Genomic DNA, 144179 nt, shown 5'->3' on the forward strand with positions numbered 1-144179 from the left:
GCATGTATGCATAATATGAACGTATTTGCATGTATGTATGTATGTATGTATGTACGTATGTATGTATGTATACACAGGTGGTGAGGGGCTTAATGTAACGTCCCCAAGAGACTTAATTAAGAAGTATACCGCATTATCAGGTGAGCCCCGATCATACAGTTCATTGTGACACAGATAAGTAACTTTAGAGTCGACTGAAGTATTTAAGTAGTTACACTACATTAATTGTTATCATGAGCCTATCGGTAATGTAAATGACGTCATCATATAAGAGCTGTATTTTGATTGGTCGTTCAAAGTGAAAAGTAAGGGCCATTCTGGTTTCTCATTGGCTGTGATGTAAATATGAATCACCTGAAAATTAACCCCCCTCATAACTACTGCATTCTAACGATAATCTAACCTTAATTCCCCAGGTAGCGTTCGGGTATTTAATCATCAGGTGAGATAAGCTGGGGTGTCTATATTAATAATAACGTGACCCATATTCCTGACACCGTGACACTATATTCCTAACAACGTGACCTATATTCCTAACGTGACCTATATTCCTAACGTGACCTATATTCCTAACATCGTGACACTATATTCCTAACAACGTGACACTATATTCCTAACACCGTGACCTATATTCCTAACGTGACCTATATTCCTAACACCGTGACCTATATTCCTAACGTGACACTATATTCTTAACACCGTGACACTATATTCCTAACACCGTGACCTATATTCCTAACGTGACCTATATTCCTAACACCGTGGCACTATATTCCTAACACTGACATATATTCCTAGCATCATGACCTCTTTTTCTCGTGGATTTGGCAGGATTTCCATATCTCAGGTAATAATGGATCTAACACAATTTTACATCACTGTTGCTATGACTTATTGCCTGAAAGTGTTTACGTCAGTTTCAGGGTTATTACACCAACAGCTGTAACGCAGATAGCTCTCTCTCAGCACGCCGTGACGTCACTTGTACATGTTAGTTGATATGAAATTAATTTTACGTAAAGTTGTGGACATTTATCCTTTGCCTTTTAAATATTTGTTGCATTATTATTTATTTATTCGTGTCTGTTTATGTTCTTGTTGTGTATACTTAGCCAGTTTTTTTGTTTATGTTTTTTTTTAAGTGTATCTTATGTTGAGTTTCCTAACCTTTGTGTTCTCTTCATATTTGTTTGGCTTAAAATCATCAACTGTTGCTTAAACTACCAGTGTGTGCTCGGGTGTGTGTGGCTCCGACGATGCCACATTAATCGGGTGAGCCAGAAATTTCCGGCAAAGGATTTATGGCTGAAACTACATGTATATATATACAGTAGATGTTGTTATTTTATATTCCAATACAAGATTATTAATTATTTGCCGTTTGTAGAGGGAGGGAGAGAGAGAGAGAGAGAGAGAGAGAGAGAGAGAGAGAGAGAGAGAGAGAGAGAGAGAGAGTGTGTTTATTTTTTGTGTGTGTAGCGTAGCATGCATGTGTAAAGTGATGTAACGAGTATGTGTGGCGGTATTGAAACAGGAAGTGACACAGGAACAAGATACAGTTTCTGGTTGTGTAACTGATTCGGTATCTCTACTCGCGACATACCTGGCATAGCTACGACCTGACACCTTGACAAGTTAACATTTTATCGCTCTATTACAACAGCCACTTCCACACATAAACATCCTCACCCAATACTACTCTTACTTTGCTGTCACTCGGTATTGAGTATAACGACCATCCAGCTATGATACAATGATGTGAGTTATGAAGGCAGATAAGCGTTGGCGCTTATCTGCCTCGTTATGCAGTCGAGCTAACTCGTAAGTATTGACACCTCTCGTGTGGTGATCCTCCAAGCTTTACGGTGTGGAGTAATCCCCTCCCAGGTGGGGGGGCCGATTTGGCACTTTTTCATGTTTGTCTTAAGACAATCCATATACCTTTTCAGTTGCCCGCTGGCGTTACGTTTCCCATTTGCTAAGTGACAGTAAAGTAGCTGTCTACTGTCGTCCATGCGGGTAACATGGCCAGTCCAACGTAGTTGTTCATGGATAATGGTAGCCTCGATGCTCCTACAGTTGGTGTCAGCAATAATACTGATATTTGTTATCTTGTCTTCCCAGCGAACTCGGAGGTTGGAACGTAGACTATGTTGGTGAAAGTTTTCAAGTGCCTTGAGGTGCCTCCTGTATGTGACCCATGTGTCACTGCCATATAGCAGGGTGGGGAGGACCAGTGCTCGGTATACGTGTAACTTTGTTGAAAATTTCAGCTTCCTACAGCTAAAGACACAGGTATGGAGTCTGCCAAAGGCTTGAGATGCACATATGATGCGATGTTTAATCTCTTCATCGATGTACGCGGTGGTGGACAGGCGGGAGCCGAGATACTGAAAGTGGGTAACATTAGAGAGGGTAGTACCATTGAGATGGATGGATGGATGGTGGAGGTGTGTCTGAACCTGGGGTAGGATGAAAGAGAATCTGGGTCTTACGTACATTCACCTCAAGAACGAAGTGTGGATATGCATCTGCCTTGGTGCTCAGGATCTCCTGTGGGTCGCGTTCAGTGTGAGCGACAAGGGTGAGATCGTCTGCATACTGCAGCTCAATAATGGAAGCTTCGGACACCTTTGTTCCTGCCTGGAGTCGTCTCATGTTGAAAAGACCCTTCATCCGGTACTGGATGTCCACCCCGCTGGATAAATTGGCACTGGCACGAGTAAGGAAGGCAACCAAGAAAATGGAAAAGAGAGTTGGTTCTATGGTGGTGTGTGAGGTTTTAACCTAACCAGTCAAAAGATCGTTCTCAACGTCCATAAAACATTAAATATTTTTTAACAAACATATTAACAATGTAAAGAGCGAGGTGGCCAAAATAAACAAATAGCCATTATTATCTCCTTACGGTCTTCCTTTGTGCAAGAGATAACGTGTGAGACAGAGATAGTGAGAGAGATAACTGTCTCTTTATCCCACTGCTGTGGGAGTCAACAATAAGTCAGTTCTCAGGATATCAACCAGTGTTATTTGTATTGCCTAATCAGTCTATTCAACGGCTAAAGTAAACAGTTTCATTGTTTGTGTGTAACGCCAGGCGAACGACAGTGATTTATAGACCACATGATGAAATATATTGACTCGCTGTAGAAGGAATAGAGGAAGGTGGAGAAGATGGTGAAGACGATGAAGAGGAAGAAGGTGGAGAAGATGGTGAAGACGACGAAGAAGAGAAAGATGGAGAAGAAGATGGTGAAGACGATGAAGAAGAGGAAGATGGAGAAGAAGATGGTGAAGACGATGAAGAAGAGAAAGATGGAGAAGAAGATGGTGAAGACGATGAAGAAGAGGAAGGTGGAGAAGAAGATGGTGAAGACGATGAAGAAGAGAAAGATGGAGAAGAAGATGGTGAAGACGATGAAGAAGAGGAAGGAGAAGAAGATGGTGAAGACGATGAAGAAGAGAAAGATGGAGAAGAAGATGGTGAAGACGATGAAGAAGAGGAAGGTGGAGAAGAAGATGGTGAAGACGATGAAGAAGAGGAAGATGGAGAAGAAGATGGTGAAGACGATGAAGAAGAGGAAGGTGGAGAAGAAGATGGTGAAGACGATGAAGAAGAGAAGATGGAGAAGAAGATGGTGAAGACGATGAAGAAGAGGAAGGTGGAGAAGAAGATGGTGAAGACGATGAAGAAGAGGAAGGTGGAGAAGAAGATGGTGAAGACGATGAAGAAGAGAAAGATGAAGAAGAGGAAGGTGGAGAAGATGGTGAAGACGATGAAGAAGAGGAAGGTGGAGAAGAAGATGGTGAAGACGATGAAGAAGAGAAAGATGGAGAAGAAGATGGTGAAGACGATGAAGAAGAGGAAGGTGGAGAAGAAGATGGTGAAGACGATGAAGAAGAGAAAGATGGAGAAGAAGATGGTGAAGACGATGAAGAAGAGGAAGGTGGAGAAGAAGATGGTGAAGACGATGAAGAAGAGAAAGATGGAGAAGAAGATGGTGAAGACGATGAAGAGGAAGAAGGTGGAGAAGAAGATGGTGAAGACGATGAAGAGGAGGAAGGTGGAGAGGATGAAGACGATGAAGAAGAGGAAGATGAAGAAGATGGTGAAGAAGATGAAGAAGAAGAGGAAGATGGAGAAGAGGATGGGGAAAAAGAAAAAGAAGAAGACTTTTTGTACTTTCTTGCAGCGGGTCACTTTAACTTTTCAGATTGTTAGATTAGATTAGGTTAGATTAGATTAGGTTAGGTTAGATTAGGTTAGGTTAGGTTAGGTCAGATTAGGTTAGGTTATGTTAGGTTAGCATTAGGGTGTTTAAATCCTCAATTCACTGTATGCCTTTACCACTCATATTTAACCACCCTCTCCCTCACTCCTGCTTTATGTAATTCCATCGAGAGAGAGAGAGAGAGAGAGAGAGAGAGAGAGAGAGAGAGAGAGAGAGGTCAGTTGAGAGTGATCAGATAATTGTAGACAGGAGTAGTAGTAGTAATATTGGTCTCTCTCTCTCTCTCTCTCTCTCTCAGTGTGTACCAGACGACTATACTGCCTATCGCTCCATCATGATTAAGGCACTCCTGTATTGGGATAACCCTGACCTAGCGAGGCCCAGTTGAACACACACACACACCTGTACCCCCTCAATACTGTCACCTGTGCTACTGTAGTGTTATGTAAGCAAGTCTTATGAGACGCCACAGCCCAGCGTTACGTCACCATAAACAACACTAACGCTTTGATAACTTTCTCTCTCCTCTTCCTGTCTTTCTCTCACTTTCTCTCCTTGTGTTTCTCTCACTCTCACTTTCTCTCGTGTTTCTCTCCCTTCTCTCCATTCTTCTCATTTATTCACTTCTCCTTCCATCATTCTCCCCCCATTTCATTCCTCACTTTAGTTTTCTCTCCTTCCATCACTCCCTCCCTCTCTCCTTCCATCACTCCCTCCCTCTCTCTCCTTCCATCACTCCCTCCCTCTCTCCTTCCATCACTCCCTCCCTCTCTCTCTCCTTCCACCACTCCAACCCTCTCACGTAACACCACTCACACCATAAATCACCTCTCCTATTGTTACATAAGTGATGCCAAAAGGTGTTTATGTTATCAGTATTTATGAGGGTGTTATGAGGGTGTTATGAGGGTGTTATGAGGGTGTTATGAGTGTGTTGTCAAAGGCAGTGTCAAGTGCCCTACCACATACCCAGACCCCATTACTCTCGCTGTCAGAATCTCTTAAAAAGATAGCGAGATTCTGTGTCAGATCCCCCACGATAACGAAAACTGTGTCAAATCATTGGTGGATATAAAAAGCCGCTATGAGTAAAAGCCAGACACAAAAAGCCGTATTAATAAGGTTTTTAGTTGTAGAAAGCCGTATTAATAAGGTTTTTAGTTATAGAAAGCCGTATTAATAAGGTTTTTAGTTATAGAAAGCCATATTAATAAGGTTTTTAGTTATAGAAAGCCGTATTAATAAGGTTTTTAGTTGTAGAAAGTCGTATTAATAAGGTTTTTAGTTATAGAAAGCCGTATTAATAAGGTATTTAGTTGTAGAAAGTCGTATTATTAACTGGACACAAAAACCCGTATTAATTACATTAACAAATTCTACTACATAGGAATTTCAACTGTTTACCGAAACAAGGAATTGTAATTACTACCGTTTTAGGCTACGGGAGTTACTTTAATAAATGTCTAAGTCACATTACTCTTTAAAATGTTCACACGACAGTGTACTAAATCCACCATTACCTGTATAAACTCACAAGAGGATCAGACACTACTTCACCGTCACCGCGAGGCTTCAACAGGGGGATCCAATTCCTTATACAAAGTCGATATAGGTTTGGAATAAAACTACTTAATAATAATGTAAGATTCTCTATTTGTCATAAGTAAAGCACAGAACGCGTACAAAGTTGCATAATGACGACATTCTCTTTTGATAATAATAATAACAATAATAATTACAATAATAATAATAATAATAATAATAATAATAATAATAATAATAATAATAACAATAATAATAATAATAATAATAATAATAATAATAATAATAATAAATACATGGTGTTTACGAGAGGCGTACACAAGACTATTCACGACATCCACAAATATTCTCCCAAAATATTTTAAAACTTCCTCAAAAAACAAAAAAATAAAATAAAAATAAAAAATGAAAAACTTGCATCCCTAAAATTTTCCTTAAATAAACCTAACTCACCGTAAAACTGTATTAAAATAAACCAATAACTGGATTCGAACACAGAGACCCGAGGTACCCGAACACACTGGTAATAAGCTCGCGGGGACTACATACTCTCTCATCTGTTGTCCCATATATTTATTAACAAGTAAGAATGTCGTTATGTTAGGTCCTTAATTAATCAATATATTTTTTTTTATTAATAATGGATAAATTTTTCAATACTAAACCTTTTGCAGAAATATAATGTCTTTAAAACAGAATGAATAAACGAAAGCTTAAACCAATTATTTGCTAGAAGTACTGTTGGTTACTGACTGTCATTATATATGTATTTATTCAGTTATTATTATTATTTATGCTACGTTTAATCATCCAAAAATTTTCGCCTTTCCTGATCTTACTGGTAATGTTTCTTGCGTGTGAGGGATTTTTTCTTTTAATTCTCAATCCGACAGATCACAAGTTTTTAATAAGTAAATTCACGTGATAAAAAAAATCTATGCTGTAATTTCGATTTGCTGAAATACTGGCAGCTTATTGGTTAAGAGTGTACCAATTAGATACTGGATACGAGATACCAACAAAGGCGCTGATTGGCTAGGAGGAGTCAACCAATAAACGAACTGGTTAGAGCTGACCTTCGCATGTGACTCCATCTGACCTTATTAAGATCTATCATGAGACTAAATAACCTCTTGATAGCTATGACCTCGTATGACCTTGTTAATTATTTATCTGACCCATTATGGCTCTCATCAAGTATTTGGGGCTGACCTTCAAAGGTGACCCTAGCTGACCTTTTTATAATCTGTTTATTATAATTCTGAATGACCTCTTTATAACTATGACCTCGTATGACCTTGTTAATTACTTATTGACCCTTTATGGCTCCTTTATCGAGTATTTAATCTTTTCTGTACATGACTCTGGTACTGTCTGTTTAATTACTTATGTGACCTTTCAATGACCTCTTTTACTTTATATAAATGACCTCATAACCTCTTAGTAGTTTATTATGACCTCTTTATATCACAAGACCTGGTGACCTCAGCAGTTTATGACCTCTAGATGTGACCTCTATTATATCACATGACCTGGTGACCTCAGCAGTTTATTATGACCTCTAGAAGTGACCTCTTTGTAATATACTGTTTTACAATTTTACCTGCCGACCTCACCTGTACGTAAGAGACTTACAGTATTTACAATAACTCAAATGACCGCTTTCTGTGACCTCTCGACCTGACCTCTCTTGGTATGTTTGACCTGACCTCTCGACCTGACCTCTAACCTGACTTGACCTGACCACTCAAAATTGCATTAGTATTTTAGTTAACTTTTTTCTGAATCACAACTTGTATCAGAAATGTAATATTTTATTTTATTTTTAATTAGCTTATAAACAACTAATAATACAATATATCCAGTCACTCTCAACTAGCCAATATCAGCCATTACCAGTAAACAGTTACCAGCACTATAACTAGCAAATGAAATGCTATTAACTCAATGGTTATATTAATAAATGACTCCAGTTTTACGCCACGAATAAAAATCTTTAAATGGATACCTAAGCGACTGGTGAATTAATACTTTATCCTCGCGTAAAGTGAGAGAGAGAGAGAGAACGCATTTTTTTATCTAGAAACAAATATCCTAACGTAATTTCTGTATTAATACCTTGTCCTCACGTAATAAAAAAAAATATTAACGTAAATGAAACTAAAAAAGTGGATCCGCTTCGCCTGTTTGCTACAACACTGGCAGCACAAACATTAATTCAGACCGTATACAAATTATAGTGTCCGCTAGCAATCTATTTTGTTAATCTCTGTTTAGTCATGTTGTAATTTGTTATTTTTTGAGAATCTGGGAAAGTTGGTAGTCTATTCAAATACTAAGACATCAACATTCACATTTTTTTTTAAGTATTTGGTAGTCTTATGTTGTTTGATGATGAAATTAAGGAGTGAATTTCAATTAACTATCGAATGTTATACAGTTAGAACATGACTAGAGAAAACAAAACAGAAGGCCGTAAACTGTAACATGCGGCGGCTATGTTTGTTGTTGTTAACTTGTTGAGGTCTGACGGTACAGAATGGCACTGAACAAATCCTTCTGTATGGCTGCTCTCGACTCTCGATCACAAGGTTCGAAAATCTTTATAAAAGGCTTTGTTTGTACCAAGACAATCTAAATCTAATGAAACTACACTCTAAGAACATGTTCGAAAACTGCAATAAATTCTGATTAGATTCTGACACTCGCTTGACTACTGACGTGGAATAATGCCTATTGACTGGTCCTTCTCTTTGACGTCAGAAATCAATAACAAAAAAGTATAATCATAAAAAAATTACCTTCCGGACAGAATACTGTATATTTCCAGGAAAACACGTGTCAACGAAAACAATGTGTGATATATGGTGAAACTCTATATATTAAACAATCTCACTCACAAACAATAACATATCTACAAGCACCCTGAAATATGCCAATGGCTGTGTTTAGCATATTTCTCATAAATACACAGGAGCGTCAGGCGGGAAAATATGTGACAAATTCCCCGCACCCTCAGATACGAACGTGATATCTTACACTACGCTGAATAATATGCATTCTTCACAAAATCTTTACAATTCCACTTACAAATGAAACAAGTAATCCTCGTTAAACCTTAAGACTACATGTAAGAAACAAAAACTTCTCAACAGCGTCGAAAAAAAAATGTCTTTAAAACCCCGAGCAGCTGTCATAAACACTGGTCGCGGTCTATAGTATACCACACTGTACAAAAAACTGCGATTATACCCTACCTCTTAACAATGTATGTATGTACTAATTAGTTGTCTCTACAAATCTTTAGTTCAATATTTACTACCTAGAAACACGTTGAACTTAAATCATGTAACACTCAAGTAGTCATGACAAAAGCCACAAACAGGCATAAAAAAGTCCAGGTTAGGTAGACTCGGTTCTTGAAGGAATATAAAATGTAATAAATAAAACATAAAAAGCAAACTGAGTCATACATATACGAAGGTGAGGTGAGGTGAGGTGGCTGGCGTAGTGAGCCGCGCGCGACGCCTCACGCCCAGGAAGTCTAACATGAACCAGGCACTTGCAGAGCCCAACACCACGCTTGTCTTACGTCATGAAACATATAGTTGTCTGTGGCTGACGACTCCCTACTAACTGAGGTTCAACGGAATTCATGTGTTAACTTTATATATAAATTTACTGTTAATAAAGCTCTGCCTTACAGTACAGTACTACAGTAGACAAAAATATGACTGTCGTACCAAATCCAAATAAAGTGTTGGTTTATATGAACAGATTTTGCTCACCCAGATCCTGTCAGGACAATCACAGTCCTGGTGTCAATAGGATTAGACTAGATTTGAAGGCTGACCTGCCCTGCTCTTCTTATAAACCTGCTTGGTGGTTACCACACAGGGGTGTTCAGAACATCTTCAGCTTTTGGTGAACAGAGTTGACACGGACTCTCAACTGATATCCTCTTGTGCACTGATTTGTTTATATAAATGCTCCTATTATCGAACTATAATTTCACGTTAATTACAGTACACAATTACAGGGACCTTGTGCAACCAGCCAGCAGTGCAGCTTACAGCAACTACTGTCGTGTCCTCTGCTCCACAGTATCTTACGGAGCACTTGCTGAAACTTGTATTATTTTCCAATGTTGAAAACCAACGTTTATACACACTTACATCTTCTAACAGAACAATTAATTCTACAAATATATTCACAACACTAAAACGCTTTATATGACTATACAAGAGTATAAATGTTGACAAACTCGCTACCAGAGCTGAGTTGTACACAGGCGGGCGAGAACCTGCCAAACCGTGAAGCACTGTTCTCACTCATATAAATATAATGACTATACTTATCCCAAAAACTTATCTAGTAGTCCAGTATAGATCACAAACACTTAATTATTACCATACATGTGTCATTAACAAGGTTATAAATTTTAGCAATATTTCTATTTGTAAGGATGACTTGTGACACGAACACGAAAAAAAAAATATTAATTGGTCAGTGGAAGAACTCTGGTAAGCCTAAATCTTCAATAAAACAAGAGATTTAAAAAAAATCACAGAACTGCTCAAAATTTCCATAACTACGCGTGAACAAGCCCTGTTTTATGTACATAAGGACACAGAGTTGAATATGTTAATAGGTTATTACAACAGCATCATTAATATACACGTTTTACCGGTAATAACTCCGCAGTTAAAGTTTGAGAATCATTGAAAATTGCGTGTTTATAGAGCACATGTTGCACCGTTGTGTACACGGTGCAACTTCTACGTCTGACAGAGACAATCATGCAGTACGGTATATTGTCACGAAAAAAAAAACGTTTTAGTTGAATAACAAACAACGAAAGTCTCAGTATTCGTTATAGGAATGTTTGTGTCATGAATCATCTGGGTATTAACGGCACCAAAAATAACTTATGCGACATATATAAACAAATGCTCTTGTTGATGGAGTAATGTTATCACTACGCTTAAAACTTTCTAAGGTCTTTAAGCGCCTAACTACTTCAGTAACTACACTAGTCCATCGACATTAAGAATTATTAGATATACTATTCTATCAAAACCTCTAAAATTGGTATTTGCTGTAATCTAAATAGTTCATACAAATTCACAGTTACATAGACCTGGGATTATATAATGTACTGTACTATACTATACAGGTCTTCGCTTTCCATACAGCAGTGACCGCGGATACATGGTATTATTGCACAATTTTAATATTTCCCTTCCTAACTTGTTGTCAATATGTCTACCACTGAGTAACAAAACTAGTGACATGTGATGATAAACCGTTGTTGTATCCATTATCTTACGTGCATTTTAACTTCTTTAAATTTCTCCTACATAATTATTGTAGACTCATACGAAAATAGCTTCACAAATATTTACCAAATGAGATCTCCATGTGAGTCAAGATGATGGACCTCTGTAAACAAAAAGATCGCAGTATTTGCCCTGTAAACAAAGACCTGATGCATGACATGTGACTGCTCTGCTAAGACAAGTCATTCAAATGAGTGTTTCACGTCACGTCACAAAGTTCGGTGTGATTTCTCAGGTGGTTACATTCTTTTGTTTACTAAGATAATGCCATTCGGAAAGGCAGTTTTATAATCTGTAAAATACAATACAATATAACTGGACAGACTTGACTATTGACCACTGTATACGGACACTGACAGACTAATACTAATACCTGTTGCCTTACCACTACACAAACGTCGACTGACCCTGGTGCTGACCAACAGGGAGCTAAAAACAATTACGAACAACTAAACAAAAACCGTTCTTCTACCCCCAGTACAGTACCTTCACATAACACTTGAGGCATTTTCCTTCTCTCTAATCTTAACTCCTACAAGATACTGTCACACTGCCCATGAACTATATAGTCACGTTCAAGTAAAGTGAAGACTTTGATTATTTATCTAATGAGGCATTATTTTGACTAGTTATAAACCATGAAAACTAATCCATGTTGACAGATACAGGTACACCTACCTTCAGGGACATCCAGCGTCCACACATCCTCTTATTTACACTGCCTACCGCTACACAAGTCGGTGTACACAAACAACTATAGCCACGAACATTATAAACTTAACAGTACTGTGATGACCCAGCCACAGACAGAATGATGAAGCGCTACAAAAACTGCTCAGCTGTTGTGATGAGGCAAGCTCCAGTTATATTAGTAAACGCAAGTACAGTACAGTAGTGTGTTGCGTGGATCAGGCTTATTTGCTTGCACGATCTGTTGTTTGGACACCATATACTGCAGTTATCATCCCCTGTGGGCTGGTCAGCTCAAGAACCACTATTTTTCCTCAGAATCCGGGGTCGAGGAAGTGATGTGAATTATCAACATAATCAATGCCAATTACTTGATGTTGGACGCCACGAATAAGCTCCGCCATTTAATATAAAAACTCCGACGAAACACACACGTAAAGGTATTAAATTAAATCATAACACCAGAAACTGAGCGGTGACGCCACAAACTAGACTAAGACATATCAGAGAGATTATGATGGCGACCAAGTCATGTAGTGAGACGCACAGAATAACACACCTACAGTAATATAGTACACAATAAATCTACATACAGCACTATTACCAGTCATACAAGGTTAGGCTTTACCATTCTATGTTAGACTCATACAATCGGTTAGATCTTGTTACTACATCAATTGATACATTTGTGTTAGATTTTGACACTGTTAGATTCATACATTGTTAGATTGTACTACAATATTCAGAAACAGTTAGTATTGGTCATGTTGTTTATATTTTACTCATATACAGTACCAATGTCTATAATTTATCAAATCTTCTAATGAAGCATAAAATTGTACCACCAGACATTACAGCAAAAACCAAACAAGTAAACTATGCAAAAGTTACCCTAATCAAGAGCTAAGTTACTCCCCACTGAACAACTAGTGATGGTGTTAATATTCCTAAATATTCTCATATTTCACCAACATTTAAAACTAACAGTTACGTAGTATAACCTGGCTGCTGTTGACGTGTAGTTTCAGGGTTAAGGTCTGGTAACCTCTGGTGGCACAACAACATGCTCCTGCTGAGAACGGTAAACATCCGACCTTGGTCATTAGGTTCCCGTCAACATCAAATGGTAGAAGACTTGCCCAGGTCCCCTTGTGTTGTCCCTTGAAAAAATGTACCATCGGCTTGGAATTTTATGGCATGAGAGGAAGTTTGTCCCTTTATAAATATGGTCAGTTGATATGTATAGATGACGGGTGAGCGGTCCAGGGAAGCGTGCAGCTGCTGTTTCTCCAGTGTTGGAGTTCATTGTCGCCTCATGACTGCTGGCTGACTTACAGAACCTATAACTATTTTATCAGGTGATTTTCTAGTTGTAACTGCATTGCGTCTACCTTATCAGATACTTCCGTTAAAACTCTTCAGTCTCGTGGTTCACTTGTTCTAGTGTCGGGAGCTTGGAGGGCAGTTTTGTTGTTAATATTTCATTTTGTTGTTGTAGTGTTGTAGGGAGGCGTGGTGGCTACACTTGGTCTGGCGCGGGAGTGTCAGAGTTAAGGATGATCTGGTTGGTCTCGGCTCTCACCCCGTTACCTACAGACACCTGCTGATCCCTCCACGGCGTTGTCAGGATCTTCAGCCGCTGCAACAATACCATACATAAGTAAACTGCTAAGTAAAAACACAAATAAATTACCAGATGCATAAGCAAACAATTATAAGCAAAATACCAACATAAACTACAAGTGCAGACTGTTTTATACTCCAACACCTCATCTTAAACTTGCTTTATATGTATCTAAGAATATACTGTACTGCTACTTTGCCAAAACTCTGGGTGTACACTGTACAGTATACGTCCTTATGAACAAGTTATTAAACTTCGCATGGCTGCACAATAAGATTTACAATAATAATGAACTATTCTCCTCTGGTCTGTTTTTGTCATGAAATTCTAACACGTACAGTACAGTATGCGTTATTATTCTTACTAAGGTAACAAATACTCGTCTTAGTAGCTACTGTATGTATGATCACACTGTAAAATACCTGATAATATGACCTGACATGTTAAAAAGTCTGTAATCAAAGGACGATATCGTTCACTTGTTACTCAAGTGTGCGGGTGATAGTGACTCACGTGAACTATCAGTACCTGATTACGTATATGTGGCCAAAGATGGAGATGTGTTTTAACTGGGCGAGTTCTTATATTAGTACTGTACTGTAATCAATAAGGACGAAAGAGTTCTCACGTGACTCACCACACCAGATGAAAACACTCACAAGTAACTCACCTGGCGTAATGTCGCAGGACCAGGAACCTTGATTATCTTGTAAATGGCGACGAAGGGGATCATGATCATGGAGGAGCCAGCCATGATCCAGCCTATGAGGTCTGTCCACCAGGGGAAAGCCTCCGGATCAGAGGCGGACAGCGGCTTGTATGTGATGAGGCCGTACACGATGATGATCTGGGGACATGTGGTTATGTTAGGTGGTGGGGGAGCCGGGGAGTCTATGTGGTGCCACATGTTTTGCGGTGTGTCATGTGTTACATAACTTTGTGGGAGTTAATTATTGCTGTCCCTGTCTATCTGTCGTAGGTGTTAAGATATGGTATCAGTGTGTCAGTTAATGCAGGCGACACAGTTGTGTAGTGAACCTGCGTATGGTTGAAGGTGAGGAGTCAAGCAGTTATAATGGGGATGATACAGGAACGTTCACTACAGCGTGAGGCTCGTTCTAGGGGCGCACTTTCTGTCTGACGGAGACTGCTTGTGTTGTTGTGGTGCAGTGTGTTGATGACTACAGGTGTCATGGAGTTCAAATATATTTGTTAGCATTTGTCTGCCATTAAGGGAAACAACCACACATACTCACGCCGATGAAGGCAGGAGCGAAGAATTTGAGACAAGTGCGCCAGTAGAGACCCGGGGCGAAACCGATCATCTCCCTGATGTCGTCTTGCAGCCGGTCTATACCTGTAAGATGACTTGTTTGTATACACTCGCCGCTATGATCCACAAAAAGGTCCCAAGACCCGCCCCCCATCATTAACCCTTTCGATACAATTCCCTCACTATTTTGTTTTATTCTAACTACCGCCAGACGATTTTATTCAGTTTAGGGAAACCTCCGACAGCCAAAGGGTTAAAGAAGTTTCAAGATCCAACAGTAACAATAGGTCATCTTGTATTGTTAGCACTATATATACCCAAGATAGATCTGAGGTCTTTTGGTAACCCTATTAAATATTCCCCACCCCATAAAAATGTTCCCCCACCCCCTCCTCCCTCCCCCACACTCATAAAAAGTACCAACACCCCCACCCTCCTTTCCTCCTCTCCCCACCCATAAAAGGTTCCACCCCCCCCACCCCACCGTCTGATATATATACGGCAGCAGCTCCTGTAATAAAACAGTTAATGACAATATCGTGGCCGGGTTGGTATATCCTGTCTGGCGTTATTTGCCTCAATATTATGGTGGGAGTGACCTGGGGGAGGGGGAGTCGGCCATATATCAACTCTCTAAACCTCTTTCACCACTTCCTTTCTTCCTCCCTCTCTTTTCTTTCTTCCTTCCTTGTTTGTAACCACCAATTTTCTTTGTTTTAAATTTATTTTCATTTATCCCTTTCTCTTTGATAAGTTCCCTCCTACAATGGCTATTATTTCGCCTCTATCTCTCTCTTCTAAGCTCCCATATTGGCTACTATTCTCCCTCTCCAATTTCTGACCTTTATCTCTCTCTACTAAGCCCCTACTCTCTCTCTCTCTCTCTCCTCCAATTTAGTATTTTTCTCTCTATCTCTCTAAGCCTCGACATTTGCTACCACCTCCCCCCATCTCTGTTTCTCACTCCCACTCACTTTTCATCCTATATATATAATACTATATTATATAACGCCTCAGATACTATTATGTATTATTTCAAGCTCGTATATTTTTCTTTATCACGTTTCTACCTGTTATTGTTTTACCTCAGTCCTACTCGCGACATCTCCGTTTTCTTTTACTAGTTTATGTTTTCCGTTTTCTCTCATACAAATCGCTTCACTTTCTTCAGCTTTCGTATTTATTTGAGGTTCTTCTTCGTCGTTGTCGTTTTCAACGGGACTGTGTTCTGTTAACAGGTGCATAGGTCCATGTATATATATGGATCCTCATGTTTCGAAGCCAGATTTGGTAAAACGTTACTCTGATTACCTAAGCGGCATGGATAGTCCCCATTAGAGGTTCACGGCGCCATATGCTCGTTGAACAGGCTTTGTGTGAAATATAACAGAGTCTAGGACTGCTTTTAGTGTCCTGGTAGCCCAGAGGTAACGTTCCCCGGTCACAGTCATAAGATTGTGAGTTCGAATCCTGGCGGGGTGAGATGTTGATTATATGTAGAAGGGTGTGGGCTAATGAAATATATATATATATATATATATATATGTTAAGATAATTATCTTATATGTACTTAGTTCCCTTATTCTCCGATGCACCAATTTTTTCTACATTAGTTTGTTTTCGTTCTCACAAATATTCTTGTTTTTATTACTTCTATGTATCACCCTTTATTCTTTATGTACTTTTTAATCTTCAATAGACCATTTTTGTTAATTATTCTTTCTTATCATTACAATCCCTATGCAAAAATTTACCTCAGTATCTCAGCTCCATGTAGTGTACTAGATCTCCCCCCCATCTACATAGTGCTGTTGAGGTGCCTGGAACATATCGACCCCCTGCCCCCTACAGTGCCATTGTACTAGTGTCAAGTCTCTCATCCACACACTCTCCCTCCTTCACTTCCCCCTCCTCCTTGTTCCTTCATTGTCACTTTTCTCTTCTATCTCTTCCTGTAAGTTCCCATTTCCTCTTCTATTTCTGCCTTGATTTTTTTTTCATCTCTCTCTCTCTCTCTCTCTCTCTCTCTCTCTTAATGTTCTTGTGTGTGTGTGTGTGTGTGTGTGTTTTGCTTGTTTCGGTAAAAAATTATACTGTATAGAATAAAAAAAAACCTAATAGAAAGTTAATATTTGATGACGTAAACACATCCATTGTCAACACACCTCACAGTTAACCTGATCTACTGAGTGCCTGACCCCCATGACCCCTGACCTTCATAGATGAGGTCACTGAACCCATAAACCTGACACTGAAAACTGTTTGCTAATAGCGTTTGAGACTTAACCTAATCTAACTTAACCCAACCTAGCTTATCTTAACCTAACTTTCCGTAACCTAACCTAATCAAATATACAGCATCTAACCCAACTTAACCTTTCTAACCTAATTTGCCCTAACCTAACCTAACCTCCCCCCCACAAAAAATCAATGACCACGAGATACAAGTCATCAAACACCGTCAACGAACGAAACGCCAAAAGACTTACCATATATCCAGGAGACAGCGATGGCCTCACAGAAGACAGCGAACAGTATGGAGTATCCAGCAGCGTAGCGATCCAACACGGAAAACACGTAGAATCCGCCCTAAGGAAGAGTCAATTATACCTGAGTTATACTACCTTAATGAGTACCTTACCTGACTCACTCACTCACTTAATTACCTGAGTCACACTGCCTTGATGAGTACCTCACCTTACTCACTCACTCACTTAATTACCTAACTCACACTACCTTGATGAGTACCTTACCTTACTCACTCACTCACTTAATTACCTAACTCACACTACCTTGATGAGTACCTTACCTTACTCACTCACTCACTTAATTACCTAACTCACACTACCTTGATGAGTGCCTTACCTTACTCACTCACTCACTCACTATATGACAGGTCTGTGTTGATGTAACTTTCATTATTAAGTCTTGTTGTTAAAGGTAATATTTAATGGATAAGGGGATAATTCCGGGTGAAATTATTTGCCCTGTTTTATGGTTTAATAGTGAACCTTACAGTATATAAACCCAGTTGGGGGGGGGGGGTGTCTCACCTGTGTACAGCAGGCGAGGCCGACTAAGAAGTCCACGGAGAAGAGGATGGCGACGAAGATCTTACGGTTACGACCAATGATGGGGAACTCGTCACTGAGGGCCGTGATCACCGCCTCTGACCCCCCGAACTGTGGGTGAGGACGAGTGTTAATACAGTAACTACGGTGCAGTTACAATAAGTCATGCAGTTACAGTTACCAGCGAAACGTTTAACGTGACACTTGTTTGACAGTTAAAATATCTTTATTTTTAAGGCTAAAATAATACAGGATTACTGGCAGAGGTTGTTGATGTCTTGATGTGTTAGTTTTAAATCTATATTGATGGAAATGCAGCTACTGTACTGTGCAGACTTACTCCACCATCTAGTAGACTATAGTATCAGTAATCATATAATGGTTGTCCCTGGTGTTCGAGGCTAGCCGGCCCGAGGGTCATCTAAATGTGAGTGTTTAAGCTGCATGACCCAGTGTCCAGGATATAACCAAGAAGACCGGGACAACTCGCCAACTGCCATGGCTAACCATACCCTGGACCACAACCATCCGTAAATCGATTAACATATTCCTAATTACTGCCATGGGTAAATGACGTAACGAAACTTGCCTATAGGTTCACCCTGCCCGGAGATCGAATCCACGACCACTCGCTTACAATCTGTCTCACTTCAAAAAGCTGCTTTTCTGGCATCTTCGTGGTGTAGATTAATATAGTATTTTGTCTTCTATTTGTAATTTCTTTTTACTCTTATTTTTTCGCCCCCCAGGCCCCGTTGTGAGTCGATGACCTGTGCACGGGTGGGCTGTTTCCCGTAAAAAAAAGAAAAAAAAAAAAGACGCTCACTTGTGGGTCCCATCACCTACACAGGGTCAGTGGCTGCTCTCATACAATAACAATCTCCCCTTACTTTATCTCATGTTCTTAACTTAATTTGTATAACACCTCTCTAACACCATACTTATACTCTAACACCATACTTATACTCTAACATCATACTTATACTCTCTAACACCATACTTATACTCTCTAACACCATACTTATACTCTCTAACACCATACTTATACTCTCTAACACCATACTTATACTCTCTAACACCATACTTATACTCTCTAACACCATACTTATACTCTAACACTATACTTATACTCTCTAACACCATACTTATACTCTAACACCATACTTATACTCTCTAACACCCGTCTACTAACAGAAGAGTCGAGGCCGAGGGTAAGAAGCATCATGAAGAATATAATGGCCCAGAAGGTTGAGCCCGGCATGGTAGCGATGGCCTCAGGGTACACCACGAACACCAGGCCGGGTCCTTCCTCCACCACCTCGTTGATGGGTTTGCCGCTCTTGTGACTCATGTAACCCAGCACAGAGAAGATGACGAACCCGGAGATGAAGCTGGTGCAACAGTTGATGAGGCTGGTGGCCATTGCATCCCTAGTGGGGGGAGAGGTGATTAGTGAGGGACGTGTAGGGGTGATAAGTGAGGGAGGTGTAGGGGTGATAAGTGGGGGAGGTGTAGGGGTGATAAGTGAGGGATGTGTAGGGGTGATAAGTGAGGGACGTGTAGGGGTGATAAGTGGGGGAGATGAGATGTAAGAGGGAGGTGAAAGGATGTTTTTATTTTATTTTAATATGTACTACACCTTTTAAGGCTATTAAGAAAATAACAGTTCGAGAGAGAGAGAGAGAGACTTTACAACTTCAATAAAATTATCAATACACTTTAACTTAAAGTAATGGTCAGGTCAAAACTGTTTAGATCATAATGCAATAGACCAGGTCATACTAAGAAGAGGTCAGACCAGTCCAGCAACAGAGGTCAAAGGTCAGCAACAGGGTCATAATATAACTAGCCAGAGGTCAGACTACTACAGGCCAGGAACATTGGAGGCACTAACTTGTAGACGTTGTTGTGGAACTTGTTGTAGGAGGCGAAGGCAAGAAGGACCCCGAAGCCCGGCCCCAGGCTGAAGAAGATCTGCGTGGCCGCGTCTACCCATACCTACCGGTACACATGACACCTGTGTTAGTGTGGGGCAGATACATGACTCACCTGCAGTACGTGTCATATAGAAGGGGGGGTTACGAGAAGACAAGCGGGAACATTTTCTCTTAAAAATTAAGTGACGGAACTAGACTTAACATATTCTACAGCTAAAATCTGACGGATAAGACTTTAAAATAACTCATATATGTATAATTTGAATAGATATACAATAGTTTACCATTATACTGTAATCCTTCTTTACGAGTCTAATTTTCATCCGTCAAGTAGTGTGCAAGTTTAGTCACTAGCGTTATCACACCTTTGTAATTTTCAGATGTTTGAGCAGCGTATATTCCACCAATGTCGGATAATGGTTGTAGGCACACACACACACACACACACACGTAGTGCAGGGTGTGGTGCTCACAGGTTGGCACCCCTGATCATAGCCCCTCCCGCATTTTCCGCGAGTTTTGACGCCAAAAGGTGTGGAAACAGCAGGTGGCCGCCGAAGCCCCCTATGAGCATCACATTCACGCATCTTTACCCGAGGAATTTCTAAAGCAAATTTTACCTTCCATATGCGACGCCATAACCTTGGAAACCGATTGAAATTGTGTTTGGAATATGTAATACGTAGCGTATATATTAAAAAGACAAAGAAGACGGCTTTAAGATGCTTGGTGGTAGAAGTAAGAAAGTACCGCTGTCCCCGCTGGGCTAGTCACCGGGGAACTCGCGCTGGGGAATAGCCCTAATTGGTGACTCCATTTCCCCCGCCGCCTATTGAGGTCCAGCCGTCTGTTACCGATGCCTCGCTGGGGGAACATTTTGAATCTTATCATCGTCTTTCAAAATACAAGGAAAAAGCACGTAAAGGAACACGGTAAGCCTATAAGAATCCTTGATGTTTATTCTGGACAAGGACGTAAGGCCGGTGTGTCCAGATATCCTGTGAAATTCAGCTCGTAAGTAACTGTGAATATTACGTTTTTTATGTAATGGAATCCATGTATTAGTTTTCAAAGCTAACTTAATTCTCATCCATTATCGGTAAACCCATAAAAAGTGTAGTAAAAACGCCATGTCCTTATCTTGACAGTAGTGTAGTCAATATCCAATCAAGGTATTGTAATTTTCTTTGACAAAAATCGTAAGTCCATCACTAAAGTTATAAACAAACAATTAAATAAATAAAAATAATAAATTACAATTCCCGGTCAGGTAAAAGCTACCTATCGACATAATGGTGTAATTTTTTCTTCCTATACAAAATCTCTCAAATATCAATCTAGGTTTAACCTCAAGCACAGTAGAGTATCAGTGCAGCAACTATGGCAGCTGAGGGAGGGAGAGTTAAGTGCTGGGTAACATCGACTTGGTGACCCCGAGTTCTCCTCCCCGGTTCAAACCCACTCATGCATGCAGCCCCACACCCCACACTCCTTCCGCCCTTACTTCTGGTCTGTTGATGCAGTCGACACACGGACAGAATTCCATCAGACAAAATCCTCCGGAGAAAATCCCTCCTGGCAACTTAACTCTTGCAGACAAATCCCGCTCACAAAATATTAAATCTGGGCAAATGTCACTCGCTCATGTTTCGTTTGGTATTATATCCAGGTTTTGTTAGGTGATGTGTAGTTTAATTTAGGTGCTTCGTGCTGTTAGGTTAAATAACTACAGTATGTTAGGTTAAATTAGAATAGGTCGTGTTAGTTTAGATTAGTTATAATGGGTTACGTTACGTTAGCGTAAATTGTAAAATGGAAAATATATAAATAAATTGTCCTCACGAGAATTACATAAAAAATACTGTATATAAACGTATGACCTATTACCTACCCGCTTCTATTTGAACGAAATCATTGCTATTTCATCACTAAAGTTCCTTCGTTAAAAATCGAACAAAACCTCTGTTAATTGGACGGCCTTATCATTTTTTTTCGCATCGACGATTTTTATCCCAAAGTTCCCGGCCTCATCAAATTAATTATCATAGCAGATTAGCTCAGAAGAAATGACAAAATACTCACCATATAATATTAAAAATGCGAAGGGGGGGGGACTGTATAGTTTTATTGCAGTTAATATATTAAAAATTGGGCATATTTCCAAAATGTTTAATATGTTAAATTTATTGTATAGTTTTATAACATTAAATATATTCCATTATTGTAGTCATAAAATGGTTAATATATTCAAATAGTCTAATTCCATAAAATAATTTCCTAAAACTAAGTCCTCTTAAAAAAGTTTCCTCACAGATGCACGCATAAAAATGTAAAGCTGTTCCCAGATAAATTTCAGATGGCCAAGAGCCCTATACATATTATTTCCTATACGTGAGCCTGAAATCCATGCATGTAATTCTACCTCGGTTGAGAGGAATATTATAATTAGGTGGAAAATATCATTCCCTCCCTTGATTCGGATTTGTTTTCGTTGTCCCTGGAGCTCCTATAATCAGCTGCAGCTCACCGACCGACCGACCAATCAGGACTTGGGGTAATTATGCGACCTGGTTTTCCATTGACTTTCATTGTTTTGTCGTGTACTTTCGTCAGGGAGTTTTGTCTTGTACGAAATTGATTCTGTTGTATGTATTTCTTGGCTGCGTACGAAACCTTTCTTAAAATATATCATCCTTCCCCTTTTATTAAATCTCCCTTGTTACTTTCCTATCTTTTCCACTTCTTTCTCCCGTTTTATTATCATTATTCTCCCTATCTTCTATTTCAACTCACTTTCCTGTTATATTTTCTTCCAACTCTTTATTTATCATGTTATCCCAATTCTTCTCTGTTATATTCTCCTTCTCATCCCCGTTATTTTTCTTTCTCTTCCTTCATCTCATCTTTAGGTTTTTGTTTTTAATTCAACCATTCCTTCTTCCCTTACTTCAAGTCTTCCTCTGTTATCGTTCTATTCTAGTCTCTATCATTCATCGTCATCCCTGCTGTCTTTCCCTTTTCACCCAATCTCTCCAATTCCTTCTTTCCTTACCTCTATTATCCTCCTTCTTCCAATCTTCCATCTCTCCCAGTTCCCTCTTACGCCACCACCATTTCTTCCGCTGTTATCATTTCCTCCTAATCTCCCTTATTCATCGTGTTATCCTAATCCCTCCCCGGTATAATCCCCAGTCGGCGTCCTCAACCAATTAGTCAAGTTCCCCAAACCCCGATTAGGTCCAATCCGAGGCTCCTAATCCGTATTCCCAGTCGACCAACCTCCGCGTCTCAATTCCAGTTCCATTCTCTTCGTCTCTCTTTTTTTTTTTTTAGCTTTCTCAGAACCTGTTGTTGTCTGTCTGTGTTTTTGTCTCTCTGTCTTTGTTTGTCTTTGTTCTTCTTCTGTCTCTTTATTTAATTCTTATAGTATGTTTGTTTCCGTTTGCCTGCTTCTTACCCCCGGCTGTCTGTCTGTCTGTCACTCTGGTCTTTCTTCTCTCTCTTTATTCTCTCCTATCTCCGTCTTTCTCTATTTCTGTTTGTGCTCCTCCCCCTCTCTTGTCTGTCTATTTCCGTGTTCACTCCTGTCTGTCTCTTGTTATTTCTGTAATTATCTCTCGGAAATATGCCTGAACGAATAGGGTATAAAATTCTGCAAAGTAAATATTCGTGAAGTAGTTGTACACGAACGACCGGTTAAGAGAGAGTATAGTTTAGGGAGAGTATTGAAAAACTTAATAGAACCAGATTATCCATTAATGAATACTATTATACTCGTTTGTTACTACTACTACTACTACTACTACTATTACTACCGGTACACACGACCACTACCCCTGCTATTATTATTATTATTATTATTATTATTATTATTATTATTATTATTATTATTATTATTATTACTTTTTAAAGACTTCAAAATTGCATATTACTATAAACTGCTACACACTAATTATTACTTCTACAACGGCAATTGGGTGAAAACATGGCATGTATATCACTGCAGTTCCCTGATATCCTAATTGTCTACTCATGACCACTGTTAAAATACTTGCATTTCAAGTTAAAATAGAGTTATTCTTTAATACATTACACATTACGGTATATTGCAGGGTCGCCACCTTATCAGTGGTATTTCTTCCGGAATATAAAATGTTTGTCAATCCGGCAGCCATACAATGGAAAAATAAAATTACTTTCTACTAAATTGAAAACAGGAAGTTGGTCCTACCTCTGTGCCGCCAACGAAACGACAAAAACAATTGCCGAACTGTTATATTTTAGCAGGAGAGGACCACTGGACGACTGTGGACCTCTTCTGGTAATAACACATTGTAATGATCTTTTCATCAAGAACGAGGCGCACAACCTACTTATTTCTTGAGTAAATTCAAAGTAGCCTTTTCTAGCTTCGCCAACGGGATATGTTTACTGTGAAAATCCCGAAAAGACCAAACCAAAAGTGGTGACCCTGGCATACACCATTACCCAGGAATAAATTATATACAATTTGTCTCTACCCAAAGCCTTTACTCAATAACCTCAGTGCATGTAACTTCCTCAACTTTAAGTTCGAGGCCTATGACGGCCGCCTTTTAGGATATTTACCATCTTTTCACTCTATCATTCCTACAAAATAATATAATAGTGGTCCTTACAACCATCAGGCTTACACCATAGTCGGTACAGCTGACAATAATGAAGGTATTCAGTGGTATTATGGCTCCGGAAACCATGACACCTCACCCACTGCCAATGTCAAGTTGTCAATATAGACTGCCTGACCAGCGGCCGCGTTTAGTTGCTTCAAGATTTAAGAGAAAGAACTTCCGTTTTCCCTCAATTTCCATACACAATGTTTGTAAGGAATATATCATTATCAGTTAATTTATGGCTTTGGTGAAATAAACTGGTAAATAACTAAAGTCGGAACAACGAAACAATAATGCACAGTATATTACCGTCCCATAATATGAGCGTCAGGTGGTGGGCCTCGTTCACCACATTTATATTAACACACGAAGGTCGAAATTTGCGTCAATATTTCCAGCTATGATCTATTGTATGATTTTATGTATTGATATAGTTAACATCCAATAGTAAAAAAAAATCATTAAAGTACATAAGAACATAAGAATGGAGGAAACTGCAGCGGGCTTATTGTCCCATACTGCAGGCACACTGGGCAGTCCCGTTTACACCCAACCCCTGTCGCTTATACATCCATTCAACCTATGTTTGAAGCTATCTAGCGTATTCGAGTTAACGATGATGTTTGGTAACTTGTTCCACTCATCCACTACTGTATTGTCTAATTTACAACCATTGTTACGAATTCGCTCCTGGTTAGATAGTTTGAGTACCTTTGTTATATCACCTTTGTTTAGCCCTGACTTCCATTTATACACCTCTATCATATCGCCCCTCACTCTATGTCTCTCGAGGGAGTGCAAATTAAGATGCTTTAACCTGTCTCTGTACTCAAGGTTCCTAATACCCGGGTTTAATCTTGTCAACGTGCGAATATTTAAGAATCCAATCCTGACCTAAACTAACCTAACCTAACCACATATTCCCCCAAATTACCTTTTTATCATACCCAAACGTAACTTAAAGCCGCCTTGCCACTAATACTTAAATGAATGCAGCAACTTTCATAATATTTTAGGCACTGTCCAGGTCACTCGGTCATTCACCTCTCAACTTAGGGTACTCACCTCGGCGACCCAGATCTTAGAAAAGTCAGGGTTGAGGTAGTACTTGATGCCTTCTGCGGCGCCCGGTAGTGTCACGCCCCTGATGAGCAGGATGAAGAGCACCACGTAGGGGAACACCGCCGTGAACCACACCACCTGCAGGAGGGAGAGTGTTGGTTATTGTGGCGTTGATGATGATGGTTGTGATGATCAATATGGTGTTATGGTGTTGGTTAGTACAATGAAACCTCGATATAACGGATTTTACTCTCCATATAGTCCGCTAAATAGAAGTTTTACTGTATGATGATGATGATGAAGCACACTTGACATAGTTCGATCATACTACAGGCAATAATTCAATACTTAAATTACTTATATTTCTTGCTAAAAACTCAAAAACATTAAAAAGATCATATTTAGTTTTTCATTATTCTTGCAGTGTCTTGGTATTAATTAGTATATTAACCAAAGTTCAAACGCCATATTCCCTCCTGTAGAATCTCAGTCTGGCAAACTTCACTCATACCGCTGATTCCCTGTGGCAATAATTCTTGTACAATGTTTTAGTAGACAACAACAGTTCAAGACTACCTCCTTTATCTTCAGTTAGTCACACAGTGTAACAAATAAAATAGCTCTACCATTTATGATCAAAATTTGAAACAAAATGATAAGAGCAATGATAATTCAGGTGATACATAACAGCTTTGTGGTAGTTACTGTCATAAGGATGGTGGTAGTTGTGGGTGTAACGTCCATGATGGTGGTAGTTGTGGGTGTAATGTCCATGATGGTAGTAGTTGTGGGTGTAACGTCCATGATGGTAGTAGTTGTGGGTGTAACGTCCATGATGGTAGTAGTTGTGGGTGTAACGTCCATGATGGTAGTAGTTGTGGGTGTAACGTCCATGATGGTGGTAGTTGTGGGTGTAACGTCCATGATGGTAGTAGTTGTGGTTCCTTTATTGAGGTGGTGATGGTGGTTGTTGTCTCATGATAATAGTGGTTGTCACCCTTCTAGAGGAGCAGGTAGTTGCTATGATCATAGTGGAAGTTACTACTCTAGAGGTGGTAGTAGTTGTGGTAGTTTTGGTTCAGACGATGGTGGTACTTGCATCATGATAATAGTGGTAACACCAGTGGTAGTTACGTTCCCAGGGGTGGTAGTGGGGGTGGTAGTTGTGGTTGCAGTGTGCCCATGACGGCCACAAATGTCCCTCGATAAAGGCCTTTTGGACGGTGAGAGAGGGCAGTAAAATTAAACGGCTCCGTGATTCATCAGAGCCGACCCTCACTCCGTGCCGGCGGGGCTCTCCCTTCGCGGGCGTTTGTATGCCGTCCCCAAACCCAATTTCGTGCTGTTAACGACGTTACTGGGGGTTAAAAGCACCCGAGTTCACCCACGGCGGCTATACCTCATGGGAAGCTCGCCGTCACGCTACTGGTATGTTGGTGTTACGCTATTTACCTTCCCAAACTTTACGCTTGGTTGTTGTGTTGTTTTACTGTTGACTCTTTTTGGATTCTTCTTTCAAAACCTTTTATATTTTTGTCTAATCTTTACAATATATTTAAATTTTTTGATTTGTCTATCAAAGTCTTTTATTTTTTCTGTCAAAATCTTTTATATTTTTCTATCAAAACCTTTTGCACTTGTGTATTAAAACCTCGCTCTTGTGTATTCTATTTTGCAATAAAAAGTGAGATATTTCGTAAACGGAACCTGATTTAGAACTCGTTAAAATGAGTTTTATTTTGTTATAAAAATCTTACGTAAATAGCTGTCATAATCTGACTCAAGACTCAGTTGTTTTACGAGAAAAGCTTTATGTACCCATCATTAAAACCTCCCACAAATAAACCAATACGGTATTATACTTCACAACCAAAACCCAACGTATTTTATTTTCAAAACCTAACCTAAAACTCATTAAAATGTATATTAAAAAACCTCATGTATTTCCCCATAAACCCCATCTACTCTTGGAAACAGCAATGGTCTTTATCTTATCAAAAACTCATATAGAAATCAGTTGAGATAGTTAGTAGTAGTGTAGCGTAGTGTAGCGTAGTGTGATGTTGTCAGCCTCATCAATCATAATAACTGAACATATTTTGATAAGTCACTCTTGTATTATTAATTATCGTTTTCTTTCAATCATCATTACCAGTCGTCAGGGGATACATTTGTAAACTAGTCACATAAGACGGCAATTTTGACAGGGTAGGTAAATCCATTTTTTTCGTGGTTAATAATTAGTTTGACCCATACGCGTTGTAAATAGATGTAAATATATACTTTTTTCAGATGATTCTATTTAATATATAAAAGTTCAATATGAAGTGTTTATTTATTTATTTCTACAGTCTAGGGACGGAAGAGTAAACAGGAGATAAATATATTAGTTTGTTTCTGTCTTCATCACACGTCTGTTACCTGGCGAAAACTGGCCATGTTACACCCTCATCTGCTTACCTGTTGGGGGGTAATCTCTCAGTACTCAGGTGAACACGGAACAGCCACTAGAACCGTATGCATTATTACACACTATAGGATTATCACCCCTAATCTCATCTACAGCTGTCGGAAAGAATTTTATTACCCCGATATCTATAACTTTGAGGTGTACAAAGGTCACCAAGTCAGGTCACGAGGTCAGGTCACGAAGTCAGGTCACTAAACGAGGAGTCAATTAACTCAGGCTTGTGGTGACCGTAGAGTTATTTATTATGTTAGTTGATTGAGTGTTTAATATTCGTCTAATGTGAATGAATATGTATTTAATGGGTGAAAATGGTGATGGGGTTGGATGAGGGGTGTAAATATTGATGTAATGGGTAGAATAAATAGGTAGAAATATTGAAGTAATTGGTAGAAGTATTAATGTAATGGGTAGAAATATTGATTTAATGGGTAGAAATATTGATGTAATGGGTAGAAATATTAATGTAATGGGTAGAAATATTGATTTAATGGGTAAAAAAATATATATTTATTATTTTACATAGAAAAGACAAGAATTAAATCGCGTATTGCTTTTCAATATTTTTTCCCACGGATACAGTGAAAGAAAGAAAGAAAGAAAGAAAGAAAGAAGAAAGAAAGAAAGAAAGAAAGAAAGAAATAAAGAGAAAGGTTAGATAATGAGAGAGATAAAGGAAGAGGTGAATACTGACTGGAAAAAAAGGAAAATAGGAAGCACAGCGAGAGAGAGAGAGAGAGAGAGAGAGAGAGAGAGAGAGAGAGAGAGAGAGAGAGAGAGAGAGAGAGGTGAAGAAGAGAGAAAGGAAGTAAGATAGAGGGAGAGAGAAGAGAGAATGAGCGAGAGGTGCTGAAGAGAAAGTGAGAGAGAAAGCAAGAGAGAAAGTGAGAGAGAGAGAGAGAGAGAGCACTAGCCTCCCTCTCAACCATCATCACGGTCATTACACGGGGGGAAAGTGGCCCTTTTGTGACGCTATTGCGACTGAGTGAGTGAGGGAGGGAGATGGGGAGGGTAGGAGGGACGGAGGGAGAGAGGGAGGGAAGGAGGGAGGGAGATGGAAGGAGGGAGGGAAGAGCAGGGAAGAGAGGGAGGGAGGGCAAAGGCAGAGAGAGAGAGGTAGAGGTGATGTTAGGGGGAGGGAGGGAGGGGTGAGTGAACAGCATAAATCGCAAGAATGGAGGTGGGAGAGGGGGAGGGATGGGGGGAGAGGATGGGAGGTGGGGAGAGGGAGGGAGGATGGGGGAGAGGATGGGAGGTGGGGAGAGGGAGAAAGCCAGTCAAATATATTGCAAAAGGTGTAAAATTTCTTACTGCACGGTGAGGAAGGAGGAGGAGGGAGGAGGAGGAGGAGGAGGAGGAAGAGGTGAGGAGGAGGAATAGGAGGGAGGAAGGAGAAAGAAGAAAGAGGAAGAGGAGGAGGAGGAGGAGGAGGAGGAGGAGGAGGAGGAGGAGGAGGAGGAGGAGGAGAAAAGGAGAAACAGTAGGGAAGAGGAAGTGGAGAAAAAGGGGAGGAGATAAAAGAAAAGCTTAAGCAGACCCTCACCATCACCACTCACTTACCTCCCTCGCCCCATCACCCTCCCTCACCCTATCACCCTTCCTCACCCCATCACCCTTCCCTCACCCCATCACCTACTCCCCCTCCCTCACCCCATCACCCTCCCTCACCCCATCACCCCTCTCCCTCATCCCATCACCCTCCCTCACCCCATCACCCCTCCTCACCCCATCACCCCTCCCTCACCCCATCACCCCTCCTTCACCCCATCACCCTTCCCCTCACCCCATCACCCCTCCTCACCCCACATCACCCCTCCCTCACCCCATCACCCCTCCCTCCCATCACCTCCCCTCACCCCATCACCCCTCCCTCACCCCATCACCCCTCCTTCCCACCCCATCACCCTCCCTCCCCCATCACCCTTCCCTCACCCCATCACCCCTCCTCACCCACACCCCCACCTCACATGTTAATAAGTAGCTGGGTCTTCAAATATATCTCGGTTCTCTCTCTTTAATACCTATGTGAGGGGAGGGGAGGCAGCTGAGGTGAGGACCTTGTTACTATTGCTTAATAATGTAACGAATGGAGTAGAAGTCACTTTACTACTACTACGACTACTACTACTACTACTACTACTACTACGAATAATAATAATAATGATAATAATAATAATAATAATAATAATAATAATATTAATAATAATAGAGAAGATGAAGAAGAAGGACACACACGCATACACACAGGTCAACGAGTAATAATAATCGCAACACTTCACTTATGATTCTCTTCCACTCAACTCTATCTTAATCCTCTATCCTCCATCTTTCTCTCTCTCTCTTTACTTCTGTCTCAATTGCCCATCTTTCCCTCTTTCATTTTCTCAATCTTCCATCCTTCCTTCCTCTCTCTCGACCTCTCTCTCAATCCTTCATCCTTCCCTCCCTCCCTCTCAATCCTTTATCCTTCTTCCCTCCTCTCTTTTTTTTTCTCAATCCTTCATCCTTCCTCCCTCCCTCTCAATCCTTCATCCTTCCTCCCTCCCTCTCAATCCTTTATCCTTCTTCCTCCGTCTCTCTTTCTCAATCCTTCATCCTTACCTCCTTCATTCCCCCAATCCCCACCCCTCGTTCCTTCCTTCTTCTCTCTCTCTCTCTCTCTCTCTCTCTCTCTCTCTCTCTCTCTCTCTCTCTCTCTCTCTCTCTCTCTTCATCTTCCCAACAGAAAATTCTCTATTTTTTTATATTCTCTTTACATCCTTCCTTTATCCTTTCCTTCTTCATTTTCTTCTTCATCTCCTTTTAATTGTCTTTACCTTTTTAACCTTTCCTGTTTCCTTCCTCCCTACATCACCCCTTTCTCAAATTCTTCTCTACTCCCTATTATCGCCACTGTCCTCTTCCCTTTTACACTCCTCTCATCTTCTTCCTATCTCCTTCTCGCTTTTTCTTCCTCCCTATGTCTTCCTTCCATTCCTTTCCACCTCCCCATCTCTCACTCCTTTCCTAGCCCTTCCATCCTTCTTACCGTCTTCCTTAAGTTTTCTTCCTCCTCCTCCCCTTCCTTTTCCCCTTCTTCTTCTTCGTTTTCTTCTTCCTACTCCCCTTCTTCTTCTTCCCATCCTTCATCATGACTCCTTCTTTCTCTTTTTATTTATTTTTTACTGTTTCTCTTCTATCTCTTCCACCTCCCATTCTCTTCTCCCTTCATCCATTCTCTCACTTCTACCTTTTATCCCTTATATCTTCATCTCCATATTCGTTTTTCCCTATTTTTCACTTCCCCTCCATTCACTCACCTTCCCTCCCTTATCCTCTCTACCTTTTTCTATTTTTCTCCCTTCTCTCCCCCACTGTGTCTCGTTCCTCCACTCCCCACACTTCCCCTCCACCCTTCCACACATCCCATTTCCCCATCCTCCACCCCCACACTCCCCCTTCTCCACTTCTTCCCCTTCCCTAATCCTCTCCTCTACTCCACTTCCTCACTTTCCTCCATCCTCCTTCACCCACTCCACACCCTCCACCCACTCCACACCCTCCACCCACTCCACACTCTCCTCCACTACTCTCATAACCAGGATTAATTTACAGAGTCCTCGTGTGTGTGTGTGAAATTTTTTTTGGGGGTATCTGTCTGTACTCTTTCAGTCAGTAGTCGTCTCGTCTCTTTTAAGTCAATGGAAAAAATAATGTCTTCACTGAGTCTGGCTTCTCGTGTGATGTGACTGACCTGTTCTCTTAGCTTCTTTTATCCTCTCTCTCTCTCTCTCTTTCTTTTTTACTCCCTTTTATCATCTCTCTCTCTCTCTCTCTCTCTCTCTCTCTCTCTCTCTCTCTCTATTTATTTCTGTTTGTCTGTGTGTGTGTGTGTGTGTGTGTGTGTGTGTGTGTGTGTGTATATGTATATGTACAGTCCCCTTCACTAGTATGTTTACAGGAGCTCGTCAGGTTTTGTGCAGTGTGGCAGCCCTGTGTTTGTTTACATTCTACAAAAGGAAATAAACAACAGTAAACATACTATAGAATCAAATTAAAACAATATTAAAACAAACACCTCAATGTAATGATATGTGGAATGTTTATATGATGAGCCCCTGTAAACGCACAAGTGAAGGGGACTGTATGTATGTCTGTCTTCATAAATAATCAAGTGAAGCAGTAATACGACATAACAAGCTTGAGGAAACAACATCATTACCTTAACTACCTCATTAACGACAATTACCTCAACCTTTAAGACAGGAGATTGCTTATTGACGGTATACTGATCAGACGGTTAGCTCCTCCCTAGCTCTCGATTCTGTCTTATGCGGTACACAAACACCCGAGTCTGTCTATATAAGCTTGTCTGTCTGTCTGTCTGTCTGTCTATATCGTGGGATGCTGTCTTATATTGTACACAAACACCTTAATAGCCACTAGCACTAGGGGAGGTAGCCGGCACCACACCTGGAGGAGGAGGAGGAGGCAGCCTGGGGCGGGATGTGGAGGTCTTGGTGCCAATACCAGACACCACGGCTCCAGGGGTGGCACCTCCCTCTTCTCCTTTTTATATCTTATTTCTCTTGTCCTTCTCCTCCCTTCTTCCTCTTGTCCCTTGTCCTTCCTTCTCCCTCTCCTCCCTCGTCCTTTTCTCTTCTTTTTCTATTCCATTATTTCTTTTCTTCTTTTTCTCTCTCCTACCTTGTACGTCTCTTAAGTCAGTGCCAGGGACCTCGCAGTTGTAGTTAATATTTAATCAATCAATTCCTCTCAACTGTCTTCCGTCCCTCTCTCCCTCCCTTCCCTCTCTCCCTACTTCCCTCCCTCCCTCTTTGCCTTCCTTCCTCCAGGTCTTTTTCCTACTTTCTTCTCTACGTCTTGTCTCTGTCTTTCCCTCTCTCCCTTTATCACCATACCCACGTCCCCACATAGCTTGCAGGACATAAAGACACCCTTTGTCCCCTTCTTTCCCCTTCCCCTTTATCCCCTCCTCCTCTCCTCCTACCCCCTACTCTCTTCCACAATCCCTCTTCCTACCATCTAACTCTACCCCTTCCCCCAAACCCCTCCTCCAATCCCATACCCCCTCCCCTCCTCTTCCCACTACCCCTCCCCCCTACCCTTTGCCCCTTTACCCACGTGCCCACATACCTTGCCAGAGGTGGAGATGCCCTTCCACAGAGAGAAGTAGCAGATGAGGTAGACTGCCAGGAGACACAACGCCAGGTCCCATTTGATGATTCCTAAGTCATATATACCGGGGCTCTCTTGTATCTGAAGAACCACACGCCTGAAACATAGAACCACACGTCTTGAGGACAATGGTTTAACCCATTGAGGATAATGGTTAACCCCTTGAGATATATTTTTATTCATTTTTTTTTTTTTTTTAACAGAGATTAACCCACCCGGGCACAGGTCACTGACCCGCATTGGGACCAAGGGGGCGAAAATGTAATAATAAGAATAATAATAAAATAAAAATAATAAAAATAATAATAACAACAACAAAAACAATCATAATAATAATAATAATAATAATAATAATAATAATAATAATAATAATAATAATAATAATAATAATAATAATAAAAGACCATAAAGAAATACAAAAATGAAAAAAAATCAGTAGTGAGACACAATACTATATGTACTGTATGTTGTGTTGTCAATAGTAAGAGAAACAATTGAGACCCTGCAATTGTGTGGAAATGAGGCAGGAAATAAGATCAGCAATTTTCGTGATGCCATATGGCAGCAGGGTCTACCATTGGACAATACATTATGCTTCCAATATCTTCCCAGGCGGTAGTACCCTTTGAGGATGGTGGTTTAACCCCTTGAGGACGATGGTTTAATTATACCTCTCTTTTCTTCCCTCCTCTTTTATATATGTTCTTCCCTCCTATACTCCTTCTCACTTCTCTTTCTCCTTCTCCTCCTCCTCTTCTTCTCTCTCACTCCTACCTCTCGTCTTCTTCCCTCACCTCTACCTCTCCCTGCTCCTTTCTCACCCTTACCTATACCCCCCCATTCCCCCCTCCCTTTCTTCCTCCCTAACACTCCCACCTCTCACCTACACACCCATCTACCTCCCTCCCTCACCTTTACCTCTACCTCCTTCACCTTCCCACCTCTCTCCTCCCTACCTTCCTCCCTCATACCTCACCCTCCCACTTCTCTTCTCCCTCACTCTTGCCTCAGTGACAGCCAGCTTTCATCTCCTAACATCACTGATCTCAATTACCTATAACTCAATATTCACCCGCCTGACACACTCTTGGTTCTACCTGTCACACCACCAGGCAGATAGGTGCGAGAGTGTACTAGCCAGCCGACTGTCACACCTTTCTCTCCCTTCTCCTCGAGCCTCAGGAGTTTAAGCCAGACCTAACCTAACCTAATATTATTTTTATCTAGTCTAACCTAACCTAATTTGGCTTGACCTGACTTGACCTGTGTGTGTGTGTGTGTGTGTGTGTGTGTGTGTGTGTGTGTGTGTGTGTGTGTGTGTGTGTGTGTGTGTGTGTGTGTGTTTTTTTATTGACCGACACTAAGATGATGAACGTGTCTCGTTTTACGCCTCTGTCCGTGTGTGAAAATGTTTGTACCTGTGGGACTGTCCGTGTAGAGAGAGAGAGAGAGAGAGAGAGAGAGAGAGAGAATATTGTTGTTTCTTCTCCTGTATGGCTGCCTCTACATCGCCAGCTAACTCACTCCACAACAATGCCATTGTACCACCACCACCAACTCACACTACTCACCACTACCACCACCACCACCACCACCACACCACCACTACCACCACCACCACCACCACCACCACCACTCACTACCAATCACTACTACCACCACCACCACCACCACCACCACTAATTACCACCACCACCACCACCACCACCACCATTAAACAACAATAACACCAATTTTTTCACCACACCGATGTTATCATGTCACCAGAGGAACATCACCTCCACTTTAAGAAGACACCACAAGCCCAAATCCACTGTACCTCATCAATATCACTACTCATTACCACAGACACAACACCATTACTTATCACCACAGCTGTCATCACAACACCACCACCACATTACACCACTACAACACCAAAACACATTACAAACAACACTACAACACCACAACACCACCCGCCCCCCCAAAAAAACAGCATTATGCAGTAAGTGGGTTAGCATGTCGGAGTGGAGCAACACCAAGGCGATGAATGCAAGACGGTGGAAGAATGGTGAAGTCCTTATGGAGAGCGGTAATGGATCACGGGTGGGCGGTGGGTGGTGGGTGTGGGTTGGGTGGTGGGGGGGACACGTCTTATTAATAGTCTGCCTGGGGTGCTGTTAGGGGGGGTGGGGAAGGTGGAGGATGGAGTGGGACTGGGTGGGTAATGAGTAAAATTGGAGTAGGGGAGGGGTTAGGGGGACTGGAAGGGGTGGGGAGGAGCTGGAGGGGGTAGAGAGGGGCTGGAAGGGGTGGGAAGGGGCTGGAGGGGGTTGGGAGGGGCTGGAGGGGATAGAGAGGGGCTGGAGGGGGTGGATTTAGTGGTGGTAATGAGGATATGAGAGGTAGGGGGTTAGGGGGATTTATCTAAGGGGGTCATATCTATAATGGTAGTACTGCGGGGGGGGTAAAGGGGGGTAAGAGGAGGGTATGGGGTAAGGGGGGGTAAGGTGGGGTAAAGGGGCGAGGGTAAAGAGGGGGAGGGACGGCACTTACAGGTAACACTTAAAGTTGACCTAGAGGTTAATAACACAGGTGAGAAAGACGACTCATCTACCTGTCCTAATGAACATAATACACTCATGCGTAGATAATGGGTAGGTAATGGGTAGATAATGGGTAGGTAATGGGTAGATAATGGCTAGGTAATGGGTAGATAATCGGTAGGTAATGGGTAGATAATGGACAGGTAATAGACAGGTAATGGGCAGATTTAATGGTTTGGGTTTATGTGGTTTAATGATGTTAATATGTCAGTCCAGTTTGTTTATTAAGAATATTTATGTTGATTTAATAAGTGACAATATCTCAGTAGTGATAAGTGGGTCAGTGATCCTGTCCTAACCCGCCAGACACTGCCATAAACCCCGCCATACCCAGCCCCAAACCCGCCATACCCAGCCCCCAAACCCCCATACCCAGCCCCCAAACCGCCATACCAGCCCCTAAACCCCGCCATACCCAGCCCCAACCCGCCATACCCAGCCCCAAAACCCACATACCCAGCCCCAAACCCGCCATACCCAGCCCCCAAACCCGCCATACCCAGCCCCCAAACCTGCCATACCCAGCCCCCAAACCCGCCATACCCAGCCCCCCAAACCCGCCATACCCAGCCCCCAAACCCACATACCCCAGCCCCCAAACCCACATACCCAGCGCCCCCAAACCCGCCATACCCAGCCCCAAACCCGCTATACCCAGCCCCCAAACCCGCCACATACCCAGCCCCCAAAACCCGCCATACCCAGCCCCCAAACCCACCCAGCGCCACCCCAAAACCCACCCAGCGCCACCCCAATACCCACCCAGAGCCACCCCAATACCCACCCAGCGCCACCCCAATACCCACCCAGCACCACCCAAACCCACCCAGCGCCACCCCAATACCCACCCAGCGCCACCCCAAAACACCACCCGGCGCCACCCCAATACACCCTTAATCAACAAGTGGATCAGTACCCCACCTAGCCCACCGACCCCGTCCACCCCTGCCCGCCCCCATCCCGTTCCGCCCACTGCACACGTTCATATTCAACAAGTGGTTCAGTCTTTCACCCGCCCCTCCCTGCCCCGCCCACCCTGCCCTGTCTTGCCCCTGCCCACCTCACCCCCCGCCCTGCAGTGCACGCTCACCCCACCCCTGTCCCGGCCCTCCCTCCCTGCCCCGCCCCACTGCCCCGCCCTTTCTGCCCCTGCTCACCTCACTCCGCCTCACCCCGCTCCGCCCCGCCCCAGCTAGTAGACAGGACACAATCCCTACACAACCTCAATGTCCCACCCCCCTGCCTACTCCCAACACGACCCTTATCAATAATTGGTTCAGTTTCCCTCCTCACTCCTCCCGTCACCTCTTTTCCCACCCCTCCCAGCACCTCCCCAACCCTTCTCCGTCCCTACCCGCCTCCCTCACCCCTTCTCACTCACCCAACCCTAGCCCCCCCCCCCGCCGCCCGCCGCCACCTCCAGCACCTGGAACCCCAGTGCTCCTCACTAAGCTTGGTAAATAATCCTCCACCCGCCAGGCGGAATTGAGGATCTTCAGTATAATCCTGGAGGTGTGTGTCTCCTCCTGGTCTCCTCCTGGTCTCCTCCTGGTCTCCCGTACCGTCCTCCTAGCCCCTATATCATGCTAGACTGTACTTTTCTACTGGTCTCCTATACCAGGTTATACTGTCCCTCTTGTCTCCTGCTGGCCTCCTAGACTAAGCAATATTGTCCTCCTAGCCTTCACCTGTCTCATATACCATACTACACTGTCCTCCTACTCTCCCCTTGTCTCCTAATGTCTCCTACACCCTCAGAAACAAAAGAATAATGGTCTCCTACACCTACACTTATACCTGAGAAAGATATGTGATTATGATAGGTACATTGTTCTCCTCCTTCTGGCCTCCTACAACCCCCCCTCTCCCCCTTCCCCCTGGCCCCCATATCACTTCCTTCAACTCTCTCCTTCCCCTGGTTCCCCCACTTCAACCCCTCTCCCTTCCCCTGGCCCCATACTTCAACTCTCCCCTCCTGGTTTCATATCACTTCAACACCCCCCTCCCCTTCCCTGGTTTCCCATATCACTTCAACCCCCCTCTCCCTTCCCTGGTTTTCCCCATATCACTTCAACCCCCTCTTCCCCTGGTTTCCATATCACTTCAACCCCTCTCCCCTTCCCCCTGGTTTTCCCATATCACTTCAACCTCCCTTCCCTGGTTTCCCCATCACTTCAACCCCTCCTCCCATCCCCTCTTCCCCATCTCTTCAACCCCTCTCTTCCCTGGTTTTCCCCATATCACATCAACCCCCCTCCCCCCTTCCCTGGTTTTCCATATCACTAACCCCCTCTCCCCTTCCCCTGGTTTTCCATATCACTTCAACCCCTCTCCTTCCCTGGTTTCCCATATCACTTCAACTCTCCCCTTCCCCTTTCCTCCATATCACTTCAACCCCTCCCCCCTTCCCCCTGGTTTTCCCCATATCACTAACCCCCTCTCCCCTTCCCCTGGTTTTTCCATATCACTTCAACCCCTCTCCCTTCCCCTATCACTTCAACCCCCTCCCTTTCCCCTGGCTTCTTCAACCCCTCTCCCCTTCCCCTGGTCCCCATATCACTTCAACCCCCCTCTCCCCCTTCCCCTGGTTCCCCTGACACCATTCAACCCCTCTCCCCTTCCCCTGGTTTTCCCCCATATCACTTCCAACCCCTCCCTTCCCCTGGTTTTCCCCATATCACTTCAACCCCCTCCCCTTCCCCTGGTCCCCCATATCACTCAACCCCCCTCCCTTCCCCTGGTTTTCCATACTTCAACCCCCTCTCCCCCCCTGGTTTCCATACTTCAACCCCCCTCCCTTCCCCTGGTTTTCCCCATATCACTTCAACCCCTCTCCCCTTCCCCTGGTCCCATCACCAACCCCTCCCCCCCATATCACTTCAACCCCCCTCCCCCTTCCTGGCTTCACTTCAACTCCCTCTCTGGTTTCCATATCACTTCAACCCTCTTCCCTGGTCCCCCCTATATCACTTCATATAGTTAGTCTCTCTATAAAACTCACTTGTCTCTGTCACCCATGTTGTAAAAGTTGTAAAATATAGGAAGACGCGATGAGGTTGTAGTTAGTGTGTTGTAGTTATTGTGTCCAGCCCAGCAGCAGCCAGCAGCCAGCAGCCAGCCCCAGCCAGCAGCCAGCCAGCGTCAGCCAGCAGTCCAGTCCCAGTCCCAGTCCCAGCAGCCCATGCCTGCAGCAGTCTGCAGCGCCTGCAGCCCCAGCTCAGCGCCCAGCCAGTCTGCAGCCAGCAAACCCAGCGTGCCTGCAGCCAGCAGCTCAGTGTCTGCAGTCAGTGTCAGCAGCTGCCTGCAGCCAGTGCCTGCTAGCCCATGCGTCGTGGTGCTGCCTGCAGTCAGTGTCAGCCATGTTGCAGCGTTTGTCAAAGTGCTGCAGTCAGTGTCACGTGCCAGCGTGTTGCAGCCCAAAGTGTCAGGTAGCCAGCGTGCCCCAGCAGCCAGCAGCCCAGCCCTGCAGCCAGCGCCCAGCCAGTTCTGTCAGCGCCTGCAGCCAGCGTCCTGCAGCCAGTGCCTGCAGCCCCAGCGCCCCACAGCCAGCCAGCAGCAGCCACTGCACAGCCAGCAGCCCAGCGCCCTGCCCCATCACCCCCAGCCCAGCCCACAGCCACAGCCCAGCCCAGTGCGCACCAGCAGCCCAGCGCAAGCTGTCAGCGCCTGCATCTCAGCACTGCAGCCAAGTCATGCTGCCTGCAGCCAGTGTCAGCCAGTCACCAGTGCTCACCCAGTGGCTGTAGTTAGTTAGTGTGTTGGTAGTTAGTAGATGTAGTTAGTGTGTTGTAGTTAGTGTGTTGTAGTTAGTGTGTAGCAGTGTGTAGTAGTTAGTGTGTTGTAGTAGAGTGTTGTAGTTAGTGTGTTGTAGTTAGTGTGTTGTAGTTAGTGTGTTGTAGTTAGTGGTTGTAGTTAGTGTGTTGTAGTTAGTGTGTTGTAAGTTGTGTGTTGTAGTTAGTGTGTTGTAGTTAGTGTGTTGTAGTTAGTGTTGTGTTAGTGTGTTGTAGTTAGTGTTGTAGTCAGTGTGTTGTAGTTAGTGTTTGTAGTTTGTAGTTAGTGTGTTGTAGTTAGTGTGTTGAGTTAGTGTGTAGTTGAGTGTGTTGTAGTTGTGTAGTTAGTGTGTTGTGAGTTGGTGTGTTTAGTTATGTGTTGTAGCTATTATGTTGTAGTTAGTTTGTAGTTAGTGTGTTGTAGTTAGTGTGTTGTAGTTAGTGTGTTGTAGTTAGTGTGTTGTAGTTAGTGTGTTGTAGTTAGTGTGTTGTAGTTAGTGTGTTGTAGTTAGTGTGTTGTAGTTAGTGTGTTGTAGTTAGTGTGTTGTAGTTAGTGTGTTGTAGTTAGTGTGTTGTAGTTAGTGTGTTGTAGTTAGTGTGTTGTAGTTAGTGGTAGCTAGTGTTGTTAAATGCAGGGTTGTAATATCTTGCATCCGAGTCCAAACAGGGGAGGAGGAGGAAGGGTGAGGGAGGGAAGGGTGAGGGGAGGAAGGGAGGAGAGGGAGGAGAGAGGAGAGAAGGAGGGTGAGGGAGGAAGGTAAAGGAGGGAAGGAGGAGAGGAGGAAGGGTAAGGGAGGAGGGAGGAGGAGAAGGAGAAGGAAGAAGGGAGGAGGGTGAGGGAGGGAAGAGTGAGAGGGAGGAAGGGTAAGGGTGGGAAGGAGAGGGGAGGAAGGGGTAAGGGTGGAAGGAGGTGAGGGAGAAGGTAAGGGAGGGAAGGAGGGTGAGGAGGAAGGGTAGGAGGGAGGAGGGAAGTGATATAACGATTTTTTTATTAGTGATAATTATTTTTTAACTTCCTCCACCTGTCACTGACCTCTCATGTGTGTGTGTGTGTGTGTGTGTGTGTGTGCTTCTTTGTCTTTGTCTGTTTCTGTCTGTCTGTCTGTCTTGCTATCTGTCTGTCTGTCTGTCTGTATAACTATCTGTTTGTCTGTCTGTCTTGCTATCTATCTGTCTGTCTGTCTGTCTAACTATTTGTCTCGTATCTTCCTGTCTTTGTCCGTCTTTCTGTCTGTCTGTCTCGCTATCTGTCTGTCTGTTTGTTTGTTTGTCTCGCTATATCTCCGTCTGTCTGTCTCTCTGTCTGCCTGTCTGTCTTCTGCATCTCTCCGTCTGTCTGTCTGTCTGTCTGTCTGTCTTATATCGTTAGGCTCATTTCCCGTCACTTCACTCTGTCAATACGTAATTATTCAGCACCTCCTCACCTCCCCCTCCTCCCTCCCTTCCTTCCTTCCTCCTCCTCCTCATCTTCCATCGGTCTCTCTTCCTTCCTCTTTCCTTTCGCCCCCTCCTTCCCTCCTAACCCACCACCCCTTCCTCCCAACCCACCACCTCTCCCTCCCAAACCCACCACCCCTTCCTCCCAACCACCACCTTCCCTTCCTCCCAACCCACCACTCCTTCCCTCCCAACCCACCACCCTTCTCTCCAACCCACCACCCCTTTCCTCCCAACCCACCCCTTTCCTCCCAACCCACCACCCCTTCCTCCTCCCAACCCACCACCCCTCCCTCCCAACCCACCACCTCTTCTCCAACCACCCCACCCCCTTCCCTCCCAACCCACCACCCCTTCCCTCCAACCACCACCCCTCTTCCTCCCAACCCACCCCCTTCTTCCAACCCACCACCTTCCATTCCAACCCACCACCTCTACCTCCCCCTCCTTTCCCTTCTCTCCCTCCCCCTTCCCAACTCTTTCCCCCCTTCCTTTCCCTCCCCCACCCCTGCCACACGGGTCCTCACCACCGGAAAGGTTACATAGAAATCTTACGCCTCACTTCCGCCCTTATGAACCCCACTGCCCAGGGGGGAGGGAGGTAGTGAGGGGGAGAGTGAGGAGAGGGGAGGGAGAGGGAGAGATTGGAGAGAGAAGGAGGGTGAGGAATGGGAGGGAAGGTGATGGATGGGAGAGAGAAAGATGGGGGTGGTTTGAAGAGGAGGAGGAAAGAAGGGTGAGGAGAGGGAGGGAGGGAAGGAGGGAGGGAGGGAGGGAGGTTAGTAGGCTGGATAGGAGACTGGGAGAAATGATGGAATGGGAGGGGAAGGAAAGGAGAGGGTAGTGGGGAAGGAAGGAAGGATAATGATGATTGGTACTGATGGGGTGCTGAGAAGGAAGAATAGAAGGGAAAAGATACGGAGAAGGAAGGAGGAGGAATAGGAGGAAAAAATATAGAAGGAAGGAAAGGGGGAGATGGAGGGATAAAATGAAATACTAAGAGGAAAAGAAATGAGCAGGGGGAGTGAACGTGTTGCTGTAGGCCAGACTGTTGACACGTGTTCCTGTGGTCTGAACTGTGTTGGACACGTGTTCCTGTGGTCTGAACTGTGTTGACACGTGTTGCTGTGGTCTGAACTGTGTTGACACGTGTTCCTGTGGTCTGAACTGTGTTGACACGTGTTCCTGTGGTCTGAACTGTGTTGACACGTGTTCCTGTGGTCCTGAACTGTTGCACGTATTCCTGGTTTGAGGCTGTTGGACACGTGTTCCTGTGGTCTGAACTGTGTTGACACGTGTTGCTGTGGTCTGAACTGTGTTGACACGTGTTGCTGTGGTCTGAACTGTGTTGACACGTGTTCCTGTGGTCTGAACTGTGTTGACGTGTTCCTGTGGTCTGAACTGTGTTGACACGTGTTCCTGTGGTCTGAACTGTGTTGACACGTGTTGCTGTGGTCTGAACTGTGTTGACACGTGTTCCTGTGGTCTGAACTGTGTTGACACGTGTTCCTGTGGTCTGAACTGTGTTGACGTGTTCCTGTGGTCTGAACTGTGTTGACATGTTTCCTGTGGTCTGAACTGTGTTGACACGTGTTCCTGTGGTCTGAACTGTGTTGACACGTGTTCCTGTGGTCTGAACTGTGTTGACGTGTTCCTGTGGTCTGAACTGTGTTGACACGTGTTCCTGTGGTCTGAACTGTGTTGACGTGTTGCTGTGGTCTGAACTGTGTTGACACGTGTTCCTGTGGTCTGAACTGTGTTGACACGTGTTGCTGTGGTCTGAACTGTGTTGACACGTGTTGCTGGTCTGAACTGTGTTGACACGTGTTCCTGTGGTCTGAACTGTGTTGACACGTGTTCCTGTGGTCTGAACTGTGTTGACACGTGTTCCTGTGGTCTAACTGTGTATGTGTTCCTGTGGTCTGAACTGTGTTGACACGTGTTCCTGTGTTCTGAACTGTGTTGACATGTTGCTGTGGTCTGAACTGTGTTGACACGTGTTCCTGTGGTCTGAACTGTGTTGACATGTGTTGCTGAACTGTGTTGCGTGTTCCTGTGGTCTGAACTGTGTTGACACGTGTTGCTGTGGTCTGAACTGTGTTGACATGTGTTGCTGTGGTCTGAACTGTGTTGACACGTGTTCCTGTGGTCTGAACTGTGTTGACACGTGTTCCTGTGGTCTGAACTGTGTTGACACGTGTTCCTGTGGTCTGAACTGTGTTGACATGTGTTGCTGTGGTCTGAACTGTGTCTGAAATTCCCCCCTCCCCTCTTAGCCCTGCAGGTCAACACACAATAAGGTACTGTTGGCCACGTCTTGCCCCTACATTAAATCTTCCTTAAGGCGAAGTACAAACGCAGAGAGAGAGAGAGAGTTCCTGAGTGTTGGTGTTTACGTCAGCTGTTTGTTTATTTACTTTGTTTGTATATTTACTTATTTGTTGATTTATTGTTTTTGTTTAAGTATTTGTTTTGTTTACTTGTTACTTGTTTTGTTTATTTACTTTTTGTTGAATGGAGACCTTGAGTTATGTTGTTTACGTCAGCTGTGTTTATTTGTTTATTTACGTAGTGTTTACATTCATTTCAGGAGATAACTTTACCCTAATCAACTAAATTTGTTTATATATTTACTTGTTTATCGTTGTTTATTAATATTGTTTAAGGACAAATACCCCCCCCACCCCCAATCATCTGTTTTTGTCCATTTGTTTATTTTAAGATTTTATTTGTTTGTTTGTCGTTGTATGTATAGCTGTATGGGAGGTGAAAATTATCCATGAATTAATTTATCTATGTATCATTATATTCATGGAGGTTTCTGTTGTATGTATGTTATGTATATTGGTACAGGGAGGGGGGGAATGAGGGGGGAGGGGAGGAATGAGGGGAGGGTGGGGGAATGAGGGGAATGAGGGGAGGAGGGAGGTGAGGATTGGTGAGGTGGTGGAAGGAATGATATAGAGGTGGAGGGAATGAATGAGTAGGTAGAAGGAATGAGGAAGGTGGTGGAGGGAATGAGGGAGAAAGTAGAAGGAATGAGGGTGGAGGAGGTAGAGAGAATGAAGAAGAAGGCTAAACGATGGAGGTAAAAGAGGTAGAAAGAATGGGTGAGGAGGTAGAAGGAATGAGGAAGGAGGTGGTTGAAGGAATGAATGCGGAGGTGGAGAGAGTGAAGGAGGAGGTAGAAGGAATGAGGAAGGAGGTGGTTGAAGGAATGAAGGAGGGTTATAGAAGTGATAATTATAGAGTATATATTCTGGTATAATTCAGATGACAGACAAACACAGACATTATAGATCAGGGGAGAGAAGGATGGTTGAGAGGGAGGACATGGTATATATTGTATAGGACTCAATGGTAGGACTCAACACTCACGTCCAATACTCTACGAAGGATATCACGGTATAGGACTCAATGGTAGGACTCAACACTCACATCTAGTACTCTACGAAGGATATCACGGTATAGGACTCAATGGTAGGACTGTCAACACTCGTCAATACTCTGAAGGATATCACGGTATAGGACTCAATGGTAGGACTCAACACCCACATCTAATACTCTACGAAGGATATCACGGTATAAGACTCAATGGTAGGACTCAACACTCATCTAATACTCTACGAAGGATATCAAGGTATAGGACTCAATGGTAGGACTCAACCTCGTCCAGTACTCTACGAAGGATATCACGGTATAAGACTCAATGGTAGGACTCAACACTCATCTAATACTCTACGAAGGATATCACGGTATAGGACTCAATGGTAGGACTCAGCACCCACATCTAGTACTCTACGAAGGATATCACGGTATAAGACTCAATGGTAGGACTCAACACTCACATCTAATACTCTACGAAGGATATCACGGTATAGGACTCAATGGTAGGACTCAGCACTCACGTCCAGTACTCACGAAGGATATCACGGTATAGGACTCAATGGTAGGACTCAACACTCATCTAATACTCCACGAAGGATATCACGGTACAGAACTTAGTAGGACTCAATGGTAGGACTCAGCACCCACATCTAGTACTCCACGAAGGATATCACGGTATATATGACTCAATGGTAGGACTCAACACTCGTCAGTACTCCACGAAGGATATCACGGTATAGGACTCAATGGTAGGACTCAACACTCACATCTAATACTCTACGAAGGATATCACGGTATAGGACTCAATGGTAGGACTGTCAACACTCACGTCCAGTACTCCTCCGCCGGTGAAGTAAACTTGATCTTCTCCCTGACGACTTGTGAATCTATCGAGGTGAAGTTATCGAGGGAGGGCAGGATGCTGGTGGTCTCCTCATAACTGGTGCTGTTGGTGTAGATTATCTCCTCTGGCCCATTCCTGCTGCCGATCTGTGGAGTAAAGTAGAAAGTTGCCCTATTAGATGATGCCCTAGTAGATGCCCTATGAGATGCCCTATGAGATAATGCCCTAATAGATGCCCTGATAGATGATGTCCTATGAGATAATAACCTTTAGATGCCCTGAGAGATAATGCCTTATGAGATGCCCTATGAGATGCCCTATAAGATACCCTGTGAGATGCCCTAAGATATGCCCTGAGGTGACCTATGATATACCCAATGAGGTACCCTATGAGATGCCTGAGATGACCCTAACACTATTTTGGGGATGAGATTAGGTTAGTTGGGTTAGGTTAGGTTGGGTTTGGTTGGGTTAGGTTGGGTTTGGATTGGGTTAGGTAGGTTAGGTTAGGTTAGGTTAGGTTAGGTTAGGTTAGGTTAGGTTAGGTTAGGTTAGGTTAGGTTAGGTTAGAAAGAAGGAGAGTAAAGAAGAATGAAGGTTGAAGAAGGAGGAGATAAAAAGATAGAAAAGAATGAGAGAAATGAAGTAGGAAGAGAAGGAGGGAAGTGAGGAAGGATGAATGTTGAAAGAAGGAAGAAAGTAAGAAGATGGAAAGAAAGAAAGAAAGAAGAGTAAAATGGTAACTATAGAAGACAGAAAATGAATAAAAAGTAAAAGAAAAAAAAAAATGTTCAGCTTTAAAAATCCCAGAGTCTATGTAGATGTAGATGGGGAGGAGGTGGGGAGGGATGGTGGAAGGAAGGAGGAGAGGGCAATGTGGGTAGGTGGAGAAGGGGTGGAGGGAGGAGGGATTAGGGATAGAAGAGGCTGGAGGAAAGAATGGTAGTGTAAAGGATGGTGGGGAGGAGGAAGAGTGAGGGAAGAGGGGGAGGTGGGGGGAGTGAGAGGTTAGAATCTCTTTAAAATACTACCCTATGTATTGTTAGAGTCACCACTATTGTTAACGCCGCCACACACCAAGGCATATAATGTATGTATGTATGTATGTATGTATGTATGTATGTATGTATGTATGGTCACTACAGCGGTTTACCTCATCTATGTATACTGTGGGGTGAATGTGGTGTAGGTTAGGTTTATATTGTATGTAAACTCGATTTGGTTTACAGTTTTATCTCTCTCTCTCTCTTTCTCTCTCTCTCTCTCTCTCTCTCTCTCTCTCTTTCTCTCTTTCTCTCTGTAATGAAATATAGAAAGGTGACGTAGAGAAAGTAACTAGCCTCACTCACGTCACACAAGAGGAAGTGAAAGCCGTGAAGAAAGTAACTAGATCTCTGAGGTCACGGAATAACTTTCTCTCGGGAAAAGAAATTTAAAGTTTTAGTTGGTAAACTTTTATCTGAGAGAGAGAGAGAGAGAGAGAGAGAGAGAGAGAGAGAGAGAGAGAGAGAGAGAGAGAGAGAGAGAGAGAGAGAGAGAGAGAGAGAGAGAGAGAATATATATTGGAATAATTGAATGCCGATCCCTGAGTTCTTTAGTTGGTCGTGGTAACCTTGTGTGTGTGTCTGTCTGTCTGTCTGTCTGCCTGTCTGTCTGTCTGTCCTGTCTGTCTATGTATATGTCTTCATGTGTGTCTGTACGTCTCTTTCTCTGTATGTATGTATGTATGCATGTATGTTGTATGTATGTATGTACAGTAGAGTCCCTCACCTCCCTACAGTTGGGGGTATTCCACTCGTTATTACAGTTGGTCCAGGGCAGAGCGGTGGTGAAGGAGGCGAAGAAGAAGCGGAGACTCCAGGCCAGGATGACGTTGTAGAAGAAGTCCACGTAGAAGGCAATACACACCACCTGGAACCCCACACCTGAAGGAGGGAGGAAGTTAATTAGTGCCTGAAGGAGGGAGAGAGTTAATTAGTGCCTGAAGGAGGGAGTGAGTTTATTAGTGCCTGGAAGAACACACCTGAAGAAGGGAGGGCGTTAATTAGTACCTGAAGGAGGGAGGAGCTAATTAGTGCCTGGAACCCCACACCTGGAGGAGGGAGGAGTTAATTAGTGCCTGGAACCCCTACACCTGAGTGTGAGTGAGCAGCACTAGCAAGTGCCTGGAACAACACACCTGGAAAGGCAGGAAGATCATTAGTACCTTTTACATAGGGGAGACAGGACAGAGAGAAAACGTAGGGATTGGGGAGGAAGTAGGGGGAGGTAGAGGAGTTAGTAGGAAGGGAGGAAGGGACAAGGAGGATGCAGGGAGGGAAGGAAGCAAAGGGAAGCAGAGGAGAAAGGGAATTGGGGAGAAGAAGGGAGTAAGGGAATCAGGAGAGGGGAGGATCAGGAGAGGGAAGGAGTAAGGGTGAAGCAGGAAGGGAGGGGAGGTGCAGAGGGAGGCAGAGGAGAAGGGTGGGGGGAGGGGGGGTGAGGAGAGAGAGAGAGAAAGAAAAGGGGTGAGGCAGAGTCGTGAGACGTGAGCAAAGACTAGTAGGCACGTGGTCCAGCCCAGGACATTGTCTAGTAATGAGGGACCACTATACCTCCCTCCAGACAGACAGACAAACAGAGACAGAGAGACAGAAAAGCATACACACACACACACACACACACACACACACACACACACACACACACACACACACACACACACACACACACACACACACACACACACAAAGAGACAGAGAGGTAGACAGAAATAGCGTGGGAGGCAAATGCAAATTCTCTACAACGTCAGTGTCATAAGTGGCACATCGGAGAAACTGCAGGAAGTACACACACACACACACACACACACACACACACACACACACACACACACACACACACACATCTTGTTGACCCGTGTGTAGCCTCAGAGAAGAGCAGTGTGTGTGGGGCAGAAACCTGGAGAATGTATACTAAATTTATAGAGGAGCCTGCTTATTGTATTACAGAATGACACAGAAATCTACCTATTGTATCGCAGATTTACAGAGAAGACCAAAAAATTAATTAAATTTACACAGAAATCTGGGTGACGTATTCTACAGTTATCCATAAATCTGACTAACAAATTCTACAGTTTGAGAGAAATCTGGGTGACGTATTCTACAGTTATACATAAATCTGACGAACAAATTCTAGTTATAGAGAAACTTGGATGGCGTATTCTACAGCTTCACATAAATCTGACTAACAAATTCTACAGTTGTAGAGAAATCTGGATGACGAATTCTACGTACAGTTGGTGGCACCAAAGTCTCCTAACTGATCCGCCAGAGTTTTATTTCATTTGAGGTAAAAGTTTTGGGTCACCTGAACGAAATTGATTTATCTGAGGCCAATGGCAGGTGAGCAGTAGCCAACCTTTGTTTACTTTTAGTTTCGTTTTATTTCGTTAATTTAGGTATACATTACATACATACATACATACACACATACATACATACATACATACATACATACATACATACATACATACATACATACATACATAAAGTTTTGTTAAAGTTCAAAGGTTCTAAGTTGATATAACATTGATATTGTTTAAGGACCACACACACACACACACACACACACACACACACACACACACACACACACACACACACACATTTAAAAAATCGTCCCTTTATGTAAAATCCACTGAATCTTCCCTAATAAAATCACAAAACACAATACACAAAAAGTATTCGAAACATAATGAAAAAGTATGTAAATAAAAGCAAAAAGTATATACAAAATACACAGGTATAGAAATAATTAATACTAATTCTGCACCAGTAATTTAATGAGATTATTACTTTGTTGGTGTTAAAGTATACAGTATACAATTTGAAAGTATATATATATATATATATACAGTCACTTAAAATTAATAAAATATCTATACTTTGGAGTGGGGGCAGGGAGGTGGGGAGGTGGAGTGGAGGGGGGGAGGGGTGGGTAGGGGGTCGATGATTACTACTACAATAAACACTATGACTTGTTGTCTCTGGTAGGGTCGTCAACTCCTTCTATCCTTTAGTATATGGCCTTTCAACACAAATTTATATACTGTAGATAATTCATTCATTGAGTGACTGTACATTAAAAAAAGTCAAAAATATATAACCAGCAAAGTATTATAATTCTCCGCAGAAACTATTTTAAAAGATACTATTTTTGCTGCTGATCAAAGAAACACTTTTTTTTTTAAGCTGTTCAATTGGGGAGATTCTTAGTTGAATATTTATGGCAAGAACCAAATAAAACTGTTTTGCTTATTCTACATACAGGGAGAGAGAGAGAGAGAGAAACAAGGAAAGTACGAAGACAAAGGAGAGGAGAGAGAGAGAGAGAGAGAGAGAGAGAGAGAGAGAGAGAGACAAAGGAAAAATACGGAAGACAAAAGAAAGCGAGGAGAGAGAAACAAAGGAAAAAGTACGGAAGACAAAAGAAAGTGAGGAGAGAGAGAGAGAGAGAGAGAGAGAGAGAGAGAGAGAGAGAGAGAGAGAGAGAGAGAGAGAGAGAAAAAAACAAGGAAAAATACGGAAGACAAAAAAGAAAGCGAGGAGAGAGAGAGGTAGATTTACGTACCCCGACCTACTTAGGCCCACGGGGCTAAGCCTGGGTGCTAAGTGAATTATGAACGGGTGAGTGCTCAAAGGTTCCTAGCTGGATAATGACCATTTCTTTACAACCTCCGAGTCCAATTTTGATCCCAATGTGGTAAAGATTATTTCCTTCTTATCCCCCTCCCCTGATAAATACCTCCCTTTTTTAGTCTCTCTCTACTCTCTCTCCCTCCCTCCCCTTCCCTCTCTCTCTCTCTCCCTCTCTCCCTCCCTCTCTCTCTCCCTCTCCCTCCTTCCTCTCTCTAATGTATTCCTCTGGCACCTCAGTATGCATATCCCTACTCTCTCCCTTTCTTCCTCCAGGGTGTGAACTCTCCTTCCTCCCTCCTTCTCTCTCACATTCTGCCATATCTCATCTCCTTGCCTCCCTATCTCCCTCCTTCACTCCTTCTGACCCTGAGTCCCTCCCTCCCTCCTTCACTCCTTCTTACCCTGAGTCCCTCCCTCCCTCATTCACTTCTTCTGACCCTGAGTCCCTCCCTCCCTCCTTCACTCCTTCTTACCCTGTGTCTCTCCTTCTCACCCTTCCTCCTTCTCCCCACACCACGCCCTATCCCATCTCCTTACCTCCATAATCTCCCTCCTTCCCTCTTTTTAACCTCCCTCCGTGTCCCTCCTTACCCTCCCTCCCTCCCTCCAGTAAAGGAGTTTCTATCATGTTATTCTTCCATTTCCCCTGAAAGCTGTGACCCCCAGCCCATCCCTGCCCTGCCCTGCCCCCACCCCGCCCCGGCCACCACAAGTGAACACCGCCTCATTTGAATACTCGGCCTGGCTATCTCTCTCACCCACTCTCTCTCTCTCTCTCTCACCTAATCTCTCTCTCACCTAATCTCTCTCTCTGTCTCTTGCCTCCTGCCTGTAGCTCAATTGTCTCTGTAGTGACGGGAAGATGTGTTCTGTAGTAACGGGAGTGATGTGCTCTGTAGTAACGGGAGGATGTGCTCTGTAGTGACGGAGGATGTGCTCTGTAGTAACGGGAGGATTGTGTTCTGTAGTAACGGGAGGATGTGCCTAGTAACGGGAGTGATGCTCTGTAGTGACGGGAGGATGTGCTCTGTAGTGACGGGAAGATGTGTTCTGTAGTAACGGAGGATGTGCTCTGTAGTAACGGGAGGATGTGCTCTGTAGTGACTAGTAACATTGTGTCTGTAGTAACGGGAGGATGTGCTCTGTAGTGACGGGAGGATGTGCCTGTAGTACGGGAGGATGTGCTCTGTAGTGACGGAGGATGTGTTCTGTAGTAACGGAGGATGTGCTCTGTAGTATGTGCTCTGTAGTGACGGGAGGATGTGCTCTGTAGTGACATGTGTTCTGTAGTAACGGGAGGATGTGCTCTAACGGGAGGATGTGCTGTAGTGACGGTATGATGTAGTAACTCTGTAGTAACGGGAGGATGTGCTCTGTAGTTCCACAAAATATCGCACATCACACCCCACCACCGACAGACTTAAACACACCATAACACACCATAATGATCCACACCACACTACCACCACCACACCACAACATTCTACCACCATACCACACTACCTCCACCACACCACACTCCACTACCACCACTATACCAAGTCTCACTACCACAACCATACCACACTACATCCACACCACACCACACTACCTCCACCACACCACACCACACTACCACCACCATAGCACCACCACCACACCCCACCACAGCACACGACAACACACTACCATCATACCACACACTACCACTACCACACACCACACCCACTCCACCACACACCCCCACCACCAACACCATAGCACCACCACCACACCACACCACACCACCATCATACTACACGACTACCACCACACCACACCCACTACCACCACAACATACTACTACCACCATAGTACACTCACACCACAACACACACCACACCACACCATAGCACCACACACCACACCACACCACACCACACCGCACACCACACCGCACACCACACCACACCACACACCACACCACACACCACCACACCACACCACACCACACACCACACCACACACCACACCACACACCACACCACACCACACCACAGCCTCATTATCCCCTCCACTTTGATCGGTGTTAGCTCCTTGAAGACTCGAGTTGGTCGCTGTGGTTGGCTCAACCCTCCAAGACTCCTCCCCTTCCTCAAGTGTCTCTCCTCACCCCCCCTCAGGCCCTCGAGTCTTAGCCTAGAGGGTTTTTCCCATTCTGATTATTGCTCACACACACACACACACACACACACACACACACACACACACACACACACACACACACACACACACACTCTCTGTCTGTTCTTCATAGTGGTGTGTTGGATGACCTGCCAGAGCCTCCTATCCTCCTTCTTCTTCCCTCCCTCCCTAACTCACTCCCTCCTTCCCTTCCTCTCCTCCTTCCCTCCCTCCGTCACGAGACTATATACAGAACGACTTTTCATATCCCTCCTCCTTTTCCTACTCTTCCTCCTCCTCCTGCTGCCCCTTCCTCTTCCTCCCTCCTCCTGCTGCCCCCTTCCTCTTCCTCCCTCCCTTCCTCGCCCTCCTTCCCCTACTTTCCTCCTCCTCCTCTCGCCCCCTCCTCCTTCTCACATCTCGCCCCCTCCCTACGTGGCCCCCATCTCTGCCCTCCCCTTCCTCCTCCTCGCCCCCTCCTCCTCCCTCACTCGCCATTTGTATATTACTTAAAGTTTTTCTCACTGTTAAAACTCATCTGCCTCATCTCACCCTCTCCTCCACCCTGACGAAGATGTGTGTGTGTGTGTGTGTGTGTGTGCGTGTGTGTGTAAGGGGGGTTCAGATGATACACTCTTAGGTTCTGTAACACCAAGGTTCAACTCTGAGGCTACACCGCCATATAAAGTGTCTCGTCCACTGATGTTTGTTGAGGGATCACCTGAAGAATCTCCACCCCAGTTCATTTCACCTTAGCAGTAACTACTCTTATGTTTTCTTAACCTAACCTAACCTAACCTAACCTAACCTATATGTGATTCTACAAGTTGCATCAGAATCTTGGGATCACCTGAAAATTAACCCCCTACCTCTCAATGCATTGCACCTGACGCTACCAGGGATGGGTAGGTTAGATTCATTTAACTTTAACTTGAGTTTATGTTAATTTAGGTTATGCTATGTTAGATTTGGTTAGGTCAATGTTCAGGTGAAATAAAGTTAGGAGGGGGGGGGGTTGATGTTTATGTGATCATATTCTTGGAATGTTACGCGTCAGCAGTTGTAGTGGGAAACACTCACTGAACTGGCCAGAGAACCTGTCACTCTCACTTAACCAGCTGGAGTACTAGACATTGGAGGCTGACAACTCCCAACACGGTGGCCGAGGGTAACACAGCCCGGGTAACGAGGCACAACAGCTGCAATGATTAACAACACTCACCTTTGAAGAGTGGGACGAGGCGGCCCCAGCAGGTGATGGCGCCCTTGCGGTTATACTGTCCGAGGGCTAACTCCATGAAGAAGAGCGGGATGCCCCCCAGTACCAGCATGACGCAGTACGGCAGCAGGAAGGCGCCTGGAGGAGGGAGAGACAGACATACGCATCAGACGTCAGGAGAGGAGGAAGAAGGTCCTTAAAGAAGGTATGTAAGAGCTGTAACATTTTGACCTCTTGAGTGATGATTTAACCCCTTGAGTATGATGATTTAACCCCTTGAGTATGATGATTTAACCCCTTGAGTATGATGATTTAACCCCTTGAGTATGATGATTTTACCCCTTTAAAACAATGTCATCGTAATATCTCTCTATCTCTCATCTCCAACATTCCTAAATCATTTCCACTATCTCTATCTCCCGGTGGCTCTATCTCTCGGCATGCAGGGGTGGGTGGGTGGGTAGGTAGGTGGGTGGGTGGGTAGGTAGGTGGGTAGGTAGGTAGGGGGTAGGAGGGGTAGGTAGGTGGGTAGGTAGGGGGGAGGAGGGGTAGGAGAGATAGGTAGGTATATGTGAGACTATCTCTAGCTGGGCCAAGAGATACCCTAGTAATTAATTCTCCAAATCTTTATTATACTCGCTATATGGACCACGTGGATCAACATTTCATATGGTTTTAATTTTAGCGTTTGAGTGAATTAAACCTTTATATCGTCTCTTTATATATAACAAAATATAATATATAAAGTATGTGATGTAAAGTATAGTTATATTTGTGGTATAATAATTGAAGGGTATGTTTGTGTTGGGTGGGGGTCATAACGCGAATATTATACCCCGGGAAAAAGGTTGTAGAGGGGACTTACGGGGTGCGTGATTGTAGTGCTGTGGATTATATCAGCGAACGAACCTTTACGGAGGAGTTATCGTTCACTCGGTTTGGTTAGTTTCCCTTTCCTTCTCGCTCTCTCTCTTGTCTTTCTTTCTCCTTGTGTCTCTTCCTGTTTCATTCTCTCTCTCTCTCTCTCTTGTCTTACTTTCTCCTTGTATCTCTCCCTGTTGTTTCACTCCTCTCTCTCTCTCTCTCTCTCTTGCCTTTCTTCTCCTTGTGTCTCTCCCTGTTGTTTCATTCTCTCTCTCTCTCTCTGCCTTTCTTTCTCCTTGTGTCTCTCCTGTTGTTTCATTCTCTCTCTCTCTCTTGCCTTTCTTTTCTCCTTTGTGTCTCTCCCTGTTGTTTCATTCTCTCTCTCTCTCTCTCTTTGCCTTTCTTCTCCTTGTGTCTCTCCCTGTTGTTTCATTCTCTCTCTCTCTCTTGCCTTTCTTTCTCCTTGTGTCTCTCCCTTGTTGTTTCATTCTCTCTCTCTCTTGCCTTTCTTTTCTCCTGTGTCTCTCCCTGTTTCATTCTCTCTCTTTAGTAAGCACACCCTCTCTTCCTCTCTTGTGTTTGGGAATATCTGTTGCAATTAAGGCAGTTGGTTAGCCGGGGATTACTGTCTTGCCTGATAGAAGTGAAGGGGGAGGTGGGGGTGGAGGAGGTGGGTGGGGGTAGTGGGGGGAGAGGGGGTGGAGGAGATGGGAGGGGTAGGGGTAGTGGGGGTGGAGGAGGTGGGAGGGGTAGGGGGTAGGGGAGGGGGGTGGAGGAGATGGAGGGGTAGGGGTTAGGGTAGTGGGGGGTGGAGGAGGTGGGAGGGGGTAGGGGTAGTGGGGTGGAGGAGGTGGGAGGGTAGGGGTAGTGGGGAGGGGGTGGAGCAATCACGGGGAAGGGTGTTCAAGGATAAAAAATAAAATGTTCTGCATTGGTGATTTCCTTCAGTTATTTCACGTCTATTTGTGTGTGTGTGTCTGTCTGTCTAATGTCTGTCTGTCTGTCTGTCTGTTCGTCTGTCTAATGTCTGTTCTGTCTGTCTGTCTGTCTGTCTGTCTGTTCAATGTTCCTGTCTGTCTGTCTGTCTGTCTGTCTGTCTGTCTGTCTGTCTGTCTGTCTAATGTCTGTCTGTCTGTCTGTCTGTCTGTCTGTCTGTCTATGAGTCTGAAACAGTTGCTATTCTTAAGCATCGTCTCTCTCTGTGTGTGTCTCTGTCTCCCACATTTATCTCACCTGTCATCTCCCTAATCGTAAATTCAGGTACCTATGCACAGCTGGGTGGACTAAGAGTGCCATGAGATCGAACCAGTGGCTTTTAGGACAGGTGGCAAGTGAGGCATCCACTCAGCCGCCTCACTACAATACCCTGGGCGAGGCTAAGAGGAGATGGCCACTACAGCTGTCAGACGGTAATGGCCCAGTATCCACACCTGGCCATAATGCAGTAGTCTACCTGTGTGGATGTTTGGTACTTTATTACCCAATGCATGAGAGGTGTTTATGTATCCCACCCCGCCTCCCTGCCCCGCCTGCCCCGCCCTGCCCGACCCGACCCGTCCCCACTTCACTCCAGATCCACCCCGCCCCACCCGCATGATTCTTATCACAGGACAAAAAACCTCACGACCACCTCTTCTATCACAGGACGAACAAGAAGCACCTCACTGACCACCTCTTCTTATCACAGGACGAACACCACTTTGTACAACTTCCTCACAAACAAAACTCATCCTTAATTAGTGAAAAAGGGGTCTGTTTTGTGGTGGATCAGAGGGAAGGGGGAGGGAAAGGAGGGAGGGAGGGGGAAAAGGGGAGAGGGAGGGAGGAAAGAGGGTGGGGAGGGAGGGAAGGAAGGAAGAAAGAAGGGAGGGAGGAGAGAGATGGAGGGAAAAAGAAGGAAGGAAACAGGTGGGGAGGTAGTGAAGTAAAAAGGGAGGGAGGGAGGAGGGGAGGAGGAGGGAGGGAGGGAGGAGGGAGAGGGAAGAAAAAGGAGGGAAGAAGGAAGGAGGGAGAGAGAGAGAATATATACCAATTAGCAAAGAACTAAAAAGATCTATATTATACTCCAAAGTGATCAAAAACTCCCTGTTCACTTGTAATGATCAGAGAGAATAGCTGTACCTTGTGTTACCTGTGTGGAATGAGGTGCACAGGGACTTTCTCATCACCTTGGTGCATACAATGATTCTATACATTTTTTACTGAGTGAGATATCCTCCTTCTTTCCTTCTTTCCTTCATTCATTCCTTCTTACCTTCATTCGTTTCTTCTTTCCTTCATATCTTCTTCTTTTCCTCCCCTCCTCCCTCTCTCATTTCCTTTCCTCCCTTTTTCCTTCCTTTCATGCCTCCTTCATTCCTTCCTTCCATCCCCTCCTCTTTCCTTCCTTCCTTCCTCTTCTCTCTCACTCACTCCTTTCTTCCCTCCTTCCATCCATCATTCCCTCTAATCCTCCAGTACCCTTCCTTCACAAAAGATGGAGAGAGAGAGAGAGAAAAGAGAGAGAGAGAGAGAGAGAGAGAGAGAGAGAGAGAGAGAGAGAGAGAGAGGATACAACCCCAGTGATGAATGCCCATGACTGCTATATTAAACTACTACTACTACTACTACTACTACTACTACTACTACTATCACCACTACTACCACCATAACTACTGCTACCACCACCATTACCACCATCAACAACAACAACACTACCACAACCACACTGACTAACGACTTTGTTTGTTTGTTTGTCCTTGTTTGTGTCAGAGTTGCTTGTGTATAATGCCTGAATTTAAATGTTGTTTGTGGCTATTTTTGTTTATACGTGTGTGTGTATGTGTGTGTGTGTGTATGTGTGTGTGTGTGTGTATGTGTATGTGTGTGTCAATATTTTGTTTACCTGGCGCTGATCAAGAGATTATGTCAATTTATACTAATGATAAAAAACAAAATGCCAACTTTTCATGACGTTTATAGTTTATATTCAGTGTGTTGTCTGGTCGAGTTATATCTCACGTAAACTGTCATTAATTAGTCATTTATTTTTTGACAAGGGAATTATTCGTAAATGATAATTGTGTTTTACGTAATTATAAAAAAACTTTAGTACTTATGTAAATTATAGTTGATAATTGTGATTTTTATTTTAGCAGGAGATGAGTGAATGAATGGATGAATGAGAGAGAATTAGAGAGAATAAGAGAGGCAGACAGACAGACTTACAGAAAGACAGACAGACAGACAGATAGACAGACAGATAGACAGAAAGACAGACAGACAGACAGAAAGAAAGACACACAGACAGATAGACAGATAGACACACAGACAGACAGAGAGACAGAAAGACACACACACAGACAGACAGACAGACAGATAGACAGAAAGACAGACAGACAGACAGACTCAACACAACGGTGGGGTGTTTCACTGCCTCTATCAACAAGCCTAAAGGATGTAAATCACGGAGTAAGTGGGAGGAGTGGTGGTCACTTAAGGGCGGTCAGGGGGCGTGTGGGCGGTCAGGGTGGGGTGGGGAGAGTGTGAGCTGTCAAGGTGGCATGTGGATGGACAAGGTGGCGTGTGGGTGGACAGGGTGGGCGTGTGGACTGTCACAGAGGGCGTGTAGGCAGTGGGCGGAGGCGGTCAAGGTGGCGTAGGGTGGACAGGTGGGATGTGGGCGGTCAGGGTGGGCGGTTGGTCAAGGTGGCGTGTGAGTGGACAGGGTGGGCGTGTGGGTAGTCAGGTTGGTGTGGAGACAGGGTGGGCGTGTGGATGGTCAAGGTGGCGCGTGGGCGGTCAGGGTGGGCGTGTGGGCGATAAGAGTGGGTGTGTGAGTGGTCAGGGATGACGTGTAGGCAGTCAGGGTGGGCGTGTGGGCGGCTAGGGTGGGGTGGGCTTTGAGAGTTGGAGTCACTGTAGTGTGGGTGTAAGTCGTAGAGGTGTGGCTGGGTATAGAAATAAGGTGGGCGGTGTATTGCAGATAGATAGATAGATAGATAGACTGATAGATAGATAGATAGATAGACTGTGTTGTGTTCACGGACAGTCATTCATACATTCTCCCACACAATTGATGGTCACATGGGGAGGCGAGGGTGTGGGTAATGTGCTGCTGAGTGGGGGTGGATGTGGGCTGTTATGGGGAAGGTGGGGGTGGGGGGAAGGGTGGGTTAAGGGGGGGTGGTTGGGGAGGAGAGGTGGAGAGGGGGTGGGTGGGAGGTGGGTGGGGAGGGGTGGGGGGTGGGTGGGGATGATTGGGGAGGAGGGGTGGAGAGGGATGGGTGGGGAGGGGTGGGTGGGGAGGGGTGGGTGGGGGGGTGGGGATGATTGGGGAGGAGGGTTAGGATGGGGGTAGTTGGGGAGGATCACTAGGACGGAGGGAAAGGATCTCTTGGTGGTTTCCTACAAATTACCTTGAAGGAGGAGGAGGAGGAAGAAGAGGAGGAAGAGGACCAAGAGGAGAAGGAGAAGAGGGGTAGAGGATGAAGGAAAGAGGAGAGGAGGAGGGAGGGATGAAGGGAAACATGGGAGGGAGGCCGGTGACACACAACAACAACAACAATAATAACGACACTACAAGACAAGACGTGGCCATTGTGGAAGACCTTGGTCCACACTAATGGCCACAGTCCACCGACACGACGACCTGGCCGCCTCAACAATGGGTAAGGGAAGAGGAAGGGGGGGGTAGGAAGAGGAGGAGGGGAAAAGTCAACACTGGGAGAAAGAGAGACAGTGAGACGGTTGAGACCTTCAGAGACGATTTAAATTCTTCCTCCTCCTCCTCCTCCTCCTCCCCTACTTACATCTTCTCCTCTTCCTATTTCTCCTCCACTGCTTCTCTTCTTGCTGTCTTTCTCCCACACCCATTCTCCTCACACTTCTCCCACCAACCTTTGCTCACCACTACCCCTGCCACCTTCACACCCCTCCCTCAACTCCCATCCTCCCTACTCCTTCCCCCACTCCCTCTCTCCCCTCACCCCCCTACTGAGGATACAGTATTTACGCTATTGTGAAACATATAAACGACGACAATTAAACTGAAATGGATACAATAGCGGGATCTTGCTGGTGGGTGGTGGTGGTGGTGTTGGTAGGGGTGGTGTGTTGGTGGTGGTGGGGGTGGTGTTGGTGGTGGTGTTGTGGTAGGGTGGTGTTGGTGGGTAGTGGTGGTGGTGGTGGTAGGGTGGTGTTAGTGGTGGTGTTGGTGGTGGTGGTGGTGAAAATAGTACGTTCTATGAAAGTAGTACAGGAAAGGGGAGAAAAGAAGAGCAACAAAAGAGAAGAGAGAGAGAGAGAGAGAGAGAGAGAGAGAGAGAGAGAGAGAGAGAGAGGTTGGATGGGTGAAACAAGGAGGAAAGGAGAGGGAATAGATGAGACAAGGAGAAAGAAGGAGGTGACAGGAAGGTAAATAAGAGACAAGAAGAAAGAGAAGGAGGAGAGGAGAAGGAGGGTGAGACGAGGAAGGGAAGGAGAGGGAAGAGGGAGGATGAGACAAGGGAGAGAGAAGGAAGGAGGGAGGAGGAAGGGTGGCAGCAGAATATTAAGTATAATGAAGGTAATAACACGTCATCACCGACCTCCTCACGAATGCGCCTCTGATATTTACATCATTAAGGAGACGGGTTGTGGCAGGCTGGTGGGAACATGTTGCTGGATGTAGGCAGTTAGTGGGTGTGTGAGAGAGAGAGAGAGAGAGAGAGAGAGAGAGAGAGAGAGGTGAAAACATGTCGCTAGGTGTAGATAGTAAATAGATAGAGGATTGTGAGAGACAGAGATAGAGACAGACAGATAGACAGACAGACAGACAGACAGAGACAGACAGATAGACAGACAGAGACAGACAGACAGACAGAGACAGACAGACAGAGACAGACAGACAGAGACAGACAGACAGACAGAGACAGACAGACAGAAGGACAGACAGACAGAGACAGACAGACAGACAGAGACAGACAGACAGACAGACAGACAGACAGATAAAACCACACCAACACACAATAATTATCCCATCCCTCAAAGACAATCATAATAATTAACAAGAAAATACCCGCGTGACGTCATCAGTGTAAGAGGTCAGGTCGTGTGCCAAGCTAACGATGTGAGGGTCGTTTAATCACACAATCCTCGGGCACTGTTTACCTTCCTGAGGGTGGAGGGAGGAGAGGTACAGGTGGACCCAAAATAAATCACCATCAAGTGTTTATAAGCTAATCACCACTCTGTATTTACCCCACGAGTTGAGTTAGGTTAGGTTAGGTTAGGTTAAGGAGTGTACATGGGGTGTAGGTTGGTGTACAGGTGGTGGGATGGTGGTTAATGGTGGTAGTAGTGGTGGTAGTAGTGGCAGCATTGATGGTGGTAATGGTGGTGGTAGTGATGGTGGTAGTGACGGTGGTGGTGTGGGTGTGGTGGCAGTAATGGTGGTAGTGATGGTGGTGGTGGGTGTGGTGGTAGTGATGGTGGTAGTGATGGTGGTGGTGTGGCATGGGTGGTGGTAGTGATGGTGGTAGTGACGGTGGTGGTGTGGTGTGATAGTGGTGTGGTGTGGTGGTAGTGATGGTGGTAGTGTGATGGTGGTGTGGTGTGGTAGTGTGGTGGCGTGACTCTTAAGAACAATATTAAGGAGCTTCGAAGGAACCTCCCGAGGCTCAGAGCTGACCTTCTCGTGTGTGTGTGTGTGTGTGTGTGCGTGTGTGTATGTGTGTGTGTTTTAGCATCTTGCATATCATAAGTGAAGAACCTCATCATACACACACACACACACACACACACACACACACAAAGACGGAGAAGGAGACAGAGAGATGTGATAAAGATGGATTTGAGAGAGAAAGAAAGCTACAGAATACGGAGAAAGGAAACACAGGACAAGCATGATAAATAGAAGCAGAAGACATAGAATAAACTGGAGACTTGGGGCAAAGAAAGGAGGTGAAAGAAGGAATGAATGATAACAAAGAGAGGAAGCAGAGAAGCAATAACTGGAGTGAAAGAGTACAAAGAAGAAGATAAACTGGGTAAAGATGAAAAGTGAGAGAGAGAAAGATAGAAAGAGAAAGAGAGACGACCCAGGAGATTTACAACAGAACAAACACTGGTTTAAAAGGCATTGAGGGGGAGGGAGGGAGGGAGGGGAGGGAGGGGGAGGGGGGGGAGGGAGGGAGGGGGAGGGGAGGGAGGGGGAGGGAGGGGGAGGGGAGGAGGGAGGGAGGATGGAGGGGAGGAGGAGGGGGGAGGGGGGGAGGGAGGGGGGGAGGGAGGAGGGAGGGAGGGAGGGGAGGGAGGAGGGAGGGAGGGAGGGAGGTGGAAGGAAGTGTTAGGAGAGGTGGAGGCACCAGGTAGCAGGCAGCTATCAAACAGGGAGGTACTATAGCCTGGGAAGATATTGAAGCATAAGGTGTTGTCTAATGGTAGACCCTGCTGCCATATGGCATCACGAAAATTGTGACCAAGTCCCAGATTGATGATCTGACTTTCGTCCTCATTTACACACAATTGCAGGGTCTCAATTGTTTCTTCACTATTGACACAACATACATATATTGTGTCTCAATTTTTTATTTTTTATTTTTTATTTTTATGACCCTTTATTATTATTATTATTATTATTATATATTTTATTATTATTATATTTCGCCCCCAGGCCTTGATGTGGGTCATAACCTGTGTCCCGGTGGGCTAATCCCGTGAAAAAATAAAAGTGTGTTAGGAGGAGGGGATGAGGGAGGTAGGGAAGAGGAGAGAAGGAGTAGGAGGGAGGGAAGGAGAGAGAAAGAAATGTGAAAAGTAGAAGCAGTAAAAGAAGTGGCGGGAAAGGAGGGGGAGGGGAGGGAGGGAGGGAGGGAGGGAGAGGAAGGATGGAAGAGGGTAGGACAGTAGGAGGGGGCGAGGGGAGGGGAGAGGGAGAGGGAGAAAGGGAGGGCGGGATGTAATAATGGGAAAGAGGGAGGGAGAAAGGATGGAAAGGGAAAAGAGGGAGGGAGGAAACAGGAAGGTAGTATGTATGTGTGAGTGAGGAGGGAGGGAGGGATGAGGGCAAGAGTGAGAGGGTGTTAAGGAGGAAAGAGCGAGTGAAAGAGAGGGAAGGGAGGTGGTGGGGAGGGAAGAAGGTGCCAACCCACACAAAGGCCCTATCAAAGAACCCACCACTAATAACAATTACCTTAGTTTCCCGGGAGGTTAAGTACACTGGCTGGTACAAGGCTCTTCCTCCTCCTGGTGGTTTAGTTTCCAGGCAGTATTAGTACGCCTCTCTCTGTCCATACTACGTAAGTTTTAATCACGGAGCAAAATAAGTGTGTGTGTGTGTGTGTGTGTGGTGTGTGTGGTGTGTGTGCGTGTGCGTGTGTAGTACTAACAACACAGTAACTAGAGGAGTGGCTGGCTGAAGTCATTAGCTAAACAATTGAAGTCATTGTCTCACTCACACTGGCCAATAAGAGTAACTAAACAACCTACTACCGCCATTACCGTATCCATAAACAATTATCAAACACACTTTATCTAAATGACTAATATATATATAATGTAACTATTCCCGTGTCGTTAAATTACTTATATAAATAGTATATAATATAATGATTATAATCTATCCAGTATATTGCCGGCCATTTCGTGCCAATAAACTGCTAAGAATAATATATGACCTTAATAAACACTAACATTAACAACATTTGCATATCAATAAATAAACTTTGAAATGATAAATAGAGACTCATTTTGCTGGTGTGTGTGTGTGTGTGTGTGTGTGTGTGTGTGTGTGTGTGTGTGTGTGTGTGTGTGTTTGTGTGTGTTGTGTGTGTGTGTGTGTGTGTGTGTGTGTGTGTGTGTGTGGAGATAATCACCATGGCAACTACAGCAACGACCCTTCCCATGCTCCATTAAGTCACCACACCATCATATGCTCCATTAAAACGCCACCACACCATCTCATGCTCCATTAGAACGCCACCACACCATCACATGCTCCATTAAACGCCACCACACCATCATATGCTCCATTAAGACGCCACCACACCATCTATGCTCCATTAAAACGCCACACCACCCCTCCCAGCACACCATCATGCCAACCAAACCCCTGTCCCACACCCCCATGCCCGCCACCACACCATCTCATGCTCCATTAAGACGCCACCACACCACCCCATGCTCCATTAATACTCTTGTCTTCTCATTGACTAACTACACCCCTTCCTTCACGTCTTAAGACTCTCCCCTCACCAAGCATCGCCATCTGGGTATCCGTTTTCTGTTAGCAGCTTCGTAACCCACAACCTGGTTCATGGGGAGACTATGATATCCTGATATTCCCTTACAATCTGTCGCATCTTGTGTTTTTAAGTTCAATTTCTTTTCTGTCTCGTCTTGATATATTTTTTTTTATGATATTCTCTTGTATTTCATCTATTTTTTCCTTCCATCCCACTCTCCCCTCCACCACTCCCTCCTCTCCTCCCCTCCACACGCACCTTTCCTCCTCCCCTCCACACGCACCTCTCCTCCTCCCCTCCACCGCGCCCCCAACATCTAGACTGGGGTGTGAGGCAACTGATCAGGTGAAGCGTCGGATGTCTCAATTTCCCCTCCTCTTTCCCCCCCCTTCCCTCCCTCCATGATTTCCGACCCGACTCGCCGATCACACCTCCTTTCGATCCGACTTCCTCCCGACCTTCCAATTTCTCCATCGACGGAGGCTACTGTGTGACGTTTAGGTTAGGTTAGGTTAGGATTCTCAGACTTTCGTAAATTAACTTTTTCCTGCAACCAGCAAATAAACACACACACACACACACACACACACACACACACACACACACACACACACGTCACCAACACAATAGCGGCGGCGAGGCAGACACACATACTTCTCTTGCCCTGAATTTCTCCTCTGATGGACGCTAAGGTAGAGTCTTAGTGTAATTGTTATGCCATTTTGGAGTTTTATTTATTTATTTATTATATTTATTTATTTTATTTATTAATTTATGGTTTTATTTATTTTATTTATTTATTTATTTTCTTATCTATTAACTTATTTATTTATTTACTTATTTATTTTATTGATTAATTTATGTTTTTATTTATTTTATTCATTTATTTATTTATCTGTTTTAGTTTGACAATAAGTTCCTGGGTTCGGGTTCGCTATTGGGGTTAAGATTGACAACAGGAGGAGAGGAGAAGGGAGAAAGTGGGTGGAAGAGAAGGGAGGAGGTGGGTGGAAGAGAAGGGAGGAGGTGGGTGGAAGAGAAGGGAGGAGGTGGGTGGAAGAGAAGGGAGGAGGTGGGTGGAAGAGAAGGGAGGAGGTGGGTGGAAAGAGAAGGGAGGAGGTGGGTGGAAGAGAAGGGAGGAGGTGGTGGAAAGAAGGAGGAGGTGGGTGGAAGAGAAGGAGGAGGTGGGTGGAAGAGAAGGAGGAGGTGGGTGGAAGAGAAGAAAAGAAGGAGGAGGGTGGAAGAGAAGGACGAGGTGGGTGGAAGAGAAGGAAGAGGTGGGTGGAAGAGAAGGGGAGGTGGTGAAGAGAAGGAGGAGGGGAAGAGAAGGAGGAGGGAGGAAGAGGAGGGAGGAGGTGGGTGGAAGAGAAGGGAGGAGGTGGGTGGAAGAGAAGGGAGGAGGTGGGTGGAAGAGAAGGGAGGCCATCATCACTCCATCAGTCTCTAATCAATTATCGATCTTACTAAGTGAAATATTTCTCTTCGATCGCCTCCCGTATGTGACCCTCCACAGCACACAGCACCATAGGTCTCCACAGCACACAGCACCATAGGTCTCCACAGCACACAACACCAGAGGCATTCACAGCACCATAGGCTTACACAGCACCATAAGCCTACACAGCACACAGATTCATAGATCTCCACAGCACACAGCACCATAGTCCTACACAACACACAGCACCATAGGCTTACAGAGAACACAATACCATAGGCCTACACAGCACACACCAAAAGACGCCATAAATTGTCACCACAACAGAGAGTAAAGAACCCCCCTCTATATATTTTCTCCATCACCTAACGCTTTAAATACACTAACAAAGTCCAAAGTCCATCTACGGAAAGTCCTGGTTAAGTCCTGAACACTATTCTAAGTCCAAGAAAAAATTTATGTTGTGAGAATCTATTTTGAAATCGTTCTTATTCTTGTTAGCTGGTGGTAGTGGTAGTATTGGTAGGTGGAGGTGGTGGTAGTCGTGGTAGGTGATGATGGTAGTAGTGGTACGAGGAGGGGTGGTGGTGGTGGTGGTGGTGGTGGTGGTGTGGTAGGTGATGTGAGTAGTGGCAGGTGTGTAGGTGTGGTGAGTGGGTGGGTGGTGGTGTGTATGGTGGTTGGTGGTGGGTGGGAGTGATGGAGAGGGGGGCGTAGTATTGGTGGGAGGTGGTGTAGTGGTGGTAGGTGATGATGGGATGAGGAGGGTGGGAGAGGTATTGGGAGAGTAGGTGGTGGTGGTGGTGGTGGTGGTAGGTGATGATGGTAGTAGTAGTGACAGGTGAAAGTGGTGGTAGTAATGGTAGTGGTTAGTGGTGGTGGTAGAGTTAATAGTAGTGCTGGTAACAATCATAACACACACACACACACACACACACATACACACACACCATATCGAACCTGAATACACTATAATCAAAGACGAGAGATTTTACCACCTAGCCACCTGATGAATGAACTAGCTGTTGTTTGTTTGTTTGCTTGTTGCTGTTGTTGTTGTTGTTGTTGTTGTTGTAATACATGAGCTCGTACTGTCAAGATTATTATACTTCATTCACAAAGTCTTAAAGAGAACGGTGATTAGTCAAGAGAGTCAGTGAGTTACGGTGATTGGTCAAAAGAGTGGAGTGAGTTACGATGATTGGTCAAAAGAATGGAGTGAGTTACGGTGATTGGTCAAAAGAATTAGTATAATTTGTCACTATAATTAACCTCAGAATTATATTTCTGTCTGGTAATTGTGTTCTCTTAACTATATTCTTTAAATAGTATACATAAACTGAGAGAGAGAGAGAGAGAGAGAGAGAGAGAGAGAGAGAGAGAGTAGAAGTGGCGGAAGCGAAGGAGAAATTGAGAGAGGTACGAACCCTGACCCGATAAAGAGGTCACTTTCCGCTGATGTCTTCTATCTGACCCCGGAGGAGGAGGAAGAGGAGGAGAATGGAAAAGATGAGGGAGGAGGAGAAGGAGGAAGGGAGGAGGGAAAGAAGAGAGGAAGAAGGGAGGAGGAGGAGGGGGATGAAAAAATGAAGTAGGATGGAAGAGGAGGAGGAATAAAGAGGAAGGGAGGAAGACGGAGAAGGCGGGGGAGGGAGGAGGGAAAAGGAAGAGGATGAGAAGAGAAGAAAGAAAGGAGGAGAGTGTGTACACACACACACACACACACACACACACACACCAGGGGCAACACTCAACAGTGTCGGGCGCCACAAAGGGTTGAGTCCAGCAATTGAGGTAAAAGGTTACGAGATGTTCCTCTCCTCAGTGTGTGTGTGTGTGTGTGTGTGTGTGTGTGTGTGTGTAAAATAAACATACATAAGAGTAGAGTCTCAATGTATATATTGCGACATTTTCATATGATCTGTATGTGAAAAACCTAACCTAACCTAACCTAACCCCTGAACTGAATAAAATCGTCGTTGTGGAAGGATCAGCAGTCTTAGAGTAATTTAGCCGTCATCTTTAGGTATTAATTACTAGTAAAGACTCTCTAAACCTCTATACGTTAATATTAGTCTAATATCGAATTGACCTTTGACCTTTAGGTACCGGGGTCACTAAAACACATCAGGAAGGGAAGCACCACCCCCCCTTCCTCTCCATTGGTCAACAGTACTCACTTAACGTCAACAGACACACGGTGTGAAGCTGCCGTCTTAATGAGATTTTTTCTACAGCCTTTGTCTCTCTTGTAGGGGCTGCCAACTGACCCTTTATTCTGCCGTGATGTAGGAGAGGGGGGTGAGGGGTGATGTAGAGGAGAGGGGGTGAGGGGTGATGAGGAGGGGAGTGAGGGGTGATGGAGGGGTGGGGAGGAAGGTGATGGAGGGGAGGGCGGGGTGAGGGGTGATGTAGAGGAGAGGGGGTGAGGGGTGATGCAGAGGAGAGGGGGGTGAGGGTGATGTAGGAGGAGGGAGGAGGGGTGATGGAGGGGAGGGGTGAGGGGTGATGTGAGAGGAGGGAGTAGGGGATGTAGGGGAGGGGTGAGGGGTGATGTAGGAGGAGGGGAGGAGGGGTGATGGAGGGGAGGGAGGGTGGGGTGATGGGGAGGGGGTGAGGGGATGGAGGGGAGGGGGTGGAGGGGTGATGTAGGAGGAGAGGGGGTGAGGGGTGATGCAGAGGGGAGAGGGGGGTGAGGGGTGATGGAGGGAAGGGCGGGTGAGGGGGATGTAGGGAGAGGGGGGAAGAGGGTTGATGAGAGGGAGAGGGGGTGAGGGTGATGCAGAGGAGAGGGGGGGGAGGGGTGATGTAGAGGAGAGGGGGTGAGGGGCGATGTAGAGGAGGGGAGTGAGGGTGATGGAGGGAGGGCAAGAGGTGATGTAGGGGAGGGGGAGGAGGGGTGATGGAGGGGAAGGGCGGTGGAGGGGTGATGTAGGAGAGGGGGGTGAGTGGTGATGTAGAGGGAGGGGAGGAGGGGTGATGTAGAGGAGGGGAGGAGGGGTGATGTAGGGGGAGGGGGTGGGAGGGGGTGATGCAGAGGAGGGAGTGAGGGGTGATGTAGAGGAGGGGAGTGAGGGGTGATGAGAGGAGGGGGGTGGAGGGGGTGTGATGTAGGGGAGTGGGGGGAGGGGTGATGTATAGGAGAGGGGGTGAGGGGTGATGTAGGGGAGGGGGGGTAAGGGGTGATGTAGAGGAGAGGGAGGAGGGGTGATGTAGGAGGGGGGGTGGAGGGGTGATGTAGGGAGGAAGTGAGGGGTGATGTATAGGGGAGGGGAGTGAGGGGTGATGTAGGAGAAAGGAAAAGGGGCAACTAAGTGAGAAAGGAAAAGATCTAAAGCGGGACATCAGTAGTGAGACCTTGCTTCAGGGGGTGGGTGGGTGGGGTGGGTTGGTAGTTGGGTGAGTGGGTAAGGTGGGTTATGTTATGGACTGGTTCAAAGGGTTGGTCAGTGGGTGGGGTAGGTGGGTCATTAATTCCAACGTATTTACATTAACCACGATTATTGTCATTATATATAAACAAAGCAATAAAGTGTCCCAAGCAATGTGGATTTTTCCTCCATTACGTTTCTCTCTTCAATGATAGCCTCTATGAGTTCACTAAGAGGTATACACACCACTGGATAAAGGGTTCGAACCCACTTGATCCGAACCCCCTTGATCTGAACCACCTTGGTCCAAACCCACTTGATCCGAACCCCCTTGATTCGAACCCCCTTGATTTGAACCCTCTTGATCCGAACCCTCTTGATCCGAACCCTCTTGATCCCTTGAAATTATCCCACGTAAAGCCATCATACACAGTACAGTCAACTACTAAAGGGCGTTCGGCTCTTCCACTGAACCCCGAACCCTCAAGATTCAGACTCGTGAATCCGAAGCATTTATGGAACGCTCGTGACCTCTGGAGTACTATGATGAGGACGCAAATTGGCGCACATTCTCGTACTCTAGGGACTAATATGGACTCATGAGGTAAATTGGCTCAAATTCTCGTACTCAAGGGACTGTTATGGTACTCGTGCGGTTAATTCTTCAAGTGACGTGGATTAAATGATCATATACAGCACGTGGAATTTATTTATTGTCCTCGGTGGTTAAGTGTTGTTTAGGTTAGGTTAGGTTGAATTAGGTTAGGTTAGGTTAGGTTAGGTTAGATTAGGTTAGGTTAGGTTAGGTTACAACACCACATGCTACAAAACCCCCACCCACCACCCACATAACGACCCCCACCCAGAGAACCTCCACCCATCATCCACAGAACCACCCACCACCCACAGAACCATCCACCACCCACAGAACCACCCACCACCCACAGAACCACCTACACGCCCACAGACCACCCACCACCCACAGAACCACCTACCGCCCACAGAACCACCCACCACCCACAGAACCACCCACCGCTCACAGAACCACCACCACCACAGAACCACCTACGCCCACAGAACCACCCATCACCCCACCACCCACCGCTCACAGAACCACCCACCGCTCACTGCCCACAGAACCACCTCGCCACCCAGCCAGTAAACAAAGCCTCGGGAATCAGGGTGGCAGCTCACACCAACAGACGCTAATGACTGCGATAATCCCCCGGTGATAATTACAAGCAATAACAGCCAATGAACCGCCTTGTTAACAGGGTAATTACCTGCTAACTGCCCCTCCTGGATGGCTCTTAATTGGGTGATTTAAGTGACTGCTGTAATGAGGTTGTTATCAGCAGGACGATATGACGAAGACAGTTGTTGAGTACAGTGTTGGAGAGGGGGTGAGTAGTGCACACACACACACACACACACACACACACACACACACACACACACACACACACACACACACACACACACACACACTGTCAGGGAGAAATGAGAGTGAGTAAATGAGTGAATGAATGAATGACTAAGAGAGCCAGAGTAAGTGAGTGAATGAAGGAAGAAGGAGGAGGAAGAGGAGAAGGAAGAGGAGACAAAGGAGGAAGAAGAAGAAGAGGAGGAGGAAGAGGGGTAAGTAACTCACATCAGTATGGAAGACGTCAGGAGGAGGTAAATAGAGTACAGTATGACCCCAATAAACAAGGTCACCCAAGGTATGGTGATGGTCAAGCCTATATGCCTCCTTGATTGTCTGGGGTCACCACCATCACCCCCTGGGACCTACCACCCCCCCTTGTGACCAACCTCCCCTCCTCACTGGGACCTACACCCCCCTCCTGGAACCTACACCCTCCTGGAACCTACGCCCTCCCTGGAACATAACCACCCCCTCCTGAACCTACACCCTCCTGGAACCTACGCCCCCTACCACCCCCCCCTGAACCTACACCCTCCTGGAACCTACGCCCTCCTGGAACAACACCCTCCTCCTCCTGAACATACACCTCCTCCTCCTGGAACCTACACCTCCTGGAACCAATACCCTCCTGGAACATACACCACCCCCCCTGGGACCTACCACCCCTCTCCTCCCTCGACGTAACCCCCTTGAGACCTCCTCCACCACCCCTGGGACCTACCCCTCCTCCCTCCGTCATCCGACATTACCCCTGGGACTAACACCCCTTAATTTCTCCCTATAGACCCCTGAACTCACTCACTCCCTTCTCCCTTTAAACCCCCTAATCTCCCTTCCATCTCTCTGCAGACCCCTAAACTCCCTTCCACCTCTCTGTAGACTCCTAACCCTTCCATCTCTCTCTGCAGACCCTAAACTCCCTTCCATCTCTCTGCAGACCCTAAACTCCTTCCATCTCTCTGCAGACCCTAAGCTCCCTTCCATCTCTCTGCAGACCCCTAAACTCCCTTCCCATCTCTCTCTCTGCACCCCTAAACTCCTCTTCCATCTCTCTGCAGACCCTAAACTCCCTTCCATCTCTCTGCAGACCCTAATCTCCTTCCATCTCCCTGTTGACGTTCAACTCCCTTCCACCTCTCTGTAGACCTTAATCTCCCTTAAATTTCCCTCGCCCCAATCTCCCTTCATCTCCCTCATAACTCCTAAAATCCCTCTATTCTCCCTGAAAGTGGCACCATCACAGGGCGTCAACAAGGGAGAATAAATGCTCTGGCCGCCAATTAGGGAGTCGACGGTAAACACGACAAGAGGGAAATATTCGCTCCTTGGCTCAGTGTAATTGCTGTGCCGAGGAGCATAAATCCCCTAACTACACACCCTTTATATCGATGTAGCGTCGTGTGTGTATGTGTGTGTGTGTGTGTGTGTGTGTGTGTGTGTGTGTGTATTTTCTGCTTGTCAGTGTATGAATATGTCTGTATGTGATTTGTGTTTGTATGTCGTTTTGTTTGTGTGTGTTTCTTCGTCTGGTTATTGTAGTGATTTTTTTGCGTGTTTGTTTATTTGTTTAAGTGTGAATATTTCAGATTTTATTTTGGCGCGCGTGTGTGTGTGCGTGTGTGTGTGTGTGTGTATGTGTGTGCGTGTGTGTGTGTGTGTGTCTGCCTATCCACATGTATGTAAATTTATGCATGAGTGTATGTTTGCTTGTACGTTAATTATACTCGTCACACACACACACACACACACACACACACACACACACACATGTATTTTAGTATCAATTATATCTAGGTAAATAAAAATACTTGTCATTTCACCTGGTGGGACTAGTGGTGATAAAATACTACTTGTCTCCTGATAGCTGATAATACAGGTGTGTGTGTGTGTGTGTGTGTGTGTGTGTGTGTGTGTGTGTGTGTGTGTGTGTGTGTGTGTGTACCTGCAGGTCACTAGGACTCTCAGTTGGTGGTAGGGGAATCAGGAACCGATATTGGGCAATTATGCAAATGAGGAGAGTGACAGCAAAGGAGTGTAATGGTAATGTGTTTGTGTCACCTGAGGGTAGTGAGTGTGTTAGCTGGTTCATTGTGGAGAAGACGCCCGGACAGACAGAGAGACAGACAGACAGAGACAGACAGAGAGACAAAAAGACCGAGAGATAGTGAGAAAGTTTCCTTAGATTATCTATATAAATAAATAGTAACACCATAATAAATATGCAATGAAAAGACCGGAATTAGTTGCAAATAAAACGTGTTTAATTATAAAGAAAACGGCTTAACTTATTTCAAAGAAAACGCCCCGAGGAACTGGTTGGGAGGAAACGATCTTGTATATTGAAGTTAGAAACAATAACAAATCCGCTCTTGTAGAGGGTATAAATAAGGCTGTTGAGGAAGACAACAGGACTCACCTCCACCGCTCTTGTAGTGAATTAATAATAGGTAGGCATTATTACAGAGAGAACAATACAGTAGTGAAGGGCAGCAAGACTCACCTCCACCGTTCCTGTAGCAGAGGTAAGGGAATCTCCACACGTTGGCGAGGTCGACCGCGAAGCCGATGACCGAGAGGAGAAAGTCGACCTTCTTGCCCCAGGTCTCTCTCTCCTCCCCTTCTGCGTCCCCTGGGGGGCCCACGCCCTCCCTGGCCAGGACGTCCCCACCACCACCACCATCATCACGCCCACACGGCACCACCGTCTTCTTGGTGTCGCCCCCCGCCATCTTTGGTGCACTCTACGGGCGGCGCGGCAGGCAGCTCCTCCTGACGCTGGCGACTCACCCAAGCACAAACTGGTCGCCGCCGCGGTGCGTTAGTACGTCATGCGCGGCCACTGCCAGCAGTCTGTGGTGCGTCACACTCAGCGTCCTCCCGTGCGCGCGCCCTCACGCATACACCCTGGGGGAGAACATACATGTGTTAAGATTATGATGACGTTTACGAGTGTCAGTGACGTACAATAGTTCAGAGAGAGGCAGTCACAACTGATAGTGCAATCTGTCCACCTCTCAGTGTACTCCCTCAGTATAGCCGCACACACACACACACACACACACACACACACGTTACACGTAAGATAAGAAAATGTCTATGGAGCACCTGAAGATTAGTCCTTAGCTTTTTTCACCTGATGATTTTAAACACCCTAACGTTTCATGGGGGTTAGGTTAGGTTAGGTTAGGTTATGTTAGGTTAGGTTAGCATTAGATTAAGTTAGCGTTAGTGTTTAATAATATTCTGGTGATCGTGTGTGTTAGCTCAGTACTCCATCACTCCTCTTGGTTAGACTGACTAGCTACCACTGGGAGGTGTTATAAGAAGCTGGTGGTCGAGAGGGGCAGGTGCTGCCCGCCTCAGGAGATAATAGTCAAGTATCGCTGAGTCGCGCCATTGTTCATTGTTACAGTAAATACTTTTATCACTGCCCACACACACACACAGAACTACTACTACTATTATATTTTCTGTCACTCATAATCGAGCATGAAGATCACTCAGCTATGATACAATGATACAAGTTATTAGTGACGTCACCTTCGTTGGTGAGCTCTGAAGTGACTCGAGAGGCCGATGCGGGACTGGCAGGACCGTCCACAGATGTTGCACACGTGGAGGACTACATCTAATGCGTTGGCGCTTGTCTGCCTCGGTAAGCAGTCGGGCTAACTCTAAAGTATTAACACCTCGTGTGGTGCTCCTCCAAGCGTTACCGTGTGGAGTGGTCGTCCTTCAGGTTTGTCTTAAGACTATCATTATACCTTTTCAGTTGGCCACCAACGTTACGTTTGTCATTCTCTATAAGACTGTAGAGTTGCTGTTTTCGCCACGGATAATAGCAGCCTCGATGCTCAAACAATTGATGTGAGCGAGAATAATAGTGTTTGCCATCTTGTCATCCCAGCGGACTCGGTAGAAGGCATGTAAACTACATCGGTGGAAGTTCTCAAGTGCCTTGAGGTACCTCCTGTATGTGACCCATGTCTTGCTGCCATACAGGGAGGTGGGAAAGACCACTGCTCGATATACGTGCATCATTGTAGATAATTTCAGCTCCCTGCAGCAGTCTGCTACAGGCTTGAGATGCACATCTGACTCGGTGTTGGATCTCTTCATTGATGTCCGCTGTGGTGGACAGGTTGGGAGCCGAGGTACTAGGAATAATTAACCTGAGTGAAGGTAGTACCATTAACCTGGCTGGACGGTGGAGGCGTGGCTAAACCAGGGGCAGGCTGGAACAGTATTTGTGTTTTGCATACATTCACCTCAAGGTCGTTCAGTGTGAGCGACGAGGGTGAGGTCGTCTGCATACTGAGGTTTACCGATGGAAGCGGCCGACACCTTTGCCCTTGCCTGAAGTCGTCTTATGTAGAAAAGTCCCTTCATTCATTACTGGATGTCTACCCCACCGGCAAGGTCGGCACTGGCGTGGTAACTCAAACCACTGCGTGGCGCTCGTAGCTTCACTGTTCGCGTGAGTTACCTAATTTAAAAACCATTGCAGTAATTCAAAACACGTAGCACACGTGCGTAGAGAAGCGAGCATAACTTTCTGTGTGACATGGCCATTAGGAAGACAGTAAAAAATGTGGAAAAGAGTTGGTGCCAGTATACATCTTTATTTTACCCCATTTGGGTGGGAAAGAACTCAGACTGGGTGCCATTGTACAGGACACTGCCGTTCATACCATCGTGGAGTTGCCTCACAATGGCGATGAATTTTGGTGGGCAGCCAAAACAGCTGAGGGTACGCCAGAAGGCTTCCCTGTTGACCGAGTCGAAGGCCTTGGTTAGGTCGATGAAGGCTATGTACAGGTCACGACGCTGTTCTCTGCATTTTTCCTGTATCTGGCGGGCAGCAAAGATCATGTCAGTGGTGCCACATGGTGGTCTAAGGCCACATTGAGATTCTGGGAGTAAATTTTCCGCCTCAGGAAGAAATCTGTTTAGGAGGACTCGGGCAGCAGCGAGATCCCAAAGCAGTTGCCACAGTGTGACCGGTCTCCCTTGTTTTTATAAATATTGACGTTGGAGGCGTCTTTAAGGGCTTGGGGGATTTCCTTCTACTCCCATATAATCTCCAGGAGAGAGAGGAGTCGGCTGGTAAGCAGAGGTCCTCCTGCTTTATACATCTCAGCTGGGATTCCATCAGACCATGTAGCTTTGGTAAATTTCATCTGATTGATATCAGTGGCTACCACACACACACACACACACACACACCAAAAAATAGTGTAAAACAAACAAAAAACTGAGGAAAAGTGACAACAGAAAAACGTTTTGAACAATTAGCCCGGACGGACACGGAGGCTGTGAGGCGGCCGTGATGAGGACTGGAAATACAACACCTCTATTGTTTGTTTTAGCACTGCTTTTGTTTCTTGTTTTAGGTGAGTGAATAAAATGAAAGAAATGTATAGATAATGAAAGAAGTTATTTTGCTTTTTATTGTTTTTAGACGAATGGAACAAAGAGGTGAGTGAATAAAATGATAGAAGTCTATAGATGATGAAAGAAGTTGTTTTGTTTTTTATTACTATAGATGAGTGAATAAAAGGATAGAAATGTATAGATAATGAAATAAATAGTTATTGTCTGTTGTTTAAGGATAGAAATGTATAGAGAAATAAATACTTTTTGTTTTAATAATTGTTTTAGATGATTACATAAAAGCATAGAAATACATAGATAATAAAAGACATGGTTGTTTTAGTTTTTCATTAATTGTTTCAAAAGTAATAAAACAAAAACGCAAAAACAGATATATACAATAAATATGAATACAGAAAAATTAATTTGATTTATAAGGAAAGTTTTTATATATGATTTTCTTTATTATTTTACGTCAACCCAAAATTATAAACGACAGGAAAAAGCGGGGGAAATGTTATACGCCAGCAGGGGAAAAAAGTACAGGGAAATTGGGGAAATAACACGAAGGAAAAAATAAACAGGGAAAATTACTGTAAGCAAAAGCACATCAACTGAGGAAAAAGTAGCTAAGACACGCAGGGAAATTACTCTGAAAAGGTGGGGACAAAATTACCCTAGAAACAGAAATTATACTAAAAATGTTGGAAAAATATCCCCCAAAATAGAAAATTTACCTCTAATGACAGGAAAATTACCCTAAAATCACGGGAAATCTACCCTAAAAAACACACGATAAAACTACCCTAAAAACGTAATGAAACTACCCGAAAAACGCTAAAAGTACGCTATAAAAACGCGGGAAACTAACACTAAAAAACGCGGGAAAACAACACTAAAAAACGCGGGAAACTAACCCTAAAAAACGCAAAAATAAGAAAAACAGACGTAAAAGAGAATCTGATGCTCCTTCCTATGATCCTAAATCCTTAAAAAAAAAAAGAAGAGTTTCCAGAAGTAGGATAAGCGGAGTGGGGATTGAGAAGTTAATGACCTAAATAATTACTCCTGATTGGGGGTCAAATGAGAGTCCGGAAGGTGGCAAGACAGAGAGTTAATTAGCAATCAGGGGGATATTGTTGGCAGCGCTGCACACTGTTGCCACATCATCATCCACAGCGGCTATGACGACGATGCGATGTCTTCCTCACTTCATCTCATCTCGTCTCACTTCACCCTTGACACCAGACAACTGTGTAATTGTAGCGATGGATATTTGACGTTATCTCTCTCTCCCTCTCTCTATGTTTATCTCTGTGCCTCTGTCTCTCTCTCTCCCTGTCTGTCTCTCTCTCTCTCTCTCAATGATTCTCTCTCTCTCTCACTGCCTCTGTCTCTCTCTGCAATAACAGGTGTGGTCACAATAAGAAGTTTGACCGTAATCACAGGTGTGGCCACCAATCACAGGTGTGGCCACAAATCACAGGTGTGGCCACCAATCACAGGTGTGGCCACAACCACACGTGCCCCCTAACCAGACACAGTTGGTCGAGGTGTAATTGGACCAAACTTTTTCTCAGTTTCTTAAGTAATTTTTGAGGAGTAAGATTTTTTTTTTCTGGAGCGTATGTACAGTATGTATGTATGTATGTATGTATGTATGTATGTATGTATGTATGTATGTATGTATGTGTGAATTGTGTATATGTTAGGTATCTCGTTGTGTGTTTTATATACACCCCTGTATGTACAAATCTGCGAGTAGTTGTGTGTGTGTGATTTCGTGACTGTGTATACTTGTTTGTTGTGCCTTTTTATACATGTGTGTGTGTGTGTGTGTATGTGAGTTGTGTTTCTATGTGCGAATCTGTCTGTCTGTCTGTCTGTCTGTCTCTCACACACACACAGATAAACCCAACAATCACACTCTTCCACAACAGTTAATTACAGCTCCATCAAGTGTTTTACAAGCCTGTGATGAGGTGCTTGGCTGGCTGGCTCCCTTCTCTACTCCGGCGGACGAGACTCACTCATCGACTTTTAACACCGATGACAAAACTCGACTAGCCTACCGAACATACATACATAAACACATACTTACATACATACTGCACATACATACATACATACATACATACTTACAGGGAGTATGACGGAGGGAAAGAGGGAGCTTGAGGGAGGGAGAGGTCAGGGAGTATGTGGGAGGGAGGAGCCAGGAGATATGTGGGAGGGAGGAGCCAGGTGGTATGTGGGAGGAGGAGCCAGGGGTATGGGAGGGAGGCAAGGAGTGTGAGGGAGGAGGAGGAGGAGGAGGGGTCAGGGGAGTGAGAGGGGAGGGGAGGCAAGGGTCAGGAGTGAGAGAGATATAAACAAGGACTAACGCAGAGAACAAGAGAGAACCTTGAGAGATATCTAGTGAGTTATTTAGAGAGATGAGGAGTGAGAGAAAGGTGACAGGGGGAGATAATGAACGGTGCCTTCCATCAGAGAGAGAGAGAGAGAGAGAGAGAGAGAGAGGAGAAAATTGAGGAAATTAGACGGCAAGGCGAGGGGGACATGTCATTACAGAATCATCTCAACACACATCGAGGGCCCTGTCACTTGAGATCCCCCCACCCCTCCCAGTCTCGTCAACCTCCCACCAACCCATCACTCCCACAACCCCATCCACCTAACCAACCCTTCCCCAACCCCACACTCCACCCCCTTCACCCTCACCACCCTTCACCCTCACTTCACCCCTTTCACCTCACCACCTCTTTCACCTCACCACTCCTTCACCCTCACCACCCTTCACCCTCACAAGGATTCTCAACAGGTCCTTACGTTGTAGTAAGTGTTCCTGTGTTCACTGACGATGAGAGAGAGAGAGAGAGAGAGAGAGAGAGAGAGAGAGAGAGAGAGAGAGAGAGAGAGAGAGAGAGAGAGAGAGAGAGAGAGAGAGATAGAGAGAGCATCAATATAATCTCACAATTCTGTATCAAGATCGATAATTAAGAAGGTCTCCGCTGCCTAGCGCTTCCACCCTAATATCCCTGTGTGTGCGTGCGTGTGTCTGTCTGTCTATAAGTAGGTATGTATGTATGTATCAAGAAACTCAACCAATAAAACCAAATTAGTCTACCGCCACCCAACACCAAACACGACTCCCCCCCCTCACTCCCCCATCCCCCCTCCACACCCCCCCACACCTCACACCCCCAATATCTCACTCCAGTTAATTTGTCCCTTTTATTTCCCCAAGTCAATATGATTAAACACAACGAGAAAGCTCATCTGAATAGCAAATGAAATGACAACAGAGAATTTTACGCTGCCGGGGTAACGCTGAGCGGATTAATAAACACGTAAAAGTGAGAGAGAGAGAGAGAGAGAGAGAGAGAGAGAGAGAGAGAGAGAGAGAGATGGGAAGGGAAGGGAAAGGGAAGAGAATGTGTTTGTCAGAGAGAGGGAGGGAGGGAGGGGGGAATGGAGAGAACGTCTGTGTAAGAGAGAGAGAGAGAGTCAAATTCACTTCCAGAGTAATATTAGCTTTGCATTTGTCCATTGATTAAACTTTAGGTGACGAGAATCATGAGAAACGCCACCAGTCAGGGGGAGGAGGGAGGTGGGGTGAGTTATTGGTGAAAATTTTTCTGTCCCCGCCACCACAACTCGGGCTATTCACGCGCTTGGTGTAATGAGGTGGTCAACTTGTGCTCCCTGATCTCCTTGACTTACTGATTTGACCGGACCTGACTTGACCTCTTGACCTGGCCTGACCTGATCTGTTGACCTAGGTCCGGGCCATCAACTATAAACTATAATAATATGTATGTTCAATCATTGTTCCTTCTCCTTTCAGTAATAAAAGCTTTTGTTAAACGACCCATCCACCCCATGACTTTGTATGTAATAATTCATTTTTGTCCAATGTAATTTTCAGCCTTCGAGCTGCAGAACTTTTTCAATAAACCGTTAATTATTATTATTATTATTATTACACACACACACACACACACAGACGTCCACTCATTACATTTCTCCCAGCGACCCTACATACCACCCCTTACCTTGTCCTACCTCACCTGTTGTTGTCTCAGATAATAATTAACACACCTGGCCTCCTCCCCCCTCCCCCTCTCTCGTTATCTACATTATCTCTCTCTCTCTCTCTCTCTCTCTCTCTCTCTCTCTCTCTCTCATTACATAAGAACATAAGAATGGAGGAAACTGCAGCGGGCCTATTGGCCCATACTGGGCAGTCCTGTTTACACCCAACCCCTATTGCTCATATAAGCATCCAACCTATGTTTGAAGCTATTCAGCGTATTCGAGTTAATGATGATATTTGGTAACTTGTTCCATTCATCCACTACTCTGTTTCCAAACCAGTGTTTACCTATTTCAATCCTAAATCAAAATTTGTCTCTCATATTATTCCCAATCATCTAGCTGGCCATTTATAGTGTCTCCCTCGTTCTCTCTCTCGTTATCAACATTATCTCTCTCTCTTTACACTATGATTTCAAAGATACGTTTCATGAACACAACTTCACTGTTCAAACTGGCCTGGTCCATTTGATATATCGTCACCTAACCTAACCTAACCTAACCTAACCTAACCTTACCTAATCTAAACCAAACTACACCTAACCTAACCAAACGTACGCTAACTTACCCTGAACCAACCACACCTAACCAAACGTACGCTACAACTCACCCTGAACCAACCACACCTAACCAAACGTAATGCTAACTCCACCCCTGAACCCAACCAAACCCAACCAAACGTAACGCCATCCCACTCCCTGAACCAACCACACCTAACCAAACGTACGCTAACTGATTCCTTGAACCAACCACACCTAACCAAACGTAATGCTAACTCATTCTGAACCAACCACACCTAACCAAACGTAATGCTAACCTATCCTGAACCAATCACACCTAACCAAACGTAATGCTAACCTACCCTGAACCAAACCACACTTAACCTAACCAAATGTAACTAAGCATTCCCCCCCTTCTTAGGTAATTGCAGTAGGATAGTTAATGTTCAGGTGAAATAAGCTAAGGAGGGAAGGGGGGAAAGGGGGTGTTATGGAAGGGAAAAGGGGGAAGGGAGGTGTTAAGGAGGGGAAGAAGGGGGTGAAAAGAGGGGTGTTATGGAAGGGAAGAGGGGGGGTTTGGAATGGGGTGCTAAAAGGAAGGAAAAAAGGAGGAGAAAGGGGGGCCCCCGATTAAGGAGAGGAAGAAGGGGAGAGGTCGAATCTTCAGGTGATCAATATAACCCGGAAATATTAAAATAGTCATGGAATATTTTTTTTATGTTCTTTTTTTTTTCTTTTTTCTACGTTTATTAACTCATCTCTTGACCTGTGTTCTATTTTAAGGTTAATTTATTTCACCTGGGAGGGATTACGTGTCTATTTCTGTTTTTGGTTTTTGTTTGCGTTTTGTTTTTGTTTTTGTCCAGAAGTTGACTAGGAATTTATTTATCGTATTTGTTTTTTGTTTTTTTTTACTTAGTTTTCAATTCAGTTCGTCATTCAATAGTTGTTGTTGTTGTTGTTATGGGTTAGTGTTTGTTTGTTGTTGTTGTTTTTGTTGTTGTTGGTTTTATTGTTATTATGATTGTTGCTATATTATTATTATTATTATTATTATTATTATTATTATTATTATTATTATTATTATTACTATTATTATTATTATTACTATTATTATTATTATTATTATTATTATTATTATTATTATTACTATTATTATTACTATTATTATTATTATTATTATTATTATTATGATTGTTGCTATATTATTATTATTATTATTATTATTATTATTATTATTATTATTATTATTATTATTACTATTATTATTATTATTATCATCATCATCTCAAACATTACGATCTAAACACTATTTACTTTCAAACTTTAAAAAAAAATCAGATTTATACCAAATAAATTTAGAAAGTACTTTGAAAAAAAAATATTACTTCCCTTACTCCCTATCTTTCATAACTCACAAACATATTTCAAGCATTATTGTGAAAATCGGTATTAAAAAAATCGCTAACTGATTTCAGATTATATTGGCAAAAATCGGAATATTTAATTAGAGAATAAACAACTTGATTTCTTGATACAAATTGTGAATATTAACGATACGGATCTTTTAATTAAATTGCGGGCATTGACTTGGTGTGGGTGGGGGGTGGGGGGGAGGGGAAGGGGAGAGGGATGGGGAGGAGGGTGTAGAGGGTGGGGGGGGCAGTCAAGGTATGTAATGGACCAGCGCGTTGGCGTCGGTCTGAGGCGGTAATTTTTTTTTTTAGTTGGACTTACTAACTGGACATTTCCGGGTTGGCCTTTTCTCTGTGTGTGTGTGTGTGTGTGTGTGTGTGTGTGTGTGTGTGTGTGTGTGTGTGATGCGTACTATCGACCTCCCTCCTAGCAGCTGGGTTGGTGGGGAGGAGTGGGGCCTATTTCCTAGGCTTTAAAAACATTCTCAAACCTCCAAGAATAATATTCATTGTCGTCGTACAGTACATACGACGACGCATGACATAATAACAATAATAATAATAATAATAATAATAATAATAATAATAATAATAATAATAATAATAATAAAATAATAACAAAATAATAACAATAATAATAATAATAATAATAATAACAAAAATAATAATAACAATAATAACAACAAAACGAAGGTATTAGTAATTTAAGAACATACACCAGTATTATCTCACTGTCAACACATCAACTCCATAACACACTAATTAAATTCTCGAGAAGGAAATGGTAGAGAAAAAATTAATTTAATTTCTAGAAGTTGCCCGGGTGGAGGTAACACGAGAGTCGAGGGGGTGTTGTGATGGGGTGGGGTTGCATGGGGTGGTGTTGTGATGGGGTGGTGGTTGTGATGGGGTGGGTGTTGTGATGGGGTGATGTTGTGATGGGGGTGGTGTTGTGATGGGTGGTGTTGTGATGGGTGGGGTTGGCATGGGGTGGTGTTGTGATGGGGTGGGTGTTGTGATGGGGTGGGTGTTGTGATGGGTGATGTTGTGATGGGGTGGTGTTGTGATGGGGTGGTGTTGTGATGGGGTGGTGTTGTGATGGGGTGGTGTTGTGATGGGTGGTGTTGTGAGGTGGTGTTGTGATGGGGTGGGTGTTGTGATATAGGTGGTGTTAGAGGAAAATGCATTACATAATTTTAAATCAGTAGGAAGAACTGAAGGCATATTTCTGCTCAATTGTTGATAAAAACTACAATGCACGGAGCCTGAAAGATAGGCTCCTTGATGAAGTTAACAAGCTTTATCTTACCTTTGTTTGCCCAATAGTTCAGAATTTTGAATCCCTCATTGCCGCATTCCAGGCACCAAATTCTGATCCCAGCAAGTTATTTCTAGAGTATTGAGGAATTTAGGGACTTTCTGCTTCAAAAACTCTCCAAAGATTTTCATCAGAGAAAATTCCCTGAGTCACGGAGTGATGGTAAGCTTGGAGATAAGTTTGAATATTACTTAAGATTGAGCAAAATAAGCAGTGACTGCAAGCATATGATTCAGCAACGCTGCAGCGACTTCGTACTGCAGGCAGTAAGCGAGTTCGATAAAGTAGACAACACAACAATGAAAAGGAATACATAAAATATTTGGATCCTAAGATTTGTCTCAGCCAGTTAAGCCACGATTCAGTGCTCTACCTCTTGGGCAGTTGGCTAAAGGAGAAAATTTTGATGTGAATAAAGCAGCAGACCAGTATGAACGCATCTCTATGAAAACTAATTGGAAAGATGAGTTTCCTAACTCAGAAATCCCAACAGACCCTGTTCAGTTCTGGACAGCGGTTTTCAATTACGAAAATGCAGCTGCGGAAAAGTGTTACAAAGAGCTAGCCACCATTGGTCTGAACTCTTATTGTATTCCTCTGAGTACCGCATTTGTTGAACGAGCGTTTTAGTGTAACGAATGTGAAGACCAAGGCAAGAAACAAGTTAAGGCCACATTCTTTAGAGGCCATTTGACGAGTGAGAACACACCTGCACAATAAGGACAGCTGTTGCCAGAAATTTGAAGTTACTGAAAAAATGTTAGCACTCTTCACAAGTCAAACGTACAGCAAGGAAAAACTAAAGTTCGACCAAGGGGAAGGTAGCCAGCAGTCTAGTACTTCCAGTTCAACCTGCACACTATTACCGGAAGTGATGGAGAAAGGGAGGCAACTTCCTTCGATGAAATTTTGTCTATTGAATTTTAAAATTCCAGGTAAGTTACATTTTGACTGTAAAACCTATGCAACCAAAAAGAACATATGGTTTCCCTTTTTAATAAATTCCACAAACTTGTGCTGGTAGTTGACCCTTTTTCCCCTTAAATGTCCTTTTTTTTATGGAGAGGTTGTCCTGTTTTGGGGAGGAGCATCTGGCAATCCTGCTTGTGATAGGCAAGAACACGGGGATAGTGTGTTTTGGCTGCTCAAGGGGTGATGTGGTCATGATGTGAGGGAGGGAGGGGTAACCGTAAGACAATTTAAGGGATAGTGCTTAAATATCATAAATATATATATATATATATATATATATATATATATATATATATATATATATATATATATATATATATATATATATGTATATATTTCATGTAGATCCACAATGAAAACGTGGATAAGATAAATCTTGATAAAATCCCACGGGAAAAGGGAAACAACGGAGCACCATAGCTTTCGTCTTTATTCAAGACTTCTTCAGTTGCCTCTGAAGATGTCTTGAACTCCTCCTTTCACTATCAATATAATATATATTATAGTTTAACACGAGGGAGAAATATTGAAAGAAAACGTAAACGCGGGGTATAGTTAAAGGGGAACTATTATATCTATCCCAGGTGGTCGAGAACCTACATTGTACTTTCGCGTTCATTATTCTGGAATTTGTTAAGAAAAAAATTTTAAGGTTTCCTAAAGTTTTCCCAAGAGAACGTGATAAACCTACTCCTTCAGTCATCACTTAGGCTTTTAACTCTTTTCAGGCTTACACCATAACAACAGCAGCGCCAGCACGAGCAAAACACAACGCCTGACGTACACCTCCGCCGTACAATAACACGCTTAAGGCAGTGAAACTCTTTTATGTAGGTAATATTATTGTTGTTCGGTTCTCTTATATCCTTTATGCCACTAACCAGGTGGATGAAGAAGGAATGAACGAACGGAAAACTGAGAGAATACAAGAGAAATATTTAATCACGTCCGATTATGATGCAAAAGTTGAAAATAAATCCCTATGGAGGTAAGAGTGTCAGGTAGGGGTGGTGGTGATCCCTGTGGTAGCTAAGTAACCTCAACCCCAGTGTGCTATGTCCTGTTGCCTAGACGAGAGAGAGAGGCCATCATTAAACACTAAACCCTGCCTGGATCAACGCTATCGCATCTCTTTATGGGTGAGGTTTTATCTAAATGGAAGCAGTTCAGTTCTGGTAACAGTGTAACCTAACATGGAATGATTATTATTGTTATTGTGTGTGTGCAGAATTCCTGCCTTCTGCACGAACCACTGCCTCGAGTCATGTCTCGTTTCATGAACAACTAAACAAGGTGAATACAATACCATAATTATGTTAACTCGACGTTTTATGATAATTTCGGGCCTATCAACACCCCCCTTAGCCCCATGTGCTCTCTGTTGGAGTCTTCCTCTAGGTTTGTTCATTCTGCAATAAATATCGAACAACTATTTTGCTATTTTCCGACATATTTGTCTGTATACGACCACGCAGGTTTATAATGTGACTGAACTTATATGAATAACATACAGGGTCTCCTTACCTCGCGATGCTTGAGACCACATTGCCCCTATGGACATTTCTGCCTTCCCAAACAGTGGTTCGTGCAGAAGGCAGTGATCCACCCCCCCCTCCCCCACACACCTACGTCAGGTTACAGTTACCAGAACTGAACAGCTTCCAGTTTCAAGACCTCTCACCCAGGGGGCCCGTTTCTTTTATGAGTGACTGTACCAGTACCTATACTCTCTCTCTCTCTCTCTCTCTCTCTCTCTCTCTCTCAGGCAGGAGGGAGGAAGAAAAGCACCTCACTCTACCTTCACCAACACTGAGGCAGATCGTGTATAAAGGATCCGAATTTTTAACTTCCTGAGGATTACATTAAGCTTAGCCACCCCAGCTTATTTCACTTTAAGATTAACCTCCCTAATAATAACCTGAAGCTTAGTCATCCCTCCAGCTGATTTCACTTTAAGATTAACTACGCTAATAATAACCTGAAGCTTACCCACCCCAGCTTATTTCACTTGACCACCCTAACAATAATTTAACTTAAAACACCCCATCGACAACTTCGCTAACCTAACCTAACCAAACTTAAATCTATATTTTCTTGTAACTGACACACACACACACACACACACACACACACACACACACACACACAAGAGGGCATACAAGATTATTCTCTCCCCTTCCTACTCCACATATCAAGAAGCGCTCAACACACTGACCCTTTCGACTCTCACTGACCATCACCACGACCTCATCTGCAAATTTGGTAAGAAGGTTCTGCACCATCCTCGACACCGGCTCCAACTACCACCTGAGATCCCTAGCCCGAGAATTGCTGTTCGACACCACAACCGCTTCCAGCCCATACGTGCACGAACTGATCGCGATAAGAACAGCCCAGTCCCAACCATTGTAAAAATTATCAATAAATTGTAATAAACCAGTGTATTCACTCCCAGTAAATCCTACTTCTTGCACTGTCACTATGTTGAAATGAACTGTAGTTTGAGCCTTTCCCCATCTAGTTATTATATGTCTTATTTGTGTCACTTATGTTACTTGTATATTATTTGTAAATCGAAACCCATTCCCCAATTATGTACCTGTATATTTTCAGCCTTCTGGCTGCTATGCTCTTTCAATAAACCGTTAATTATTATTATTATTACACACACCTTAACTAGATCCAATATGGCGTCAATAATACACTGAGACTCTACCTTAACACCAGTTATAGAGGAAAGGATAATAATCATGATTTATTTTGGTTATTTTGAAGGCCTAGAATCTTCGTTAACTTAAACTCTCACTCATAAACATCTCACTTATAAATTCAGACTCACGTATAAACACAAATATCTCACTTATAAATTCAGACTCACTTATACACACAACACTCGCTTATAAACACAATATCTCACTTAAAGACACAAACTCTCATTTATTAACTCACTTATTACCTCAATCTCTTATTTTTAAACTTAAGATTTACTTATACACTCACACTTTCACTTATAATCTTCAGACTCTTACTTATAATCTTCAAATCATAACCTCAGACTCACTTATAAACTAAAACTCTTATGGTAAAACCTCTATTTAACGGACTAAGTGGAGAGAAAAGTCCGTTATATCGAGGGTTCGTTAGATAGGAAACTTCCCATCTAACGGATTATATGGAGAGAGAAATCCGTTATATGGAGGTTTAACTCTACTTAAAATGTCAAACTCTCACTTATAACTTAAACCCTTACTTGTAATCACAAATCAAGACGTTCTTTAGTCCTTAACATAACACAGTGCCAACACGAGCAGTCAACAGCGCCTGAGGTTCACTTCTAAGCTTTATGAACGTTTGTTCGCCTTCTGCCAACAGTGGCGTTTGAGATTCTGCTGTTATCCGGTGCACAGTGGGACGATAAAGAGCTCTTGTTGTTAAGGTACAGTTCTAGCGTAATTTCAAAGCCATTTTATAGGTTATCTTTACGCTTTAGTTTAATTGGAGGTATTGGCTGGGTTCTCACATCGCCCTTTGGAGGTACTGGGGCCATATAGCCACAGTTAGTGCAGCCTTCCTAACAACGCAGTTGTAGAGGAGACACTAACGTTGGAACCTTTAATAATCGTGAACGTGTCAAGTACCCCCCCGTCACTACATGATAGTTTGGTTTAACTGAACTAATGAAGAAGGAAGCACCACACGAGCAGTGGTCCCGGTGTGGACGCCTCGCTACATTAAACTGTTGAGTGTCCACAAGGTCGCCCCACTCAACCTGGCCGACGCTGTCCTGGAGCGAGTGTTGTTACGGCGGAAGTGACACACTTGACCATTATTAAATATTTTTTCCTGGCGGTGGAGAGTGACAACACCGGTGTAGGTCGGAGGTGAGTTTTGGTGCCTAGACAGGGGAGCCAACGTGGTCAGTGTTGACACTCAACAGGCAGCGCGGCGAGGCCTGACAGCCCCGGCGGCCTCAGTCATTCATAAAGATGACCATGTTAAATAATATTCCTCGTAAGTAAATACATAAGAATAAACCTGCCTGGTGGACGTAAACTACAACACAAAAACAACATCAACATTACACTGAGAAATAAACTTAACTAAACATATTCACTTAGCGCCAGTAAGGAGGTAAAATTAACCCTGAGAATATTTTATATAATTCTGAACCCTTATTTGGCTTCACGGGTGTACGGACAGTATCTAGTTAAGTCAGACCCGTCAAGTATATAACACTGGTGCTATTTTGGGTCCATCTTTTTTTCTCGCTTTAACTTATCGATTATTTTATGTAAATTCTTGTCTTTAACTACGACGAATATTATTTTTAGGAACCTTAGAGAACCTTACCTCTTACAACCCCATACTTCACCCGTCACTCACCGCACGTACAACAACAAATACTTCACCCGTCACTCACCGCACGTACAACAACAAATACTTCACCCGTCACTCACAGCACGTACAACAACAAATACTTCACCCGTCACTCACCGCACGTACAACAACAAATACTTCACCCGTCACTCACAGCACGTACAACAACAAATACTTCACCCGTCACTCACCGTACGTACAACAACAAATACTTCACCGTCCTCACCGCCACAACAACAAATGCTTCACCCGTCACTCACCGCACTTACAACAACAAATGCTTCACCTGTCACTCACCGCACGTACATATAAATACTTCACCGTCACCCTACCGCGCCCACAACAACAAATGCTTCACCGTCACTCACGCCCTTACAACAACAAATCACTTCACCCGTCACTCACCGCACATTACAACAACAAATACTTCACCGTCACTCACCGCACTTACAACAACAAATGCTTCACCCGTCACTCCCACAGCACTTACAACCAACAAATACTTCACCCGTCACTCACCGCACGTACAACAACAAATACTTCCACTTATCACTCACCGCCTTACAACAACAAATGCTTCACCGTCACTCACAGCAAATGCTTCACCGTCACTCACAACAATGCCGTCACTCACAGCGCCTGGCAACAAATACTTCACCCGTCACTCACAGCACTTACAACAAATACTTCACCCGTCACTCCACAGCACTTACAATAACAAATACTTCACCGTTACTCTGCACGTACAACAACAGCAACAACAACAAATACTTCACCCGTCACTCACCGCACGTACAACAACAACAACAACAAATACTTCACCTGTCACTCACCGCACGTACAACAACAAATACTTCACCCGTTACTCACCGCACGTACAACAACAACAACAACAACAAATACTTCACCCGTCACTCACCGCACGTACAACAACAACAACAACAAATACTTCACCCGTCACTCACCGCACGTTCAACAACACGTTACCACCACTCGTTACAAAGGTTCATTGTCCCAGAGATCTCAACTACCATCCTCGATTAATTTTGAGGTACTTTCACGATAATTAAATCCAGGTTAGATTAAGGCTAGGTTAGGTTAGGTAAGTTTAGGTTAGGTTAGGTTAAGCTTGGTTATGTTGTTCAGTTACCGCACTTCACGTTAACCTTCTGATACTGTTATGAAGATTATGTAACACCTGATGGTTTAGGACACTCACCTGGGGCTGGTTTAGGACACTCACCTGGGGGCTGGTTTAGGACACTCACCTGGGAGCTGGTTTAGGACACTCACCTGGGGGTTGGTTTAGGACACTCACCTGGGGGCTCGTGGAGGACACTCAGGTGTGAGGGACGGAGAGTTGGCCAGGGCCCCATTGACCAGTGGTGACGCACGCCTGCAACAGACCCCCCACGCCCATCCTCTCACGCCGCACGCCCACCACGCCTCCCACTAGCCGCCCTGGGGATCTCCACCACCTGGGTAGCCCGCCGCAGGTCCCCCGGGGAGGTGAAGGGGGGGCGGCGCCCGTGGGGCAGGGACTATGGACTAGGTGTAGTGATGACGGGTGTGTGGGATGGGCGGGCTGGCGTGGGAGCAACAACAGTAGCAGGGCGCCAGGGAAGCGGGGCGGGGGACCAGCAGGGCCACCACGTTCCACAGCGCGAGCAGCAGAGAGAAACTGGAGTCGCACTGTCCCATCCACAGGTGGCAGAGGGTAGACGTCCACTACTTCACTGCTGCTGCCACTGGCCCCGCGCCACCCCGCCCCGCCCCGCCCCCACCTGCCCTCACTCCGCCTGCCCTGCCCCAGCCCCGCCCACCTCACCATCTCCACCACAGGGGACGCGGCCCTCTCCTCCACTACCACTCTTCTCCCTGCATGCACGCGCCCCACCAATCACACGTCACACCCCTGCATCTCAGGCCCGCCCCCAGCTTCTGCAGAGACAAATCATAGGAAGGCAGCATCCTAGACACGCCCACTGGCTCCACCCAGTGTGTGCTGATCCTTCACCTCCAGCGGTCCTTAAGACGCAAGATTATTTTATCTCAATTTCTCTTTGCATGGTCTCCTCCCCCCTACTCTACCTAACCTCCTTTGCCTCAATCTCTTCCTTCCATCCCCCCTTTTTCTTCCTGTCTCTCCGTTCTTTAAACTCTTCCCTTAGCTCTTCTCCTTCCCTCCATCCCTTTCTTCTGTCTTTCTTCTTTCACTTCCTCCTCATCCCCCTCAACACCTCCCCTGTGCCGCTATCGATATAGTCAATATGAAATCTGATGCTGACGCCACCAGGTCAAGGCTGACAGCTAACCTGTTGCTAGTGCCACCAGGTCAAGGCCGATACTATCCTGTTGCTGACACCACCAGGTCAAGGCTGACCGCTAACCTGTTGTTAGTGCCACCAGGTCAAGGCCGATACTATCCTGTTGCTGACACCACCAGGTCAAGGCTAACCGCTAACCTGTTGTTAGTGCCACCAGGTCAAGGCTGACCGCTAACCTGTTGTTAGTGCCACCAGGTCAAGGCCGATACTATCCTGTTGCTGACGCCACCAGGTCAAGGCTGACAACTAACCTGTTGCTAGTGCCACCAGGTCAAGGCCGATACTATCCTGTTGCTGACACCACCAGGTCAAGGCTGACCGCTAACCTGTTGTTAGTGCCACCAGGTCAAGGCCGATACTATCCTGTTGCTGACGCCACCAGGTCAAGGCTGACAGCTAACCTGTTGCTAGTGCCACCAGGTCAAGGCCGATACTATCCTGTTGCTGACACCACCAGGTCAAGGCTGACCGCTAACCTGTTGCTAGTGCCACCAGGTCAAGGCCGATACTATCCTGTTGCTGACACCACCAGGTCAAGGCTGACCGCTAACCTGTTGCTAGTGCCACCAGGTCAAGGCCGATACTATCCTGTTGCTGACACCACCAGGTCAAGGCTGACAACTAACCTGTTGCTCGTGCCACCAGGTCAAGGCTGAGACTAACCTGTTGCTGACAACACCAGGTCAAGGCTGACACTAACCTGTTGCTGACAGCACCAGGTCAAGACTGACACTGACCTGTTGCTGATACAACAGAGCCACACGATAGTGCCATGACACCCATCAACATACAGTAACATATACTGTGTTTGTTTACGCATATTTATAGGGATTTTACGCTTAGAAAACGCAAATGATGCATAGCGACGCAAAAAAAAACACCCATTACACAAAAAAAATAATTAAAAAACGAAACCAATAAAAACACGCAAATAATAACAAAACACACACACACACACACACACACACACATGCATGGGTTACCGTATCACAGTACATTCACCCACAACCTTTTAGAAATCAGTGAATGAACAAATGAACGAATCAACTTTCCTTCAGAGACCCAAGTGAAGGAAAATATATTACGACACTTGCGGGGCACCAACACCTACTTACACGCGGTAAAATTGTCGTCAGTGGAGTCAGAAAGGCGGGTTCCCGGGGAGGAGAGGGCATGATTACATTGAGCCAAAAATAGTGAAAATAAATAAAAATACAATAAGATTTTTGAAGGTGTGCGTGTTTTTTTTTTTTGTCTTTGTATGTGATTCTTTATGTGTGTGTGTGTGCTTGCTTGTGTATTATTATTATTATTATTAGTTGTAGTAATAGTAGTAGTAGTAGTAGTAGTAGTAGTAGTAGTAGTATAAGTAGTAGTAGTAGTATTAATAGTAGTGAGGAAAGAAGATGTGACGAGGGGATGGATCATTATTACCCAGCAAGGAGGTAGTTTAGGTGGTGGTGGTGGTGTGGCCGAGGTGAGGTGAGGAGGTCGGACGGCTGGTAGCACACAGTGACACAACACCGGTCAGCGTAGCACTGTCTATCATTCTCAATCTTTCTTCTAGGCTCTTACCAGGTTTGTGTTTTTGTATTTGTGTGTGTTTTGTCCACATGTATGTATCCGTGTGTGAGAGAATCTTCATCCGTTTGTTTGTTTGATTGTTTGTCAGTCTGCGTGTGTCTACTTACATGTCTTTCAGTGTGTCTATGAGTCTGTCTGTCTACCTGTCCGTTCACTGTCTATGTTACTGCGGTGACTACTACAGTACAGAGAGAGCTGCACCATTAAAGCATGACTTGGGGCTAATGTTTGACTATACAGTACAGTGCTCTCACTCCATGGTTCCCGTGTCTCCACTGTGAAATGAATTCCAAAAGTGTATCCGGTAGGTCGTGACCTCTTATGTTTGCGGTGTAATAACAAACCATCGGTAAACTGAACTAACCTAACGCAGCTTGACTTAAAAGTTAATGATGTTAAATAACTTCGTCCATGCTAATGTCTTGAGTCGAATGTAAATATTTAGAACGAAACCTTCAATTATGACGTCTGTTTTTTTTGTGATTGAGGATTGTGATGGTCCTATAGACATTAACGGTTATATTGAGTATTGGGACCCTCCTAGTCTTTAATAATGGCTTACTTACGGTAGTGTTATAAATGATCTAATGCAGGGAAATGGTATTGTGGTTTGTTTAAGGTATATAGTTTGACTAGACAAATCCCTGTTCAGTCAGTGCCGCTCCTTGGGTCCTGTAATTTTAATATGCTGAAGACATATTCTCGGCTGGTGATGGGATTTGATCTCTGCCTCGCCAGAATATGAATTGCATCATGAGAAACTAGTTAAAGTTCTGTAAGAATGGAAATGTCTGAGGCAGTCGAGCTCTAGTAATTTAAATAAATCCCGGTCCCCTTCCCGGTAGTTCTTGCTTCCATCTGCCTTGACACGGGAAATTTATCGCAGAGTATTTCTTCAATTATGTGATCACTTTAAAAATGAAATTTTCAGCCTCGTGAAAATGTTGACTCGGTAACAATTATCAAAGTTCTTCTTGAAATTTTATTGTGACACGGTAGACATATTTTCCACAACCCCATACTAGTTCTGGTGCTCGAATAACTGCCAAAGAAAATACGGGATCACCTGAAGATTAGCCCCCAGTAATATCGCTTAAAGATTAACCACCCTAACGCAGCCCCCATCCTTCTGGTAGCCTTAGGGGTGAAGTCTGCTTAAGGGAGGCAAATCTTCAGGCCATTAAGGAAAAATGTTGTACGGTGCATCTCTACAAAATTAGAATATTACAAAGTAAAGTGAATTTTATTAGTTATTTAGGGGCTGTTACAGGTGTTTATCTACGTCATTTTATTACAGATGGCGAAGTATTTGGTGACGGTTGCGTGTGTGTGGACGCTAGGGTCGTCCTGGGCCCAGCAGTACAAGGTGGCCCCTGCAGCAGCTGTGGTTAGTGCTGTGTTGTGATGTTTGAGACTTGACTCTCGCTCGTGACTTTGTCCTGGCTTGTGTTGTGTTAATGGTCGAAATCTTTATTGTGGGTGGGTGTGGCTTATAATCTACAGTATATCTTATAATTTGTCTTTAAGCGAAAATCGTCCTTTTACTTCAACAGCTGGGTGATGGAGGTCCCGTCGTTCTGGGACAGTCGGGTGGAGACTTTGGCAATGTCGCCCAACTTAACCAGCTCGATGGTCGTCCTGGATTCGTCGGCCTGTCTGGACAGAACCCCTTTGGTAATGTGTTCCAGGACAGATCCCCATTCTTGCTGGGACAACTGGGCCAGACCTCCCTGACAGGTGACGGTGGGAGCCTCCTATTGGGTCAGGCCGGCAGCGGCGGATTCCAGGGCGGCAGCGGCGGATTCCAGGCCGGCAGCGGCGGATTCCAGGCCGGCAGCGGCGGGTTTGTAGGAAGTGACGGTCAGCCTGTGACTGTTAGTCAGGCAGGACAGGTGGGCGGCAACGTGTTTGTGGGCCAGCAGCAGCAGCAAGGTCGAGAGGTGACTGTGACACAAACCAGGACAGTTGACAGATTCGTCACCACCACTGACCTAGCCTTCAATAGCGTCCCTGTCACCATTACCGAGTTCAACAAGGTGACGGTGACCCTCGCAACACACCAGGTGAGACGGCTTTGTCAGATTATATATTATACAGAACGTCTAACAATTTACACACCCCTTAAAGATGTTGAGAGCCTCCTGAGTGCTCGCAGCAGCAGCAGCTTTCTCCCGTGTAGTCTCCTCACATCAACAAGTGAGGACACAGTTGTTGTAATACAAGCATTCGTGGTATCTCGACGAAAAACTGACAAATGTCTATTTAAGACCAGATACAATTATAAGTTTCAGTCGTAAGACTTGATTACGGAATAATTAAATTAGGAATTTAATCCTAAGTAGAAATGCCGTGTAAATAAATTATTAAACCTAAAGGAACATTGATGATGAAGGTTGTATTCCCTGTGCAGGTGCTGGTGACGGCGGTGAACAACGTGGTGCAGGTGACCACCGCCCTGGTGACCAGCACCTCCACACTGACGGTCACCGACGTTATCTCTGACTTCCGCTTCGTGACGCAGACCTCCACGGAGATCCAACCAGTCACTCACACTGCCTACAACATAGACCAGACCACCTTCACCTCCAACATAGTTCAGAGGTAAGTGGTCCCTACCTTCTCGTTTTGTTGCCATACTGGATAGTGTTGCCATGTGGTGTTGACATGCTTCTTACTGTATTTGTTCGTTTGTTACCCAAAATGTGTTGTTTCAGGGTGGTGGTGACGTCGACATTCGTACGGACCAACATACTGACTGATACCAAAACGGTGACAGAGCGACGCTTCGTATCAACCGTGCAGTTCGTCCCCGCCACTTATTATTAGCGCCGCTCCTCAGTTCGCCTCGGCCACTTGCTTCTAGCACCACCTCACTTACATCGCTACTTGATCATATTTATACATAAAATCATCCTTGTATTCTTTAAAAATAATGAATATGACCATAATAATGACTTTCAATTCGTAAGAAGTTTGACCTTAAATATATATACCTGAAACTGACCTGACCTAACCCATCCTGAATTGTCACAGAAACCAAAGTGTACTTGGTTCTATTTTTTCCCCGATAGCTATCCTACCTGTGGGAGGCAAAGAGGGAAAGAGGAGGTGGGAGGGAAAGAGGATTTGTAGGGGAGTAGTAGGTGAGAGGGAAGGGAAGGAGGGGTGAAGGATTTAAGGAAGGGGTTATGTACAGAGGAGAGCACTGAGATAGAGGATACATTAACCACATTTATGGCAAAAAAAAATCCCCTATGACGCCACCATCGTAGTAACAGCCTCACCCAGTGTCAACAGATGTAATTTGACAATATTGTTTGCGTATATAGTTACGGTTAGTTACACCACACTTCATAACTTTGCACCTTGATAAATTATATTGGTGAAAGACGTACGAGCTCCACTTCTTAATTACTTTCTCGTAAAATGGAAGTAGACGGAAACAAAGTAACGCCACTAAATGGTGACAAGTGACCAATACTAAGAAGGAAGTACAGTACAGTGCGTGTGGAAATTGATAGCGAGAGAAGACAAGGAGAAATCTGGTTATAATCTACTGGGGGGGGGGGGACATTGTAAACCATAGTCTATTGAGCACTAAAAATGAATACTAAAATTTTTAATAGTAAAAAAATTAATGCTGTAAAAATACTAAGAAATAATAATAAAAGCGTCCTAATCAAAATGAAAAATTATACTTGAAGAAAATAAATGTTCTTCCTCCAAACACACTTCAAAAAACGAGCCGAGACGAGGAAGCAAGTGGATCTGATAACGTGTAACAAAAGAATGTACTGTATAAACGCCCAAGTAAAAAATAAATAGCTATGTTTAATATAATTGTCCCATGTGTGATGTTAGTGCGTTGTTTGAAGGTTTATTTGTTCAGTTCATCATAACTTTACTGGGTCTGTTTTGTTTACTCCCGATCATCGCGTCACTTGTTGAGGGTCGCTGGGTGTAAAGTTGATGCGGCGGGTCACTGGTATTAGCTGTAAAAAAAACCAATACCATAGTTTTAAATAATCATGTTGAAATTACTGAAAATATTAAATATAGTTTGTCGGTCTTTATTCTTTTGCCTAACCTAACCCAAGCCCAACTTAACCTAACCTAAGCAGTCAATGGGATCTTTTATAGCACCGAATGAAAATGCATGGACTGCTGGCATGGCCCATAAAACACATCCTACAAAAATTCAAACCACAATTTGTATCCCAGCGCCATATTGCTACTGTATTTGCATATGTAATTGATCATGGAGCAGGTGAGTTATGAAGGGTTTTTCATTATAATTATTCAGTTAAAATGGAAACGAAAAACAAAACGGGAGAGGTCGACTTCCTCACAACACCTTATTTACACACACACAATAAACAATATTTATATAAACTGCTCAACTATGAAGTACAGTAATTTGATATCAATACACACCTGATACACTACAGCAGGAGCTCTAAACTTTTTGTGTGGCATTTACCCCAGTGTTGGCATGACCAGTTTATTTACCATCACCCCAGAAATAAGTATAACCATGACATAGGCTACCGTGTGAGTTTGGCAACGAACACTGATAACCTACAATTTTCACTCGTGTTTAAATATTTATATATACAGGTAGACTGAAATCAGCTTTAGCAATCCAATTACAATATTTCATATGTTTATACTGGACTCAATTACCTTGAGTCTGAACTCTCCGCTTCGATTAGAAAAATTCGGGACTAACGGTGGCGGCATGCTGGGCACTTTCCTCCAAACATGCTGCCTGTTTTGCTGGCCTGAACGCCCAACAAGCAGCAGGATTTCGGCTGTTGTTAGAAATGGTCAACGGTTTGGCGTGGATCTTTGCTGGCTGGATTAGTGCTCAAATGAGCTTCATATAATTTCAAGCAGAAATTAAAAAAATCATGAAACTACAATCATTTAAAATATAATACATAAACGATGACATATCTATCTATTCGTCACTGTAAAACTTCTTTAGTATTATTAAATCATTATTCAGGGTCTTTTAAAGAAACATCACAACACACCCATTGTCTTTTTTTTAAGCTTTTGCAGACACTACACTTGCTTCAGCAATTGAAGAACTATAGCACAATCTTGCAAGGCCTCAACTGTAGTGACGGGATCCATGGCGAATCTCGTCTAGGCACTTTGTTGTTGCTTTCGTTACGTTGGGCAGACGCACCAACAAAACTCCCCTGTGTGACGCAAAACGTTGCTGCTGCTCATATCAACGATTTCCGTAACAAGACTGAAAATCAAGACTGCAGCATTGAATTGATCACATACCTGATGCTCTTGCAACACGGATAGAGTTGTCTTTCTTAATGTCGAAATAGTTTATTGAATGTGTCTTTGTCTCATGGTCTCAAACTGTACTGGTGAATAAAGCTTTTCAAAACTGCAACTGATCAAAGATGAAACACGAGCAAAAACGCCTGAACATGCTCTCAATGTTATAACATAGAAACTGGCTTCTTCCGGGAACGGAATTTTGATGATGTGACTCGAGATTTCACAAGCCAGAGAGCTCGCAAGGTGAAGGTCTTTGGTTAAAAATTAGTCAACAAACGAAAAGCTCTTTATTTTTTGTTACGTATTATTCAGTTTCAGCAGATGAAAAATACAGTGGTAAAGTTATTCATTTTTATTCTTTATTATATATCAAATTCTATATTATGATACCACGCCTGTGCATACTGTAGTGTTCATATAAATGACGAAATTATATATATATATATATTCAAAAGGTCCCCCAAATAGAATTAGCCTCAGGCCCTAAGTACAACTTAATCCGCTCGTGTCTGTGGCTCTTATCGCTGTATGTTAGATATCAAATACATATTTTCTTTTTTAAAATGCGATAAGTTATCATCTTGACAGAATCTCTCTATCTCACACAGCTTAAATAAGCTTAAGTTCTTTTCGGAATATTGCAGATAAAACTTGGCTGGAGCCGCTGGGCTGGAGAAGTCACGAGCAAAATCTATTAGCAAGGTATTTTAGTCATGAGTCACTGTGTCTGCTCACCATTCTCTACACGGAGTTACTGGTGTGGCGAGACAGTGTCGTCATCAATCCAAATCTGAATTTGTGTTTTCAGAATACATCACACATTATGTAATAAAAACTATGACACATGGCCGAATATATTGGGACTTTTGTAAGGAAAAATAATATAATTTGTTCGTGTCTTTAATTGGTATAAGTAAGTCAGTACTTATTACGCGAAAATCACTTCAGGATTCATGAACCGTGCGACGCCAGAGTTTTAAAATTCGACGAGAATTTCGTAGTTCGGACGGTGACTGAGAAAATTCGAATCAGTATGGACTCGGGTGAGCGCGGCCGTCACCGTCAGTTACCAGTACTCAGTAGCCAGGTGGTGATGTGAGAGTGAGGAGACGTAGAGGACCTTGACCTTGTGTGCCGTAGCAGATTATTATCACTTTCTGCAACTCTCAAGTTATCCTTGTTCCTCAGGTCCTTCCTTGCTTGTCCTGGGACACTACACACCTGCTGTAGTGTGAGGTGGGCGGGAGACAGTGCCTACAGCGGCACCATTGTTTCCATTTCACCAATGGCGTCTCTCTCAATGTCACTGGCTTTAACATTCAGCTTGCCTCCGCGTTGTGAGTTTGCCCTACAATAATTAACAATGATTCTTTTCCACAGAATCATTAATAATTTCAGAATTAATTATTTTAAATTGAAAACATGACAGCCTAAGTTTCGTCAATTCAATTATTTACAATTGAACAACATATGAAGATCAGCTTAATCACTTCATTTCTTGATACTGTTCTTCTGGGGGAATCTTCTTGGTTCACTTAATGCGTGTAATAGAAGGTCGGTGGTGAAATAAGACTTGTGTGAGAACCTTCATGCAGCAGACACATTGAACTGCCTTGGGGTCGTCAGGTCAGGTGAGGCTTGGTAGGTTAGTGTCGTCTGCTGCTGGAACACTTCACACCGGGACCGCCTCTAAACTGGTTCTTAGGTCTTTGTTTTTAGAACCTTTATTACTGTAGTGCACCTATGGTTAATGGATCCGGTATTGAAACTAAAAAAAAAATTAAATATTCTGTAGTTGTCATGCGCGGAAATTATTATGGAAAAACTTTTTTTTCATTGTTTCATATGAATTTTACCTTCATTTCCGTCGAAAATGAGTAGTTAAAAGAGTTATGACCCATCCCCCTCAATTACCAACGTTGTGCGGTGAAATAAACGTAAAAACGACTCCCAAATATCAGTATACATGTGTAACTTAGCCTAACTAGAGAAACCAGAAGAGCCTGGACCTAACCTCATGTCCAGCGGGGCTCCGAGCCTTACCTAGCCAAAATTTACCCTAATTAACATACGGAGGAGGATCTTGACGATACAGGCAGCCTGAACTACACCTTGGAGACTTTACTGAACCAAATAGAATACCAAGAGACCTGAAGACATCAACAGCTGCGGCTTCGTTCTCAAATATATTTGGTTTAATTAGACACCAATCTCCCATCGAGCAACTTCAAAGAAATAAAGTACCTTGCCCAAAGAGACACCATCTTGCAACCACACAATTCAAGTTCCTAAGCTTGATCATGCTCACGAGTATCCCGTAACATCTAAACACTGGCTGACTCAAATAAACACTGTAGTGTATATCGCCGCAAACTTGTATTCTCTTTTAAGTGAAATATAAAAGTAAAAAAAAAAATCACTCAAAAACGCTATAAAGTATTTTATTTAAATATTTTTTTTTTTGCTCTATCTCCCTATATAAGAATCAATATAGAGTTCCGTGCATGGCAACTACGGAATATTAACCCCAAAACTTTTTAATTTATGTTGGAAACTGCGAGTGGGCCGTAGGTGAATCAGGTGGAACGAACCATGGAGCATTACCAGTGACAGTTTTAGTCACCTCGCCAGAACGTAAAGTACAGAGCTCACGTGATGCTTATTGTTTCCTCATTAAATTCACGAGTTTGTTAAAAAATAAATAAATCTCGCACCGGATCCATCAACTACAAGTACAGTTCACACAATCAATAAACTCAACAGTCCCAATTACTGCTGGTATGGTGTCGCCCTGTTGTACTATTGTCACCATAAGTCTTCCCTCTCCCACACGTCGGATTTGTATTACTGAGCTAAACTAAACATTTATTTAAGTGGGGAAGTTAGAACATTATTTACAACAGTACCCGGCAACTCTCGAGTACTAATTGACGATTACTATTACAGTGTTGTGAGCGTCTTAGTGACGGACACCACAGCAGGAGCAGTAGTTACCACCTCAGTGAAGGAAGCAGCCAGAAAAGTGACTACTTCAAGATTTTCTCGCACCTCGACGCTACGAAGTCCTACAGCATGAGGGTGATCCTTCCCTCGCTGCCTTTCCTCCTGCTTCTCCTCCTCCTGCTGTCTGCTCCACTCAGGTACCACTCGCGTCTTCTGGCCAGTCTAGCAGGAGCAGAGGCTTTATTATGTCTTCTACTAACTCCTTCAATCTTCTTTAACATTATACACTATTGACTTTCTGGTTCAACACTGCCACCATGACTCCCCTTACTGGTATAAACGCCAGAGTTTTAATAAGCCACAACTTGCCCCGTCCTCTGTCTTTCCTCATCCTTATCTTTTCCTCCTTCTTATACTCACAAGTTCCTCAAAGTTTTTCAAGAGAGCCGAGGCGTGACTCCTTAGCCACGGCCAATTAGTCACTCTCTTAATTAACCGTGTTATTTCTACCGCGACCACAGCCACACAACCACTGCTAGAACTACAAACCAAGATGGAAATGTACAGAATAAATCATTACTCCTACACGGATCAGCAAAGGTTGACGGTGATTAAGTACCCTGATGGACGGTGCTGTGGGAGTAGAGCGGCAAAATACCACAGCACTTTAGCTGGAGAGAATATCGGAACCAATCTTGAGTCCGCGTTGCTTTTCGAGTCCCGCCACCTTGCACTTGACAACACTAGACAACTTAATTCACAAACTCAAAAAAAAGGGGGTGAGATACGTCTTTACCCTTAGTGTGACCCAGCATGACCTAATCTCACCTGTAACCTCTTGACCCCCAGGAGTGTGCGAGCCACCACTGTCCCTATTCAGAAGCCAGATGAGAGTGAGGCACCCAGCGCGGCGGCCACCATTCACCGACCACCTGCGGATTTGTTTACCGAGCCGCCCACTGACTACACGACACCTCCAACACTCACCACCACCATGAGGGAATTGGTGAGTGTGGTAACCTGTGTGTACGTGATGTGTGTATGGGTGTACGTGATGCTGCGTGTACGTGATGCTGTGTGTACGTAATGCTGTGTGTAGAGATCTTCTGGTGAACAGTGAAGGGATGAATGTAATTTGACAATATTACACAAAGAAATTTATATTGAAGTTAGGTTAGGTTGGCTTAAGTAAGGTTGAGTTTATTTAGATTAGGATGGATTATGTTAAGGTTAGATTAGGATGGATTATGTTAGGTAAGGGTAGATTAGGATGGCCTAAATAAGATTAGGCTTGTTTAAATTAGGGTGGATTACGTTAAGTTAGGTTACATTAGGTTGGCTTAAGTAAGGTTGGGTTTGGTTAGATTAGAGTAACCAAATATGGCCACGAAAATTACTGTACACCCTTGTCAGCTTGGGTTAGGATATTTGTATAGAGACATACGCAATGATAAGGTAAGGATTAAAAGAGCGTAGATATGGATTAGGTTAACATAGGTTTAAATAAATACAAGGGTGAAGATTTAGATGTTAAAATAAGGCTGTAAATGGAAAATAATTTGGATATGATAGAATGGGTGTTGTGTATAGTGGGAACGTTAGGTTTATAAATAATGTGGTAAGAAACGTGAATGAACTTTGGGGTAGGGAAGTCATGAGCTGTTTTGAAATTCTCGTGATGTAGTTTGGTAATAAAAGACAGTCACCGACAAATAGGTTAAAACTCGATAACACACCACAGGTCTTTACCCCGTTATGTGACAGTCTACCACAGGTCCATACCCCGTTATGTGACAGTCTACCACAGGTCCATACCCCGTTATGTGACAGTCTACCACAGGTCCATACCCCGTTATGTGACAGTCTACCACAGGTCCATACCCCGTTATGTGACAGTCTACCACAGGGCCATACCCCGTTTGCTGTGGAGGAACTGATGATGGACTTCCCTTACTGATTAATTAAAGACGTACAACGCCCTCATATCCTACACCTCCACATCTTCCTTCATCCCCCAGGTCTGCCACACCCTCCCTCACATCCTCCAGGTCTGCCACACCCTCCCTCACATCCTCCAGGTCTGCCACACCCTCCCTCACATCCTCCAGGTCTGCCTCATACTCTCGCCACATCTCAACAGTTTAGACCCATCCCGTACCTCCACACTCTTGCACTTCCTCAGGCAACGATGGAGAAAGAGACGTCCAGGTCTGACGGAGCCCTCCCTCACATCCTCCAGGTCTGCCACACCCTCCCTCACATCCTCCAGGTCTGCCACACCCTCCCTCACATCCTCCAGGTCTGCCTCATACTCTCGCCACATCTCAACAGTTTAGACCCATCCCGTACCTCCACAGATGCACTTCCTCAGGCAACGATGGAGAAAGAGACGTGGACGGAGCTGGTGGTTCGGCTCTCGCAGATGTTCTCACAGATGATGGACCCATACCTCGAGTACATTCCAGATTTCCCGCTGGACTGGGAGACCACCCTTGCCTCCGTCGGGATCAACAACAGGCCAATGAGAGCTGTGGTTGTGGGTGCGGCGGCCCTGTCTGTCCCGATGCTGGTTCAGGTGACTAACTATTGTTTGTATACTGTGGATATTGTTTCCTTACCTGCACTGTTAATGAACATTGGTTGTATACCTGCACTGTTTATGAACATTGTTTGTACATTGTCTACTCACACTGTTTGCTGAATTAATGTGAACTTGTATGGCGATTTTACTAGTGTGTGGGTCATGCTGTGTGGATGCTGCTGTAAGATGTGCGTGATGCTGTGAGTGGTGCTTATGGAATGTAGGTTGTGATGCTCTCTCCCTCTGTGTAGCTGTGGTGACCTAAGATATAGTAGTTTGTAATGATTTAAGTTAGCTATACATGACCTAGGAGAGTTTGTGGTTCAGGTGAACAGTCTTGCTCTGCTTGTAATGCATTAACGTGACGTAACTTAATTGGTTGCAGTTGGTGAGGGGACTGATAAACTCGATAGTGGATCTGGTAGACAGTACCCTGTTTGTGACGTCGGGCCAAGGGCTGGGGCGAAGAAGCTTTCTCGACGTTGACGATGAAGGCTTCCTTGAAGACATCATTGACGTACTCCTCAAAATGACCAACCTCGTCACCCGCACACTGAGCAAGTGAGGGCCCTCTCACCACCACCTGGTGCCTGTAGCTTCAGTAACACTTCTGCCATCATCACCACTGCCACCAACTCTGTTAAGGACTGGACGTTTGTCAAATTCCGATCTTATATTACAGAATGGCTGATTACTATTTATGTATCATTCGTCGTTCATTTGAAGGCATTGCCAGATTTTATGAGTTTGTATTGTCATTAAATTATTGTGAGCGAAATGAACTGTTTCTCTAACAAATCATGAGTTTAGTTTTCTCAAATTTACCGGGCAATGTAGTAGGATTTAACGAACTGCCACCGCTCGAAGGTTTATATACATCATTAAAAAGTATACTACAAAAACTTCATACTGTACTCTTATAGTTTGTGCTCGTAACATACTTGTTAGATAAAATAATAGGCCCCAAGTACACACTGCAACGAATTTATAGAAGCTAACCTTAGAATTTAGTATATAACACAGAAAACGTTTAGGGGGGGAAACTTTGGTACTTAATTTCAGATATGACTTCCCCTTATAAAAACTTATCCAGGGAATCTAGAACGTAATACTAAGAACCAGACTAAGTTGTATTGAGACCAGCCAAGTTAGGGGAAGTTTGCGCAGTGAAAAAAGGTCTCCAGATTGACGAGCGTGTTTATAATTGTATTCCTTTGTGGACATAGTTCATACTTTTTTTTTTTTTTTTTTAATTTCATTCTCTTCACCACCGATCGGCCATGTCTCATGCACTGTTGGCAAGTACTGGCTCCTCAATGTAACTGAAGTTCGGAACCTGTTCCAGTGCTGGTTTGGTCTTGAAACTGCTCACACTCGGTGCCGTAACCTCCTATCTTGCAGGTTGTTCCAAGGGTTCAGAAATGTCATTCCAAAAAATTTTTGCCCTCCCAGTTTTCTGGACTTGTGGCTTCAACCCTGATCTGTGATCCATTGTGGGGCGGGCGTCCGCCAGCTCCAGGTATGGACACTTAATCTGAGTAGTGCCCTCCGAGATGTTTATACAGTTCAATTTGGTCACCCCTTGCCTGTCTGTAGTATAAGATAAGCAGTTGCATGCGCTTTAATCTCATCTGAAGTGGCCAGATGTAATATGATAGTGAAGGAAACACGACTGAGAGATGGAGCTTTATTCCTGACGGTCCCAGTACAATGCGCTATGGCACCCCACTTGTAACGGATACACAAGATGATTACGTGCCATTAATCACCCAGCATTGCTTTCAGTCAGTCTTCAATCCTCGCCAAGGCATTCCACGAATTCTGTAGTCTAGTTTAATTTTCAGGCTTTCGTGAGGTACGCTATACATACCTTGGCCAAGTCAAGGTATATATCAAAATTACCACCACACTTCAGGGTCTGTCCACACACCCTACACCTTAAGCTATTACGTCAAGGGAGCATCCGGACATAAAACTACTGACATTCATTCACGAGGTTGTTCCGTTGTAAAGGTTCCATTCGAAGGAACAGGAATCAACAGACAACCGTGAAGCTCTATTGTTCCTGAAACTACAGCTGTTGGTCTCACAGTCTATAAAGTTATAGTACACGGGTAGGTTTGAAGAAATTATTTGGTGGTGGTGGAGTGTCATTTTTTCGGAAAACTTGTAGCTTTGGCCGTCCACCTCGCCGGGTCGAGTCATATGCCCCCAGGCCAAGAAGCGAATCCCTCCTGGTGACGTAATCCCTGACTACCGTCCCTGCAATTCCACTGCCCGCACATTATAGCTACATGCACAACTAAAAGCATATACATCAACATACATCAAGCAAATATTATGGAGAAATGAACGAAAGCAGTTGTGATTATTGGCACGAAATCATCATCCGTACCTGTCACAAGCGGGGTACCACAGTGCCCGCTGTTTGCTGGTTTCATAAATGACATGGCTGACGTTGTACACTCTTCCATACAAATGTTTGCCGATGACGCCGAGTTATTTCGGGAAATCAAGAACCAAGCGGACTGTGAAGAGCTGCAGAATGACCTGTGAACTCCAAGAATGGTCGAAGAAATGGCTGCCGAGATTCAACGTCACGAAGTGTAAGAGGGTGCACCTGGGGCGAACCAACGGTAAGGAGGCGTATCCTATGTCCCAACAGAATGAAGAAACTTCTGAGACTGAATGCGAGAAGGACCTAGGTGTGTATGTTGACAATGAGCTGAAGTTCTCGGGCCATTGCGAGAAGGTAAATCAGGAAAAGAAATTGGGTCTTTATAAGAAGGTCGTTCAGATATCTAGACGGTCCGTCCCTCGTAATGATCTTCAAGATTAAAGTGCTTCCCCCATCTGGAGTACTGTCACCCGTCTGGTCCCCGAGATATGCTTGGGACTGTAAGTTGGTTGAAAATGTTCAGAGGGCCACCAGACGGGTGCCTGCACTACGGCACCTCAACTACCCTGAAAGATTGGAGCGCCTGAACTTGCCTAGCTTATACTACAGACGGGCAAGGGGTGACCTAATTTAGGTGTACAAGCATCCCAGGGGGCTGGTTTGACCGTTTGCTGCAAGAAGTCTATAGAAGATGTTGGGGTCCATTCTCATGTAGTCTCGTGTTCACCTTGCAGTTCACGTAAAATCGTGGCATGACTTCCCTTAACTTTACGTTGAGAACCATTCCCTTTTGTTTTTTCTTTTTGCACACTGTAGCAATTATTATACACCGCGCTATAGGTTTCGATTTAACTGTCCTGCAACACACCACGGTGATCGTACCGCAGCAGCTACTGCCGACCACCTACCAGCGGCAGAGTGTGACTGCTGCCAACCAGCACCGTGTGTACGACGACACACAGGCTTTGCCCGGTAAACGGGCAAAGTCCGCCGGGCACTGTTCAATCGTGTGGACGGGGCTTTACGGACCTTTATCAGTCCTTCAACAGTATTTCTAATACCCTTTTCTGTGAAGACAATGTGGGACAGTGCGGTGTCGAACCGTCCGTCCTCAAATGCAGGAATGTTAATCGCATCCTCTTTCGTGAACACTGAGGAAAAGAAGCTGTTCACTGCCTCAGCTATATCCTGTTCAGAAAATGCGTAACTGCCATCTTCAAGTCTGATACTCCTACCCGCATTTTAAGTTACGACTTTGCATAGCGGTAAAACTACATCTCAGATTGTTGGGCACAACACTAGTCAAGATTAGCCGATAAAAATAACAATTTATACACCAAGGCGACTTACTGCTCGCTAATTATTTTACCACCATGTTAAGTGAAGCGGTTCTACACGAAAGATTTTATCAACGAGCGTGTACTGGCGTTGTCCATTTTAGAGCAATTTATTTATAGTGGGAAAAACCAATATAGGCAATTTCTATTAAATTTGGCAATTAATTATCAGAGTATCAATAATATAATTTATTGGCTACAGCGTCTACAATGTTTGACTCTTATTAGATATGGTTTTGTCTACACCACATAACCAAAAACTTCTACTTTTGTCACCTGCAATTAATTACTTCTGGTCATACAATACAGTGGTCTTACAACTAGAGAAGACTTGTATTACGGTCTAGTGTTCCAATATGTTGAGCTGCGTGATGGCTAGTTAATGTTAGCTCATCAGTGCAACTCCCCCAATATATATATATATATATATTATATATATATATATATATATATATATATATATATATATTAAAATAATCAAGGAGTTTCATTCGAGTCACTTTAGTAGCCTTCCGGTTATAATCAAAGTTCATTCAACGTTAAGAACACTACATGTCCACTGGAAATATTTGTTCTTTTCTAGTGGGTGAGACAAGTCAAGTTATCCAAATTATTTATTTTACATTCTTTGAACTACAGGGCATGGCAATATTTAACACATGGAACGGTGTTGAACACATTTAACTGCTAGTAGTAGGTGGCAGGGACGAACTGCACATTAGTTACGAAGCGTCTATCAACCAAAGTGCTGGTAGCAGTTGCGATGTTGGTCCTCACAAACGTCGCAGTCACGAATTCCCTGCAACACATTAGGAGTCATTGCCAAAACAGTCATTGCATAATTACCACGGGTAATTTGTAGAGCAATAAACTAAACTGGCAGCTTGACAAAAACAGATAAGTTTAAAATAACCAATATATACACCAGCAGATGCAACTTACCTCTGTACGATGTTAGAGGTGAAGGTGGAGTGCACGATGTCGTAAGCAGTGTGAATGACTGGGACTATCTCGGTGGAGGTCTGCGTCACGAAGCGGAAGTCCGTGTTAACGTTGGTGACCGTCAGTGTGGAGGTGCTGGCGAACAGGACCGTTGTGACCTTTACTAATGCGTCCACTGGCGTTAACAATACCTGCAAAAACAGACAAATTACAGGTAAGGCACTTTAAATTAAGTAACACTCCATCCGCTTCACAAAATTGTCTACAGATTTTTAGCATACGGTTCAAAGTAAAGTTAATAAAAAGATCCCAAAGTACTGGTCAACATTTATGAATCCTGCTAAGAACTTTTAAAAAATTACCCAATTCCTACCAAGTTAACCCTAAACTTTCTGTAAACAACAGTGTTAATCAAAATTTACAATCTTTGAAATGTATGCAGATACATCCTTTCTCTTTGGTTAACTAAAAGTTCCGGGCATAACTTATGGTTATAACTTTACTTGCACAATAAAAAACTCGCCTGCCGTGTTGTCAGTGTCACAGTTGGTAGATGGAACTCGGTAATGGTGACAGAGACTCTGTTGAAGGCTAGGTCAGTGGTGGTGACGAATCTGTCAACGGTTCTGGTTTGCGTCACAGTCACCTCTCGACCCTGCTGCTGCTGCTGGCCCACAAACACCTTGCCGCCCACCTGTCCTGCCTGACTAACAGTCACAGGTTGACGGTCACTTCCCACAAAGTTACCGCCCTGGAACCCACCACTACCAGTCTGGCTATCGTCTGGGCCCACTACCAAAGCTCCACTGCCGCCCAAGATACCCAGAAAGCCACTGCTGCCGGTCTGGAAGCCACCGTCTCGGTCTACTACAATATCACCGCTGCCGAGTCTACTCTGGAATCCTCCACTGCCGGTCTGAAACCCACTGCGGTCTCCCTGGAATCCTCCACTGCCGGTCTGAAACCCACTGCGGTCTCCCTGGAATCCTCCACTGCCGGTCTGAAACCCACTGCGGTCTCCCTGGAATACACCGCTGCCGTCTTGACCCACTACGAAGAGCTTCCTACCACCACTGTTGCCCTGGAATCCTCCGCTGCCAGTCTGAAACCCACTGCGGTCTCCCTGGAATCCTCCACTGCCGGTCTGAAACCCACTGCGGTCTCCCTGGAATCCTCCACTGCCGGTCTGAAACCCACTGCGGTCTCCCTGGAATCCTCCACTGCCGTCTTGACCCACTACGAAGACATCCCTGCCACCATTGTTGCCCTGGAATCCTCCATTGCCTCCCTGGAATGGAGAACCAGATTGTCCCAATATGATGGGTCCACGGCTGCTCCCCTGTTATAAAACAGATTTTACGTGTGAGAATCTTAAAGAACTCGCTCTCTAAACTATCTTGACTCCAATTAAAAAAAATGCGTTATTCTAAAACCTAACATGTTTAGGAAGAAGCCAAGAAACCTGTAAACCCTATTTTATAATACTAGATTAATACCCAACAACATTGTTACTCCAGAACCAGTGTTGATAATCTGTTTTCTTATAGACTCCCAGCACTGAAATACAAAGACTGATCCAGGTCTAGTTTACCGGTTCGCGGGAATTTGAAGGCCAAGGTTTTAGAAATTTTATTTAACGCCGATATGACTTTTTGAGAACTTCACCATAATCATTAAGCCGTACATTCTCTTGTTACAAAGAGATGCATTTCACCTGTACATGTCCCAGTCAGTTGACAAATTACGTAGATTAACTTTAATCGCATCCCCATTCTAAGCAAGAGGAGTCTTAACATGAATTCAACCGACCCCAGAAAAGAGCGAGAAGAAAAACCAACATAAATCCAACCCCCACGAGGAATGACATAGGTTTCGTACACTTTGGAGTTTATTACCAACCCCAACACGTCGTCCCTGGTTGGAGATAGAGCCACCATCTGATGACGTAACTGCTACCACCATCACCACGGCAGCCAAGAACAAATACTCCATCTGAAAACCATTAATAATGTTTCTGCAATTGTTAATCTTTAGCATAACCGCTGGATTAGATGCAGATACTATAAAAGTTTTCAGACAACCATTACAACAATCCGATAGAAAGTGTTCAGTACAAAAGCGATTGAAAAAAATATCTTTCAGGACTTTACACAAATCACTATTGGATCAGCACCTACAGAACCTATTTATTTGTAGTACCTGGTTTCTTGTTTATATAAACCTTACCTTGGTATATAGAGTGAGGTGTGTGCGGTGAGTGGAGGCAAAGAGGACTGGTTGACCACACACAACCCACCCTCCTCATAGCCTCGGTGAGTCCGGCCAACGACCAGTATAGGGTAGTTAACACGCCCACCACTTGCTCCCTGGTTGCACTCTTACACCAGGGATGATTTACCCTCTAAATATAGAGAGGTAAATCTCATATAATTTTTTATTGTTCTTGGACTTGTGTAATTACTAAACAGTTACACATTTACATATCTTAGTTGTTGAAGCGCAGTAATACTCTTATACTGTAATGACAATCCCCTCTAAAAGCCGGGATCACGTGAGGATTAGACAACCTTGCTTATTTATGATTTAATATCATAACCCTACCTAGGGAGAATTAGATTAGGCTATATTAGCACTGGGGTGTTTAATCATCAGGTGAAATAGCTCTCTGCGATCCCTGATTTTCACAGGATCCACAGGCTGAATCGATTTGAATGAGTTGACGTGTATAACTTTCAATTAAATAAGACCAACTTAAACTGTTTAAAATTATGGACATATACTGAACTGTGGTAATGAATCAAGTGTGGGACATAGCTGACCGGGGTTTGGTAAGACTAACTTAGAAAAAGGAGAGCAAAAGATTAATAAAAATAAATTAGCATTCACAGGTGGATGGTTAAGGAACGAGGAAACACTAAAAACGAGGGTGATAGACATTCAGGAAGCACCATAGTACTGTACGCGAATAAAAACTAAAGTCGAAAAGCGGGTCAAACGTGAAATTCCAAGCACCCAGGGGCGTTTCCTTAGCTGCACCATACCCCTACCCCCCTTCTGTCCAAAAGAGTCATAGTCAATAATATGCTACATACTTGAGAGGTCATATTTTTATTTATGAGACATTCTACGGTGCTACTAGATGGTTAGGTTAGGTTATACTAAAAATATTTTTTTCGACTGAGCGCTATACTAGCACCGATTCTACTATCACAACATGATAATAAGTAAAAATTATCATTGTTTTCACCCAAGATAAAACACTTGCATGGCTATTGATCAATTTTTTTTTGCTAGATGGTGAAAGTTCCTCACAAGGCGGTCAATGAAGGCAAATAAAATATGCTCATGAAGTGTCATACATACTTATTTAAAAAATTGAGCCTTGCTCCATATATTATAAGCTATATGGGTCTTCATATGACGGATAAGGATCCAACTCACTAGAAATGAGCAACTGATAACTGTCGGCTATCCTTGGCCACGTTTACTATTGTTGTGCAGTATACTGTACGTGCACTGTCCTGTCTAGGTGCTTAGGTTAAAGAAGCCGTCCAGAAGACTTTCTGGACCGACAAACATTTTTCAATAAATTATCAGAGAATTTTGTAACGACACCAAGTATGGTCTTATTAAGACCAGACTAGACCAACACTGCTGGTATAGGGTCAGATTGTCGGCTACAGTATGTAACCAGTACCTGTCCATTGCCTAGTACTTCGCAACAATAGCGGCGAGACCGACAACCCAAGTGGTTAAAAGGTCGGCCAGTGGCGAAGAAGACAAAATAAATTGGAAATTCTATACAGTACCAGCAAGGGCTATGTATTGTACACCATACTTTGGTTGTGTTTACATATCCGGAACTGTATACCTGTATAATCTATATACATGACAAGTCAACTATAAACTTACATGACGGCTTTTACTGAATAAATAATAATTTATTAGGTTTAACAAACGTCAGCTGTTGATGTAATTCAGTACAGTATTTGTTTGCCTTAGGAAATTCTACGTCATCTAAACTCCTGAGACAACCTTGTGTTCGGGTGTTGCTTCTGAGGCGGTGTTATATATACTATTCTATGGTACATAATTTTATAAATTTGTTGATTTTAAGATTTTTTGTATTTACTTTTTAATAGTTTAAATATTCATGCTCTCTATACAATAACTAAAGACAGATCTAATTATTTTAACTTTATTATACATAAGAGGAATCGGACAAAAAAGCGGAAGTTGGCAATAGATGGCAGCACCAGCAGTGGGTCATGGCCTTGTTCACACCGCCACACAATATTCAGACACTCTTCCTCTCAACACTAATTTCCAGAATACAGCGCTGTGATTGGTCCAATTCCCAGAGACAAGTCAGACACTGAATATATTTTACTTATCAAACGCGTTATGTATTTTGTTTCCGGCCACGTATTTTAGCAGAAGACGCTGTGTGACTGTCAAAGTTACAGAAGATCAGTATCCCGTATTATTAGGCCATTTTACCTGAACCTTAGGGAAGTAATTATGAGCAGGTGATACCCTAGGAGTGAACAAGGTCGGTGGTAGTGAGAGTGAGACAGACAAGATGGAGAGGATGTGGTTATTTGTGGTGGTGTTGGTGAGCTGGATGGCTATGACCGCCGGGGTGGAGTTAACATTTGAACTCCCAGACAACGCCAAAGAATGTTTTTTCGAGGATATAGAAAAGGGTACAGAATCGACATTAGAGTTTCAGGTGAGCTTTTCTGTAAATTTTGGTAGGCACAGATACTGGGGTTCCTTATGCGAGTTTATGGTCTGGGGTATACAGGGGTGCCATAGGGAAGGTTTCAGGTAATACAGTACAAGTGGGAAGGTTTCAGGTAATACAGTACAGTATGGTAAAGATTTAGTAGAGGACGTGGACGGGAATCCTTATTAAAATAGGTTCTTTTTATAATTGATTACTTAACAGCTGGAGGAAGATCTATTCTGTGCCAGTGCCATTCCATGCTTAGTGGAGGCAGATCAAATTTACTCAGTGAACTGTTGAACCACCAAAGTTGTAAGAATTTTCGTAACCTTCGAATTGAAGTAACTCCCCAAACTATAAATTTCTGCCCAAAAATGCAATAGAATACAGTATTTTCAATTTTTGGCTCTTATCATACAATAATATATACTATGCAACTATTTAGCTTCCCGTCCTACAGTACAGTATTGTAAATTAGCCACTAACATGAATGAATTTTTCTATAGAAGATAAATATTTTTTACCTCCAGAAAATCACACAAAATAATAAGGATCTGCATTTACTTAACATAGTCTTTTGGCAGAGATTAATTACACAGATCTCTTCTTTTTTTTCACAATGGCCAAGATTTCAATTATTCTCAAGAAACTACCTAACCAAACTTAGAGCAAGACGTGACAAATGCATTTTCTCAGACTTCATAAGAGATATCATTAGATTTGTCCATTGATTAGCCAAGGTGTAGTTTTTTATCTTTTTTGTTTTGAACACAAATCTACATAGATATACTGTGACTCCTCATTTACTGTTTACCTGCAATGTTACCAGTTACTTCTACATCATTCAGTATATGATTTATCAATATTTTCATCTGGCAAGTGCTAGACGATTGCACTCACCTGAGGAAACCTGTCGCTATTGTCAAAGCATTATTCTGCATTGTAATCCTCCCAAATGAGATACTGTACTGTACATTCCCTCCTCACCCCCATTTACCCTCCACTAAAAGACGACTACCCCAACACTTCCCTACCCTCTCCCTCACTGGGTGAATGCTTCCATTTTTAGAGTTCAGTGTTTGGGGTTCAGACCTAAGGGGGGAGAGGATTGACATGCTAAGTGGTAAAGTCAGGAGTGGAGCCAACTGTACAATCTCCATTGTTACAAAGGTGATAACGGTGGTATGTTTTACTCAATACAGTATTGCTACATCTTTTGATTAAATATTGAAAAAAATTAACCACCCTAACCAAATCATTCCTAACCTGAAACATTGGTTTTTATTACCTAAAAAAAAATTGTCTACGAAAGAACCGTTCAGAAAACTCGGAGGAACTGACTATGGCTACCAGACCTGACCAAACATACTAAACCTAATCTAAACTAATGGAGCTATTTTCTTTTATCATCTTAGAAAAAAAAAACCCCACTTTACTGACTTCAGAGTAGTGGAGAGGGAGTCTGTGGCTGTATTGGAGGGAGCACCTGTCTAATTGTTAGAGAAAAAAATAAATAAATTGGACAAAATTAATATTTTTCATATTTAATTTCAATTAGACATCTGAATCACACAAGTTTAGTTATTCCATCTGTTTTGTAATTTAATTCTTTCATAGTTCCATGTTACAGGTATTTATATACTACTTATGGTGAGAACATTACAAATAAAAAATACTGCTGAAAGTCTTGAAGGTCACTCTTCAACCAAGAGTCATGAGAATTGGAAATCTTCCTTACTCTATCTGTACAGAATATTTTATACGTACCAATATGTTGTCATGAACATCTCGCAATTATTTTGGATGACACGTTGGAAGATGACTTATGCCTAAATCTTATAACAGGTAGTAACTGGAGGGCACTATGATGTAGACGTTGTTCTAGAAGGACCAGCTCGGCAGATCCTTTACAGAGAGATTAAACAGCAGTATGGCCAGTTCCAGTTTACTCCAGAGATCACTGGCACCTACCAGGTATGTAGTTATTGTCTGTCCACCTGCATGTTACAAAACTAGAGGCCAGTATTTATGAATTAAACTTTTAACTTTAGTTAAAGCCTGCAGATTTAGTTCCAATAGGTTATTTGTTATTTAGTGTTAGGTATGTTGATGTTTTGAAATTCTTTTTACAGGTGTGCTTCAGTAATGAGTTTTCAACTTTTAGTCATAAGCTCATCTACGTAGATTTTCAAGTAGGCGATGAGCCTCAGTTACCTGGAGTGGGAGAACACTTTACTGCAATGACTCAGGTGAGTTTGTCATATTTATGTATATTTACTTAATTCTCATGCTGTATTAAGAATGCCTTATCAACCACATCTATAAGTTATATTATAAAATTTAAATCCATTTACAGATGGAGTCATCCTCACAAAAGATTCATGAGGATCTAAACTCCGTTATAGACTACCAGACCCATCACCGTTTACGTGAAGCTCAGAGCCGCAAGAGAGGAGAGGATCTCAATGAGCGAGTGCTCTTCTGGGCTGTTGGGGAGACCCTGGGGATTCTGGTAATCACTGTGGGTCAGGTGATGGTTCTCAAGAACTTCTTTGCTGACAAGAAGACTAATCAAGCTGCTTACTAAACTTCAAGTCAGTTATGTTAAACAGTTAGATAATTTATTTGCTTCTAAAGAAGAACAGAGATGCCAGCTTCAGAAAAATCATTTTACAACACCATTTTTCCTTAATCACTTACTATTATGCTGCAGTTAAAATACAATCTAGTTTCATAAAAATTTATAACCTGTTTCAACTTCAGTAGTGTGGTTTTATCTTACATCAGTAACAACAAAGTTAAAGTTAAGAAATTTCATAAGTTTTAATTACTGATGATTAAGGATTTGCATCTCCCACATTCAAAACATCCAATTTCACTTTAGATCTTTTCATTTCTCAAACTAGAAGTAAATGCTTTTAACATACACCAATATTCCATTTATATGAGCATCTGTTAATTCGTATTAAAATCCTGACAAGAAGACTTCTATAAGTACTTACCAATATTTATCACACATTGCTTTATCATTCATATGTAATATCACAAACTGACATCTTTTAGGCCTTTCATCAAACCTTCGATTCCCTAATACATGCATCCAGTAATGCATTAATTTGAGAAGAATTAAGGAAAAGAACTAACCTGAGCTGTATTTTTTAGGATATGGATTTAAAATTTGTTTTGCCCGAATCCGTTGATAGTAAGGAGTTGCTGGATCTGACACTGAAGTTGCACATGTATGGGATAATTCTTGTCCCAGGATAGTTTTTGCTGTTCAAATTTATATGTATTAAAATAGATATAGACATTGTAAAGTTATTCAGAAGCCAGCAATCTAGCTGGGTTTTTGTGTTGTGTGGAGACATAGCAGAGTATTGATTGAGGTCAACGAGTAAGGGTCAGTTGCATCAACTGTCACTGTAAGACAATACTGTATTACATATAAGACCTCGATGTATATGTATTTGTTAAAAGTCGTGAGTGGTTATCTTATTTTAAGAGTTAGCTTCTTTACTTTGGGTAAGCTATTTGAACATTAAAATTTTGAATGAAGGAAGTTTTTTTTTTTGCTCTACTTCAGGAAAAAATTATATTGAATGTAAAGATTGTACAGGCTATCTCTTAAGGTAATTACTTTGATTATTAAGAGGTAAAATAGTTTTGGTTGTGTGAGAGATCTGTAAATACAGAAACGTGTTATATTTGAATGGAAGATATATTTAAGCGATAATTTTGAGTCTAGGGGGTACTGATATGTGGCTCACACAAGACTTGGCAGCCTATTAACCCTGACTATGGTACAATTAACAGCAAGGTAACTTTATTAAACTGATTCTTCAGTAAATTCCATCACAAGGTGTGTAATCTTATTCAAATTTTCATGGTGTATGTGCGCATTATTAACATACTCATTGCTAGTTTTTTAAGTTGATGGAATTCTTTTCTATTTCATTATTGTACTTGTACGGTATAAAATGAGAAATCTTGTCAAAGCATTTTGACATTGTGTGATGTAGTGTGGTGATAAATTATTGTTTTTGTATGTACTATCTTAATAAAATATGAGTTTAAAAAGTATAATAATTAGTAATGGTTCCTGAAGTACATAATTTTTGTCAAATTATCATAAGAGTAAAGGTAGCCTATTGGTCAGGTATTTTTGGGGTCTTTGAACCTGAGAGAATTACAAAGTGCAGAAAAAATCTTTGGGTAACAAAAAAAAACAAACAATGAATTCAACAAGTAGTGGTGCACCAAATATTGTTAACACATTTTAACTATAACCATGTACAGTATATATGAAAGAACGCTCCTAACTCAAAGTACGAATGTGAAATTTATGTTAAACATTTATAAACAAATCTACATTTAAAATAAACCACTATATACAAAAACACACACACCATTATATTAGAGCAAGTTATCTGCTTTGGGTTTGACACATTAAATATTTCATTCTGTATTTCTAGTCAACCTCTCCATGAAAACTTGTCCTTTTTTTTTTCCATCAATACTCTTCAAAATTTTCCTTCCAACTACTAACTCACTCTCTTCCGTTTGTTAATATTTCCTTATTTTGTCTCTTATCCCCGTGCAATTAATACAAATCACCGCTTAACCTTCTAACTCATTCCTTAGTCTTTCCTTCCCAAGAATCTTGCACCATTTTCTTCTTTTATTCTCCGGTATAGTCACATTTTCTCCTATCCTACAGATTTACTTTTTTTTCAATCTCTCTCTTATCTACATTCCACCCTGCACTTGCCCTTTCCCATATCTCCACAAAGACTCTCCTGCCTCAATTATACCCTTGCAAAATTTTCCCACAGCTTCTTTGTCCTTGTTAAATTATTTTTCCCCCACAGCCTCTTAATTCCCTATGTTCCTGGATTTACTTTTGTTTAATGTCTGTTTACCCCAGGTCTCCCACTTTACTCTTATCACTTCTGTTCCTGTTTACTATGGCTTGTCGACCCACCATATCTTACTTTAATAAGTGTTGGGGATCTTGGCCAAGCTGTGAGCTGCATTATTGTTCTTATTCAACTCATAGTTTTAGGTAAATATTTTTTTTTTTCTGTTACATGTCCACACAATCATTCATACAGAAAGCAAAAAAAAAAGGGAGGAAGTTAGCCCACAATCTTGGGAGGGGGGAGCATGGTCCTTACTATTTTATCTTTTTTATTTATTATTTTTACTCATTCCTCACATTTATAGAGGAATACATTAGACAACGGAGAGATAAAGGCACCACACGAATCCGTTGATACCGAAATTCAATGCCGCAGTTGGCGAAATGGTTGGTAAAATTTACGGATACCCAGAAATCACGGATGAGAAATCAGCGGTTGGTGAGGATCTACCATAATCTGATCCTGTCCTCAATCCTTTTATTACAGTTGCATACTTTATTCTTCTCACTAGGATTTTGAAAGTAGGAGTCCAGGAGTCTCTACTTTTAAGATGCATTTTCATTTGGTTTTTGCAAACATGTGCAACAGTTTTATATTGTATACTGTAATACTGTATACAGATACAGAGTTGCCAATTAAACCCCCTAAACGTTTGGGTGGGTTTTATTGAGTTTTAAATGTTTACCTTCTGTCAAGATATTTTTCATTGTACTGTATGTAGAACAGAAGAGTATTTAGGTAAGTACTGTACAGTACAGTATACATTAAGAGGGTTTTTAGTTCCCTAGTAGACAAATTAAAACAAAACAAAAAAAACAACTGGATAAAGTGAAATTATTTCATGATGATTAAAAATTAAGTTTAACAAGATATATTTATTGTATTTACAAATGTTATGGTGCTGGCAGGTTACAGATTGGACTAAATGAATATAAGCATGTTCAGGATATTAATGATGTCTCGTTTAAAAACCTTACCATGCTACAAGAATACTGTTGGAAAGGACAATATTTTCAGGGCACACATCATTGTACAAATAAAATTTATAACGTTTGTTCGTATTAAAGGTTATTGTGCATTTGACTTTAAAACACTAATGATGTGTAATAATAATGCTACAAAATATATACAGATGTGTTACTGTTTGATGAAACAATCACACCTTCCATATTCAGTTGTGTAGGCAACACTACACTGGTACTGATCGTGGAGTTATAGTACTGGACTGTCACACTCCAGTTTCATTGTATAGTAATGATAATTTCCATGATATTTCTATATTTGACAAGTAATAAGTAATTTGTGCTGCTATCTTGTGGGACCATGATATTTCTATATTTGACAAGTACAGTAATAAATAATTTGTGCTGCTATCTTGTGGGACCTTGCACTATGAAGAAACCTTATGGGACTTAAGATTGTGAAGAAAACATTAAAGAGTATCTTGCTGTGTTTCCCAATACAGTATTTTAGAAATACATACACAAACATGCCAGATTCAGCATTTCCAAGAACCTTGATACAGGCACTTCTTTTGCCTTGTATGGTAATCCCGTTGAAGTAGAACCTCTTTTATCCAGAATGGTCAGGACTACAATAAGGGCAATCCAGATAAACTATATTAATGGCTACTGGATAGCAAAATATAATAATCAGTTTTATGCATTTATACACATTTATTCTACATAACAAATATACTATATTCTATAATAAATTATATTGTATGTACAGTCGGCCCTTAACATACGCGGGTTTATAATACACGGATTTGCAAATACGCGGATTGCCCCGCCGGAGGAATATTCTGTACATTGAAGTAATTGAAGTACATTCAAATAGCGCGCCATTCAACTCGCGCGCGGCACCGAACACGGGACACCGCCCGCTCCTGCAACCTCACACACACACGCATAGCTCTCCCTCACTCAGTCAGTCTCGCTGTAACCACGCTTGTGTTGACATCAGCATTGTAGTTGCAAAAATATTACATCTCCGTGAATGTATTATATCAAGCACAGTATGAATAGAATATCACTAATATAAGAGTATTTTAACCAAAAACTACTAAAAAAACGAGTAACATATCTTGAACATCGGAAGGTTAGGTAAAGTCTCTTGTTTTCGTCATGTATTTTATCCTATTTTACATTGAAATACATCACGTTTCAGCAAAACTACTATTTATTTCTGAGAATATATTCATTCAGGCACAGTTTAGGTAAAATATACATGTGCTGTAACATTTTTTTAATTGAAAACGATTCGAAAAACACGTACCCTCTAACCCTGTTCAAGGAGAAGACTGGGAGGAGCTGTTTGGTGCTCAAGACGAAGACAAGGAAAATGATTTTGATGGATTTTAATGAAAATATTCAGAAAGACCCTGGCACTGTCAAGGAAAGTGGCTGCTGAAGGCTTCCAGGACATGGCAGAGGACGAGATTAGGGAGCTAATTGAAGAGCACGACACTGAGCTGACCGAGGAGGATCTACAGGAGTTAGTAGACTCAGGCAAGGAAGAGGAAGAGGAAGAGCACCAAGAAATAACGTTAGAGAAGTTGGGGGAGATGACCAGGAATATTGAGGCACTGAAAAACCTGGCCTATAGTATGGACCCCTCCATGGTGCGTGCCCTAAAATTCATACGAGGGATGGATGACATTTTCGCTCCATACAAAAACATCATGGAAGAAATGAATGAAAGAGACGACAACTCCCCATCACCATGTTCTTTGATCACCGAAGGAGAGATTTAACACCAATCACTGGCGGCAGTGAGGAAGCAGCTGAATCCACCGTCGCCCCCACTTCACCACCCATTATGGAATTGAGTGACGATGAGCCCGATGACCCCCGTCCTGTCGCTGAGGATAGGAACTGTACAGTAAAGTGAAATTTTTATCTCTTTTTTTTTAATAGCTTTTCTTGCCATGTTTCAATTTATTTTTTTCTCAAATTGCATTTAATTTTATCCTGTCTGCTTGGTTACAAACCTACACCAACATTAAAATATCGCCATCACCATTTTCCATGCTTGCCTGAGTTAGCCGTAATTACCTGATGGTGTAGTGTCCAGGTTGTCATCAGGCAAGTTTTATGGCTGGACACCCTTCCTATCGTCAATCCTCTTTTACAGAGTGGGAACTGGGCATTATGTATTGGACTTTTGAGCACACACATTGGTAAAAGGCAAGGTTGATGTTCCTCAGTATAGTAGATTACCTGCCTACCTGCAAAATCTTTTCACACCATTCTCCTTTGCAACTTACAAACTCAGTGGTAACTCACCTGTGTGTCCTCTTTGAGCATGTCAGGATCTGACTCGTAGCATTCAACATACATACGGACTGTTGTGGTACATGAGCTCCCCGTACCACTCAGTCGGAACACAATTCGGGACTCAGTCATCAGAATACGCACACCCTGTAATGTTACTTCACTATTAAATTTTTTTGTCACCATACGGAGAAAATTCCGTAAATTATAAACCCCCCAAAAATGTGTGGGAGTATCAGCACAAATATACGTACCATCTCGGTGAAAGAAAAGACCTAAGTACTTCTGTATAGTGTACAACAGGAAACTAACCTGTTTTTTGGTTACAGTGCCATCAATAGGATCTTTGTTATCAAAGACATCCATTTTGGCAACAGTGAAAGTAACAGTGAAGTTATTCTTCTGCTGATGACAAAACTGTTTATTCACCATAGATCCATCATCACACATGGTTTCCAAAGCTGCCATCATCTTGGTACAAGAAGCAGTGTCACAATTTGCATAGTCGTACCTACCAATTGAAGAACATATTTATAATAAATTGGTGTTCACACTGATTAAAAAAAAAAAAAAAAAAAAAATTAATACCTAATAACATATATATATATATATATATATATATATATATATATATATATATATATATATATATATATATATATATATATATATATATATATATATATATATATATATATATATATATATATATATAACCCGACTACAATTTGTGGACCAGGAATCACTCAATCTTATTAACTTACTACACCCTGTACCTGTATTTGAGGGAGAAAAAAATCAGAACATTTGGAAGCCTAATATCTTCTCTTTATAATCAGGTTACTATTGTACAGTACAGGTATCTCAAAAAATTACCAGCCAGGATGGGTCCGGTGACTTCTGAAATGCTACAAGCAACTCGCGATGTCCCGGAAGGGTTGGTATGCATGGCTCTGTGGCATACTGATCCTACTATATTTGGTAACTTTACGTCATATTAATTATGCCCAAATAAATACACATTGTATTACTTAAGTTAAACTATACATTACAGGGCAGGAATGTGCATATCCCAATATCTATTATTTGTGGTCTCAATGTTTCACACAGTGTGGACAGATACTTTTTTGAGGTACTGTACAATACTGTACTACAGGTATTATGATACCACGTAATAATACGAACACAGTAAAAAATATAGTTTTACATTTATTCAGTATACTGTATAGTCAAATGGTCACCTTACACTTAAACCGTTTCATTGACAGGTTTTTTAAACTGGCAATTTAGTCAACCTAGTGGTCACACATGCAAAAAATATCTTTTACAGACATGCTGACCGCATTGTGAGTTATGTTCCTGGATGGCAAAAAGAGACTGCAAGAGTGTTTACCATAATCTATTGCAAGTACAATAGTTGGTCTGAAAAACCTCCAATTAATGTGATTTTCAATGCATGAGCAAGGCCAAGTTTCAGTACCAGTAATTAATACGCCTAGTGATGCCACGCATAGTCAAGAATCCATATTTACTTGGAGAATGCATGGCTGAAGATCAAATTCCCACATAACTTTTTCGTTGTTTCAAATGAGGTCTCGTGATTTTTATTGTAGCAATACTTAAATAATTTTAGCTTGTATTTCATGTACAGTATGTAATACATAAAAGATGTTTCAAACTAAGACAATTTTCTGGCATAAATGAGGATAATTTGTGAAGGATACATTCTGAAATAATACTTTTATAACTTCAAAGATCAATACAGGCGACAGAGAATCGTATGAATCGACAACTTTCAAACAGTAAGAACTGTTAACTAGTCTGAATGTTAACTGTCACCATGACAACTGGGTGTTGTCTGTTCTGGTAGACAAAGTTGTTCCTCATAATCAGGTAAAATGGTGTCCAAAGGGACAACCTGTCCTACCACAAGAAACACTTCCAATATACTGACATGCCTATGCTTATTTCAGCACTCCCTCTACTGACATGATATGACTTGCATCATCATGTGTGTAACCTAGATTGCAAAGGAGGTGGCCTCTGATGCCAGAATCACTGTGTTTGTCAAATTCCTATACATACCCCCCTGTATTATAATTACATTACTCATAAGGAATTTGCATACTGGGTGTCTTTGCCCCTTTACTTAACCTGCTAAGCTACATAATCAAATTCTCAACTTCAAAACATCCTTCAATATAATGACTGAAACTGGTTCCCAAATACTCAATAGAATACAGTGTTTATGGGGCATGAATATCCCATTCTACACATTTACCACTGCATACCGAGGCAGACAAGTGCCAGTGCTGGAAAGACATGTGAAACATCTGTGGACAGTCCTGCAGGTCCTGTATCAACCTCTCGAGTCATCTCAGAGCTCACCAACGAATGTGACATCTTTAATAACTCATGTCATTGTATCATAGCTGGATGATTGTCATACTCAATTTCGAGTGACAGCAAAATATATCACAGTGACCTGTTTTTAATATGACTTAGTAGTACTAATGAAATTGCATCTGTTTATAAAGTTTCGTGACTGCACAACCAAGAGATTTGAGAAAAGTCTGGTTGCATGTAGAGATGGATGGATCAATCAACAAGTGTAACACTTTGTTCCTTCCACATTCGTACTGGGGCATAATACATTATAATACTAAAAATAAATGCTGTACAATACCTTGTAAAGAAGTTCCTGCCATACGTTTTCCAGTGTTTTTGCAAGATCTCTTCTACTGTCTGATGATGGGCAGCTGAAATGGACACCCATGCCAGTGCTGACCATATGCCATCCGTCTCTCGGATGTGGTTGCTCCCTGTTCTGTGAAACCAAAGAAATATAATGCTTGTAACAATGGAATTCCTATACCCTGTCCAGTATGTTACTCGCTTCTCAACTTTTATACAATTGATAAATATTGATCAAGCATTAACCTAAAATAACTTATTTCACAGACTACTTCCAATCCTCCTATAATGATAATATATGACTACCTGTAAATACAAATGATAATGATGCAACTCACCCAAAGCTCTCCTCACCACAGATGGAGAGTCGTCCAGCATCCATCAGGTTTCCAAAATATTTCCAGCCAGTGGGAACTTCAAATAATTCCAGCCCTTTTGCCTTGGCAACCCTATGATAAAGACAGTAATACATATTGTAGTACTGTATACTATACAGTATGAATGCTGTAATACATCATAAAAATATCAAAATTTTACTACAAGAAAATTAATATAAGTGACAAAATTACACTAAAACCTGTATGATTGACTGAATCATATTGTCAATAACAAGATTAAATGACAAAATTAATGTATGTATGATTGAATAACTGAGTTCAGTGTTGCAGATAAAAGAAAAATGCAGGTACAAGTATTAACTCGGTGTACAAAAAGTTTGGTGAAATGTCCTCTGGTAACTTCATAAAATAATCAATAAATGGAGATTAAACCTTAAAAAATTGTCTTATCTTAGAGACGAGAACAAACAGGTGAGCCAGGTACAGCCACCTAGACTCCCATAACAGCCATCTTATTATTCTGTAAAGGTAGTCCCCGTAACTAGTACGTTTACCGGGGCTCTTTTACTTTTATCCTCTTCACCACTGACCGGCTCATTAGCCACTTGGCCAATCGGTCACGTCTCTGATATTTTTCCTTTCCTTTTATCCTCTTCACCAAAAGATCGGCTCGCTAGCCGCCCGGGCGATCGGTGACGTCTCTGTCACGCACTGTTGGCAAGTACTGGGCATGCACCGGCTCCTGAATGTACCTGAACCCGCTCCAGTGTTGGTCAAGTCTTGTCTTGAAAAAGCTCACACCCGGTGCCGTCACAACACTTTCTGGTAGATTGTTCCAAGAATTTACAACCCTCACTCCGAAAAAGTTTACCCTCACAGTTTTCTGGACTTGTGGCTTCTTCAATCTTGAGCTGTGACCCCTTGTGGGGCGAGCATCCACCAGCTCCAAGCAAGGACACTCGACTGAGTAGTGCCCCCTGAGATGCTTATACACCTCAACTAGGTCACCCCTTGCCCGTCTGTAGTATAAGCTAGGCAAGTTCAGGCGCTCCAATCTCTCAGGGTAGCTGAGGTGCCGAAGTGCAGGGATCAGTCTGGTGGCCCTCTGATTAATGGCAGCAGAGGGACGAAAACAAAAAATGGCAACAATTGCCTTATATGTGATTAATGGCGGCAATGGGGCGAAAACAAAAAATGGCAACAATTGCCTTATATGTGATTAATGGCGGCAATGGGGCGAAAACAAAAAATGGTTACAATTGCCTTATATGTGATTAATGGCGGCAATGGGGCGAAAACAAAAAATGGTTACAATTGCCTTATATGTGAATAATGGCGGCAATGGCGCGAAAACAAAAAATGGCAACAATTGCCTTATATGTGATTAATGGTAGCAATGAGGCGAAAACAAAAAATGGCAACAATTGCCTTATATAAGATTAATGGCAGCAGAGGGACGAAAACAAAAAATGGCAACAATTGCCTTACTTGTGATTAACGGCAGCAGTGGAAGTGACTGCGTGGGGACAAGGATGTAAACATCGTGGCTGGAAGAGAGAATCGTGACATAGCAAAGGACATCGCTAAGGGTAAATGAAAGTGATATTGTGGAAGAGTAAATGAGGCAAATAAGGAACCGTGAAAGAATATGAAGATATTTTGGGGAATAAAGTGGAAAAAAAAGGTAAACACAAAGGAAAGTGTTTGAATACTGTTAATTATCATCTAAACTATGTCCCATGAGAGTGACAATACCTGTACACAGACAAGCCTCTTCATTACAGGTATTTATCACTTTAATGTTTTCAAGATATGTTTAATCAACCTGTTTACATGTGAGGGATGGTTATAATAAGGTATAATTGGACAGGTAAAGTACACAAATTATGTAAAACATAACTTCACCAACACTTCACCATAATCTTCATAAGTGATACTGACAATTGTGTGGAACATCATAACTTCCTGTGACATTTATTTATTATATAACTGGTGATGGAGCTTAGGACTTTTATGAATTATGTCTCAGATAATATAGATATGATATAAAAAAAATTAATATCACACAAAATCATTTCTAGCAGAGGGACAGTAAGATTACTTTCAGTGAAGATCTATCAGTCGTTACACACGAGACTCAGAGCGTGAAAAAGTCTACGGTGGCAGGCAGCCACGTTTCACTTACTCGCGCTAAAAATTCGTATACAGTATTATAAATTTAAGGTATCTCTCTCTCTGACCTGTAAACCTCAGCCCGCAGATACTAACGTCATGGCCTGGTATATGCTCTCTTTGCCGTATCTCATGGGAAACTCATCGACGGCTATATGCTCGTGGTCGACAAAATCCCCGGATCGAGCATAACAAAGTCCCCTGATCGAGTATGACAAAGCCCCCTGATCGCGTATAACAAAGGCCCCTCATCGCGTATAGCAAAGCCCCTGGTCGAGTATAACAAAGCCCCCTGATCGAGTATATCAAAGGCATCCTAGTCGAGTATAACAACGGTCCCTCATCGAGTATAACAAAGATCCCTGATTAAGTGTAACAAAGGCCCCTGATCGAGTATAACAAAGGCCCCTGATCTAGTATAACAAAGCCCCCTCATCGAGTATAACAAAGTCCCCTGATCGAGTATAACAAAGTCCACTGATCGAGTATAACAAAGCCCCCTGATCGAATATAACAAATTCCCCTGATCAAGTATAACAAAGCCCCGTGGTCGAGTATAACAAAGTCCCCTGGTCGAGTATAACAACGTCCCCTCATCGAGTATAACAAAGTCCCACGAACGAGTATAACAAAGCCCCCCTCAACGAGTACAACAAAGTCCCCTAATTGAGTATATCAAAGCCCCCTGATCGAATATAACAAAGGCCACTCATCGAGTGTAACAAAGGCCACTGATATAGTATAATAAAACCCCTTGATCTAGTATAACAAATCCCCTGATCGAGTATAACTAAAGTCCCCTGACCTAGTATAACAAAGTCCCTGATCTAGTATAACAAAGTCCCCTGATCTAGTATAACAAAGTCCCCTGATCGAGTATAACAAAGTCCCCTGATCGAGTATAAAGAAGTCCCTTGATCGAGTTCGAGTATAACAAAATCCCCTGATCGAGTATAACATGTGATTAATGGCAGCAGTGATTTTCAAACGAAAAATGGTAACAATTGCTTTACATGTGATTAAGCACAAATGAAAGTGTTTGAATACTGTTAATTATCATCTAAACTATGTCCCATGAGAGTGACAATACCTGTACACAGACAAGCCTCTTCATTACAGGTATTTATCACTTTAATGTTTTCAAGATATGTTTAATCAACCTGTTTACATGTGAGGGATGGTTATAATAAGGTATAATTGGACAGGTAAAGTACACAAATTATGTAAAACATAACTTCACCAACACTTCACCATAATCTTCATAAGTGATACTGACAATTGTGTGGAACATCATAACTTCCTGTGACATTTATTTATTATATAACTGGTGATGGAGCTTAGGACTTTTATGAATTATGTCTCAGATAATATAGATATGATATAAAAAAAATTAATATCACACAAAATCATTTCTAGCAGAGGGACAGTAAGATTACTTTCAGTGAAGATCTATCAGTCGTTACACACGAGACTCAGAGCGTGAAAAAGTCTACGGTGGCAGGCAGCCACGTTTCACTTACTCGCGCTAAAAATTCGTATACAGTATTATAAATTTAAGGTATCTCTCTCTCTGACCTGTAAACCTCAGCCCGCAGATACTAACGTCATGGCCTGGTATATGCTCTCTTTGCCGTATCTCATGGGAAACTCATCGACGGCTATATGCTCGTGGTCGACAAAATCCCCGGATCGAGCATAACAAAGTCCCCTGATCGAGTATGACAAAGCCCCCTGATCGCGTATAACAAAGGCCCCTCATCGCGTATAGCAAAGCCCCTGGTCGAGTATAACAAAGCCCCCTGATCGAGTATATCAAAGGCATCCTAGTCGAGTATAACAACGGTCCCTCATCGAGTATAACAAAGATCCCTGATTAAGTGTAACAAAGGCCCCTGATCGAGTATAACAAAGGCCCCTGATCTAGTATAACAAAGCCCCCTCATCGAGTATAACAAAGTCCCCTGATCGAGTATAACAAAGTCCACTGATCGAGTATAACAAAGCCCCCTGATCGAATATAACAAATTCCCCTGATCAAGTATAACAAAGCCCCGTGGTCGAGTATAACAAAGTCCCCTGGTCGAGTATAACAACGTCCCCTCATCGAGTATAACAAAGTCCCACGAACGAGTATAACAAAGCCCCCCTCAACGAGTACAACAAAGTCCCCTAATTGAGTATATCAAAGCCCCCTGATCGAATATAACAAAGGCCACTCATCGAGTGTAACAAAGGCCACTGATATAGTATAATAAAACCCCTTGATCTAGTATAACAAATCCCCTGATCGAGTATAACTAAAGTCCCCTGACCTAGTATAACAAAGTCCCTGATCTAGTATAACAAAGTCCCCTGATCTAGTATAACAAAGTCCCCTGATCGAGTATAACAAAGTCCCCTGATCGAGTATAAAGAAGTCCCTTGATCGAGTTCGAGTATAACAAAATCCCCTGATCGAGTATAACATGTGATTAATGGCAGCAGTGATTTTCAAACGAAAAATGGTAACAATTGCTTTACATGTGATTAAGCACAAATGAAAGTGTTTGAATACTGTTAATTATCATCTAAACTATGTCCCATGAGAGTGACAATACCTGTACACAGACAAGCCTCTTCATTACAGGTATTTATCACTTTAATGTTTTCAAGATATGTTTAATCAACCTGTTTACATGTGAGGGATGGTTATAATAAGGTATAATTGGACAGGTAAAGTACACAAATTATGTAAAACATAACTTCACCAACACTTCACCATAATCTTCATAAGTGATACTGACAATTGTGTGGAACATCATAACTTCCTGTGACATTTATTTATTATATAACTGGTGATGGAGCTTAGGACTTTTATGAATTATGTCTCAGATAATATAGATATGATATAAAAAAAATTAATATCACACAAAATCATTTCTAGCAGAGGGACAGTAAGATTACTTTCAGTGAAGATCTATCAGTCGCTACACGGGACTCAGAGCGTGAAAAAGTCTACGGTAGCAGGCAGCCACGTTTCACTTACTCGCGCTAAAAATTCATATATTATAAATTTTAGGCATCTCTCTCTCTGACCTTTAAACCTCAGCCCGCAGATACTAACGTCATGGCCTGGTATATGCTCTCTTTGCCGTATCTCATGGGAAACTCATCGACGGTTATATGCTCGTGGTCGACAAAATCCCCTGATTGAGTATAACAAAGCCCCCTCATCGAATATAACAAATTCTCCTCATCAAGTATAACAAAGCCCCGTGGTCGAGTATAACAAAGTCCCCTGGTCGAGTATAACAAAGTCCCCTCATCGAGTATAACAAAGTCCCATGAACGAGTATAACAAAGCCCCCTCATGGAGTATGACAAAGTCGCCTAATTGAGTATATCAAAGTCCCCTGATCGAATATAACAAAGTCGAATATAACAAAGTCGAGTATAACAAAGTCCAGAGTCCCCGAGTATAACAAAGTCCCCTGGTCAAGTATAAAAAAGTCCCCTGATGGAGTATAACAAAGGCCCCTGGTCGAGTATACCAAAGTCCCCTGGTCGAGTATAACAAAGTCCCCTGGTCAAGTATAAAAAAGTCCCCTGATGGAGTGTAACAAAGTCCCCTAATCGAGTATAACAAAGTCCCCTAATCGAGTAAAACAAAGTCCCCTGATCTAGTATAACAAAGCCACCTCATCGAGTATAACAAAGTCCTATGATTGAGTATAACAAAGTCCCCTGATTGAGTATAACAAAGTCCCCTGGTCGAGTATAACAAAGTCCCATGATCGAGTATGACAAAGGCCCCTGGACGAAAACGAAAAATGGCAACAATTGCCTAATATGCAATTAACGGCAGCAGTGGGGCGAAAACAAAAAATGGCAACAATTGCCTAATATGCAATTAACGGCAGCAGAGGGAAGAAAACAAAAAATGGCAACAATTGCCTTATATGTGATTAATGGCAGCAGTGGGGCGAAAACAAAAAATGGCAACAATTGCCTTATATGTGATTAATGGCAGCAGAGGGAAGAAAACAAAAAATGGCAACAATTGCCTTATATGCAATTAACGGCAGCAGAAAGACGAAAACAAAAAATGGCAACAATTGCCTTATATGTGATTAATGGCAGCAGAGGGACGAAAACAAAAAATGGCAACAATTGCCATCATCTTGGTACAAGAAGCAGTGTCACAATTTGCATAGTCGTACCTATCAATTGAAGAACATATTTATAATAAATTGGTGTTCATATATATTATATATATATATATATATATATATATATATATATATATATATATATATATATATATATATATATATATATATATATATATATATAACCCGACTACAATTTGTGGACCAGGAATCACTCAATCTTATTAACTTACTACACCCTGTACCTGTATTTGAGGGAGAAAAAAATCAGAACATTTGGAAGCCTAATATTTGGAGCATCCAGGACCTTTTTGTTGAAATTCCTAAGCATCCTAGATGTCCAGTTTAAAAAGTCAGTGATCTGTCATATCTTCTCTTTATAATCAGGTTACTATTGTACAGTACAGGTATCTCAAAAAATTACCAGCCAGGATGGGTCCGGTGACTTCTGAAATGCTACAAGCAACTCGCGATGTCCCGGAAGGGTTGGTATGCATGGCTCTGTGGCATACTGATCCTACTATATTTGGTAACTTTACATCATATTAATTATGCCCAAATAAATACACATTGTATTACTTAAGTTAAACTATACATTACAGGGCAGGAATGTGCATATCCCAATATCTATTATTTGTGGTCTCAATGTTTCACACAGTGTGGACAGATACTTTTTTGAGGTACTGTACAATACTGTACTACAGGTATTATCATACCACGTAATAATACGAACACAGTAAAAAATATAGTTTTACATTTATTCAGTATACTGTATAGTCAAATGGTCACCTTACACTTAAACCGTTTCATTGACAGGTTTTTTAAACTGGCAATTTAGTCAACCTAGTGGTCACACATGCAAAAAATATCTTTTACAGACATGCTGACCGCATTGTGAGTTATGTTCCTGGATGGCAAAAAGAGACTGCAAGAGTGTTTACCATAATCTATTGCAAGTACAATAGTTGGTCTGAAAAACCTCCAATTAATGTGATTTTCAATGCATGAGCAAGGCCAAGTTTCAGTACCAGTAATTAATACGCCTAGTGATGCCACGCATAGTCAAGAATCCATATTTACTTGGAGAATGCATGGCTGAAGATCAAATTCCCACATAACTTTTTCGTTGTTTCAAATGAGGTCTCGTGATTTTTATTGTAGCAATACTTAAATAATTTTAGCTTGTATTTCATGTACAGTATGTAATACATAAAAGATGTTTCAAACTAAGACAATTTTCTGGCATAAATGAGGATAATTTGTGAAGGATACATTCTGAAATAATACTTTTATAACTTCAAAGATCAATACAGGCGACAGAGAATCGTATGAATCGACAACTTTCAAACAGTAAGAACTGTTAACTAGTCTGAATGTTAACTGTCACCATGACAACTGGGTGTTGTCTGTTCTGGTAGACAAAGTTGTTCCTCATAATCAGGTAAAATGGTGACCAAAGGGACAACCTGTCCTACCACAAGAAACACTTCCAATATACTGACATGCCTATGCTTATTTCAGCACTCCCTCTACTGACATGATATGACTTGCATCATCATGTGTGTAACCTAGATTGTAAAGGAGGTGGCCTCTGATGCCAGATTCACTGTGTTTGTCAAATTCCTATACATACCCCCTGTATTATGATTACATTACTCATAAGGAATTTGCATACTGGGTGTCTTTGCCCCTTTACTTAACCTGCTAAGCTACATAATCAAATTCTCAACTTCAAAACATCCTTCAATATAATGACTGAAACTGGTTCCCAAATACTCAATAAAATACAGTGTTTATGGGGCATGAATATCCCATTCTACACATTTACCACTGCATACCGAGGCAGACAAGTGCCAGTGCTGGAAAGACATGTGAAACATCTGTGGACAGTCCTGCAGGTCCTGTATCAACCTCTCGAGTCATCTCAGAGCTCACCAACGAATGTGACATCTTTAATAACTCATGTCATTGTATCATAGCTGGATGATCGTCATACTCAATTCCGAGTGACAGCAAAATATATCACAGTGACCTGTTTTTAATATGACTTAGTAGTACTAATGAAATTGCATCTGTTTATAAAGTTTCGTGACTGCACAACCAAGAGATTTGAGAAAAGTCTGGTTGCATGTAGAGATGGATGGATCAATCAACAAGTGTAACACTTTGTTCCTTCCACATTCGTACTGGGGCATAATACAATATAATACTAAAAATAAATGCTGTACAATACCTTGTAAAGAAGTTCCTGCCATACGTTTTCCAGTGTTTTTGCAAGATCTCTTCTACTGTCTGATGATGGGCAGCTGAAATGGACACCCATGCCAGTGCTGACCATATGCCATCCTTCTCTCGGATGTGGTTGCTCCCTGTTCTGTGAAACCAAAGAAATATAATGCTTGTAACAATGGAATTCCTATACCCTGTCCAGTATGTTACTCGCTTCTCAACTTTTATACAATTGATAAATATTGATCAAGCATTAACCTAAAATAACTTATTTCACAGACTACTTCCAATCCTCCTATAATGATAATATATGACTACCTGTAAATACAAATGATAATGATGCAACTCACCCAAAGCTCTCCTCACCACAGATGGAGAGTCGTCCAGCATCCATCAGGTTTGCAAAATATTTCCAGCCAGTGGGAACTTCAAATAATTCCAGCCCTTTTGCCTTGGCAACCCTATGATAAAGACAGTAATACATATTGTAGTACTGTATACTATACAGTATGAATGCTGTAATACATCATAAAAATATCAAAATTTTACTTCAAGAAAATTAATATAAGTGACAAAATTACACTAAAACCTGTATGATTGACTGAATCATATTGTCAATAACAAGATTAAATGACAAAATTAATGTATGTATGATTGAATAACTGAGTTCAGTGTTGCAGCTCAAAGAAAAATACAGGTACAGGTATTAACTCGGTGTACAAAAAGTTTGGTGAAATGTCCTCTGGTAACTTCATAAAATAATCAATAAATGGAGATTAAACCTTAAAAAACTGTCTTATCTTGGAGACGAGAACAAACAGGTGAGCCAGGTACAGCCACCTAGACTCCCATAACAGCCATCTTATTATTCTGTAAAGGTAGTCCCCGTAACTAGTACGTTTACCGGGGCTCTTTTACTTTTATCCCCTTCACCACTGACCGGCTCATTAGCCACTTGGCCAATCGGTCACGTCTCTGATTACTTTTCCTTTCCTTTTATCTTCTTCACCAAAAGATCGGCTCGCTAGCCGCCCGGGCGATCGGTCACGTCTCTGTCGCGCACTGTTGGCAAATACTGGGCATGCACCGGCTCCTGAATGTACCTGAACCCGCTCCAGTGTTGGTCAAGTCTTGTCTTGAAAGAGCTCACACTCGGTGCCGTCACAACACTTTCTGGTAAATTGTTCCAAGAATTTACAACCCTCACTCCGAAAAAGTTTGCCCTCACAGTTTTCTGAACTTGTGGCTTTTCGGCAACTGACAGACAGGCTTAACGTTGGTCAGCAACAAGCATAGGGAGGAAAGATAAAGGTATTACTCATAACACATGTCCACACTCTGTAATTATAGTTTGTGAGCTGAACCACAGATGGCAGCATTGTAGTGGCTCCTCTCCCCTACAACTCCCAACTGAGCTCCGGCCACGCGCCTAGCAGCCAATCAGCGTACAGCTCAGTTCAAGTTCAAGTTTAGAAGCTCCAACAACTTTCCCTGAATACGAATTCGCAACCTTTCGATTCAGCCAGCTACGCCGAGAGACTAGGTCTATGCAGAGGACGTAGGGGTACGATCGTCGACCTAGTCTCGACCTTCAACCTCCAGTTCAGGATCAGAGCGTTTCACACCTTACGCTTAAGCCGCTGTGATTGGCCCTCTCGCTACGCTCACCCCAAATCCCGATCCTCGTAAATTGTATAAATACGGCCATGCCTGGCCAGGGAGACCATGATGAGATCTGCGACATTCGCCAGCCAGCCTTCTTTCTACTGTTGACGACCTGACTACAACTCGACCTCTCTGTCTACCACTGGCCTTCCCAGAAATCTTTTTTGGGGCAACGCCCCTTGGGGGCCTCCTCCTTTGGAAACGACCACTACTGCCACCGGACTACCTCACGAGCGTTCAAGACTGTCAACCCTAGTTAGCCCTCCCCACGGGTAGAGTGAGTGACCCACACTCCTGCTGGAGGGCAGCTATTGATTGGCGGTACTGACGTGGTTTGAGGTCTCTCTCTCCTGCTGAAATCCTTCCTTACTTACCCTGGCTGAGGCACCTGTTTATATTTAAGTATTCGTGCTAGAGCCCCTCCAGTGGAGCACACCTCACAGTAGGTGGGATTGTGTGTGTCCGTTGGAGGTCGGGGGAACACAGGCCAATCCGGCCCCTTCACGTTCTCAGATAACTGAAACAGCGTATGGTACACTCAATGTACCCTTCACAAGGATTTTCTCGTCGAACGATGGATACACTGCAATATGCAGGGACTACAGGGATGCAGATACCATTCTGAGCCCTGAGGTAATGCAAGCCTTTGGAGACATAGGACTCCAGGTCATTATGCCACCAGAGGTTAAAGCAAAAAGATCAGTATTTGTACGTGGACTTGACTACGAATTTGGAAAACACTCGGCACAAGAAATAAAAGAAGAACTAGAAATAAAAAACAACTGGTTAAAAATCGAAGAAGTGGTAAAAATAAAGCAATACACACATTGCCTAAAGCTGAGATTCACTGACACTTCAATGGCAGACAAGACCCTGGAATCTGGAATCTTAGGGTTCAACATGTCAATACTCCCTAAACAACTAGAAAGGGAGAAATATGTTAATATTCTCACCTGCTTTATCTGCTATGCACATGAATCTCATGCAACAAAAGACTGTCCTCAAAAGGAACTTAAAATATGCTCTGAATGTGCAGAAGAAGGCCATACCTTCCGGGACTGCAAGATTCAACCCAAAGCATGTATAAACTGTAAAAATCGGAAGGAACCAGGATATAAGACCCACAGAACCCTAGCAATGACCTGTCCATACAAAAAGAAAATAATAAATGAAAAAGTAGCAAAGGAAAACAACAACAACAACAGAAGGAGAATACAACATATGCTGCTATTGCAAAGAAAGTAGTTGAAGAAACAACACAACCACAGAATACCACCAAAATTGTACTGAGCGAAATACGAGACTACAAAGTGCTTGTAGTGGACGTCTCCCCTACAACTGCGTATCACATTCCAATGTCACCGTATCCTAGCAACCAAGCGAGCGGGACACCAGATGGTACGGTAACTTAGCAACGAAACTAGTCACCGGCGACTTTCTCGGGTTTTCCCAACATGACTCATCGCGGCTGCTGGGTATATAAGCTCTGTCTCTCCATTGAGATTCTTTCTGCCCATCTTCCTGAACAAGCAACACCTCCTCCAGCAAGCTCCACGCTGTCAGCATTCATTCAACCAGGAGGCCAGCAACAGGCAACATCTTCTCTAACGAAGCTCCTGCACATCTACCTCCTTCAACACGCTACTCACCGAACGTCTCTACTGACCAGCTCCTCACCACACGGCACATCCAGCCAGACTGTCTATCATATAACTTATATTATACAAGAAAACCACATTAGAGTTTCCTTCCATCCTGAGTGCTAGACTACATTAATATCTCGATACCCCTACATGCTCATCTACCTATTATACTCTCACATAATGAACATAGGAAACCCAGGCACGTTCGAAATAGAAATGAACAAAATGCTTGGAAGAAACAATCTCCCAACAATGAGTTTCCCAGCTAACCCAGCTTCCGGATCTGTGCTACAAGCGTCCCGCTTAACCAACCCAGATGCACCACAGGAGACAGACATCGCAGAAGAAAAAGGAGCAACGGAGCAAACACCAGCCGCAACAGTACACGAAACAAATGAAGCTGACAAGGCAAAGTCACAAATGATTGAAACATCCAACCAAAGTACAGTAGAGAGGCAGGACCTTCAAAATAACATCCAAAGAGAGACAGGAGCCGTAAGGAAAAAAGTCACAACAGCAAACATGGATACCCAGGGCGAGGAAACGCTCCTGACTTTAGAATGTGCAGATGACTGTGAACTACAGCTTCACTGGTGTGACAAAATATTTATCCCAAATGAATGCAAAACGATGCCAGACATTATACAAGCCACAACGAAACAAGAACTAAAATGGACCTACTCTAACGAAAAATACTCTGAAGCACTAGTGGAAGCTTACCTGATAAACCAAAGGATTAAAATAAGGAGACACAACTTCAAAAAAGAAGAACAATGGAAATTCCAAAGAATCCGTAACGGACTGGTTCCGGACAAGAGATCGCCACCCGCGCAACAAACAAGAAACAAAAAATAAAAACACAATGAATAAAGACAAACCCAGAACACTTACCATCATACAACACAACGTCCGCAACTGGGAAACAAATAAAAACAATCTTGCAAACACATACCTCAGCGTTGATCCGGACATAATTTTAATAAATAGTCACGGCAATTCAAATTCCAAGAAAATAAAAATAGTTGGATATACAACCTACCAAAGAAATAAAACAGAAGAATTTAATGATGACGTGGCCATTGCTGTAAACACAGACTCAAACATCAAATCATCGACGAATTCCAGGACGAATTCCTGGGAATCAAAATAACTTCCACACTTGGAGAAATAGCAATAGCCACAGCATATTTACCGCCAAGACGGAACTACCTGCCGGCCCCAGACTTGATAAAACTATTGAACTACAACTGCCCAACATATATAATAGGAGATCTGAACCCAAGACATCCAATATTCGGCCAGGGAAACAGGAACAGGGTGGGCACTGCACTGCATACCATAATGAACACAGGGAAGCTGATCCACCTAGGACCACACTTCACCACATTCATTGGCAATAACAAAACAACAACCCCAGACAAAGTCTTCACCAATAACAAGGCATTCCTGAATTACCATATAAAACAAGGACCACTGACTACCAATGACCACATTCCAATGATAATAAAACTATCCACAAGCCAATCCAAGTACCAACAACCCCACGTTTCCAAATGCAAAAAGCAGACTGGGAAGGCTACAGGAAGCAACTAGAACAAGTTAAGATCCCAGATCTCCAAGGCAAAACACTAGAAGATATTGACAACGAAACAGATACTCTTATACGTAACATCAAAAAGGTAATAGAGAACAACATACCAATCACAACATATCGAACGCTACCACACATCAGGACATCCCATGAGTTGCGAATGCTCCAAGTACAATACAATAACATAATGATGTACATACAAAACTATCCACCAACAACAGAGCTTATTAGAAACTTAAGGCAAATACAACAAAAGTTAAGAGATGAAAACCTGATAGCACACCAACAGATATGGAACGAACTAATAAACAACCTGGATACCACAAGAAATGACAAGAACTTCTGGCAGAACGTAAACAAAATTCTAGGAAACGACAAACCCCAACAAAGGTACATAATAGACCAAAACGGGAAAAAACTCTTTGAAGAAAAAGAGATAGAATCCGCATACAGGAGACAATGGAAAAAAGTATTTCAAATATCAGAAGAAGAAAATGAGGAATTTGATGAGGAACACGAAAATCATATCTGCAGAGAAATGGCTGAAATGATACATCGGATAACCCCATACCATGTGGTGGACAAAACCAGGCTCAACCTGACAGAACCAATTACAGAAGGAGAACTGCTACACTACATCAGGCACACTAAAGAAAAAGCACCAGGATTTACAAAAATCACAAGAAATATGATCCCATGCCTACCCAACAACTGCACACAAGGCATCCTTGAAATATTTAACTCAGCTTTGGCAAGTGGATACTTCATTGATGCATTTAAAAATGCAAAACTCATATTCATACCGAAACCAGCCAAAGACCACACTCAAGTAATTAACTACAGACCGATTTCCCTACTCGAAGTTATAGGAAAACTATTTGAAAAGGCAATAAACAAGAGAATCAGAAAACATAGAAGCGAAAACGGACTACTAAACCCCAGACAACATGGATTCACTGAAAAAAAGGGAACAAATACTGCACTAGCCATAATCAGGGAAACGTTAGCCAACAAGAAAGCAGAAAGAAACCAAGTTAACATTGTATTGAGAGACGTTAAGAAAGCGTTCGATAAAGAATGGCACCTAGGATTAAAATTTAAATTGCTTCAATTAAATCTTCCAGAACCAATAGAAAAAATCGTCTGTGACTTCCTAGACGACCGCACGGCACAAATACAAATTGGCAGCTATATAGGACCACCCATAGAACTGAAAAGTGGAGTACCCCAAGGCAGTGTCCTTTCACCCACGCTGTACAATATCTACACAGCAGACCTACCAGAACCAGCTCCCTACAGTGAATACATAAGTTTTGCAGACGATATCACACAAATCATCACATACCCCGGCAAATCAACAGCAATAATGGCACAACATACTGCCAACGCAATAGATAACAACCAGTACGAAAAAAAGTGGAAGATACAAACGAACACCAACAAGTTCAAAATAATCCCAATCGCTAAAAGGAAAAAAGACCCCATTATAGTAGACAACAAAGTGATTCCATATGCCATGGAAGGCACTGTCCTAGGGCTGAAGATAACAACAAAAGGCTACAAAACATTCATCACCGAAAAACTTGCAAAAACCAGAAACATGGTAATTAAATTAAAACGCTTCAGAAGCCTGTCAGCAAAAAACAAGTTAAAGTTATATAGAGCCTTTGTCCAATCCCGACTAGTATATCCACCAATTCCCCTACATGCAATAAAACAAACAAACATAAAGAAACTGCAGACAATTCAAAACTTAGCCCTAAGGGATGTATATAACATCAGATATCCTGACATAGTCACCAACCGTCAACTACACCAACGAGCGCAAATAGAACCCCTAAACGTTTACCTACACCAACACTCAAAAAGAATATGGACAAAGTTAGAAGAAATAGAGCCAGGACCAATCAAAGAATGGATGGAAGAGACAGAAGACGGAAGAAGGGAACACTTGTGGTTCCCTCGCAGTAAAAGAAGAGCCCTAGAATCCACACCAACTCCACTCTATTGAAAGATGCAACGTTACCCCAGTGACAACCTTGGCAGCCCTACCACTTACAACATTAGATCATAAAAAGACGGGATGTTCTTAGCAGAAACACAAGTACCTGCCCTAGACTCCTCACCATTGGCTAGGACATAAGACCCGAAAATGTACTGCATAAAATTGCAATATTTGCTAAACATACAAACACCTGACATAAATATAATACCTAAGACGAAAATTAGCTGAAACACAAACATGAGAAAACAGAAGCACTTGGGTTGAGCCCAAAGACCTAGCATTCTACTACTATTTTCCAATTTCCTCGCTTTTCTTCTTGCACTGTCCACCAACCCCAAGTCCCTCCAAATTCCACCATTATTTTTCAAGTCCAGTTCCTGCACCACCAATCTAAGCACCTGCATCAAGATTTCTTCATACTTTACTTCACCCATCGATCGATCGATCGGAAGACCATTCTACACTCGGCTACTGGACCAGCAACATCTCTCACAGCTCCTCACCACTCGGCTTCCTCAGAAACCTCCTCGCCCTACAGGACCTCTGAGCAAGTTTCTCCTCACCTAGTCACTCCTAAGCACTGCGCTGTACAACAATATATATACAGAAAGCGCATTGTGAGTTTCTATCCTACCTCATTCCTGAGTGTGAGATATCTACATTACGTATGTTTGTGTGCCCTTACTAAGAGAATTGACAACTGGCCACATACAGTACGCTACAGTATAATGACACGGGTTGAAACTCTTTGAGCTAAACAACAGATGGTGATATAATGACACGGGTTGAAACTGATTCCGCTAACAACAGATGATGGCAGGGTCGGATCCGGGGGGGAGGTTCCTAGGGGTCTGGACCCCCCCTTTACATCAGAAAAAAAATCTAATGCAGTACAGTACTGTACTCACTCGTTTTTATATAATAAAAATTTATTACGATTGACATCAGAATATTTCCTAATACCAAGTGGATATGGCTTCAAAATGCCTGTGATATTGGTTATATTTAAAAAAATTCTGGGGGGCTAACAGCCCCCCCCCCTCAACAGGGTGGGCTCGCTACACTAGCCATGTTCCTCCACCCACAACTTCTTGGATCTCCCCCTTTTGATATTCCTTGGGAAGGTTAATGGACTTTTGTGGCCGACTGTACATTTCCCTACAGCTATGACTTCTGTTATCATCAACTGACAATCTCTTGCATATCTTGGGGATCAGACAGGGTCACAGTACAGTACAGTTCTTCAAACGGGGAAGCACCTCACTTTTGAATAATTAAGAGAGACAGACCATCAAGGTATCTGAATGCTCTTCTTATTAGACCCATGAGCTTTGTTGCTTGATTCACCCTTTTCTCACAATGGTCCAAGAACTTCAGTTCGTTGTCGACATGCACACCCAGGTCTTTTTCACATTTGGTCTCTAATAATGCCGTTTCTTCATCCTATTGGGTCATGTGATATGCCTCCTTACTGTTGGTGCTACCTAAGTGCATCCTTTTACATTTCATGACATTAAGGAATCTTACCAGCCATTCCTTTAACCACTCCTGAAACAAACAACAATTGGCCCAGTACAGTGCCCTGTGGCACCCAGCTTCTCACTCCACATTATATCGTGGTCATGAAGAAAGTCTCCGATCCATGATAGGACTCTCCCGAATTCCATACCCTTCCAGCTCAATTTTCAGTCTTCAATAGGGTACACTGTCGAAAGCCTTGGCAAAGTCCAGATATATATTGCTGATATTGTCACCACACTCCAGAATTTGGGTCCAAACATCCAATAACTTAAGTAATTGCATCAAGGAGGAACCGGCATTAAACCATGTTGGCAGTCCTGTACAGTACAGTACAGTACTAGGTTGTTATGCAGTAATATTCCATCATGGTATCTCATAAAATGCTCCCTTGTTTTTTTTTTAACTTTTGAAGTTTTACCCTCATTGAATGCATTACTGTACTGTACTGGGACATGGTCTGACCCAAAATCTGTCTCTGGATAGGTCTTGGTTCAAGTTTCTGAACTTTCTGAATCTTTTCTAAATTAAAATGTAATCCATTTGATTCCTGACTGTTATTTACATTGTCCTGGGGTAAGATCCATGTACAGCCTTGTGTTGTTTAAACCATGTACAGTGTACCAACACCTGTTCACCACCTGAATACATGAAGTAAAAAATCTTCACCACTAATGCTATTTGAACCTGTCCATCTTCATTTAATCCCAGAATGTCTCATTGCAATCTTTTCATTTCTCTTCAAATATTTGCACACTTAACACGCTCTCATAATGACCTTACATTCCATGTTCCTATTTTGCTTTTGTGCTTGTTCAGTTTTAAACTTTCCATGGTTGTATTTAATGTTCAAGGCTTTATTTTGCTTCAACAGTACTTGCTAGATCTTGGTAGCGCATTGCCCACAAACACGGGACACAATGCCGTTGGACCTTTAGGTTACAACGATCCAACAGGAATGCCTGAAAATTATTTATTGTGTGTCCACGGTTGTTCAAGGGCAAGAGATGATTTTAATGAGGATGGATGCCCCAAACCTTTCCTCATCAAAGACTAATTAATAGGGAGTATAAAAACTTGGGAATGAACAATGGGGTGTAGAGGTTACTCATACCACACTATGATGAAGCAGCAGCCAACACATACATTATATTTAAATCAGAAAAAAGTACACACAATAATTATGATACTCATATGTAAATCCTGTCTTTTAAGTACTGTACTTGCATTATGACTAAATCCTGAAATGTATTATATCAAACATTACTGTATCATCTTTTAGAATCAAAGTTGTTCTATGGATCTTTTTTTCTGTCTGATACTGTACAGTAAGATCTTGTATTTTGCAAGTAATATAGACTGGAAAAATTGCGCCAAATGCAAATACATAAACTAATGGGAAAAAATAACAATACCCCCCTCCCTGTATAGACTGGCCACTCTACATCAACCTCTGATTTTCCCATTTATAACCTCCAAATGATACAAATTCTGCCTTTATTGACTTGATTGTGCTTTCCGGAGACTAGTTTCTAGGCCTTCCTCAAAAAATTTAATGACACGCTGCTTATCCTGCATCGAGTACTTGGCAAACTTAACTTCCTTATGATAGTCCCGCTACTCCTTTTCCTTATTTGACCACTTAGGTGGGTCTGTCCCACCCCCACCAGCACCAGTAGGACCCCCAGTAGAGATAGAGGCCATTATCTTGGCTCAACAGGTGGTAGCACCACCCAAAAAAGCACACAATAACAGCCCAGGCGGTCGCTAGGATGGCGCGGGCTACAACGCGATAGTTGTATTCTTGTAAACCTTATTTACATTCACCACCGGCAATTCGATCACCAGAACGCTTCCTGGAAATATTCTTCTTACCTTGTCTTTACTTATTCATCACTAACACAACAAAATTGGAGAAAATAGCGAAAATCACGAAGTAATTGACAGAAACCGCGCAATTCAACTGATCACGTGATGTAAACAGAGAGCGCTGGTGTAAACCATTATTACCAGTAGTCCTCACTGTGAAACATTCTTTTTACTTATTCTTTTCATTCAGTATTTATGGGCAACAGATAAATTGAAAAAAAAAAAAAAGCACTTCACAAACAAAAGACGTGAATCAATTGAGCATGTGATGTCGAATACGAACTGTAAACATTGCATAACCCCGCAGCGCACTTAAAATGTTGAGGATGGAATCACGCTATAGCTAACATTTGTATGCAAAAGTTCGCGTGTTACAAACAGCATTCCCCTATTCATCAATCACGTTGCAACCAATTCGCGTTTACAAAACACTCGTTGTAGCAGAAATGTCTGTAACTGGTATCATTGAGGGCTCTGACGTCATTCAAGACAGTGGCCAGCATTCAGCTTGCTGGATCTCGCGAAATTCACGATATTTTACGCCAAATATAAGACTTGGTTACATTAGGTAGTGCTCGCGAAATTAAAAATAAGAAATGAAATCACACGAAATATGAGATCTTACTGTACTATATAGGTATTAATGAACCATGGGTTTCTGCCTGAACTTTTCGTGGGGTGCATGGTGGGGACAAAATTCCTAGTACACAACCTTCTCATTTAGAATGCATAGTAGTACAAAATCCCCCCTCCCCCCCCTTTTTATATTAATGTTTCTCAATGTTAAGTTAGGTTAGGTACTGTATTTGTGTTTTACATCATATTTCATGTAGATCCACAATGGAAATATGGACAGGATAAATCTCGATAAATTTCATGTCTTATAATTAGTCCGTATAAAATAATGGAACGCATTAAAAATAGGGCAATGTAAAGGAAATATTACACATTCTTTACATCACTATGCTTTTTCTACTTCCCAAGAGCTACTGTGGAATAAAAACTTCAAGTGTTTCGGATCTTGTCCGAATTTATCACTTACTTTTTGAACGAGTCCATGTTTATTCTCTCAGATATTTGTTTGTCAACACTCATCATGCACAGTCCAAATAAATGATCTTCAGCCACCATTTATCTTAACCAAGTTTTTACTCTTCTCATTGTGCTGAATAATCTCATCACTGGGTATGTTGTCATGGACAATATCAGAACAATAATACCCTTAAAGCATTTTTATTTTGAAGTTGATTGTTACTTGTCACAGCATGTGAATCAAATTGGCCTTTTAAGGTCATAAAACTCAAATTTGACCTTTTTGTTACAGTTGGCCTGAGGAGATAACTGGTTGGCCCCTTCAGACAAGTTACGACTATCTTGGTCCTTCTTTGTTTTATGATAATTTTGACAACTAAAAATGGTCACAAAGTACAATATTTAATTCACTAAATATACCAAACACATCTTAAATTTTGTCCTCTGCTTTTTTTTCTCGACTGTATTGCTTCAGCCTTTAAAAAATTTGTCCTCATGTTCCTAGATCTTGGGCCTTTTTTTGAAACACTTGGGCCTTTTTGGTTGTCGGTGAGAAACCATAGCCCAAAGTCCAGGGGATAAGACAGTGCTATACAGTACTATTAACCACTCAAGAATGTACACTATATGTAAAAGAATTCACAGAATAAAGATAATGTGCAATGGTAACCTAACCAAGGCATTGGGATAATGGTTTTATGTGGGTTATCCACATACAGTACAGTACAGTGACCCCTCATTTAACGAACGCCTCGGTTAACGAAATTTCGGTTAACGAACTGCCTCCCATAAGATTCTTAAATTCGGTTAACGAATTTCTTACGAACCAACCTCAACATGTTTTCGCTTGCGCTGGCCGGTCAACTAGCTTTAGTATTAGTCCGCCCATACATTAATAGGTTCTAGGGCTTAAATTCCTTACTATTTTAGTACAGTAAATATCAAGAAGTTTATACTATTCAATAATTTTAAAAGTTTTATATTCAATTTTTTAGTCATTTTAACAATTATTGAACATAATTGAAGGTAAAGTGACTAGTTTAATGCGCGGCATCCAGCCTCTTAACACAGCAAACAGGCGTTAGTCTCTCTCTGTTTTCACTGGAGGTAACATCTTGCTTGAGACTCTCTTCAACTAAACGCTTTTTTTGTGTTTCCAAGCAAATTATTGGTCATTTTGAAATATATTTTACATATTGACAATAAATAATGCAGTGCAGTGTTGATTTAAAGAAAATAATCTTGAAATACACCAAGAGAACTAAAATTTTATGGGTGAAATGGTGCCATGGGGTGACTTCTCTTCCACCTCAATGCCTTCTCTTCTTCCTTCTCCTCCACCCCCATTCTAATTCCCATCATCATCATCCAGGAGCCTTCTACATACACACCTCATAGTAAGTGAACTTTTCTACCATTTTTGTTGAATTTAGGAAATTTTCAGTAAACTGGAA

The 144179-nt window shown here is 42.9% G+C and overlaps 5 protein-coding genes across 6 annotated transcripts; 2 read left to right on the forward strand and 3 right to left on the reverse strand.

Moving 5' to 3' along the window:
* Window positions 1–5865: 5865 nt before the first annotated feature.
* LOC121877599 (sodium-dependent dopamine transporter-like) lies at window positions 5866–89200 on the reverse strand. Of its 2 annotated transcripts, XR_006091028.1 has the most exons (15): window positions 88801–89200; window positions 71936–72339; window positions 53140–53274; window positions 46864–47018; window positions 45079–45239; window positions 33026–33164; window positions 25426–25560; window positions 19666–19769; window positions 18964–19201; window positions 17754–17882; window positions 17190–17289; window positions 14684–14784; window positions 14098–14274; window positions 7497–13442; window positions 5866–7459 (listed from the first exon to the last, which is right to left on the reverse strand). XR_006091028.1 is itself a non-coding variant. In XM_042383400.1 (14 exons), exons 2-14 carry the CDS (start codon window positions 72162–72164, stop codon window positions 13323–13325), a joined length of 1923 nt encoding a protein of 640 aa, XP_042239334.1. In that variant the 5' UTR covers window positions 72165–72339; window positions 88801–89200; the 3' UTR covers window positions 5866–13322. The 2 variants fall into 2 exon arrangements, 1 of the variants encoding a protein (XP_042239334.1); XM_042383400.1 differs by having other exon boundaries at window positions 5866–13442.
* A 2125-nt stretch (window positions 89201–91325) lies between these two features.
* On the forward strand, window positions 91326–94339 carry LOC121877607. The gene is made up of 5 exons (XM_042383410.1): window positions 91326–91387; window positions 92691–92780; window positions 92947–93456; window positions 93804–93994; window positions 94108–94339. Exons 2-5 carry the CDS (start codon window positions 92691–92693, stop codon window positions 94217–94219), a joined length of 903 nt encoding a protein of 300 aa, XP_042239344.1. The 5' UTR covers window positions 91326–91387; the 3' UTR covers window positions 94220–94339.
* A 12218-nt stretch (window positions 94340–106557) lies between these two features.
* Window positions 106558–109351, reverse strand: LOC121877594 (hyphally regulated cell wall protein 1-like). The gene is made up of 5 exons (XM_042383391.1): window positions 109125–109351; window positions 108798–108890; window positions 107422–108237; window positions 106899–107089; window positions 106558–106755 (listed from the first exon to the last, which is right to left on the reverse strand). The coding sequence occupies exons 2-5, from the start codon at window positions 108888–108890 to the stop codon at window positions 106644–106646; spliced, it is 1212 nt and encodes a 403-aa protein (XP_042239325.1). The 5' UTR covers window positions 109125–109351; the 3' UTR covers window positions 106558–106643.
* A 1945-nt stretch (window positions 109352–111296) lies between these two features.
* Window positions 111297–115704, forward strand: LOC121877595 (transmembrane emp24 domain-containing protein 7-like). The gene is made up of 4 exons (XM_042383392.1): window positions 111297–111630; window positions 113473–113601; window positions 113760–113876; window positions 113984–115704. The coding sequence occupies exons 1-4, from the start codon at window positions 111481–111483 to the stop codon at window positions 114212–114214; spliced, it is 627 nt and encodes a 208-aa protein (XP_042239326.1). The 5' UTR covers window positions 111297–111480; the 3' UTR covers window positions 114215–115704.
* A 3726-nt stretch (window positions 115705–119430) lies between these two features.
* LOC121877605 (phosphoglucomutase, cytoplasmic-like) lies at window positions 119431–123068 on the reverse strand. The gene is made up of 3 exons (XM_042383407.1): window positions 122854–123068; window positions 122508–122648; window positions 119431–120332 (listed from the first exon to the last, which is right to left on the reverse strand). Exons 1-3 carry the CDS (start codon window positions 122985–122987, stop codon window positions 119819–119821), a joined length of 789 nt encoding a protein of 262 aa, XP_042239341.1. The 5' UTR covers window positions 122988–123068; the 3' UTR covers window positions 119431–119818.
* Between the last annotated feature and the right edge of the window lie 21111 nt (window positions 123069–144179).

This window comes from Homarus americanus, unplaced genomic scaffold (genome assembly GCF_018991925.1).
Source record: "Homarus americanus isolate GMGI-L3 unplaced genomic scaffold, GMGI_Hamer_2.0 scaffold54332, whole genome shotgun sequence".
Classification (NCBI taxonomy): Eukaryota; Metazoa; Arthropoda; class Malacostraca; order Decapoda; family Nephropidae; genus Homarus; species Homarus americanus.

What these genes read in the sequence shown, in the direction of transcription:
- LOC121877599 (XM_042383400.1), bottom strand. Translation starts at nt 72,164, where the DNA reads ATGGCGGGGGGCGACACCAAGAAGACGGTGGTGCCGTGTGGGCGTGAT. An exon ending in ATACCCCCAACTGTAGGGAG is followed by an intron (nt 45,240 to 46,863) that starts GTGAGGGACTCT and finishes TTTACTCCACAG; the next exon opens with ATCGGCAGCAGGAATGGGCC. An exon ending in GCATCTCCACCTCTGGCAAG is followed by an intron (nt 25,561 to 33,025) that starts GTATGTGGGCAC and finishes TCCCTCCTGCAG; the next exon opens with GTGGTGTGGTTCACGGCGGT.
- LOC121877607 (XM_042383410.1), top strand. Translation starts at nt 92,691, where the DNA reads ATGGCGAAGTATTTGGTGACGGTTGCGTGTGTGTGGACGCTAGGGTCG. An exon ending in TGACCCTCGCAACACACCAG is followed by an intron (nt 93,457 to 93,803) that starts GTGAGACGGCTT and finishes TTCCCTGTGCAG; the next exon opens with GTGCTGGTGACGGCGGTGAA. An exon ending in ACCTCCAACATAGTTCAGAG is followed by an intron (nt 93,995 to 94,107) that starts GTAAGTGGTCCC and finishes GTGTTGTTTCAG; the next exon opens with GGTGGTGGTGACGTCGACAT.
- LOC121877594 (XM_042383391.1), bottom strand. Translation starts at nt 108,890, where the DNA reads ATGGAGTATTTGTTCTTGGCTGCCGTGGTGATGGTGGTAGCAGTTACG. An exon ending in ACCAGGGACGACGTGTTGGG is followed by an intron (nt 108,238 to 108,797) that starts GTTGGTAATAAA and finishes GTTTTATAACAG; the next exon opens with GGGAGCAGCCGTGGACCCAT. An exon ending in TGACACTGACAACACGGCAG is followed by an intron (nt 107,090 to 107,421) that starts GCGAGTTTTTTA and finishes CTGTTTTTGCAG; the next exon opens with GTATTGTTAACGCCAGTGGA.
- LOC121877595 (XM_042383392.1), top strand. Translation starts at nt 111,481, where the DNA reads ATGGAGAGGATGTGGTTATTTGTGGTGGTGTTGGTGAGCTGGATGGCT. An exon ending in AATCGACATTAGAGTTTCAG is followed by an intron (nt 111,631 to 113,472) that starts GTGAGCTTTTCT and finishes ATCTTATAACAG; the next exon opens with GTAGTAACTGGAGGGCACTA. An exon ending in ACTTTACTGCAATGACTCAG is followed by an intron (nt 113,877 to 113,983) that starts GTGAGTTTGTCA and finishes ATCCATTTACAG; the next exon opens with ATGGAGTCATCCTCACAAAA.
- LOC121877605 (XM_042383407.1), bottom strand. Translation starts at nt 122,987, where the DNA reads ATGTATTACTGTCTTTATCATAGGGTTGCCAAGGCAAAAGGGCTGGAA. An exon ending in TGTGGTGAGGAGAGCTTTGG is followed by an intron (nt 122,649 to 122,853) that starts GTGAGTTGCATC and finishes TTGGTTTCACAG; the next exon opens with AACAGGGAGCAACCACATCC. An exon ending in GGCAGGAACTTCTTTACAAG is followed by an intron (nt 120,333 to 122,507) that starts GTATTGTACAGC and finishes TTCAATTGGTAG; the next exon opens with GTACGACTATGCAAATTGTG.